Source organism: Lepus europaeus, chromosome 23, assembly GCF_033115175.1.
Source record: "Lepus europaeus isolate LE1 chromosome 23, mLepTim1.pri, whole genome shotgun sequence".
NCBI classification, from domain to species: Eukaryota; Metazoa; Chordata; class Mammalia; order Lagomorpha; family Leporidae; genus Lepus; species Lepus europaeus.
The window spans coordinates 885,944-1,026,862 of NC_084849.1; the positions used below are offsets into that span (position 1 = coordinate 885,944).

General features: G+C 55.9%; 1 protein-coding gene across 3 annotated transcripts; it reads right to left on the bottom strand.

Moving 5' to 3' along the window:
• Positions 1-3,035: 3,035 nt before the first annotated feature.
• On the bottom strand, positions 3,036-79,011 carry SFSWAP (splicing factor SWAP). Of its 3 annotated transcripts, none has more exons than XM_062182738.1 (18): positions 78,686-79,011; positions 76,561-76,730; positions 75,836-75,967; positions 70,623-70,708; positions 63,866-64,091; positions 62,604-62,716; positions 59,973-60,108; positions 35,635-35,914; positions 34,893-35,024; positions 34,298-34,391; positions 33,405-33,576; positions 26,152-26,382; positions 25,058-25,248; positions 18,951-19,216; positions 13,310-13,435; positions 4,879-5,067; positions 3,874-3,946; positions 3,036-3,435 (listed from the first exon to the last, which is right to left on the bottom strand). In XM_062182738.1, the coding sequence occupies exons 1-18, from the start codon at positions 78,901-78,903 to the stop codon at positions 3,370-3,372; spliced, it is 2,901 nt and encodes a 966-aa protein (XP_062038722.1). In that variant the 5' UTR covers positions 78,904-79,011; the 3' UTR covers positions 3,036-3,369. The 3 variants fall into 3 exon arrangements, with proteins under 3 accessions (XP_062038722.1, XP_062038721.1, XP_062038723.1); XM_062182737.1 differs by having other exon boundaries at positions 4,879-5,070; XM_062182739.1 differs by lacking the exon at positions 78,686-79,011 and having other exon boundaries at positions 4,879-5,070; positions 76,608-78,508.
• Positions 79,012-140,919: the final 61,908 nt, after the last annotated feature.

Consider the following 140,919-nt stretch of genomic DNA (forward strand, 5'->3'; position numbering starts at 1 on the left):
ATGGCGCCCCTGAGCTCCCATCAGGCATAAGGCCTAAAGACCCGGACAGGCCGCCTCTGATAGAGCAGGGTGCTCACCTGGGCCACACACGACCTTGGCACAGAGATGCCAAGCGCAGGACGACTGGCCAAACAGCAACCTTGCTAAAAACAGGTGGGTGTACATGTTTGGAGATCAACTTTGATTTAAGGTGTTTTTTTTTTTTAAAGGCTATTTATTTGAAAGACAGGGTATGGTTGACCTTCTGTCCACTGGCTCTCTCCACAAACGGCCACAACAGCCAGAGCTGGGCCGGCAAAGTCAGGAGCCAGGAGCACCATCCTGGCCTCCTGTGGGTGACAGGGGTCCGAGTGCTTGGCCATCTTCCAGTGACGCCCCAGGCACATTCGTGGGATGTTGGAAGTGGAGTAGCTGGGACTGGAACTGGCACTCAGACATAGGATGCTTGTGTAGCAAGCAGTGGCTGAACCCGCAGTGCCCTAACAACGGCCCCCAGGAAGGAATCACCTTAAAGGGGAAAGGCTCTATTTGTCAAGGATGAAAGCTGGGAGGTCACCTGAACGCCTGACGTGAGCTCCCACCCTGGGCCACCTCTCCAGTTGGTCCTCGAGCAGGAAGCTCTAGGGTTGGAATCACCCACATGGCACACCGACAGTAGTGTCTGTCACACACACGGAGAGCCTGACCTGGTCTTCCAAATGACAGACAGGACCGTGTGCTGTTCAGTCAGCCCGGGGACGTGACATCCCCACTCGCCAAGTGCTCATTCTGGAGACTGCAGCAGGCAGAGAGGTCGAGAGGTGGGGGGGCGGGGGTGTCAGCGCCGTCTGAGGTGCAGAGACCCAGGGGATCCCAGGCTTCTCCTGGACCGATTCTCCAACCACCCAGAAACTCAGGACGAGAAGACCCCATACCACCCACTGACTGGGTGGGGTCAGACGAGCCTCCCTCCACTTTCCGCTGATGTAAAGTTACACAGGCCCCCCCACCCCTCCAAACTCCAAGTCCGTGCCATGTTTCCTCTGGGTGAGCGCCAGCATTGCTACTGCCCCCCACAGTTCACGGCGAGGTCCTGAGGCCACACCAGCAGTGTCACCCTGGGATCCCAGGGCACCTCGAAGCCAACCCACCCCTAAGCCGGTGAGCAACAGACCAGTGTGCTCGTGCCCCACAGAAACATCCGAAGTGTGGGACCGTGCAGACCACTGCAGCTGCTCCCTGTCAGTCCAGGCCGCTGCCCCTGGGCTTAGCCGTCCTCAGAGGGCGCATCCACCGGACATCTCGGTCCTGCCCACATCTGGCCCCAAGTGATGGCTTCCCCTCAATGAGAGCCCTTAGAGCGGACACCTACAAAGCTAACAAGGGGACCTCACGTGAACCAGAGGGGCTCAGAGTAAACGGGGACGGCACGGACCCTGACCGCAGGCACAAGTTCTGATGAGCTGGCACCCAGGAGCCGTAACAAAAATAAAGGTCTAAGAAAATTTTCCGGTTTAGAAAACTGAACAAAATCAAAAGAGAAATAAGTTGAGATAAAAGTATAAACAAACAACACAAATCAAGAATCTCTAATATGTAGTTACAATCCTGTAAGAAATGCAGACAACACAGCTCAGAAAAAAATCAGATGCATTTTTGAAGAGAAGCTGCTCACCTTTAAAAAATGGGATTAAAATGAGGCCTTTTCATCTCCCTGATTCAGCAGAGATGAAACGTTTGCGATTACACTGTCCTGGGGAGCATGCAGGAAAGGCACTCGTATTTTGTTGGCCAGGAGCCCGTTCCAGAAGGCAGCTGCTGTGTGGAAACCGGGAGTGTACGTACCTCTCGCCAGGACCCTGCACTCGCGTCTGCACAAGGATTCTCACTGTGGCAGGGGAGAACACCGAGCACCCGAGGGGGAACGAAACCCCAGTGCAGCCCAACTGCACGGAGCAGGTGTGTGGAGTGCGCTCGCGTGTAGAGCAGACACCACGTGCAGTGCATGGAAGGAGGTGGGTCTCTGAGAGCTGACAGCACGGCCGACCGTGCAGCGCGGGTGCGTGCGGTGTGTGAAGCACCTGCTGGTGTGCCTGCAGCCACGTGGAGGCCTTGGTGGGATGAGGAGGCAGGCAGAGCAGGGGTGGCTCTCGCTCTGCCCCACCTGGGCACCTGCGGCACTTCCAAGCTGCTCCACAGTCTTCCTGCCCGCGGCGCTGGGTGCCCCAGCCCAGGCCCACCTTTCGTGGCCCCTCTGTTCCACGTGTCCTGCCCCCATCAGCCACAGGAGGGAGCTTCTGGAGTGGAACTGCATGGCCCCAGTGGGAGCTCCAGGAAGTTTTCTATTTCATTATTATTTTTAAAATATTTAAGAGAGGTGGGGGTGTGTGTGTGGAGGAGTGTGTGTGTGTGTACGCGCGCACACGTTGGGTCAGGCCGAAGCCAGGAGCTCTGGACTCCATCCAGGTCTCCCACGTGGGTGGCACAGACCCAGGTGCTGGCTGCTCGGCCTCCCAGGGTGCACTGCGACGTGGGCGGTGGAGGGAAGCAGTCAGGACGCTGGCGCCCCAAGGTGGCCTAGCCTGCTGCACTGTGACTCGCCTTTCCCCCAGATTCTGCTCTGAGAGGAACTTCAGTGCGGTTCTGAAACATCCGATGAAAGCGCTGTTCTGAGCCCCCGAGTGCGAACAAGTCAGCAGGCCCCCACTTCTGGTGTCAGGTGCCCGGCGTGCGGGCGCTGGAGAGGCAAGGCCTCAACGGCCAGAATCTGTGGAGGTCCAAAGCACCTGGGTTTCAGGAAGCCCCACAGGGAGCAGGCGGTGCGCAGCCGCGTGACGCCCGTGTCCTGCCGAGCCTGTGCTGCAGAGGGGCTGGGGGGGGGGGGGGCACGTTCCCTTCACGGCAGCCAGGGCAGGGAGCCAGGGCCAGGCAGAGTGGCTGGGGCAGGCGTCACCCCCGCCCCGAAGCAGGCCCAGCAACTGCCCGTACACCCCGCAGCCTCTGTGGTAACGCACATGCTTCAAATGAGAGACAACAAAAAAGACCAAGCCGGGGGGGCAGGGAAGGAAGAAACTGTCTCAGAGTTGCTAGCTAGAAAAGGTGGTTTCCTCCCATTTTATTTGATAATACATTTTCACAGAAACATGATCTTATTTACAAATATACAGGTAAGAGACTGCTGGTCAGAAATCTTCAACTGAAAATGTCATCAAAAATTAATTTACAAAAACCACCCATTGTCCACGGAGTCCCAGGGTGAGGTGTGGCGGTGCTCCACGGTGGGCCTCCCCATCCCGCGACCTCGGCTGCACGGACGGGGCTACGGGCCCCACACCGGCCACCAGCGCTCGGCATGCCTGGGCTGGGCTCTCCCCACGGTGGGCGGCCGTCTCAGGAGGCACTGGTTTGTAAGTTTTTGGAAGCTGCAAGCATTGCTCTTACTTTGGCCATGAGATCCTGTGCAAGGGGAGACAGGAGGAGAACCGTGAACGTCCACTTCAGACCTGGGCACCAGACAACCCCCGAGGTGAGAACCAAGTTGGTGTGGGTGGCAAAGAAGAGACGGTGCTGCCACGCCAACACAGGCAGCCGCGGGCAGAGGCGGTGTGACACGCTCAAGCGAAGTTTCAGTGAGGCCACTCCCGTGGTCATGGGCCTAAATGGGGCCAGGTCGAGGGCGCAGGCTGTCACGCCCCAGGAGGCCCCCAGGCTCCAGGTCACATGGCTGCCCAGGAAATGGAGGCCCAGGAGGAGCCAGCCCCCAGCCAGCCCCCAGCCAGGGCTCTGCAGACTGCCTGGACAGCAGTGTCAGCGCAGGCCCCGATGTGCCCAGCAGTGAGAGGACCAGGGAGCGCCAGGCCCAGAGAAAGGTGTGCAGCAGACGCTCCCTCTCACCTGAGTGATTTTGCTCTGCACAGAGGACACGATCGCGGAGGAGATCTGCCCGTCCTTTTCCTGAGAGACTCCCCTGGTGAGAGAGAGCACAGAGGCTGGGACACACCCGAGACACGTGCCACGCACAGCACAGCTCCCTCCCGGGACCAAGCGGCCGCAGCACTGAGTGCACGTAAACCAGCATCACCACACGTCCACGTCTGAACACTTCACAGTGCACTTGGCTCTCTACACACCAGCATTCAGAGAACACACGGGAGAGGGAGTGAGGAGGCACTGCGGACAGCCTGCCCAGGGTCATGACGGCGCTGCACTCGCGTGCGTGCGCGGTCAGGGGCCGCCTGTGGGCTTACATGCCCCCAGCTGCACCGAGACTGTGCCGCAGCTCCAGTGAGCCGTGGTCCCTGGGGAGAGGCAGCATCCACCCAAACACAGCGAAGCTCATCCCAAAGGCCCTGCCAGGGAGTGGGATGCGCGGGAATCTGACTTTAGGTGCTTGGTAAATGCACCCGACGGGAGAGCCCTCGACAACGTGGGCTGCTGTCCCCAGGAGCCACGTGCCTGGACAGGGACGCTGGGACTCAGTGCTGCTGGGTTTCACGCCTTGGTGCCCATCAGCTGCCTTGCTGGTCTACCCCCAGCCTTGGTGGCTACTGCCAGAGGAGCTCTGGGTCCCCGGGACCCCAGTGCCTGGTCCTCTTGGTCCTTTACATCCTGAGGACTGGCTACTGTCCTACCCCTCAGCCAGGGAGAAACCCCACGGGCTGCTCCGGAGGGCGTGACCGAGGCTCAGGTGCAGCTGTGACAGCTGGGCTGTCGCCCTGGTGCCCCAGGGGCTCCTCCCCCACAGCAGGGCTCTGGCTCCTGAGACGCAAGCTCCCTCTGAGCTCGGGACGCTTGGTCCAGGACACCAGGGTCCCACTCCCCAGGGCCTCCTGACCACTCTCAGTGCCCGCCAACCCCCCGTCCTCCCCTGTGGAGAAGCACCCGGAGGTCAGGGGTCACCTGGAGCGCTCCTGGCTGGAGCCACGACTCTCCACAGGAGAGATGCTGGCTGAATGGGCCGAGTGTGCCGAGTGTGCCGAATGGGTCACGGGCCGGTGTGCCGCCTGCTTCCTCGGGGACCCTGACGGCGAGCGGGCCTTAGACTTGGTCTGCGACCGTGACCTCCGCTGCTTCTTCTTCTCATGGGGACTTCTGGAAGGAAAGTGCTCTGTGAGAGTCACATTTGGTGTGAAGGGTTAAAGTCCTAAGAGAGGAGGGTTTAGGTCTGAGCTAGATTTTTTTTTAAATAACAACTTATGTGAAAGGGGTGGGGGCAGAGGTGTATGTGTGGATAAAAGTGAGATCTTTGATCTCCTGGTTCACTCCCCAAACAGCAAGAACAGCCGGGGCTGGGCCAGGCTGAAGCCAGGAGCCGGGAGCTCCATCCTGGTCTCCGACATGGGGGGCAGAGACCCAGACACGTGGGCCACCTGCTGCTGCTTTCCCAGGCTGTGAGCAGCCCGTATGGCAAGCAGGGGCTTAACCTGCTGTGCCCCAACGGTCTCCTGAGTGTTTTTAAGTAAATGGGTTTTTTCAAAGGACAAGTCAGTGACTGACCCTTTCACACTAATTTCTCTTAAGGCATGCATATTGCCCTGTCTGCTCTGCCCTCCTCACTCCTCTTTCGGAACCTCCCCGGCATCCGACAGACGCTGCGGCCCCGGCCCGCACTTGGTCTTTGGTCGTTTCTGGAACATTCTCTGCGTGGATGGGCGCCTTGCGTTCTCAGGCTGGGGTTTCCTTCCCCCTCCCTGTGGGCTGTAAAGCGATCCCTGGCAGCCAGCACCCCCCCCCTCTGCTGACTGCGTCTCTCTGGGGTTCCACTGCACGGCTCAGAGTCTGGGGCCTCCTAGGCACCAGAGGGGCACAAAGTCCTTCACTCTCCAGGGAGACACATCTGGCCTGCCCACCCATCCTTGTCAACACCATCCTGGGCTGAATCCTGGGTGACCTCACGCATTTCTGTGGTGCCCACCTAAGGACCAGGCTGGACCAAGGCTCGCACACGTGGCTCTGGGTGAGGGCTGTGACCACCAGCTGCCTCCAGCACCTTCCCAGGCACTCTTGGAGGTGCTTACAGACCAGCAAACAGGACTCAGACAGCACATCACCCTGTGACAGGTGTCCCCGGGGAGCCTGCCTCTGCCCAGCAAGGAGGAAAGAGAACAACAGAGACGCTGCTCTCAGGGGCGCACACAGCCAGAGTTTGTCACAGAAGGAAGGTTCCAAACTGCTGAAGGTCTAATCTTACACACGTGCCAGTGTTCCAAGGAAGCAGGAACAACAACAACAACAACAACAACAACAACAACCCCCCCCCCCCCCGTTGGCCTGCATGTCTGCCCCACACGACTGGAGCCCACATGTGGCTCAGTCACACTGCTGCGTGATGAAGACAAAGCAGGCTGTCTTAGCGCAATCTGACTTCACTTGCCACGACTTATTTTGTTTTAGAGATTTTATTTGAAAGGCAGAGTTAGAGCGAGCGAGCGAGCGAGCGCAGAGTCCATCCCCTCCCCACTGTCCTGGACAAGGCCTCAGGGTATTCAGAACAGTCTCCTCTGCCTAGACCGTCTGCCACCCCGTGACACACACTCATCTCCCCAGGAACAACAGAGGACTGCCCTAGATAATATTTATTTAATATTTATTTATTTGAGAGGCAGAGTTACAGACAGTGAGAGGGACAGACAGAAGTCTTCCATCTCATTCCCCAAATGGCCTCAATGGCCAGAGCTGCGCTGATCTGAAGCCAGGAGCTTCACCTGGGTCTCCCACGTGGGTGCAGGGCCCAAGCACGTGGGCCACCTTCTGCTGCTTTCCCAGGTGCGTGAGCAGAGAGCTGGGCCAGAACTGGAGCAGACTCTCTGAGCCTCTGCTGTAATTCACTCATTTTAGGAAACGATGAGGTAGAGCAGTCGTCTGTGCTGCCAGCCTGGCACAGTGCACACTGTGACCTAGACCCACTCCCCCCGGGAGCCCATTTTCTGGAATGTTCCCTCAGCACCCCTCCACTGCCCTCCAAGGCACTTGCTGTGTGGATCGCTATTGCGCCTTTCGGTGCCACGTCCTCTGCTGGGCAGAGTGCTTCTGATGTCCCCGGAAGCTGGGGCACCAAGTTTATGTCCAAGAACCAGCTCTGTCTCAACACCCCGGCGTTTCCCACTCTTGGCAATCAGGAGCCAAGTTGTTTCTGCGGCCAAATGTCTGCAGAGAACACACGCCTGGGCTGAAAGGGGCAGAGCACCAGGCGTGGCTGGATTTCTTCAGCAGTGGTCAGGCTGTTCCCGAAGCGACGGGCCTGCTCACACCCACCAGTGCCAGCACCTGGTGTCCCCTGGGGACGATGGCCGACCCGCCCGTCACAGGCATATTTCCTCTGACAGTGACTTCCTGTGTGAAGCGTTTCCCTCATTCTGGCACTGGCACAGGCCTTCGTCACAGGTATTTTCCACGTCGGGGGCTTCACTGTTCCTGTTCTCGACTACACCCTGAGGAATCTACGTTACTTCCAAGGTAACGAACGTGGTTGTGTGAGTGTATTTTTCTTTCTAAAGCCCAGCAGTTCTAGGTGTCTGCATTCAGCTCCATCATACACCTCAAGGTCACTTTTCCATTCTGGTATCCAGCTGTTCAGATGTAGACTTCCCCTTGCTCATTGAACTGATCCAGTACGTTTGTCAAAAACCATTCAGCCATGAACGTGTTGGTTTTTTTCCCCCTGGAATTTGCAGTTTTAAAACTTTTGTTTTCATTTGAGAGGCGTGGGGGGTGGGGGGAGAGAAAGGTAGAGGGAAGATTTCAATCTTCAATCTGCTAGTTCACTCCCTAAACGCCTGCCAACAGTCAGAGCTGGAACAGGACAAATCCAGGAGTCCATAGATCAACCGAGGGCTCCCACGTGGGCAGCAGAGGCCCATGTGTACATCGTAGGAAGCCGGATTGTTTGTGGAGTAGCTGGGACTCCAGCCAGGCACTCCCATGTGGGATGAGGGTGCCTCAAGCAGCCACTTTACTGCTGCGCCAATGCCCACCCCCCTTTTAAAAAAGATTTATTGTTTGGGGCCAGCACTGTGGCACAGCAGGTTAATCCTCCGCCTGTGGCGCCGGCGTCCCATATGGGTGCCGGTTCTAGTCCCGGTTGCTCCACTTCCAATCCACTCTGTTATGGCCTGGGAGAGCAGTAGAGGATGGTGCAGGTCCTTGGGCCCCTGTACCCGCGTGGGAGACCAGGAAGAAGCTCCTGGCTCCTGGCTTCGGATTGGCGCAGCTCCGGCCATTGCGGCCAATTGGAGAGTGAACCAACGGAAGGAAGACCTTTCTCTCTGTTTTTCCCTCTGTCTGTAATTCTTTCAAATAAAATAAATAAAATCTTTAAAAAAAGATTTATTATTTAGGAGGCAGGATGATAGATCTTCCATCTATTTGTGCACTCCCCAAATGGCTAGGGATAGGCCAGGCCAAAGCCCAGAGCCAGGAACACCATCCAGTGCCAAAGCACCTGGACCATCATCTGCCGTCTCCCAGGTGCAATTAGCAGGAAGGCAGATCAGCAGCCCTGACGAGCTGGGGCTCAAACTGGCACTGTGACACGGATGTGGGCGTTCCAAGTGGCGGCTCACCCCCTGGTGCCACGGTGCACCGGCCCAGCCCTTGTTTCTCCAGTGTGTTAGTTTACCGTGCCGACACCCGGCCTGGCACTTGGTGGGCAGGGCTGGCATTCTAAGTGCAGTTTACTTAGCAGACAGACGGCCCATTCACTCCAGCTACTCCGGTAACCTGGCTTCCTTTCAGGAACCTGTTCGTGTCATCTAAGTTGTCAAATTAACTGGAGTAAGATCTATTTCCTTAGTATCTCTTTAATGTGGGAAAGGCCTTTCGCTCTGGATCAACCTAAGATGTGTCAGTTTTTCATCAGTTCCCTACTCTGCTGCTCTCTACTTATCTTCTCCTTACCTGGGGCTGAAGTGGCTCCTCTTCCAGGCTCCTAGCACAGATCATGGTTTCTAGAGCTTTGTTTTCTTTTTTAAAAGAGTTATTTATTTATTTGAAAGTCAGAGTCGCACAGAGAGAGGAGAGGCAGAGAGGCAGAGAGGCAGAGAGAGAGAGAGAGAGAGGCGGAGAGGCAGAGAGAGAGAGAGAGAGAGAGAGAGAGAGAAGAGTCTTCCATCCACTGGTTCACTCCCCAGTTGGCTGCAATGGCTGCAGCTGTGCTGATCTGAAGCCAGGAGCCAGGAGCTTCTTCCAGGTCTCCCATGTGGGTGCAGGGGCCCAGGGACTTGGGCCATCTCCTACTGCTTTCCCAGGCCATAGCAGAGAGCTGGGTCGGAAGTGGAGCAGCCAGTACTCAAACTGGTGCCCATATGGGATGCAGGCACTGCAGGCAGTGGCTTTATCAGCTACGCAAGAGCGCAGGGCCCTCTTTTGGTTTCTGATACAAACATTTAAAGCTACCCATGTCCTTGTAAGCGCAGCTGCACACTATAGATCTGAACAGGTTACATTTCCATGATAAGTATCTTCCATTACTTCTCAATTTTTCTGTGCTTTCTCCAAGCTCGGACTTCAAAGCATGTTGTTGAACTTCCAAGTGACTGGGGTTTCCACAGCCTCTCACAGATGTCCAGTGCTAAGGCCACATGGTGAGAGGACCTGGTCTCCGGAACTCACTGAACTCGACCTTGGCCAGTGTTGTGTGTCCTTTGTCTCTGTGGCTAAAATGCTGTGCTGGACTTAAGGGGCGAGCATGGCCCACGTTCCTGTATCCATATTCCATGGTATCTACTTAAACCTCTGTCTGTCTGTCTATCTAGTTTTATTTATTTATTTGAAAGGCAGAGTTAGAGAGCCTCCAAGAGATCTTCCAGATGGCTGCAACAGGCAGGGCGCGGCCAGGCCGGAGCCAGGAGCCTCATCCGGGTCCCCCACACGGGTGCAGGGACACGTGTACTTGGGTCCTCTCCCACTGCTTTGCTCAGTCCATTAGCAGGGAGCTGGTCGGCAGTGGAAAAGCCGGGACACGAACTGGTGTCCACGTGGGATGCATCCCAGGCTGCGGCTTTTCCATAACACTGACTCCAGTTCTGTCATTTTTTGCTTCATGAGTTTTAACGCTCCTCTATTCAACACACATATGTGAAGATGATGCTCCTGTGACGGAGTGACCACTTCATCGTGACGAGACCACCCCCCCGTGATGGAGTGACCACTTCATCGTGACGAGACCCCCCGCCCCCGTGATGGAGTGACCACTTCATCGTGACGAGACCACCCCCGCCCCCGTGATGGAGTGACCACTTCATCGTGACGAGACCACCCCCCCCCATTCTCTTCAGAAAACTTGCAGAAGTCTTCTCAGGAAGCAGCCACACCACCTTCCTCGTTACTAACACAATGTGCTATCTCTCCACCTTCTACATTTCAATTCATCTGTACATGCCCATCGTAAAGGATTTTATCTGTAAGGATGACTGAGAGGAGACAGAGATCTTCCACCTGCTGGTTCACTCCCCCAGTGACCAAAATGGCTAGGCTTGGCCAGGAGCCTGGAATCCATCTGGGTCTCCCATGTGTGTGGCAGGGGCTCAAGTATGTGGGCCATCCTCTGCTGCTTTCCCAGGCTTATTAGCAGGGAGCTGGATGGGAAGTGGAGCAGCCGGGACTCGAACTAGTGTTCTGAGACAGGATGCTGGCATTGCAGGCAGTGGCTTAACCTGCTGTGCCACAACCTCTGACCCTCGACTCATTTGTGCATCTGAACTGTCTTGTGAGCAGCTTAACTTTAGGTCTTGCTTTCTAATTGAGTCTAAAATCTCTTTTAACTAGTTTTAAGTCTGCTTACATTTAATGCAATTCTAAGAAGACTTCAAAAGTTTATGAGAAATGGAATTAAAAGTATGAGTTTATTTTGGTGTAAATTTTTTTTGAAATCAGTGCAGTTTTTCTTTCTTTTTTAAAAAAGAAAGACTTATTTATTTATTTGAATTACACAGAGAGAGAAGGAGAGGCAGAGAGAGAGGTCTTCCATCTGATGGTTCACTCCCCAATTGGAGGCAACGGCCGGAGCTGAGCCGATCCAAAGCCAGGAGCTTGTTTCGGGTCTCCCATGTCGGGGCAGGGGCCCAGGGACTTGGGCCATCTCTACTGCTTTCCCAGGCCATAGCAGAGAGCTGGATCAGAAGTGGAGCAGCCGGGACTAGAACTGGCGCCCACATGGGATGCAGGCACTGCAGGCAGTGGCTTTACCAGCTCCGCCACAGCGCCAGCCCCATTTGTCTTTTTTTTTTTTTTTTTTTAAATCTCCTGCCTTTTCTGCTTTCTTCTGAATCTAAAATGTGTTTAAGTTCTACTCTTACTGGCTTTGCCGCAACGGTAAAGAAGTGATTGCTCCAGGGGATTACGAGTCGGGGACTCCACGTGTAATACAGGAGACCAGTGGCAGCAGTGTACCCATTCCCACACAGGACAGACACATGTCCTCGGACCAGCACCATGTAAGCACCAGAAATCCCACAGCAAACATCAGCACCAACTAGTCATTATTTGTCACAATCAAATAATTGGGACTGGCACTGTGGTGTAGTGAGAAAGGCCACGGCAACCACCAGCCTCTCATATGGGCACCGGTTCAAGTCCTGGCCACTCTAGACCCAATCCAGCTCCCTGCTAATGGGCCTGGGAAAAGCAGCGTGGATGGTCCAAGTGCCGAGGCCCCTACACCCACCTGAAGAAGCTCCTGGCTTTGGTCTGGCACACTTCTGGCTGTTGCAGCCATTTGAGAGTGAACCAGCAGATGGAAGATTGATCTCTGGCGCTTCCTCACTCACTCACGGGGCTGGGGTCCCTGGAGAGACGGCCCAAAAAGCTTTCTTGAAAGTTAAAACGTTTTCACGGTGAGACGTCAGTGCAGAGCGGCCTGGCATCCCCGGCAGCAGGCGTCCATGTATCGGTTTGGGTGCTTTCACAGGAGTAAGAGGACAACGTGGCAGGTCGATCAGTCGCACGGCCAACAGTGAGACAGACCCAGGGTGAGATGCGGCCTGAACAGGAGTCAGCCTGGAGTGATGATCTCTGGACTCTGGGTTTGTGAGTAAGGCTACAGGGGCCGGCGCTGTGGCACAGAGGGCTAAGCCTCTGCCTGTCCCAGCTGTTCCTCTTCCAATCCTGCTCCCTGCTGATGGCCTGGGAGAGCAGCAGCAGATGGCCTGAGTGCTTGGGCCCCTGCACTCACGTGGGAGACCTGGAACAAGCTCCTGGCTTTGGATTGGCCCTGCTCCAGCCGTTGTGGCCATTTGCAGAGTAAACCAGAGGATTGAAGACCTATCTCTCTGTCTTTCCCTCTCTCTGTCTGTAACACCACCTCTTAAAGAAATAAAAATTTTTTTTTGACAGGCAGAGTGGACAGTGAGAGAGAGAGACAGAGAGAGAAAGGTTTTCCTTTGCCGTTGGTTCACACTCCAATGGCCGGCGCACCGCGCTGATCCGATGCCAGGAGCCAGGTGCTTCTCCTGGTCTCCCATGGGGTGCAGGGCCCAAGCACTTGGGCCATCCTCCACTGTACTCCCTGGCCACAGCAGAGAGCTGGCCTGGAAGAGAGGCAACCGGGACAGAATCCAGTGCCCCGACCGGGACTAGAACCTGGTGTGCCGGCGCTGCTAGGCGGAGGATTAGCCTGTTGAGCCATGGCGCCAGCCTAGAAATAAATAAAATCTTAAGAACAAAAAAAAAAACCCCAAAAAACCCAAACAAATAATAAGACTACAAACCAGCCAGTCACTCCCATGCACAGCTGCCCAGGTCCCGGCACAGCAGAGAACCTGTCCTACGGCTCGCTGAGGTCCCAGTGGTGATGTCAGAGAATGACGCACTCCCTCCTGGCTGAGCCCGAGGGCACGGCCGAGGCCTGGTCTATCACCACCCTCTGAAGACGCTTCCTTTAACACACAGGGTAACTAGAGGGCAAGGCAAGACCACTTCACTGCAAGGCACTGAGCTTAGCCCGTGCACACCAGAGGCAGTGAGCGTGGGCTCCAGTGCGGGCCGGGTCTCACGTCCATGGCACTGCACCAGTCACCAGTGCTCACTGAGGACAAGACGTGGTTCACGAGTGTGTGAACTTGGGCACGAGACTGTCCAGTCATGTAACAGCATGTGCTCTGAGGAGAGCACTGATCAAATGATGGCTCCTCTTGAGCCGTGCTTGCTGGGAGGCAGGGCCAGCCTCAGGGCCAGTGCTGCGGGAGGTGGGGAGCAACGCAAGGCCCTGTGCAGCCCAGCCCAGCCTGCCCCTGTGCAGTGCTGACCGTGAAGAACAAGCTCCTGCGGACTTAGTGCGTCCCCCTCCTCGCGCACAGGCCTGCACACAGGTGCCCTGCGAGGCCAGGCCACCTACCTGGAGCGGGTCCGCTTCCTGCTTGCCCCAGGGCTGCTGCTCATTCGGTAGGCAGTGGGGACGCTTCTCTCCTCCCTCCGTCTCTCGGGAGAGTGAGCTCTCCTCCGAGGGGACCGGGAACGTGACCTGCACAGAGACGACATGGCCTTTAGGCTGGCTGCCGGTGTCGGACCCGCACCACTCTGGGGCCCGCCTGCTGCCTCTGCAGCGCTGGCACTGCCCGGGCTTCGGAGCCCCTGCCAAAGCCTACGGCTCTAGCGACGCAGCCTCACACGGGCCTGGGGTAGGCACGGTTTCCCTCCCACTCTACGCTACCATGTTGAAGCTAAGCATTTAACCAAGGCCAAGTTCACCTGGAGGCTGGAACCGTGTGCCGCTGCTCCCAGTGGTCAACAAAGATGCACCCCGCAGTCAGTGTCTACAGTCTGAGTGCTGCTGTCCACAACGCCTCTGCCCTCACCCGCCTTCTCTGCCTAGCAACCCCGGCTCCCCGGGGTGTCCGATCAACACCATCACCTCCCAGGGAGTCACTTCCAGTTGCCTGAGCATGGCATGAGAAGAGTCTGGAAGCTTCTCTTGTGAGCTGACGATGAGGCCTCTGGGCACAGATCCTCAAGAATGTGCTGGGGTCACTGGCGCAGAGCCCAACACCTCCAAGTCAGCTGAGAACATTCCATCCTCAGGACCGCTGAAGCTAAATGATGTACGTTTGAGAGTCCACTGGTGCAGAATTACCACTCCCATTTACTCTGCCTTTTCACGTGCTGAAAAGAAGGCACGATCCACCCATGTGGTAACAATCTGCACGTGGCACTGAGACCTGGAGACCCTCACCCTCTGGGGGAGTGAGGGTCCTTCTGTAGGGCCCCTTAGCAGTGGCTTTAGAACTTACATTTTAGTTCTTTGTTCACTTAGTAAAATTACTGTTTTGGGAAAATCTGCAATAAACAGAAATTTGGGGGGAAAAAACCATTTCTTTCAGATCTGTTTCCATGACAACACACTCAAAAACAATATAAAGAACAATTTGATTTTGTCATTTAAACAGGTTCTATATAAGGTTATTTTAATTATAATAAAACACAACAAACAAGACACACGGTTGTTCCAAAGATCAACTTATCATCCCATTGCACTTTTGTCATGAAAAAAACCCTGAGTCATTCCTGAGAAAAACAAAACAAAAACCGTAATGGCCACGGAATTAGCCCACTCTGGGGAAGTAATCCACGGAATGAGCCTGCTATGGAGAAACCAAAGCACAGAACGAGCCCAGTCCAGGCAAAGCAATCCACGGGACGAGCCCACTATGGGGAAACCAATCCACAGAATTAACTTGCCACGGGAAACCAACTCAGCTTTGAAACTTAAAAAACGCTTTGTTTTTATTCCCCATGATTTATATAACAGATGAAAAAGGTGAGTGCTTCAACACAGACATCCACAATAAACTCAGTAGCCAGGGACAAGAATTTCGTTTTTAATGTCTGAAATTTGTAACTCTGAAATGTAGCACCACTCTGCACTGGCTCTTGGTGTCAGGTTTCTTACAGGAAGCTACAGTAAATGAATCTTCAAGTTTTCCTTTGCCTAAAGAAGCTTTAACGTGCTTTGTCTGTTCCTCTGACTCCGTGATCTCGTGCAGGAAGCAGGAGCCTCACTTCATGAGCACCGCGGGCCTGAGATCGCCAGGCCTCCTGGTAACACGGCCTCAGAGACTCAGTAGAACGCACCTCAGTGCGATCTCAGCCGATTTCTCTGCACACGCACAGGGACCACACCTGCGAGCGGCTTTCACCCCTACTAGACCACCTCCCCTCGCTGCTCACAGGTCTTCAGAAGCTAAGTAATCAAACAGGGACCTTGTGGCCAGGCTCGGCCTCTACCCAGCTTCAACAGCCAGGAGGCTCTTAGCTTCTAGTTTTCTAAGTCTGCACATGGATCAAATTTCACCCATAAATTCTCCGTCATTTGCTAAGCTTGGTGAGCTGCCCGACCTGTACCCGTGTGATGCAGATGTCCTGCAGTTTTATCTGGGCTTGGGCGCAGTTCACTAATCACACGAACTGTCCTCACACCAGCGTGTTAACCACGACCACAGAGAAACTTCAAGCACCTCACTGCTTCCTTTTAGAGACGGGGTTGTAAGATTACGTTAATTAATTTAATTGATGGAATAAAGGGCAGCAAAGTGTCACAAATTTCAAGCTAAACCCGATCTTGCTTTTACCTGCTGGGGTTATGAGTGTTGAATAAAACCGTTACAAAGAAATTCAGATCTAGAATTGCTTCTCCCCCAAATGTAGGCTAACTCTGGTAAAAGGAAATCTCTCTAAAAGTTTAAAAAACCTAAGCATTAAAATTGACTTTTAGGTAGCAGGTACACTGTATTAGTACTTCTTCATTCCATTAAGACAGAGACCCCGATGTGATATAAAAATACAAATGAAAACAGGAACTAACGCGAGCATCTCTGTTCACTGATGCTGATTTAAAAGACTGCGTACCACCCTGTCGTACCCGTGTCCTGGAGAAGTGACAAGCTGCCTACAAAGCTGGAGACTTTCTAAGACTGATCTGCCTTGGAGATCTGGTCACCTACACACCTACAATTCAGACACCGCGGACGGACTTCAAGCGTCAACAGCACCTCCAGGGGTCTCCAATCTCCATTTTCTGCATTTTGCACAAGATCTCAATATAAAAAAGCAAACGCGTTCAAGAGCTGCGGTGCTGTTAGAAGTCAGAACGTCAGCATTCACTCTGAGCTGCCAGCAGTCATTCCCTCAGTCAGTGTCAGGCCCAAGAAGAAAGTCTGACGAGCCTCGGGTGGACAGCACGGCTCTGGGGGCCTATTCTCCCTGGACAGACAGTCAGAGAGGAGCACTGCCCTTCTGGTCACTCCAAACTGCTGTGTCTTCAGTCCATCCAGATCCCTGGGAATGCTCAGTGCCTGCACAGACCAGAGGGAAGACCCGGATCTGCAGCCGGCCTGGGAAGACGCATTCCTACCCAGTAAAACGGGGACTTGCTACTTTCAGAAGTGAGAGCTCAGAAACCAGCAGCTCCGTGACCGGAGGTCCTCAGAGTCCTGAGGCACAGGACAGCCAGGCTCACCGCCTGCCCTCCACCCCTGGGCACGCAGGTGATGGTGGCTTATCCAGGAGCACACGCCTGGCGCAACTTCCAGGACGAACATGGCGGTCGGACCTCGGACAGTCTGTTCTGCAATGTTCTTATTTTATAATAAGGCTGTTCTTTGCATTCATGTTTTATCTAAACTGCAAAGTACACACCAAAGATTTGACTCAGTGAACTTAAAAATCAGCTCTATTAACTGTAGGTCAAATTAAGATAAAATTAGTGGTCTACAGTCACAGAAATCTACTTCGCACATTTTTAGCTTTTTCTTTTAACTGAAACTTAAAAGCCAAGGAGTAAGATTTTACATCTTCCTTGTCAGCACTGGTTGTGTAAGAGTGCTGCACATCAAGACATATGTATGTAAAATGGTATACAGATTAAATCTACCCTAAAATAAAAACTATCTGCAGACATCACATATCAAATGAGACACTCTGTCACAGTCAACAGAAACGTCAACCTAGAAACTTGGAGTCCCAAGTGTTAGGAGAGCAGTTTCAGTTATGAATGCAACAACTGGGGGGAACACATCCTGGGGACTCTCCTCAGAACCGAACAGTCGGAATTCATGGAGATATCAGGCACCGGGAGCTGAACTAGCTCTGCCCAGCACAGAAGGGACACAGCGGCCTTGACACTTCCTGAGCCCAGGACCAGGAGTCCTGTGCACTGAACACTTGCATGTTCTTTATTTCTCTTCAACAGATGTATTTATTTATTTGAAAAGCAGTTAGAGAGAGGGAGACACAGAGGGAGAGGTCTTCTATCCACTGGTTCACTCCCCAGATGCCCGCAACAGACAGGGCTGGGCCAGGCCAAAGCCAGGAGCCAGGAGCTTCTTCCAGGTCTCCCACAAAAGTGCAGAGACCCAAGCACTTAGGTCGTCTTCTGCTGCTTTCCCAGCTGCATTAGCAGGGAGCTGGACTGGAGGTAGAGCAGCTGGCACTCCAATGGATACCCATATGGGATGCTGGCGCCACACGCAGTGGATTAATACTCTGCACCTTTGCTGTAACAAATGACAGCAGGAAGAACTTTACCAGGCCTGTTACTATTTGGCTTGAAGGTAAAGGGTTCACGTGGGCCATTGCTATTGATTGCACATATGTGGTATCATAGGAAATTTTCCAAATGAGAAAATTTTAAAAAGGTTTGATATGTACTAAAAATTTCCTGGAGCTTTCAAAAATTAAAAGCAGGTTATAGCTAAACTGTTCATTTAATTAAAAAATGAGCTGTGTCTGTGTAATGGTAGAACGTCACGGAACGTTAGGAAACTAGCACAGATGCAGGTGGCTGAAACCTCATTACCTATGGCAGAGTAAGGCACGTCGAGTTAAGTGTAAGTGCCCGTCCAAGCTTTCAGACGTGGCATGCGTGAAAGGAATGCCCACTGCTTTCAGGACAGAGTCAGAGAGGGACATGTGTGTAATTATATTTTCTCTCAAACATAAAGGCGGTGACGTTGTGCATAGTGGGTTAAGCCACTGCCTGAGACACTGGCGTCCCATCTGAGCACCAGTTGGATTCTTAGGCTGTTCCACTTCCAACCCAGCTCCCTGCTCGTGTGCCTGGGGAGGCAGGGGGATGCTGGCCCAGGTCCTGGGGGAGATCCGCAAGGGGCTCCTGGCTTCAGACCGGCCCAGCTCTGGCAGTTGTGGCCATTTGAGGAGTGAGCCAGCAATGGAAGACCTCGCCTTTCTGTCTCTCCCTCTCTAACTCTGCCTTTCAAATAAAGCGAGGCCAAGGCTTCTGTATTTTTCCTAAGGAAAGGAACAACTCCAGGAGAAAAATGAACCCCAGCTACGTAAGCGCCGGTGCTGAAGGCGCTCAGGAAGTCTGTGGGCAGCGCAGAGGCCGAGCAGCAGGACCCGAGCCTCCCGCGAGCGGGCCACTGTGCTGCCTTCTCAGCTGGCAGTGGATTCCGGGGACACTGACTATTTCACGTTTCTTACTTTGCTTCCAGAATGAGCTTTATCCTTTCTGCTTTCTCAAAAACGGGCTCCTCTGAGAGGTGCTGGGTTGGCAGTGACTCTCAGGAGGCCCTGAGAATTTAACAAGGAAACGACCTGTGCCTGTTTCATCTTCCACGCACTTGTAGCTGCCATGTGGAACAACCTGAACCCAGGCCCACGGGAAGCTCTCCTCTTCAACGGAAGTTGCATGGGGAAGTTTGTACAGACAAGCGTAACTAAGAGCCCAGCACACCACCTGTGAAGGTTTTACATTCAGTAGTCCTGAAGCTCCTTCTAGCACCTGTTGGAATTGAACATCTTTGTTTTGTTGGCTGTAGTAGATAAGCGCTGAAAAGTTAAGTCTAAAACAAACAAACGTTTGTAAAAGCTGCGACTGGACTGCAGGATGGAGACACACACACGTCTGCACGGCAACAGCTTCGCTTGTTTTAAACTTTCTGCCCAGCTCTACCGGGCCACAGGCGAGGGCAGTGTCCAGCACTCCCAGACACAAGAGGAGAGGGCGGGCCCCGCACACCCACCTCGACCGCCGCACCGTCCGATAGGCACTGGGGAGCGAGTGCTTTGCTTTCGAATGGGACCGAGACCCGGACTTGGACGACGAGTGGCCCTTGGGAGAGCGAGACCTCGTGCGGGACCTCTTCCTGTGCTTTTTCTTTTTCTTGTCTCTCTCCTCCTCTCTCGGTGCATCTCTGCTTCTGCTGGAAGGCCTTTCGGGCAGCTTAGCTTCCGACGCAGGAAGGGATCTGCTTCCTGCCAGGAGAGGACTCGGAGCAGCACCGGCTTCCTGGGAACAAAGCAAAGATGTGGCGTGAACAGGGAGATGCCGACACTGACGCCTCTGAGAGGCTGCGCCTGTGGGGGCCCCCCCAGTGCTGCACCTCCTTTGTCTGCTGGGGGCTGGGCTCGCGGAGACTGTCGAAACAATCCCATGATGCCAGAGCTGGGGCCTCTGCCCGAGACGCCAGCATCCTCTATCAGAGTGCTGGCTGCTGTGAGCCTGGCCTGGTCCCAGCCACGCGGGGACTGAACCCGAGGATGAAGACCTCTGTCTCCCCCTCTCCACCACTCTGCCTTTCAAATAAATAAAACAAAACCAGAAAGAAGCCAGCATTGGCTCTCCGCTGCAGAGAGGGTAGCATGACAGATCCTTGTTACAAAGAAGCTGTCATGCACTCGTCAGTGATTTTATCTTGCCGCTGAAAAAGGGAGAAGGCTTTTAGTAGTCTCTGAAAATGACTGCTGAAAACAAGGTGCGCACACACATGGAAAGCACACAGGCCTTCCAGACGCACCCTGATGAGCTCTGCCCACGGAGCCGCAGCACCCACATCACAAAACAGTGCCTCTGGACCGCAAGGGTGCAAACGTCCACCTCCAGCCCTCCTGTCCTCCCTGACAAAGGCCACTCCTCCAGTGAACTTCAACCACAGTCACCAAACACCGAACAGTGCAGGCAGGTTTCGCACCCGGACTGAGGGGTCAGTGGGTGGGAGATAAGTCAAGTCAGGTGCTCTGGTTGGACCCTCGCCTCCTGGACTGCACCCTCTCCCTGCAGAGGGGGACAAGGGACCTGCAGGCCCTGCCGGGCCGGAGCCCGTGAGAGCCATCGGCACCGTGGACAGCATTTACAAACCTGCAAGTGCTAAGGGTTTTCCTTTCCTGAGGTCTGCTGTGACAAAGCCAACGGGAACGAGGGAAAACAGCACCGTACAAGCGATTCTTCCCGACTTTGACTATGAGATGAAAACACAACTTGGGGTGCTTGATGGGGTGGGCGTCCACCCAGAATCACAAGGTGTCAGTCAGGGCGGCCTGAACCTCTCCTTCTAGCCTCACTGCACGGCCTAGGACACACATCACTCACCAAGGGCAGAGGGTCTCAGAGGCGGGAGTGTGTGAACAGCAGGAGGCTGACCCCAAGTCTTCTCCCCAAAGTCCATTTCCAGTGAAGATTCTTTGGGAACCAGGGTCTCAGAGAGCAGGAGAGGCCCACAGGTGTCCTGGTCCCCCCAGGACTTAGCTTCATTCATTCATTTGACAGAGTTTGATAGTGAGAGAGAGACAAAGGTCTTCTTTTTTCCGTTGGTTCACCCCCCAAGTGGCCACTGTGGCCACTATGGCCAGCGCGCTACGGCTGGTGCGCTGTGCCGATCTGATGCCAGGAGCCAGGTGCTTCCTCCTGGTCTCCCATGTGGGTACAGAGGCCCAAGCACTTGGGCCATCCTCCACTGCCTTCCCGGGCCACAGCAGAGAGCTGGACTGGAAGAGGAGCAACTGGGACTAGAACCCAGTGCCCACAAGATGTAGGCGGAGGACTAACCAAGTGAGCCATTGGGCCGGCCCCTTGGCTCCCTTCCTGAACCCCCACGTTGCCCAGACCACCTCTCACGTAAAGTTATTTCATCGTGGAAGAGCTCTGAGCAGAAAGCTCCTTTCTGCTTCAGCTTCTCCCCGCGTGGCGAGGCCTTCCAGGTTCGGTGTGAAGCCATCCTCTAACGTGTGACCTTGGGACGAGAAGTCCACCTCTGCAGTCCCCCCAGCTCCAGCGGAGAGCTGTCTGCGAGCACACACACAACGCCACCCTAATGAAGACGTGACCAACGCTGCCTGTGCCAGCCAACCCTCTCCACACACAGAGGACAAAGGCCACGGGAACGGCTGAGTGCGCCCCAGCCCTGGGGTGGTGAGGGGAGCCCAGTCTGTGCAGCAGGAGACCCCGCGGGGTCGCGTGTGGCTCAGCTCGGAGCTGCAGGCTGAGAGCACACCATCACTAGACCACAAGGCAGCTCTAGGATCTGAACATTCCTGTGCCACACTTTAACAAGGTGGGCATGTGGCGGGAGGGGTGAGGAAGCTGCTGCGTGGAACCTCAGTGCCACGTGCACCAGGCCTTGAGGACCAGGCCGAGGCTGGCGCCCCGTTAACCACAGGGGAGTCCACGCCTTTCTGAAGCAAGGCCCAGGCATTTCCATGGAAAACGATGGGAAGACCTACATCCCAGCCTCAGGAAGCGCTCGGCTCTGCGAGGAGGAGCACGTGGCTGCTGTCCTTCCTCTGGGGCTGCCCCCGCTCACAGGCCCACGCACTGCTCCGCCCAGCAACACGCTCCAGGAGGGAGAGGAGCAGGACAACGCGGCCCCTGGCCAGTGTCTGCTCAAGGCCAGCCCTGATGCCAGAGAAGGCCAACAGGCGAGGGGAGCCAGCCCCTCAGCCACGTCTCTGAGTCTCTCAACTGTGTGTGTGTGTGTGTGTGTGTTTTTTTTTTTTTAAGATTTTATTTATTTGAGAGGTAGAGTTACAGACAGTGAGGGGGAGAGACAGAGAGAAAGGTCTTCCTTCCGTTGGTTCACTCCCCAAATGGCCACTATAGCTGGAGCTGCAATCCGAAGCCAAGAGCCAGGAGCTTCCTCCAGGTCTCCCACGTGGGCACAGGGGCCTAAGGACTTGGGCCATCTTCTACTGCTTTCCCAGGCCACAGAAGAGAGCTGGATTGAAGAGGAGCAGCCGGGACTAGAACCGGTGCCCATATGGGATGCCAGCGCCTCAGGCGGAGGATTAACCTACTGCGCCACAGCGCTGGCCCCTCAACTGTGCTATTCTTTCTTGTCCCTATGTGTCGGTCCACGTAACGCTTACTCCACTGTCCTGGTCAGGGTTTAAACTCCATTTCCACAAAGGAGGACAGTGTAACCAGGTCACAGGATCCACTCACTCTAAGAACAATTACCTCACCTCCAGGGTGAAAACTGAAAACGGCAATGACCTTGGGCAGGCTGATGTATTGTGTTGACCTGTCTTTTTAAATTTTTTTAAGCTTACAAGTATTAAAAGGACATTTTAAAATCCAGTAGTCAAATTCAGAGCAAAAGAGCTAAAGAAAACAAATGTCCAGAAGCAGGAAACGCAGCCACAGACGCGCAGAGCTGAGTGCAGGGCCCTGGGGTGCTGTCCACACGGCTGTCCTGTGGGCTCTGAACGTACTGTCCCCTGCTCAGCATAGACGCGCAGAGCTGAGTGCAGGGCCCTGGGGTGCTGTCCACACGGTTGTTCTGTGGGCTCTGAACGTACTGTCCCCTGCTCAGCACAGACGCCACTGAGCAGCCAGCACGCCCTGCTTTCCCCACAGTGGCCACCACAATCGTACTCCCTGCAGGGTGGACCCTGAGGAGCCGGTCACGTGACCTGCCCAAGGCCACTCCTGAGCTCAGGACTGTGCCTCCTGCACGATGCACTGTTAGCTGCCCAGGGGCTGCAGCAGCGGGGCTCACCCTTAGGCCTTGCAGCCCACTGCCGCCGACACGAGGACACTTCCTGGCCTCGACACCCCCAGTACTGAGGCTGCTCTGGGCACGCGGCTCGGGAGTGGCCGGTGCAAGCAGCCCTGAAGGACAGGCACTGTGGGCGGTGTGCTCCCTGGGTTTCTGCGAGGGATGGGCCATGGGGCTGCTTCAGGAAGCTGTACAGACTGCTGGGGACACGGGCAGCGAGTGGGCACTGCCTGTGGGTATTGCCCTTTTTGACCTCTCCATCCATGGATTTCAGATGAGGGGAGGTGGTCAGACAGTTGTGTGGCCCCAGTCCCTGTTTGCATTTAGGGAAAAGCACAGGAACTCAGGTGCGCCAGGGCCATGGATTCACTCTGGAGCTCTGTGCAGTGATGGAGAGAGGCAGAGGGCCCAGAAGATGCGTCTCTGCCACCTGCCGTGAACCCACGGCACACTGCCCCACCCGCCTGGCATGGCTTTGCCTCAACCACTTAGGGAGTGGTGGGATGTGCGCTATCACAGCCCTGACAGATGCCACAAGCAAGACGGTAAAGCCATTAGGAAAAGTTAAAAAAAAAAAAAACAAACAAACAAACCGACACTCAATTAACTGCTTCCTCCAGCCCTCACTGCAAAAAGGAGCCATTCTGTCCCTGTACCATTAGGGTGGGCAGCTCAGCCACACGTGGAGTGCTAGAAGTATGGCTGGAAGCTACCAGGCCGGAGAGCACACGCCTCAAACATCATTTCCAGTCTGACCGCGAGAGCTGGCTTCACCAAAAAAGAGCCTCCTTCGGCCCACTGCCACGAGTAAGTGCCCTGGAGAGTCAGGTGGCCACTGTGGCCTAAGGACAGATACATGACTGGACAAGGTGCAGTTAGCGTGACGGCGACACACGTGGGGGTGTTCTAGGGGCAGATATGCCGTTAACACGACAGTGACACATGTACAGATGGTGGTGGTGTGGTAAGGACACACGTGACTGATGGTTACAGGGCCTGTCACACCCCAAGCATCACTTAAGTATTGATATGGAAAGATCCATACTGTAATGGAAAAAAGTGAGAAGTCAGAATAACCTACAGGGCAGGTCCCACTACCATAATATTTAAAACCCACATGGAGATGTTTCCCCCTTCGGGAATCCAAGAAACAGATGTGGTCTATCTACAAAGTGAAGCATAAGGCAGTCTTCACAAGTTCGTCAAGTGTGTATTATCAAAAACCACACATGGACTTCACAGTTTTTTCCAGCAGAACGTTTCGATTCCATCTTCCTTTCAAATCCCATCTGAGGTTCCCTGGTATCACCAGCCTTGAAAAGGAGGGAGCTCTGGACACGAGGCTCGTAGTGAGCAGTCACAAAGGACCAGCACCGGCTCCCCCACCCAGGGTCCCGGGAAGCACAGCAGGGTGCTGGGGGATGGCTGCGAGCTGGGGCTCAACACGCAGCAAACAAAGCTCGCGATGGGTGGTGGCGGTGGCTACACACATCGCTTCATCTTCCCACAAAGCAATGCCAAAAACTGTCCTTGTCATAGGAGCTACAAAACAGTAACAAGAAGTTTTTACAAGACGTTTTCCTGTTTCATACTTTGCTCTTGGTGCACTGTGAAGACGGTAACACTCCTGTCAAATTTGGCATCAGACTCTTGAGCATCCTTACGCCACCCTGCAGGCAATGTCTCACAAAGTTGGCCTGAGCTGGTCACAGCTGACAGAGCAGGAGTCCCATGACCTCCAAGTACCTGCTCCTGCGCCTTGGGGCCTCCTTACCACAACACGTGGCGGCCACGCGTGCTCACGCAGAAGCTTTCTCTGGACCCCAGAGCTCTCCTGCTGCACAGCAGGCAGGCATCAACACCCCTGAGCAAAGCACAGCCACAGCCCTGACCAGGGCGTGGGAGGGGGGCGGTCCACGCTGCTTCAGGCTAAGGATGTTTCTGAAGAAGCTCTTTGCTCCCGGGTCCCTGAATGGCTGCAACGGCCAGGGCTGCGTCAGTATAGAGCAGAGCCCGGGACTCCTATCTGGGTCTGCTACTGTGGGTGGCAGAGACCTAAGCACTTGGGCCACCTTCTGTTGCCTTCCAAGGCACATTAGCAGGCAGCTGGACAGAAAGCGGAGCAGTTGGGATTCAAACCAGTGCAGCACATGGGATGCCGGCATTGCCAAGGGGCAGCTTCATGTGCCGCACCACGGTCGCTTTCTTACGGACTCACAGCTACACAGTGCAGGTCTGATCTCGCCGAGGGGAGGGCCTGGTGTGCCGCTACCCCTCACTCCAGCTGCAGGAAGCCACATCACATTCCCTTCCTGCCCTCCTCCCTCAAGAACACGGACAGGTTACCCTGGACACACCTCGACGCTGAAGGAGGCCTCTTCCGTTTTCCCGACGTCTGCTTCTGGCGGAGGATTTTTCAAGGTCTGCAGGAACAGAGCCGCCTTCCGTTTCCGTTCGGCCTGCAGCTGCTTCTCCTTCGACTCCTTGGACGCCTGGGCGAGCTTCTCCCGGGCGGCGGCAGCAAGGCGGTCCTCCAGCTTTTGCTTTGCTTAGGAACAGACAAGGGGACAGTGAGGCGTGCAGCAAGTGGAAGCTCATCCTGCTCTGTGAATTTTCATGGGCATCAGAAGGGCAATAGTATGCAGTTAAACAAACAAAAAAACCCAACACACGAGACAAGCTTGACTGTGAGAGAGTTAGCCTTTTGTTGCTGTTGACATTTAATTTTCAAAGTCAGAAGGTGAGGGAGTTCATCCTAGCGAAAGCTGGGTAACGGGGAGACCCCAGAACGGCCCTCACAAACGTGCAATGAGCACTCTGGGAAAAGCTTTCTCCAAACGGTCTGACAAGCTCATCAGTGTCCACACCGCAGTACAGGTGCAGGCACCCGTACGAGCGGCCTGGCGAGGGCAGCCGTGGCACGGGCCAGGCTCCTGGCAAAGGCGTACTGCAGGTAAGTCACTCCCCACCAACGCTGCTTCCCCTGTCTGTACACGGAACAAGCGACTGGAGAAGACCAGTTAGGACAGCTCAAAGTCACCCACGCAGCTGACAGCCACTGCAATGCCTCCCACGTGCTGCTGCCACACAAAGGCGCCGTGGCCAGGCAGTCAGCTCGCAGACATCACCTAAAAGCCCATGGCTGAGCGGACAGACAGCCTCACAAAAGGGCGTCCCCCAGTGTGGCCTGGTGGCCTGTGCAGGGCACAGAGCGTGGCACACAGCGGGTGCGTCAGCTGTGGCGGCCAGCACGGCTTCTCCGAGGACAACCGCCAGAGGCACTGCTCCTGCCGCTGCACACAACACACCACCGCCCTCACGCCCCGCTCCCCATGGTTCATGTTTCCAGTCCTCATGTCCCAGTTGGCAGCCTCGGTATTTCTGGCTTAGCAGATAAATCTTTAATTTGCTTATTTTCTTTCTTTCAGAAGTTTAAAAGCTACCAACCAACCTTGCTTTGCTTCTAGCTCCTCCTGGGTCAGCTGCGGCTTCTTCTCCTCCACGACCACACAGGGCGGAGTGGGCGCGGGGTGAGGGGGGGCGGCGCTGCCCGAGCTCTCGGGGCCCTCTGCGCTCTCCTCAGCCTCGTCGCTGTCATCGTCAAGCCTCACTCGGTTTTTCTCCAGGGGAAGGAGGTCATTCTCCTTGGCCTTGATTGCAAAGCTTATTGGAGCAAATGAAGCTGGCGAGGAAAGGGGAAATGTGCATTTTTAGGCAACCAGAAGGACACGGCAGAAACTGTCCCAGGCCCCCACCTCCTGGAGTCTCAGTGGGTGGCAAGGTGGCAACTGCAGTGGAGCCACACCTCACGCAGAGACAGGGTGAGGGGTGCTCACAGGGCCAGAGTGCTGTTGTTAAATGCCCATGGCCAGTGGGACGGCTGCGGCAGTGAGCCATGTCCAGCACTGGGCAGCTCACACTGAGAGCAGCAGGGCCTGCGTGGCCTTGGTGCTACCCAGGGCTGTGGTAGGCTCCTGCTCACTGAATGCCAGAGTGTGGCTACTTGTAATTCTAAATGGTCAATTTTTGTTATTTTTCTTCTTTAAAACTTATCCCCAGCTCAGCATGTAGCTGAATTTACATTATGGAGGTTTATGATGTGTCTTCACTATAAAAAATTTACATTATGGAGGTTTGTGATGTGTCTTCACCATAAAAAATACTTTCGATAACAATCCCAGCTACACAAGTCTTTCCTTACAAAGCAAAATTACAGAACCCATCCCTTTGTCCAGCTAATGTTGTGCTGGCTGCCTACTCTGTGACAGGCATATCAGACGATTCTCTACACCCCTGAGACCAATTTACACCCAGTATAGCAGAAATGTAGCTGGTGTATTTTTCCCCTTAGAAATTTTGAAAATGTAATTTAAGAGAAAAATAAAGGCCCCAAAGGGAAAATCTTTCCAGTGCTCTCCCCAACCCCGAGTCCACATAATATACCTATGTCTCTCTAAGATGCTAGGGCACACGGCTCCTAACAAAAGCTAACGGGTTGCAGCAGGATCCTTTAGTTTTCAAAACCATGAGTTCCTACTTATGAAGGACATTCAAGGACGCCCTAAGGAAGGGAGTTTAGTGCCTGGCACAGCCGCTACTCTGGGAGGGAAGGGGGTCCTGGGCAGACAGAGCATGTCCTGGAGGAGCTAGCACTGACGCTGGGGTCCTGTCTCTCGGGCTCTCAAAGCAAGGCAGGGAGGGAGAAGCCCAGGCTCTCTGCCTCCGCCCAGGGGCTGGTGCCAAGAACGCCCCTCACGCAGGAGCTGCCCTACCCTGCACACCCCTGCTGTGCTTTCTGCTGCGGGTCCCAGCCTCAAGGCGGGAACGAGGTCTGCACCTGCACCTGCGCAGAGCACCAAGCCTCCACCGCTCGGGCAGCAACTTTTACTCCACCTTCTAGCCTCGAAACTAACAGTCAAGCTGTGCAGCGTTTCAGCCAATGACAGCCGGCAGAAATCACGGACGCCCCATGCTAACACGCAGCTTTATCCACCGTAACCTCCTTCACGTGTTGGCGGTGACGCTGCGTCCACACAGCGGCAGTACAGTGATCACAGCCCATGACACATGACAGTGACTGATGGCGTGGCTGGCTCATGCTCACTACTTACTGTCCAAGTGCATCCTCCTACTCCTGGCTGTGAGCTGTGCTGGGAGCTGCCTCACAACCACCACAGGCTGTGCTCACCATGTCTCTCACCGGCATCCAGAGGTCACGTTGTGGGACCACAGCCCACCCACCTGGGTTTCTCTAACAGCACTCTATGGTGTCCACACCATGGAGAAACTGCCCAATGACACACAATTGTGTTCTACACAGGATCAGACACCAACTCAGATTCAGATATGACAAGTACTGCAATGTAATTAGTCCACGGCCCAGCTCTAGTCACGGTGGCCATTTAGGGAGTGAACCTGCAGATGAAGACCTCTGTCTCTCTCTGCCTCACCTTCTCTCTCTGTTAACTCTGCCTCTCAAATAAGAAAGTAAATCTTAAAAAAGTTACTGTATGTGTGTCAGATGTGACACGACTGTTTTCCTGACGTCAGTTACTGCTTTTGAGTCAGTGCCAGCATCCACGTCTGGGAACCATCACTGCTCTCTCAGCACTCGCCGAGATGCACACGGCGACCATCAGCTGCACAGGAGGTGCTCTGGTGCCGCGCCACACGGGGGCTTCTGCAACAACCCACTGACTCACAGCCTGTTTATCACTTTAACACACGCCTGGGTTCAGTTTAATGTTTTAATATTCATACTTTTAAGTGACAGTGGCCTGAACACCACCAAACTTTCAGAGCTTCAGAAGGTTCCTTTTTTTTTTTTTAAGGGAAAGGTTTATTGTCAGGTGGGGAAACCCATACCCAGCAGGCTGGAGGGAGAGGGCGAGAAAGCAAGAGAGAGAACACACGTATGTTACAGTCCTGCAGGGGGTAAGGAAGTGGGAGCAGTGACTCCCGGCAGGGTGGGGGTAGAGCTGACGCCTGTGGTTGGGCTGTGGGGTCACCTGACTTCTAGCCAGCCAGGGTGAGCTTAGGAACGAAGCTTACTGTGCAAGGTGGTGACCGGGGAATTCCGCCTCTACCCCCCTTTTTAAAGATTCATTTATTTACTTAGAAGTCAGAGTTACACAGAGAGAAGGTAAGGCAGAGAGAGGGAGGTCTTCCATCTGCTGGTTCACCGCCATCTTCTGCTCTCCCAGGCCACAGCAGAGTTGGATTGGAAGTGGAATAACCTGGACTGGAACTGGCGCCCATATGGGATGCTGGCACTGCAGGCGGCGGCTTTAATCGACACCACAGTGCTGGTCCCTTCCTCTTTCTTTTTTTTTTTTTTTTTAAGATGTTGAAATTTCTTTTTTCTTTTTGACAGGCAGAATGGATAGTGAGAGAGACAGAGAGAAAGGTCTTCCTTTTTGCCGTTGGTTCACCCTTCAATGGCCGCTGCGGCCGGTGCATCTCGCTGATCTGAAGCCAGAAGCCAGGTGTTTCTCCTGGTCTCCCATGTGGGTGCAGGGCCCAAGGACTTGGGCCATCCTCCACTGCCTTCCAGGGCCATAGCAGAGAGCAGGCCTGGAAGAGGGGCAACCGGGATAGAATCCGGCGCCCCAACGCGGAGGATTAGCCTGTTAAGCCACAGCGCTGGCCCCCTCCCTCTTTCTTAACACTTGGATACAGGTGTCCTGGTTCTCAAAGAGTGAATTAATGTGACCATTCACTTGTCTCAGCCCACTGTCCAGTTGGAGCAGTATTTCACCAGTACTTTGAAAATTCTTTAGGTCTACAGATCTGTGTCAGTTTCCTATCTCTGATCGAAACTTCAGCTATTTACATTTTCTTAGAAAATATTCTAATTCAGGGGCCAGCGCTGTGGCGCAGTGGGTTAAAAAGCCCTGGCCTGAAGCTCCAGCATCCCATATGGGTGCTGGTTCTAGTCCCAGTTGCTCCTCTTCCGATCCAGCTCTCTGCTATGGCCTGGGATAGCAGTAGAAGATGGCCCAAGTCCTTGGGCCCCTGCACCCACGTGGGATACCCAGAAGAAGCTCCTGGCTTCGGATCAGCACAGCTCTGGGCATTGTGGCCATCTGGGGAGTGAACCAGAAGATGGAAGACCTCTCTGTTTCTACCTCTCTCGTAACTCTGTCTTTCAAATAGATAAAATAAATCTTTAAAAAAAAAAAAAAAAAGAAAGAAAATATTCTAATTCATTCAAACTCAAATATACATTCTTATATATTTGAAAATACAAAAGATATATTCATGCTATAAATTTGCATTTGCTTTTTTCTGTATTAAACATGAACAATGACTACATATTTTACTGGCCTTTTATTATTTTCTCACTCATTTCCATTTTGATTTAAAAAATGTATTTATGGGGCCAGCGCTATGGCGCCGGTTTGGGTCTTGGCTGTCCCTCTTCCAATCCAGCTCTCTGCTATGGCCTGGGAAAGCAGCGTAAGATGGCCCAAACATTTGGGCCCCTGCACCCTGCCCAGGACCCAGAAGAAGCTCCTAGCTCCTGGCTTTGGATCGGCCCAGCTCCGGCCATTGACACCATTTGGAGAGTGAACCAGCAGATGGAAGACCTCTCTGTCTGTATGTAACACTACCTCTCAAATAAATATATAAAATCTTAAAAAAAAAAAAAAGATGTATTTATTATAAAGGCAGTGAGACAAAGAGAACTATTCTATCTGCAGTTTATTCCTCCAATGTTTCCAACAGCTAGGCTTGGGCCAGACTGAAGCCAGGAGCCCAAACTCCATCCAAGTCTCCCATGTGGGTCCAAAGTACTTGAACCAGCACTGCAGCTGTCCCGGGCCAGGAACCTGGACTTGGGAGTGAAGCTGGAATGTGACCCTGCGGGCTGAGGGCTCACGGGGACAGGACCTCATACGCAGCACCTTCACCAGTGCGGCGACACCTGCGTCTCTGCCTTCCCTGCTGCCGACTCCCTTCCGCGCTCTGCCGTCGTTTTTACAGCTCTCCACTTCCTGAGATGCACCCATGGCTCCTCTCAGGTTCCAGAGTTCAAGGCCTGCTTTGTTTACTGCATGCATCTAGGTCATTACACAATGTCTGAACACACAGGGCTGTTTCTCTGATGGCTTCGGACAGGTGATGTCCGGGGCCCTGCCTGTGCAGCGCTGTGCCCACAGGCGGCTCTGCTCAGCGCTCGGGTCTTCACCCAACATTGCATGTGTTCCCTTTTTTCTTTTTTTAAATATTTATTTATTTATTTGAAAGAGTTACACAGAGAGAGAGGCAGAGAGAGAGAGAGAGAGAGAGAGAGAGAGAGAGAGAGAGAGAGAGGTCTTCCATCTGCTGGTTCACTTCCCAACTGACCGCAATGGCCAGAGCTGCGTCGATCCAATGCCAGGAGCCAGGAGCTTCTCCTGGGGCCAAAGGACCTGGGCCATCTTCTACTGCTTTCCCAGGCCATAGCAGAGAGCCGGACTGGAAATGGAGCAGCCAGGACTAGGACCAGCATCCATATGGGATGCTGGTGCTTCAGGCCAGGGTGTTAACCCGCTGCACCACAGCGCCGGTCCCTGCACGTGTTCCTATCACCCGCACTTGCCACAGGAGTGCCACGACCACCGTCCACAGGCAGGACATCTGCTGCTTCCTACCCGGAAGCTTCTTCTACCTCTATCCACCCCGTCCTTCCAGATCTGGTAGGTTCCTGACTTAGCTTCTCATCCACTTTGATCCTCTGCTTTCACTGTAGCAGGTATCAGATTAGCAGTTGCTCTAGCTTTGCAGGATTTTCTATTTTATGGAATGCAAACTAGAGATTTAAAAGTTCTCAGCTGCTCCTTGGGGTCTATTCCAGAGATACCCACAGGCCTGGGAACAACTCCCTGCTCCGCCTCCCTGAGGGGTGCTGCGCTCTCTAGACTCCGGGGCGGGGCAGGTCTTGTCAGGGGCTGTAACCTCTGCCTAGAGATCTCAGCCTGTGTGCTGCAGAGGGAAGCTGGTGAGCAGGATGGCGAGTACGGGAGGAGTCCTGCGGGGCAGCTGCCTGGGAGCCCAGCATCCACTCCCTGTCTCCCACAGCTGGCGCAGGCAGACCTGGTCTGTGGGGCTCCTTCCTTGGGGTGCTGTCTCCTGGATGCTCCTCGGGGAGTCACAGCCAATGAAGCCCAAAGGGTTTCCTCCCCTTGGAAGTCAACTCTCACCAGGCTTATCCTTCGACAGGTGGGTGGCATTGCCTCCCGGTTTCTTTTTTTTTTTTTCCTGATAGGCAGAGTAGACAGTGAGAGAGAGAGAGACAGAGAGAAAGGTCTTCCTTTACCATTGGTTCACCCTCCAATGGCCGCTGCAGCCGGCGCGCCTCCTCGTCTCCCATGTGGGTGCAGGGCCCAAGGATTTGGGCCATCCTCCACTGCACTCCCGGGTCACAGCAGAGAGACGGACTGGAAGACGAGCAACCAGGACAGAATCCGGCACCCCGACAGGGACTAGAACCCAGGGTGCCGGCGCCACAGATGGAGGATTAGCTAAGTGAGCCGCGGTGCCAGCCACCTCCTGGTTTCTTTAGCAATATCGTCCTTATCCTCTGCTGACAACTCTCTTTAGGTTATTGCAGTCAGACTCTGAAGGTGGCTGGGAAGGGACCCATGTGCCCAGGAAACCTGGAAACCTCTAGGGGCCTTTCCAGTTGGTTACGTATCCAGGTCAGTGTGGTCACCCACATAACTGTTGTCTGTGTCCAGGTCAGTGTGGTCACTGTATGACCGCTGACCCATCAGATGCTTCTCCATGCAAAACCAGGAGTTCTGGCCCTGGCCGTGTCTGTCCATACCGCATCTGTGCTGTCTTTCCTTGTGACCCAGAGCGCCCAGTCCACAGCACTTGGATCTCTGTCACAGCTCTACTCCAGGCCAGCAATCTACCAAAAACCTCCTTAACAATTCCTCTTTCTCAACCTCTTCAAAGTCACCGACTGGACGGACCCCAGACCTGTAAGGTCAGCCTCCCTACCCCCGGCAGGCTCCAGGGTACCACGAGGAAGGAAAGCCTCATGACATGCCCACAGCCACATCTCCATTCAGACCGTGTGTCATATCACCATCCACGTAGCTCCTGTGGTCCACCCTGTCTGCACGAGCCAAGCACTCACATCATGAGGCCTCTGCCCGTGGCCGTGGCCCTGTCCCTGGGGGTCCCAGCCGAACACCCTTCTCTCCACAAGGCCTTTCTCAGAGCTCCCAGGCAGAACCAGCTCCTGGGCACGTGGTCTGCCTTTTCTTCTATTGCCCTCTGCACACGGTATGTCTGCTCCAAGAAAGTCTCCTTCCAAGAAACAGCCAGGTAAGCACACCTGAGCCAGCCAGGTGTTGCCTGGTAGAGATTCTCAATCACCTGCTCTGACAAATAAACTGACCTTCAGTGCTACACAAGTCCGCACAGTTTCAGAAGCTTGAGGGAGTATGAAACATTATTTGAAATTTTCTACACACTGCCATCAAACTGCCAAGAAGAGGGTGTCCAGCAATGTTTCCATGAGCCTCGCTTATGCTCACCCAACGCCAAATGCCACATCAAGGGACGGTGATCGAGTGGGGAGCTGTGTGACTCTCACTGAAGATGCTGCCGTTCCCCCATCCCTGGTCCTGAGCAACTGACAACTCTTTCTTGCTAATTTAAAGTGCAACCCGCAAGGCCAAGACGTCCCCTCAAAGCCGCAGTACCTACCTTTCACCAGCTTCCCATCGGCCAGGGTTTTGCCGGATGGCACCTCCCTCTTCCCAGCTGAGCCTCCTCTGCCTCCCACCTCAGCCGTGTCCTCAGGGGCTCCGTCTTCCCCACCGTCGCGGGGTTTTTCTGAAGCAGGTTCTGCAGAAGCCTCTTCTGGCGTCGACACGGCCTAGAGAGATGGAGCACTGTCACCAGCCGCTGCACAGGCTCCATTCAGAATGTGTCAGTAGGGCAATTTCCTTCACTAGACGTAAGGAGCGCTGGGGAACACGGCTTCAGACTCAGAGAGAGCCCTAGGATGCTTGTGCAGCCTCTCCAACAGTGTCGGGACACCCACTCTTCCTCATTCCTACAGATGCGCCCACTTCCTTCCGTCTGAGCAGCGAGACAAGGGTCTGAAGGAACTGACTGATCATCTTTCTGGCAAAACTGTCAGGTGTCCATGACACTCAGAGGACTACAGGCCACGAAGAAATGCTTCAACACCACCCGTCCACGGTGGGGACAGACCGGGGAGGGGTGGGCAGCAGCTGGCTGGGGTCCTGGTGCAGCTGTAGCACGTGAGGGGTTTCTGCCCAACAGACTTAATCCAGGTCAACATAACAGACGCAGATACACAGCCTTAAGCAGTGGCCCAGCAAAACACCCGCTGCTGGAACAAGCAAGCTTTTGTTTAGAACATGCTGGGCAAATGAGCCTTGCAATGTGACCTGAGTGGACACTTCCAACAGATCTGAAGTTCGCTGTGATGGGATGGGAGGAGCAGAAGACAGCACACGTGGGATCTGCACCGGCAGGATCCAGTGCAGCCTGCACACGCCGAGGACACAGAGTCACCGTGTCCGAAAGCAAGAGCCCCTGAGGCAGAGCACCCCCACCCAGCCCCGTACCTGTGTGCTCCCTCCCCCTTCTTTCTGGAGGAAGAACTGCTTCTTAAACTCGTAATAGGCATTGTACTGGTGCCACGGCTGCAGGAACTCGAACCTATGAACGGAAGAGGAAAGTTAAGCCATCCAAAGAAGACGAGCACAGCAGCCAGAGCCGGCAATACTGCCGATGTGTTCACTGGCCACCTCCTAGGGCCCGGACGCAGGTCCAGACCCCGCCCTAGCACCGAGCCTTCAGCAGGTGCTCTGCCCACGTCACTGGTGAGGGAGCCTGAGCCGCAGCCCACACCCAAACTCCGCTTTGCGGGGCAGAACGCTCGTCCATTTTCAGAAACAAACGCCTGTCTGGATTTCTAAGGCAGAGTTTAGAAAGAACGACTTCTATTCTAGCCTTTTATTTTAGTCAGCTTCAGCAAATGCACTTAGAAAACAAAGCAAACACAAAATAGGTACCACAATTAAAAACAAACCAACCACCACCTCACTCCAAGTAACTTAACAAGGTTAACGTAAAATACAGTTCCCTGAAGACACACGAACCAAGAAAAGGGTAAAAAACAAAGGAATTCCACAGCTTGCTTTAAAAGCTTCATCTCACCTCTGGTCATTCTTGGCACGAACGCTGGTCTCAAATTTAAGGCCGTTCCTAGCAACGTACTCTGCCAGCTTGTCAATCACAGGCTGGATGTCAGGGGGAGGGGGGATGATCGCAGCCACGGGGGCAAGTGCACTGTGGAGAGAGGTTGGTGAGCACCTGGCCCCATCTCAACAGCGCTACGTAAGGCTCTCGTGGGGCCTCAGGTGCTCACGCAAACACAGAGGTTAGACTCAGCATGGAGGCTCTCAACTTCTGCTGCACAAACTACAGTAAGTGCATTTAAGCCGGGACCAGAGACCCGCTGCCAACAGTGGAATGGGGATTTTACTGAAAAGCAAGACAGCAACAATCTAAGGTTCACTTTTTTCCTAATTAACATTTCCCTCCAATCACGAGCTAATCTTTAGAAACAACCAAGAGTGAGTCACGTGTTGATTTTTATTACAGTAAAAAGTCAGCAGGATTCAACATCTTTCATTACAATTTGACATTTTTAGCATGATCAGAGAGCGGGCCATCTTTGCAGAAAGAGACAGGTGTTCTGTCAAATTTCCCGAGCCTCTTTTAAACAGAACACACTCCAGTCCACATGCCCTGAGGGTGCCCTGCCTACTGTGAGACCAGAGCTCGCTCCAGGAAACTGTGTGACTTGAAAACAACTTCACTTTCGCCACTACTGTGGAGACCTGTGCACATGACCCAGATCACGAGGCCCACAGAGGCACAGAAGCCGTGCACGCACCTTGTGGTAGAGGAGGTGGAGGTGGTGGTGGTGGAGGTGCTGGGGGTGGTGGTGGTGGTGGCTGTCCCACTGCTTGTTTCGGCTGTGGTCGGGGGAGGTGGAGGTGTGGTTCCAGGAGGCGGTGGAGCAGTGGTTGTCACCCCAGGGGAGCTGGACACAGTCACTCCAGCAGGAAGGGTGCTGTAGTAAGTGGCCACGTCAATCCCCGGAGGGGGCGGGGCCAGACAGTAGGTGCCATCCGGTAACATGTAGTAGCTGTAATACATGGCTGCCACCGTCGCTGTGAAGAGACACATTTAGGGGGAGTGAGAGTAGCGATGACAGACAAGTGTGCAATGCGGGAAGAGACACATCAAGAAATGCTACAACCACTTCTGTCCATTTTCAACCACAGGGTTTTCTTTTTCTGCTGATGAAACACACATTTGGGGGCCGGCGCTGTGGCGCAGCGGGTTGATGCCCTGGCCTGCAGTGCCGGCATCCCATATGGGCGCTGGTTCTAGTCCTGGCTGCTCCTCTTCCGATCCCACTCTCTGCTATGGCCTGGGAAAGCAGTAGAAGATGGCCCAAGTCCTTGGGCCCCTGCACCTGCGTGGGACCTGGGAGAAGCTCCTGGCTCCTGGCTTTAGATCGGCGTAGCTCCGGCCATTGCTGCCAACTGGGGAGTGAACCAACAGATGGAAGACCTCTCTCTCTCTCTCTTTTTGCCTCTGTGTAACTCTGACTTTCAAATAAATAAATAAGTAAATAAATAAATAAGGGAAACACACATTTGGCAAAGCCAAGACACACCAGGGACAAATGGCAAGTAAATGGGCACGAGGACGCCCAGAGTAACTGACTGTGAACTTCCTCTAGGAGCAGCCTGTCCCTGCTCTGCCCGCCAAGACGTCCCGTGCTTCTGAGAGCAATTGTGGAGAGGCACCTTGTGCTTCTCACCCAAACGTTCATCTTGGAAACCTCTCCACCCACAAACCTGCTCCTCACCTCCCCCATGATGCAGCCTTAGAAATCCTGATGTCACTCAGGCTGCTCAGGGACCACATCACACACAGTAACGCACAGTGGCTCCCCACTGCCACACACATGCCAACCCCTGCAAGATGGCAATCCACTGTTTTAACAGAAGTCCTACACGGGGACTGGCAATGTGGTGCAGTGGGTAAAGTCCTTGTCTGCAGTGCCAGCATCCCATATGGGCACCGGTTCAAGTCTTGGCTGCTTCACTTCCAATCCAGCTCCCTACAATGGCCTGGGCAAACAGCAGAAGATAGCTCAAGTCTTGGGTCTCTGTACCCATGTGGGAGACCTGGATGAAGCTCCTGGCTTTGGCCTGACCCAGTGCTGCCTGTTGTGGTCATGAGAGTGAACCAGTGGACTGAAGATCTTTCTCTCTCTCCTGCTCTGTCTTACCCTCTCTGGAACTTTTTCTTTTTCTTTTTTTTTAAACATTTATTTATTTATTTGAAAGTCAGAGTTACAGAGAGAGAGAGAGGCAGAGAGGTCTTCCATACATTTGTTCACTCCCCAGTTGGCTGCAATGGCTGGAGCTGCGCCGATCCAAAGCCAGGAGTCTCCTCTGGGTCCCCCATGTGCGTGCAGGGGCCCAAGGACTTGGGCCATCTTCCACTGCTTTCTCAGGCCATAGCAGAGAGCTGAATCGGAAGTGGAGCAGCTGGGTCTTGAACCAGTGCCCATATGGGATGCCGGTGCTTCAGGCCAGGGTGTTAACCTGCTGCGCCACAGTGCCGGCCCCTGGAACTCTTTCAAATAAATACATCTTTTTTGTAAAAGTCCTTCAAGGGGCAGGTGCAGCCAGTAAAGCCACTGCCTGACACGCTGTCAACCGTTCCGCCTGGTTTGTGTCCCCGCTGCTCCACCTCCAGTCCAGCTCCTTGCTAACTGCCTAGGAAGGCAGGAGACGGCCCCAAAGCCGGGCCCCTGCTACCTGTGGGGATGACCCAGCTGGAATTCTGGGCTCTTGGCTTTGGCCTGGCCCAGCTTTGGCCACTATGGCCATTTGGGGAGTAAAACAGCAGATAGAAGCACGCACTCTCTCTCCCTCTTCCTCTGTAACTCTGCCTTTCAAATAAATTAATGTATCTTAATTAATATATCTTAAAAAACACAAAGTCCCAAAGTTTATCCTTTTTTGTAAAATGTTCAAAACCAGCAGAAATCACAAAAGACCCAATGAGGTAATTAAGAATTTTAATTTCTAGTCCCACTGCAGACAAAGTGGCTGGCTCTAACAGATTTAATTTCTTCTTCATTAGGAGAGGGCAAAAATATTTTTCTAATTTAGAAATTTTCATTTTCAACTAATTCATTTTTTTTAAAAAAGATTTTATTTGTTTACTTGAAAGTCAGAGTTACAGAGAGAGAAAGGTCCTCCATCCGCTGGTTCACTCCCCAAATGGCTGCAATGACCGGAGCTGAGCCGATCTGAACCCAGGAGCCAGGAGCTTCTTCCGGATCCCCAACACAGGCGCAGGGGCCCAAGGACTTGGGCCACCTTCCACCGCTTTCCCAGGCCACAGCATAGAGCTGGATCAGAAGTGGAGCAGTGGGCCGGCGCCGCGGCTCAATAGGCTAATCCTCCGCCTTGTGGCGCCAGCACACCGGGTTCTAGTCCCGGTCGGGGCACCGATCCTGTCCCGGTTGCCCCTCTTCCAGACCAGCTCTCTGCTATGGCCCAGGAGTGCAGTGAAGGATAGCCCAAGTGCTTGGGCTCTGTACCCCATGGGAGACCAGGATAAGCACCTGGCTCCTGGCTTCGGATCAGCGTGGTGTGCCGGTCATGGAGGGTGAACCAATGGCAAAAAGGAAGACCTTTCTCTCTGTCTCTCTCTCACTGTCCACTCTGCCTGTTTAAAAAAAAAAAAAAAAAAAAAAAGTGGAGCAGCCAGGACCCACACTGGCGCCCGTATGGGATGGCAGCACTGCAGGCAATGGCTTTACCCGCTGTGCCACAGCACCGGCCCCTCAACTAATCCCTTTGAAAGCAGTGAGGTTTGAAAACAGAGTGAAAGCTCTGCACTACCCATGGCTTCCAGTAATGAGTGCCACCCAGGGAAGAGCACTGCAGAAGCACAGTGATGTAAACGTTCTCAAAGGAAGCTGAGGGTGGGGCCAGTGGTCCACAGGGGCTGCGGGCATTTTCAGGGCTGTTACTGACGTACACGTGCGTGAACTCCCCAGCTACTCTCAATGCTAGCAAGCACTGCTCTAAATCCTCAAGGTGGGACACACGGCCCCAGCACGCTCGCACTCCAGGGTCTGCATGGGGAGACAGGCTGAGGCTTGAGACAGAGCACCCGTGCACACAGGGCTGGAGCCTTCCGGGCCCGGAAAGAGCAGGTCTTTGTCATCCCTATGATCCTAGCGCACCTGCCTGCTGATGGACAGAAGGAAACACCGGTTAAATACAGGCTTTCCCTGGCAAAACTAGGTTTGTGCTTCTGTGAGACACAGCATCACCTTGAGAGGATGGACCGCCACTCTCCCCACTCCCGCCAGAGATCCTGAGGTGTGGCCTTGCGCCCACCGTGGGTGTCTGGGTATCTTGGGGAGGGTGGGCAGGCCTCACAGTGCTCTCTGAGACACCCCTGGAGGAACTGCTCATGGGAGACTGAGACTCCCGGTTCTGGAGGTTCCCACTTTGTCACGTGATGAGTGAATGCAGAGGGAAGGCTCTCATGGTGACACAGGAAGCAGAGACATCATCCTACAAAGCCACCAGAACCCGATCACTCGCCAAAGGCCCCACCTGCAGGCTCCACTGGACCAGGACCCCACCCTCGCTGGGACCAGGAGGCTTGAACCTCCCTGTGGGCTGGGAGTGAAGTCCCGTTCAGACCACAGCACTGCCTGAAGTGACCGCAGCTCTGTGGGCTGCTGCCAGGTCCTAACCCTCCTATGTCACCAGGAAGGACAAGACCTCTTGTCCTGTCCTGGCTGGTGGCCTCCAGCCTAAAAAGCAGCAACGTGTATTATTAACTGCAACACATCTAAACTTGCACACACAAGACAGTTTACAGTTTCAGATAACGGCATTCAGTGTAGCTCCAACTTGGATTCCTTATGTGACAGAGGTGAGAGAAATGCTTTCAAAATGGACCATTCCTTCAGAAATACCAATTTGCAGGCTTGTCAGCGCACACGACCCCCTCAAACCTCCTGCCACGCCGAATTAAAACAAAGTGTTCAGAGAGCAGCACTGCAAGATGGGAGACTGACTCAGAAACCTAAAACGCTGGATGAAGTATGGCAGAACGTGGAGACGTACAGCAAGTTTGCAAAAAGAAATGAGGCCGCCTCTGGGTGTGAGAACGTGACAGGAGAACCTGAATGCCAGGACCACTGTGCTGCCACCTGCCCTGCTCATGCCTTCGCCACACAGATTGTAGTTCTTTCCCAACAGTATTTCAATCACACAATGAAAAGGTGCACAGCCATTTGAACACCTGCACAGATCTCAAAACCACCCCAGAGAAAGGAAGCCTGTAACAGCGGTGCCTCCACGCCAAGGCAGCCCTCCGTGAACTCCTGCACGGCCTCGGAGACCTACAGCTTTTAGGTCACAGCAGCTCTCGTCCCCAGACACCTGAGAGCCTGCCTCTCAATGGCCTCTGCCTGCCGCGAAGCCCCTCCGAAGTTCCCCTCCCACTCCTCAGGCAGGCAGGCAGGCTTCACTCTGGACCTTGGGACTCACACCCCTGCAGCAATCCCTGTGACACTAGGGCTGCTGGCACAGCCAGCCGTGACAGCAAAGTCTCAGCAGCTTGCCCAGCTCCCGGCCTGGGAAGAACGTGTGGCAAGGACCATGGCAGCTGACCGCAAGGCCCACCTGCTGCTAAGACACCCGAGAGCTCGAATACCCTCGCAGGAGGCTCCCTGGTTCCAGGCACCACATAGCTGGCTTCAGGACACAGGCCTTTCCAGCCCCACGTGGTGGTTCCCACTGTGCCGCGCCACTTGACTGAGGTAAGAACAGAGGTAAACCCGGCAGAGGCCCGGCAGTGAGCCCCACGTGCGTGGAGGGAAGCCACCCTGCCAGCCACGAAGGGCGGATCCCCCCGCCTGCCCTCTTTAGGCACCACAGCGTAGCACACCTTCTTAGGTTGTTACTTCTTGTTCTTAGGGTTTTATGTGGATTTTCTGAGGGGCCTGGGTTGCAGAGGGAGTTAAACACTGACATGATGTCACTCTAACCAAGAAGCACTCAGTGGCACAAAAGCCTCCCTCAGACAAACCCACGAGACAAACCCTAAGAGGCACCCACAGAGTGGCGTGGACAAACCACGCTGTTCACAGCCACGAGGCCCAGCCGCCAGCTCTCCTCCCTTGGCCGCCTCTGCCTCAGCGCCTCCTGCAGGCCCTCTGTGCAGTGGCCTCTCACAGGGAAACTCATTCAGCCTTCTTTCCTAACAGTTAACGCTGAAGACAAGCAACTGTGCGTGTATGAAAAATGGAAACAGCTTCATTGGGTTCTATGGAGAAAACATGCATGTTCTTAAGTCACATCCATCTATGTAATACAGGGACGCTAACGCGACAGCACTGTGTCTGAGCCACCAAGCGCTTCCGGCTGAGCACGATGGCCCTCTTGTCACCCGCACAGCTCCACAGCTGCACAGGAGTCTGCTCAGTCCACTCCCCTGCAGGGGCCGCGCCCCCACACATCTTCTCCTAGCTCTCTGAAGTTCGAGGTTTCACACCGCATTTAGAACTGCCGACCAGAGGCCGGCGCCATGGCTCAACAGGCTAATCCTCCGCCTTGCGGCGCCGGCACACCGGGTTCTAGTCCCGGTCAGGGCACCGATCCTGTCCTGGTTGCCCCTCTTCCAGGCCAGCTCTCTGCTGTGGCCAGGGAGTGCAGTGGAGGATGGCCCAAGTGCTTGGGCCCTGCACCCCATGGGAGACCAGGAGAAGCACCTGGCTCCTGCCATCGGATCAGTGTGGTGCGCCGGCCGCAGCGCGCTACCGCGGTGACCATTGGAGGGTGAACCAACGGCAAAAAGGAAGACCTTTCTCTCTGTCTCTCTCTCACTGTCCACTCTGCCTGTCAAAAAAAAAAAAAAAAAAAAAAAGAACTGCCGACCAGAGTCCTATCCCCAGCCTTGAGCTACATGGGGCAGTACTGCCAGTCCACAAGGCCATATTTCAAACTAACTGTGCCCACAACAGGATCCGTGATTTTTCTCCAACTCCGCTCACCCCAGGAAGCAGCCGTGCTGCTGGTCCTGGCTCCCAGGCCAGAGCCTCGGGTCAGCCTGGCCGTACTTCCGCAGACTCCACAGCTGGCCTCAATGCCCCCTGTGCTGGACCTAGTGCCAGTTGTCACTCCTTGGCCTGGAGCCTTGCTCTGGGTCCCTCCCAACTGGGGTCCACCACTGCCCTTCCTGTCCCACTGATGCCCTGGCAACCTCTGCTTCACGTGGGGCCCTGGTCACACAGAGCCCTCTCAGGGCTGTCCCTTAGACCCTTTTCCTCCACACACCTAATCACACAACTGTCCCCACTTATGGCCCAGGCATAAGTTCCCTCAGGGGATGCCTGAAACCACAGATAAACTGAACCACACAGGTACCGTTTTCCCTGACACACACGCACCTATGATGAACGTTTACAACCCGGCACAGGAAGGGGCGCACACCTCTGACAAGGCACAGGGCTGGCCTAGTGGTGGAGAGACCCACACCCCACTCTGGAATGTCTGGGTTAGCCTTGGCTAGGTTCCTGACTCTGGCTTCTGCCAATGCACTCTGGGAGGCAGGAGGTGACGGCTCAAGGACTGGGTCCCTGGCCACCATGTGGGAGACTCAGACTAAGCTCCCAGCTTCCGCCTTCAGTATGGACCAGCCCGGGCTGCCGTGCACCCTTAGGGAGTTGAACCAACAGACAGAGGCTCTCTGTTGCCCTCCCTTTCTCAAATAAATTAAAAACATTTAACATTCCACTAACAGTATGCTGCCACAGAAGTTTTGTGAATGTGGTCTCTCCCTCTCTAAATATCTGAGCAAACTTCCCTCACCCTTCTGTGACGGTGCAGGAGGTCGTGATGAGAGGAAGCGAGGCTCGTGACTGAGGCGGGGTTACTACCTAAGAGTCACCTGAGCAGAGGCGCTGAGATCCCGTGAGAGCAGTCTGACCACAGAGGCGGCCGCGCGACTGCAGGAGGGGAGTGCACACAGCCCGAGTACTGCCGACCAGGGACGGCTCAGGGCACAGGTGGGGGGCAGCACTGAGGCGGACAGGGAGCTCTGAGCGGCAGGAGACTTACAGCTTCTGAAGGCTCTATTTCGATGACTTTTCACTGAGTATTTTCAAACTGGCCAACTGTGGTGAGGGGAGGATGGCTGTGGACTCATTTGCTTGTTGCCTGCTTTGCCCACGGAGCAGAGGTTCCCAGATGGATGGAACTGGTCCACCGTGTAGCCAGCACAGCATCCGCTCAACGAGCACCCAGTCAGCAGGACAGGAGACTGGAGCAGCAGGGGTTTCTCAGCAGCAGTGAGGGGCCCAAGCTCTCAGGCGAGGGCACCCACCCCATCTCTGTGGCCTTTCTTGGAGAGTTACTGGTGGACATGCTCCAGCAAACCCACAGGATCCAACACACAAGCAGCAACAACCAGAACAGGAAAACCCAGGCACCGGTGCCAGACAGCAACAGAGGTGACAGGCTGAGTGCAGCCCTCCAGGTGGGGCAGCTGGAGACACAACTGCACAAACCCCGCAGTCAGCCTGCACGTCCCATGGCCATGGCCAGACACACCTGCTCTGCCCTTAGCTCTAGCAGTGTAGATCCGAAGAACAGAAACAGTGTCAGAGGAGAGTCTGACCACTCGAAGCTCTGCCAGACAGCAAGGAAGCACGCACGTCCAAGCCGGCTGTCGCTACACTCCAGAGTCTGGACATGGACTTCTCAGAGCGACTCGGGCCGGGGGTCAGCAGCACACACGGCCCTCTCCTGGAGCTCCTGAAGCGAACAAACTCATACTGCTGAGGGCTCCGGAGACAACAGAATGGCTGTGTGGTTACGGGGTGAACTGAGGGCACAGACTTTTTATTTAAGTTCACTTGAGAGGGAGGAATGGAGGCGGCGAGTACTCATCAGCTGGTGCACTCACAAAGCTGGGGACACGCTCCAGCTCTCACACTCGGTGGCAGGGAGTTGATCACTTGAGTCATCACGGCTGCCTCTCAGGCTCTGCCTTAGGAGGAAGCTGGAGTCCGGGGCCTGGAATCAAACCCAGGCACTCTGGTATGGGGCGTGGGTGTCCTAATCCCCAGACTGAAGAACGTCCCTCCATGCATGGACTTGGAGATAGTGGCTGGGGAGGGGCTGACACACACAGCAGGGGAGCCAGTGCAAAGGTCCTGGGCTGGAGTTCCCTCAGCCTGCTTTGGGCATAAGAAGGACTCTGGGATGGAAATGGAGGGAACGGCACCAGAGGATTTCGAGTTGCAATGTGATGAGATGTGATTCAAGGATCACGCTCACTGCTGGAGGGAACAGGGATATAGGATGGCAGCCTAAGAACGAGAGGCTGCAAGAGGAGAGAGGCCAGGGAGATGGCCGCCAAGACCAGGGGTGGAGGTGGCGACCACTGTCAGATTTGACTTTCTGAACACAGTTCCAAAGGTCATATGCTGGACGAGGTGTGGTGGGGGAGAGGCAGGGCACACTGGCAACACCCGTGCTTTCACCTGAAGCGGGGAACAGTGGGAGGTCTACTGTCCTGCTCAGAGTGCCTTTTTTTATTTTAAAGATTTATTTATTTATTTGAAAGTCAGTTACACAGAGAGCGGAGAGGCAGAGAGAGAGAGAGAAAGGTCTTCCATCCGATAGTTCACTCCCCAGATGGCCGCAATAGCCGGAGCTGCACCGATCTGGAGCCAGGAGCCAGGAGCTTCTTCCAGGTCTCCCATGCAGGTGCAGGGGCCCAAGAACTTGGGCCATCTTCTACTGCTCCCCCAGGCCATAGCAGAGAGTGGGATCGGAAGAGGAGCAGCCGGGACTAGAACTGGCGCCCATATGGGATGCCGGCGCTTCAGGCCAGGGCATTAACCCGCTGCGCCACAGCGCCGGCCCCTCAGCGTGCCCCATGCTGGGGCCGGCGCTGTGGCTTAGTGATAAAGCTGCCGCCTGCAGTGCCAGCATCCCATATGGTCAGATTCAAGTTCCAGCTGCTCCACTTCTAATCCAGCTCTCTGCTATGGCCTGAGAAAGCAGAAAAAGATGGTCCAAGTCCCTGGGCCCTTGCACCCACATGGGAGACCCAGAAGCTCCTGGCTCCTAGCTTCAGATGAGTTCAGCTCCAGCCATTGTGGCCATCTGGATGCCCAACCAGTGGATGGAAGAAATATCTCTCTTTGCCTCTGGGTAACCCTGCCTTTCAAAAAAAAAAAAAAAAAAAAAGTGGAACAGTCAGGACTCAAATTGGAGCCACATGAGATGCCAGTGTGGCAGGCAGCACCTGAATCTGCTGTGCCACAAAGCGGGTCCCATAACCACCTGGCTCCTGGCTTCGGATTGGTGTAGCGCGCCGGCTGTAGTGGCCATTTTGGGGGTGAACCAACAGAAGGAAGACCTTTCTCTCTGTCTCTCTAACTCTGCCTGTAAAAAAAAAAAAAGGCAGGCTATTTGGTCAAGTGGTTAGAGTGCCGGGGTCTGATTCCTGGCTTCGACTCCTGAATCCAGCTTCCTGTCCATGTAGACCCCAGAAGGCAGGAGGTGATGGCTCAAGTACTTGGGTCCCTGTCACTCAGGTGGGAGGCCTGGATTAAATTCCTGGCTCCCAGCATCAGCCTAGCTCTGCTCTGACTACTTTGGGAGATGGGAGCTATACATTTCAAATACAATCCTAGAAAAATACCTTTTTCTAAGAAGTTGTTTGAAATGCTCTCATAATCTGGCTGTATGAAAATTAAAAAAAAAATATTCCCTAAAGCGTGGGAGACTGCAGGTAAAATCTGTCATGAATCCCAGAGTTATGTGGCTTTCCTGTGCTCTCTCCATCTTGTCCACAGGCACAGGGCTTCTCCAAGACACAAAGGGACTACAGGACTGGGCCTATCCGACACACAGGTGGGGCTTCCTCTCCAATCTAGGCCACTGGTCAACCCACAAATAAACTAATCTGCACAGAATGTGCACTGTGTTGCAAACTTCCCAAACCACGATTTATGCTCATTGATTCATACTGAATATTCAAGAGGCTTCTAGGAGGAAACCTCCAACCAGCAGGAATTATGGACAACGGCCCTGGAGACCTTCTGGGCACTGCTTGCCCAGGCTTCTGGGACTGTGCCCAGGCTTCGCATACCTGCTGCGAAGAGGAGCTGCTTCCAGTAGATCTACTCGGCTGACAGACCAGTCTCAGTCCATAACGTGAGAGTCTACATTATCTTTTTGCTCAAAATAAACCTCACCAGTGGATAATAAAACCACTGTTTTATTATCTGTTGACTCCGATCCCTGAAACATGTCGCCAATCTGAGGAGTGGCAGGCTCTTGCCAGCAGCCTGATCTGTCTACAGATGGAGTTGGGCTTTGTCACTTCACTCTGAGAACCTGAGCCCAGTAAAGGTCAACATTGTCTGAGCTCACCAACAAAATTCAGTGTTAACTGCTAGTACTGCCAAGGGCAAGGACAGCACCTAAGGAAGCAGGTGGCGCTCCCCACCCCCGCCCCGGAGCAGAGGAGGAAGCCCGCTGTCTGAGACCGTCCCAGGCAGGCCGGCCGTCTGTTAGCGCTTTATAACGCAAAGTCTGTGAGGGGATACAACACCAAACAAAAGCTCCTAAAAATGCTAAGTCCACAGTTTCTAAGTAAAAAACATTCCGCACTTCCAATCCCCCAAATACTGACAAGCATTTCTCACCTGGCTCACCACACACGGCATCCACATATTCTGCCGCTGAGCAGGGCCCGGCGGCCTGTGCACGGCTCACACGTGTGCACACAGCCACGGGCCTCATCTGCTCTGTAACTCCCCGACAATGCGGCATGCCTAATCACATCCTCAAACAAGGAGACTCACTTCAACATCAGCGAATGGGAACAGGAGACCGCATGACTTGGGCACTGATGTAAGACTGACACATGAAGTCAGGAAATTAGCAAAATGAATCCGTGTTAGACACACGAACAAACGACCTTGGAATACTAGCCCAATGTGTTTACAAATTCTCTTTTTGGCAAATTATAGTTTTCTCTGGAAAATCTTTATCAGTGATCCTCAAGTAAGAGCTTTTTGAGCCTTGCTAAATAAAAAGCTTCCAAAGAGTTCTAGGTAAACACAGAAAATGACTGAAGTGAGCCCTGAGCCCCACCGTGAAGAGGGGGCCATGGGAGCCCGATCTGCAATGGATCCTCCCAGAGGGGAAAGACTCCAGGCTCCAGGGTCCTGCAGCAGTGTGGTCTTCCTAGCGTCTCATAAGAGCAGGTGGGAATGGGCCTCTCCGAGGTGGCTGCACTTGGAGGAAAAGCAATGCCCTGTGCACCGGCTTCATGTGCGCAGGAAGGGTGAGAGGAAGAGGCCGGGGAGGAAGGAGAGAAGGGAGGAACACCACATGCAGGCCGCACGAACTCAATCCTGAAGAAAACCTGACCACAGGAGCCCTGCACACATCTGGGGAGGCGGAGAGAAGGCGAGGCCACCAGATAAAGTCAGGCCTCCTGCCTGCTGGTGCCACCAGTGCAGAACGGGGTTTCCATTTTAAAAGGTTAGCGGAAAAATCCAACAATGCTATTTCATGACATGACAGTGACACACAATTCTGGTGTCTTTTCATGAAGTCTCACTGGTGGCCAGCCACACAAGTTTTCAACCACCTGCGGCCACTTCCACATGACAGCCAAAGGACTGGATGGCCGTGACAGGTCATGTGACATGCAAAGTGGGAAAGATTTACTCTCCATTTACAGAAAAAGTACGACCTCTGCTGTGGAGCTTAGAAAACAAACCGAGGACCAGAACACCACCATTACAGAGCCAACAGCAGCTGAGCTTCAAGCAATAAAACAGACATGGATAGAAGATGAAGCCCCCCACAAAGTAGGAGCCAGAGACATGGCGACTGAAACAGAGTCAATGGCAGACTTGGCACAGACACTGGGGTCCTGCAAGCAGAGAGCCCTGGAAGGAAAGGTAACTCTGTGATGCTCTGGGCAGCGGTGGCTCAGCAGCAGACGTTTCAGACAAAGGCTCAGTATAGCACAAGGGGCCACAAATGAAAATCAAGTAAGAAATAGGGGCGGCAGTGTGGTATAGTGGGTAAAGCCGCTGCCTGCGACCCTGACATCCCATATGGGAGCCAGTTCAACCCCTGTTGCTCCACTTCCAACTCAGCTCCCTGCTCATGTGCCTGGAAAAACCAGCAGAAGCCCATGCACCCACATGGGAGAAGCGGGTAAAGCTCCTGGCTTCCACCGGCCACCGGATGGAAGACCTCTCTGCCTTTTCCTCTCTTTCAAAGAAATAAAATATTATTTTTAAAAAAATATAAATATATAAACCCAAACAGCTAGTCAACAGCAAGATCCAGCCAAACCAGGTTTCTGGTGATATAAAGGGCTGTGCTAGATCCTGGTTTATAAAGACGTGGGGAGAAAAGTGTCACCAAGAACTTTATACCCAGATGACCTGTCCTTTTTACACAAGGACAAAGGCAGGCAGGTTTTTTTTTTTTTTTTTTTTTAAGATTTATTTATTTATTTGAAAGAGTTACAGAGAGAGAATGAGAGGCAGAGAGAGAGGTTTACTCCACAACTGGCCACAGCCGGAGCTGCGCTGATCCCAAAGCCAGGAGTTTCTTCCACATGTCTCACGTGGGTGCAGGGACCCAAAGACTTGGGCCATCTTTTACTGCTTTCCCAGGCCATAGCAGAGAACTGGATCGGAAATAGAGCAGCCGGGACTCGAACCAGAGGGCAGGCAGTTTACAGGAGGAACGAAGGCATGCTATTTCATGACGAATGCCTCTAGTTTCATAGCCAGAAGTGTTGAGGATCCAAATATGCAGCTTGAAAAGAAAACCAACTACAGGTACAACCTCTTACTTTCTCCCTGTAAGTTTTCTTAACCTTAGAGTTCCAGCAGAAATGCATTCTTGAGGTCTGAAGTCTATCAATTAGTTTGCTTTTAGATTAGAGGTGTTTGTGTTAAATTCAAGTGAAATTACATTTATGTCCATTTTAATATGAATAGTTCTGCCAACACAAGTTTTAACCTGATTTGAGCACAAAGACGATCTTTTATTTTTCAAATACAAGGCTCTTTCCCTCCTTGTATCCCCACCATCACTGCTGTGTGAACAATGCCCACTAATGCTAACAGCAGTGATTTCTAGATGGTGGTCTCGAGGAATATTTTTTCTTTTTTCCTTTTGCTTCCCTTGACTTACAATAAAGCCATTTTAAAAACAGAGTTTGAAAGATAAAGCACCTCAAGGTCATGATTTTCAGAAATGAAAAAATGCCGTAAGCAACGTTTTAAAAAGTGGGAGAGAAGAAAAAAAAATCTATTCACAAGAAATGGTTTCACTTAAGCTATTTATAGAATAACACATTTTAAGAAAAACCACAGCTACAACAGTGGGCAGTATTTTAGCATCTCTGCCTCCTGCACAGTTCATTTAATTTATTGTGTTTTTCTGCAAGGATTATAGTTAAATAACTGAAACTAAGTAATACAAAATATAGAGCACTAAACACAGTTTCCTGCAAGGCTAACAAATGAAGGAAACTGTTAGATGTACATATCTACAGTTGAAGAGCTCCTAGGAAAAAATGCGTTCAAAGTGAAGACAGAGGCTTTTTGCAGGCTACCCAATGTAGAAGACTGAACTGCACAGCAGAGGACAACCCAAGGAGATCATTAAAAACCAAGCAATGAGAGATGGAAATGCAGGCGACTCCGGTGCCTGCACCAAGCCATGGAAGTGGTGAGGGGCATGGTCTACTAGGCCGGCTTTCACTGAATACCAAACACCATGCACAGCAGGCTTGAACCTGCATTTTGCAATGACAGCATTGTAAGGAATTAACACACAGTACTGAGTTTCAGAACAAGACCTGATGTCTTCTGGGAAGGAAACAGGCCACACTGCACAAGCTCCAGGCAGCACCAGCAGCTCCCGTCAGCTGGGCAGGCCTGTTTCTCACCCATGCTGCGACATAGAAGCACATGGCATTTCCTCCCATTTGCCACCGACTCCCCTGGCTCTCCTGTCCTCAGGAGCACCACAGCTCTCCCTGACGTGCAGGCTTCTGTCTGGGGCGCCAGCCTATGGGACTCCATTAGTCTTCCACCAAGCAATCTTTCACTACTACTGAAAACTCTCACAAGGCACATTCCTGTAGCCACTCTGGGGAGCCATGTGTCACTGGAGGTTCCTTCTGCATTTTTATCTAAGTCACATAACCCAGAACGCTCAATTTACCTCAACTCTAATAATCAGTGATACACATGCTGGCACCATCCTGACGCACCCACACAGCCAGTGGCCTGGGGGCTGCTTCTCCACGGAGCCAGGTTCTGAGATCAGCAGGGACCAAGCCTGCAGATGGGTGATGATCTTTAGAAAAGGCATGGCCGGGGCCGGCTCTGTAGTGTAGCGGGTGAAGCCGCTGCCTGTGGTGCTGGCATCCCATATGGGCGCTGGTTCGAGACCTGGCTGCTCCACTTCTGATCCGGCTCTCTACTATGGCCTGGGAAAGCAGTAGAAGATGGCCCAGGTCCTTGGGCCCCTGCACGCATGTGGAAGACCTGGAGGAAGTTCCTGGCTCTTGACTTTGGATCGGCACAGCTCTGGCCGTTGGGGCCAACTGGGGAGTGAACCAGTGGATGGAAGACCTCTCTCTCTCCTCTCTGCCTCTCCTTCTCTCATTGTGTAACTGTGATGTTCAAGTAAAATAAGTAAATCTTTATTTTTATTTATTTATTTTATTTTATTTATTTATTTTTTGACAGGCAGAGTGGACAGTGAGAGAGAGACAGAGAGAAAGGTCTTCCTTTTGCCATTGGTTCACCCTCCAATGGCTGCCGCGGTAGGCGCGCTGCGGCCGGCGCACCACACTGATTCGATCTTCTCCTGGTCTCCCATGGGGTGCAGGGCCCAAGCACTTGGGCCATCCTCCACTGCACTCCCTGGCCACAGCAGAGAGCTGGCCTGGAAGAGGGGCAACCGGGACAGGATCGGTGCCCCGACCGGGACTAGAATCCGGTGTGCTGGCGCCGCAAGGCGGAGGATTAGCCTAGTGAGCCATGGCGCTGGCCAAGCAAATCTTTAAAAAAATCTGTATATTAAAAAAAAAAAAAAAAAAAAAAAAAAAAAAGAAGGCATGGCTGTTCTCACCTCTAAAATTTTCTACTAAACTGGTTTTTTTCCCATTTGATTGTAGAAGTTGTTTACATATTAAAGACATTTTAATTAAATAGAACTGTCTGTTGGCTCCAATAGATGACTTGCATCCTGCTGGAGCACTCTCTCCCAAGAAGCTCCACTTCTGGCACTTGCTCGGGAAGGGACTGTACTGTGACTGCTTCTCAGAGACACGCTTCCTTGTAGGCCTGCTGGCCCCTCCTCTGCTCTGCATCCGGGAGACACTGCCGGAGCGCCCAGGGGACCGGAGCTGCATGCCGGAGGGCGGCCACCGCTCACATCAGGCGAGCACGGGCTCCACTTCTGAAGGTGCCGTCTTTGTGCTGCTAGTTCAGAAAAAACTGACTTTTTTGACATAAAATTTATACAAGCAGATGAAATCTTGGTGAGAAAACACAACTATGAAGCTACAAGCATCAGGTAAAAAGGCCAATTGCTTTAAAACTCTGGGCCGGCGCCACGGCTCACTAGGCTAATCCTCCGCCTGCGGCACTGGCACACCGGGTTCTAGTCCCGGTCAGGGTGCCAGATTCCGTCCCGGTTGCCCCTCTTCCAGGCCAGCTCTCTGCTGTGGCCCAGGAGTGCAGTGGAGGATGGCCCAAGTGCTTGGGCCCTGCACCCGCATGGGAGACCAGGAGAAGCACCTGGCTCCTGGCTTTGGATCAGCGTGGTGCGCTGGCCATAGCGCGCTAGCAGCAGCGGCCACTGGAGGGTGAACCAACGGCAAAGGAAGACCTTTCTCTGTCTCTCTCTCACTGTCCACTCTGTCAAAAAACAAACAAACAAACAAACAAAAAAACACCACCACCATGTGAGGGCTGCTAGCACTACAGCATAGTAGGTTAAGCCTCTGCCTGTAGCACTGGCATTCCACACTGGCATTGGTTTGAGTCCCGGCTGCTCCACTTCTGATCCAGCTCTCTGCTATGGCTTGGGAAAGCAGATGGCCCAAGTCCTTGAGCCCCTGCACCCATGTGGGAGACCAAAGAAGCTCCAGGTTCTCTTTCCACCCAGCTCCAGCTGTTGTGGCAGATGGAAGACCTTTCTCTGTCTCACTTTCTTAACTCTGCCTCTCAAATAAAATGAATAAATAAAACCTTTAAAACAAAAAACTGTGAAGCAAGGCCTTGGGATCACCCAGCCTTCTGATACTGCAGTGCTGGGCACTCGTCTCGCTGCACAGAAACCCAGACTGGAGGTTTGGCTCCTGTGAGAACTGCAGGATGCCAGTGTCCACAGCCCCACGGCAAATGGGCAAATAGCACGTTCATGCTTCAAATTAAAAGATGCACTGCTGGAGTATGGTTAGGGCACTGCAACCCATACTGGAGAGCCAGTTTGAGTCCTGGCTACTTACACTTCTAAATCCAGCTTCCTGCTAACATGCCTGGGAAGTAACAGACGATGCCCACGGACTTGGCCCCTGCCACCTCTGTCAGAAACCAGGATGATTAGATGTGACCTCCACTGTAAGATCACTTTTTAATACCCAATAGTAAATGGATCCCTTTATCATGCTTCTTCCACCCACTTTTCAAATTCTGGCTCAGTATGATTTTACACAACCACAGAACCACTCGTTAAGATAAAGGCACAGGGGGCAGCACTGTGGCGGACATGGTAAAGCCGCTGCCTGCAGTGCTGGCATCCGCTCAAGTCCCAGCTGCTCCATTTCCTATCCAGCTCCCTGCTAATGTGCCTGGGAAAGCAGCAGCAGATGGCCCCAGTCCTTGGGTCCCTACATGTATGTGGGAGATCCAGAGGCAGCTCCTGGCTCCGGACAGGACCAGCTCCAGCCACTGCAACCATTTGGGGAGTGAACCAGCAGATGAAGATCTCTCTTTCCTCTCTTTGTAAACACTGCCTTGCAAATAAATAAATCTTTAAAAAAATAAAAATTAATAAAAGATTAAAGCCACCCTCCCCACCCCCCCGCTGCCCTCAGTTCTTGTTTCACTGGATGCTCCCAATGTGGACTCTGGAATGTTTTAGAAATAACTGACCTTCAGTGTTTCCACTCAGAACTTAATCAAGTGCACTTTTGTTCACACTGATACTTTAACTGCACATGGGGCAATCCGGCAAAGTCCCCCAGCCGGGGCGAGGCAGAGCTGGGGAGGCCCATTTCAGGAGTGGACAGAACAGGCACCCTTCACAGCCATAAAGCTCTCTGCAGGTGAAGCCATGAGGCACGTTCCTGGCCGTTTTATGAATTTTCCAGCGTCTCTTGTCCTCCAAATCACTTAAGGACTTACCACTGCCACTGCCAGCGAAGCCTGACTCCGGGTAACCTGAACTTGCGGTACCAATGCCACCTTGCCACGGTCTCAGCACTAGCTCTGATGCAGCTGCCTGTGTTCACATACTTGCTCCCTGGGACATGCGCACAAACAAACCCAGGGTACCCAGGCAGTTGTACTTCTTGTGATCAGCCTTTTCTTTTTTTCTAAAATTTATTTGAGTGAGTGAGTGAGTGAGAGAGAGAGAATGCATGTGTGCTTTCATCTGCTGGTTCACTCCCCAGATGCCACAACAGCCTAAGCTGCAAACACGACCCAGGTTGTCACCGGAGCGGCAGGAACCAATCACTGGAGCCATGACTGCTGCCCCCCACGCTTTACGTTAGCAGAAAGCTGGGGTCGGGAGCCAGAGCAGGGAATTGAACCCAGCACTCTGGATGTGGGAGTGGTAACTACTAGGCTAAATACAGTATTCTCATTCTCCTTTCATGTTCACTTCCTTTTTTTGACAGACAGAGTGGACAGTGAGAGAGAGAGACAGAGAGAAAGGTCTTCTTTGCTGTTGGTTCACCCTCCAATGGCCGCCGCAGCCGGCGAGCTGTGGCCGGCACACCGCGCTGATCTGAAGCCAGGAGCCAGGTGCTTCTCCTGGTCTCCCATGGGGTGCAGGGCCCAAGCACTTGGGCCATCCTCCACTGCACTCCTGGGCCATAGCAGAGAGCTGGCCTGGAAGAGGGGCAACCAGGATAGAATCTGGCGCTCCAACTGGGACTAGAACCCGGTGTGCCAGTGCCGCAGGCGGAGGATTAGCCTATTAAGCCACGGCGCTGGCTCATGTTCACTTTCAAGTCCTCTTGGGTTACATCTTGGTGAGCCACAGACAAACTCATTCCATTCATGAAAACCAGGAAGTGTGTATCTTTAGTCTTCTAAATCATGGGGCCAGATTGTGAGTCCAGCATGCAACACAGTTCTGTGTATGAGCCACAAGCAGCCGGGATGCAGCTTCCAGCCCTTGAGAGCAATAGAACGAGTGATAAACCAGTTCCATTTGCTGTGAATACTGCTGGCCACTGTCCTGGATGTGTCCTGGCCACCCCGTGGCACTGCCTGTCAGGTCTCAGTGGGCTGTGCCTGTGGCAGAGGCAAGTCCACACACAGCATGGCGCCACGCCTCTCCAGGGGTCACTGAGTCCTCAGCTGACGCCTACCCCAGGGTGTGATCAGATCTCCCGTGTGGTTATCAGGGGTCTTGTTTGTGTTTAGAAGGCAAGGCTTCATCACCCAGGGGACACACCTTTGAGCACAAGGCTGCCCTCTGGGGCAGCTGGGCACCAGAGTATACACCCAGGTCACTTACTTGCCTGTCTGGGGAGCAGCCTTGTAAAGCCTGAGCCCCAGCATGCGGCCCTCCATGGCTGTCTGGAGGAGGCCACTGACAGCAGCTATTTCCCTCAGGGGTGGGCTACAGATGTCTGCGTGGCCTCCCCCTTCTCCCTGGGACATGTGCCGGCCATGAGCCTCCCAGGGAGATGTGTGAGGCTGTCCTCGCCTCTGCTCAGGGACCACGCAGGCACTCAGTGCTGCTGCCGCACAGGCCTGCTTCCTGCAGAAGACACGATACTTCACTCTGAGATCGCCCTCCTGCAGCCCACACTAACCACCGCTACCCCAAAGCAGGTCTGAAAACCCCGAAACCCTCACACTGCAGGGGCTTTAGAGCTCCGTAGGCTCAGCCCTTGTCCCTTGAAGAAACAAGGAGAAGGAGAAGGCCCAGAAGGACAAGGAGAACTTGCAGAGGGCTGAGCAGCCCGACGAGAGGCGAGGCCTTCCCGTCCCAGGAAGTCTTCGCCACTCTGGCTGCTCTTCAGAAGCTGACGTGGTCGGCCCAGGCCGGCACACTCTTCCCCTAGCAGCTCTGTCGTCTGCTGGTATTTGCAGCCGTGTGTGAGATACAGGCCACACGCCGTCCCCTGCACCTTTGTGCTTTACCCCACACTTTCTGCCTCAGAGCAGGCCATGGTGCTGTGTGAGCTACACTGCAGCCCAGCCTTGGCAGCCTGGGTTCAGCCACCCTTCCCCAGACCTCGTACCAGAGGATGGACAGTCTCCCAGCACCGTGATCAGCAATGTTCAAGACAGCTTTCTAACTCTAAAGTATTTTCCAAGTGAAGAGACCACATTTAATGCCGCCTCTGAAAATTATTCCAATGCCTGTGAGTCCTGTTCCTCCTTTGCACATAGCAAGCCCTGCAGTACCAAGAGGGCTGTCTGTGCTCTCAGCACGGAGAGGAGCAGCCCGGAGACCAGCCACAGACACCACGGAGAGCCCGTGGGAGCAGGGCTCCTACTAGCCCTGCAGTACCAAGAGGGCTGTCTGTGCTCTCAGCACGGAGAGGAGCAGCCCGGAGACCAGCCACAGACACCACGGAGAGCCCGTGGGAGCAGGGCTCCTACTAGCCCTGCAGTACCAAGAGGGCTGTCTGTGCTCTCAGCACGGAGAGGAGCAGCCCGGATACAGCCACAGACACCACGGAGAGCCCGTGGGAGCAGGGCTCCTACAAGCCCTGCAGTACCAAGAGGGCTGTCTGTGCTCTCAGCACGGAGAGGAGCAGCCCGGAGACCAGCCACAGACACCACGGAGAGCCCGTGGGAGCAGGGCTCCTACAAGCCAGAGCAAGCAAGGACTCAAGCTCTCCGGTGAGGCCAGGAGCTCCCAAAAGGAACTGGTATCCCCAAGGCTTCCCCTGCAAGGCTGCAGCAGTGACCTAGGCCAGGCATCTACACCACAGTCTACAGGCACAGCCTGTGAGGACCCTGTGGCACTGGGAGAAGAGGCATCTGGTGGGACTTTCAGGATCAAGTCACAATCTGCTCCTGGCTTCTGCTTCAGAGTGTTCTCATTAGAAATGCCCCATCGACCTTTTAAAGTACAGAGCAATGCACACTCATAGAAATTTGGACAACAGGGACCAGCACTGCTGTGCGCAGCAACGGCATCCCCTATGGGCATTGGTTGGAGTCCCAGCTGCTCTACTTCCGATCTAGCTCCCTGCTGCTGGCCTGGGAAAGCAGCAGAGGATGGCCCAAGTGCTTGGGCCCCTGCACCCATGTGGGAGACCTGGAGGAAGCTCCTGGCTTCAGCCTGGCCCAGCTCTGGCTGCTGAGGACATTTGGGGAGTGGATGGAAGATATCTCTGTAACTCCGACTTTCAAATAAATAAATGAATCTTAAAAAAATATTGTGAAACAAAGAAAAACATGCAGAGGTCAGCACTGTGGCACGGTGGGTCAAGCTGCCATCTGAGACACCAGCATCTACTTCATGTACCTGGAAAAGCAGCGTTTGATGGCCCTGCCACCCACGTGGCACATCCAGATGGAGCTCCTGGCTCCTGGTTTAGGCCTGGTCAGCCCCAGCCGTTGTAGTCATTTGGGTGAATGAACCAAGAGATGGAAGATCTGTCTATCTCTTCGTGCTCTAACTTTGCATTTGAAATAAATAAATCAATCGTTAACAAAGAAAAGAGAGGCCGGCATTCTGGTGTAGCAGATAAAGCCGCTGCCTGCAATGTTGGTATCCCATACGGGTGCCGGTTCTAGAGTCCCCGCTGCTCCACTTCCCATCCAGCTCTCTGCTGTGGCCTGGGAAAGCAGTAGAAGATGGCCCAAGTCCTTGGGCCCCTGCACCCGCATGGGAGATTTGGAAGAAGCTCCTGGCTCCTGATCAGCACAGCTCTGGCCGTTGTGGTCACCTGGGGAAGTGAACCAGTGGATGGAAGATCTCTCTTTCTCTCCGCCTCTCTGTAACTCTGCCTCTCAAATAATCTTAAAAAAAAAAAAAAAAGAAAGAAAGAAAGAAAGAAAAAGCTTTATCTTGAACTACAGAACAGAGAAACTAAAACTAAAAACCACCATCAGTTTTTCCTCTATTTGAGCTGGATCTGTAAACAATTTAAATAATGTAAACAACCCATGACTGATCACGAATCAGTACCGCTTCGACCAGCCTGTGGATTCCAGGCAGTTCCCACATCACAGCAGACCTCGGCAGACGGCTGCTGCCACTGTCCCTATCCCCCCAGTCAGGAGGAGCCACACAGGACCCCAGGGCCCTCAGCTGCTTCACTGCACAGCCACAAGAGCAGACTCAAGAGGTGGGCACGAGATACAGAAAAGGACGGCAGGGGAAGATGGCGGGTGGAAAGGAGGTGTCGCGTGGGGCTGGACACGCCGGTGAAGCGTGCAGCGTGATGCTGTGCCCTCTGGGACGCTGCGACAGTGGGGAAACTCTGCTTCAGGCCACGAAGGACAACTGAGCACAAGGGTTAGGCTTCACTGTGATTTAGAGCCAGAGCTCCAGCTTCTGGGTCTTTCAGGAAACTGCAATGAGGCCACAGCTCCTCCCAGATGCTGTCCTCAGGCAGGCAGCTGTGGTGGCGGCCCCGAGCACAACTGCTCGGTCAGCACACTAAGTACTGGGCTCAGGGCTCTGACCTTCGGGGCTGACACAGGAACACGTGTCTAGAACTTGTAGTACTAATGCCAGCTACCTCACTCCCACAAACACGCCCCCCACTTTTCCTGGGTACAGACAAGCACTTCAAAACAACTACAGTAGTGAGAGGGCCCCTGCTGGAGCACCTCCTATCAGGAAACAGCAAAATGGAGAGAATCAGGCAATCCTGACTCTTGGGGCTCTCACAGAGGTGAGGGCTGCCTCGGCTCCTCTGGCCTCTGGGGTCACAGGAGTAAGTGAGCTGTCTGGAATAGGATCTTTCACAGCACCACACCTGTTTAAGGCCACCACCCACCTAGACGGCTGCATGTCCTGTCAGTGACCCCTTTACCGCCTGCCCAGCCCTGCAGGGTTTGTACTGCCCATGGCTCGCCTCCATACAGAACTGTGCGTTCACTGGCAACAGACCCCTCCGCCCTGAACTTCCGTTTTCCTCCCCTGCAACAGTGTGATGGCTGCAGGGAGCTGGCAGACGTGCAGGCTTGGAAATGGAAAGCAGGGAGTGATGGGACGGCACCTCTGTCATGTACACGATGAGGGCAGCTGGACAGCGCTTCCTGTTGCTGTTGAGTGGGCTCAGGGTTTACACATGTTGTGGACCTGAAACTCCACGCCATGCAGGCTGGCGGAGCCCTGGGCAGCGCTTCCTGTGGGGGGTATTTGCATCCTGTGCCCACCACAGATCCCAATCATCCAATCAGTGCAACTCTGATGCAGGTCAGCTCCGATGCAGATGATCCAACTCACTAACCACTTAAGAGATTTTCTGAGTTCTTGACTTTAAGAGGGTCCTCTGGGAACATGCACGAAGTTCACTCAAGTAACTGATTTTTCAAGTCTAACAATGTTCATTTAGGACATCAAAATGATACATTAGCTTGTGCCAATGCTAAAAGGCAAGTGCAAAAGGAGCTACACATTTAACAAAAGCTTGTCCCAAGTAAAGAGCAGCTCCTGTTCCACCTCAGAAACAGACCAGCTTTGCAGCTGGTCAGATCTGCGTGTGAAGCTCGTGGAACAGATGAACTCCCGTGGCCTTGCTCAAGGTTCTTCTCTCACTCAACATTTGACCTCTGAATAAAATAATTAAATGAAGACCTGACCCTGAGATCAAAGTCACTTCAGTTGGTTAAATCTGCATGTAATTAAAAAGATAAAAGAATGGCAGTCAGTGAGAGTAAGAAATGTAATTGCGGTGCACACTCTAGCTGGCCTTCTGTACATCATAATAAACACGTACAGACATTTTTGGGCCACGAGTCTGTGAGCCACACTGTGCAACAACCATTCACATTGTGTTAGGTGTTGTAAGTAATGCAGTTCACAAGAGGAATCAAGTTCTCTGCAAATACAGAGATATGAGCAGGTGCAGGCTTTGCTATCTGTGGGGGCCACAGGTCCTAAGGGACAACTGTCCACGCTGTGTGCCTTTTCAAAGAAAGCAACCATGGCAGACAATACAGTAAGGTGTGTCCACACAACACAGTAAGGTGTGTCCACACAACACAGTAAGGTGTGTCCACACAACACAGTAAGGTGTGTCCACACAATACAGTAAGGTGTGTCCACACAACACAGTAAGGTGTGTCCACACAATACAGTAAGGTGTGTCCACACAACACAGTAAGGTGTGTCCACACAACACAGTAAGGTGTGTCCACACAATACAGTAAGGTGTGTCCACACAATACAGTAAGGTGTGTCCACACAATATCCAACCCCTATGTTTTTAACAACACACACGTGCATGTCCCACATCTCCCTGACTCCACACGTCAACAGCAGGAGGATCTGCAGTGTTCACGGTTTACACAGGCCTGTGTCTGCCCAGCACCTGTTCTCCTTCAGAGAGCTCTGTGTTCAGGGCAGCCATGTGGGCAACTGCAGGCCTTGTTTCCTAGCCTCTCCCTGCCACACTGTTCGAGTCACGCACAGTAAAACAGGTCACTGAGTGTGGCTTCTGAGGTCTTTGGAGAGGGACGAAGCAGCCAGCGTCTGCTTTCCGTCTTTGCCTTCCTGGGATGCAGAGCTGGAGATGGAAAGCCGCCCTGTCTACATTAAGTCGGCAAGCGGCTGATGGAGGTGCGCAGCCCACAGCACAATGCACTAAGTCTGGACCGCCTCCCTCTCTATCCTCCCCAGGGAAAGAAGAGCCTTCCGGTCAGAACGCACAGCGAGTACTCACAGTCTGCCGTGTACTCCACTTGGGAGGGCTGTGCAGCGCTGCCATCTGTGCTTTGCGTGGTGGGAGCGGTGCTGTCAGCCTGGGCCTTGCGGACAAGCGCTGCCAGTGGGTGATCTGGGTCCACCACCTTCAAGGGCTGGGGACAGAGAAGACATAGCTCAGCACATTCTATACTGGAACCACACCGGACTCCTCTGTTACAAAAGACACAACTCAATTTTATTTATTTATTTAAAGCTTGTTTTTACTAATTTACTGTTTTAAGAATTTATTTTGTGGGGCTGGTGCTGTGGTACAGTAGATTATAGCCCTGGCCTAAAGTGCTGGCTTCCCATATGGGCACCAGTTTGAGTCCTGGCTTCTCCACTTCCAATCCAACTCCCTGTTAATGTGCCCGGGAAAGCAGTGGAGGATGGCTCAAGTCCTTGGTCCCCTGCACCCACACGGGAGACTTGGTAGAAGCTCCTGGCTTCAGATCGGCACACCTCTAGCCATTGGAGCCATTTGCAGAGTGAACCAGTGGATGAAGAACTCTCTTTGTCTCTACCTCTAACTCTCTCTGTAACTCTTTCAAATAAATCTTTAAAAAAATTTATTTGTGAGGCAAACACACAGGCAACACACGCACACAGACAGGGACAGATAGGGAGAGCTTCCACCCACTGGTGTACTTCAAGGCACAGGGGCTGAGCGAGAGGCAGGAACCCGACTGTCTGTGCCCTCGCCACGGCCTCCAGGGCTGGCATCAGCAGAAAGCTGCAGTCAGGAAGCCGGGCCTCTGCTGGGGAACGTGGGTGCCTTAACCACTGACTAAACCCCGCTTGAGAAAACAGCGCAGGTGCCATAAAAACCCTCCACACACTAGCACAGCACACACAGTGACAGCTGCAGGGCCAAGATGGAGTCTCTGGGGGCAGACCCAGCACAAAGCAGACCTCAAGTGCCATCACCAGAGACAGCCAGAACCACAGCCCTAAACAAACACTGCTTCTGCTGCCTGTCCCACACTGGACTGACGACAGCTCCGACACCGACTCTTCCAGACAAAGAGAACTGTTTCAATACAGCTCAGGAACCCTCAGTCTGCTTCTAAATACCCTGCCTTCCTCTGCTTCCCTGGACGTGCCCACACGGACTGCAGAGTAAAATCACTCTTTCTGAGAGCCCCGTTTGTTGTCACATGGGCAGGTAACACACACAGTGTGGAAGGCACATTGGAAGGCCCTGACTCGCCATGGCCCAGTGCTCCTGTTGCCTAAGCCCCAGGGGAATTCAGTGACAACATGACTTCGTCTCGGTGACAATTACAGGGAGGAAGGCTGACCACTACTGCCACAAGTCCAACTCACATAAAACTGCAACCCTGCTCTCCGTTAAGTTCTGACGTCTAATCACCAACAGTTCCATAGTCCTGTCAACCAACAACGATCTGCCATGGATCGGTCACTCTGCAAGACTGCGCAAAGCCAAGTGCTCAAGCCTAAGGGCCCCTGTATTTGTATCACAAATGGCCACAAGATAGTGCCCAGTGATTTTTTTTTTAAAGATTTTATTTATTTAATTGAGAGGTAGAGTTATAGACAGAGGGAGAGACAGAGAGTTCTTCCATCTGCTGGTTCACTCCCCAAATGGCCGCAACGGCCAGAGCTGCGCCAATCCGAAGCCAGGAGCCAGGTGCTTCTTCCTGGTCTCCCACGAGGGTGCAGGGTCACAAGGACTTGGGCCATCTTCCACTGCTTTCCCAGGCCATAGCAGAGAGCTGGATCGGAAGTGCAGCAGCCGGGTCTCAAACCGGCGCCCATATGGGATGCCAGTGCTTCAGGCCAGGGCGTTAACCCGCTGCGCCATAGCGCTGGCCCCTCAGTGATTTTTTTTTCTAAGGATGAGGGGAAGAGCAGAAGTAAAAACATTCACTCAGAAACTTTCTGTGGGGACCCAGCATTGTGGCACCGTGGGTTAAGTCACCACCTGTGATGCCAGCATTCCGTACGTGTGCCAGGTTGAGTCCTGGTGCTCCAATTCCAACCCAGCTCTCTGCTAATGCACCTGGGGAAGCAGCAGGCTTCAGACTGGGCCCTGCACCCACGTGGGAGACCACAATGGAGCCTGGCTCCTGGCGTCAGTCTGGCCCAGACCTTGCTGTCTGAGCCATCTGGGAAGTGAAGCAGTGGATGGAAGATTCTCTCTTCTCCCATGTGGGTGGCCGGGACTTAACTGCTCGAGCCATCACCTGCTGCCTCCTAGGCTCTGCACTGGCAGGAAGCTGGAATTAGGAGCTGGAGCTGGGAGCTGAACCCAGGTACTCGGATGCAGGATGTGGCCATCTCAGCCCTAGGCCCGAAGTCTGATCTAAACATTCTACTTACTCTAAATATCCTGAGGGTACAATTATAATACAGTGAAAACAACTTGTTCATGAAATCTGTAACACAGATAATTCTGAAATAAAGGAAGCAAAGTATCTGTCACCAAGCTAAAAATAAAAATGCACGATACAGCTTAATGAAAATAAAATTAAGACAGAAAACAGAACAGAGCTGCTAACAAGAAATGACATGCTTGGTGCTTTCCAAATTAACGCAGCAGAAGTCTGACTTTGGCATAAAAGGCACAGTCCAATGAGACAGCAACCTTCATTAGCTCCTCGAGGCGGTCACACTTCTTGGAGGCAAAGAGAGACGGGTGCAGGTAATTCCCATCTTCCTCGTCATCCTCCTCCTCATTGTCAGAGTTGGTGCCCGATTCTGAAATCAAAACCACATTTCAGTATTTTGGTATACACTGGGGAAAAACTACAAATACATTATGCAAAAACATAGCAGCAGACAAAGGCAGAGCTGTGTCTATCCATTCCTTGGTTATCTGCCCCGACCACCTTTGGAGAGCACCCCCAGAGCCCCCAGTTGTTCAGAAGGAAGCCAGGCGGGGAGGTGCAGGAGTCCTGCCACTGGCATCCCCTCCACAATTAACCACTCAGGGCAATGCTGGAGCTTTGGGCTTGTTTTTGTTTGTTTTTAAAGGAAAAAATCTTATTGATTTATGAGAAGAAAAAAATACCAATAGAAATGAAAAGCCATGTCAAATGAAACTGGAGATGAGATGTGCAGTAAGAAGTGGGCAGTGGCGCTAAGCCTCCTGTCTCACTCAGCCTGCAAACCGGTCACCTGAGGACACAAAGGGCTTCTCAGGGCAGGTGGGGCACAGAGGTGAGCACACTGCGTGAGACACCACACTCTCTGTTGGGGTGCCGACTTCAAGTTCTTGCTCTGCACCTGATTCTAGCTCCCTGCTAATGTGCACCCTGGGAGGCAGCGGGTGATGGTTCAAGTCCTTAGGGCCCTGCCATCCACACGGAAGTCCTGGATGGAGGTCTTGGCTGGCTTCAGTCTGGCCCAGCCTCAGCTACTGCAGGTATTTGGGGAGTGAACCAGCAAATGGAAGATCTTTGTCTCTCTGCCTTGCAAATGAATAAAATATACAAAGAGAGACGGACTTGTCTCTAAGTATTATTTAAAAATACCCTTTGCCTAAGAATTTCAATAAATTTACTTCACAAAAATAACAGTGTCAAGTAAATCCTAGTAAAGTCAACAATTTTCATGTTGTGGGTATGGACATGTGACACAAGCCTGTGCCCTGGGAGAACAGTCTGGCAGCAAGGGAGGACCCCTGTCTTCGTGGGATGTTAGCAGCCAAGATGAGGGCAAACTTCTGACCTGGACACTCAGCTTCCAACAGCGTCAGCATGTGGTGTCACCGCACCTGTCTCCAGAAGGCTACCCAGGACCTAACGAGCGCCTGGGCAGGCCCGAGGCTACCTTCAGGATGGGCGTCTATGCTTTTCCCAGGAGTTCCCGCCAGCCACGCACCCCTTCACAGTGGGGGTCACGTACTTTTGCCCTCTTCGCTTTTGCTCTCCGCCAGCACCGTGTACCGCCCTTCCTTCATGGCTTTCTGGATGAATCTGTAGTAGGGGTTGAGGTAGTGGTCGAAGCGCAGAAAGTCGAACTGGGAGTTCCGTGCCTGCCTGGCTTTCAGCATGATCTCAAACTGCGCCCCCTGCCTGCACACGAAATTGGCCGTGCGCTCGATGATGGCATGCATTTTGGCTGTCGGTGGCTGTGAGAAAACACACACAAATGTTACTAGTTTGTCTCCTTTCCCACTGGCCACCTAATGCAACTACAAGCAGAGACAGGGGCCAGTGCTGTGGCGCAGCAGGTTAAGCCACAATCTGTAGTACTGGCGTCCCACATCAGCGCTGGTTTGAATCCCGGCTGCTCCACTTCCGATCCAGCTCCCTGCTAACGCATCTGGAAGAGCAGCGGAGGATGGCTCAGGTCCTTGGGCCGTTATACCCACGTGGGAGACCTGGAGGAAGCTCTGGCTTCAGCCTGGTCCAGCCCTGGTCGTTGCAGCCATTTGGGGAATGAACCAGCAGATGAGGGATCTCTCTCTCCTTCTCCCTCTTTGTGGCTCTGTCTTTTGAATAAATAAATAAATTTTAAAAAGAAGACGACGACGACGACACCCTGGTCTTGCTGTCCATTTAGAAGCTGAGACACATCCACACCGGCAGAGCCCAGTACGAGCACGGGACTGTCCCTGGTGACATGAGGCTGCGTCTGTCTGAAATCTGGTGAGGATTTGCTGGGGAGAAAATGCACTTATGGAGGTGAACCATTCCACTTCTGAACAGAACCCACGGGAGGCAAACTTTTTTTGTATCCATCAACATAATTTTTTTTAAAGATTTATTTGAAAGTCAGAGTTACCCAGAGAAAGGAAGACACACAGACACAGACAGTCAGACAGACAGATAGACACACACACACTGTTCCATCCACTGGTATACTTCCCAAATGGCTGCAATGGATAGAGCTGGGCCAGGCTGAAGCCAGCAAGTAGAAGCTTCATCTGGGCCCCCTATGTGGGCCAAGCATTTGAGCCATCCTCCACTGCTTTCCCAGACACATTAGCAAGGAGCCGGACTGGAAATGGAGTAATGGTGAATTGAACTGGCTCCCACGTGGGATGCTGGCACTGCAGGCAGTGGCTTTACCTGCTGTGCCATAGCACTGGCCCCAAATCCACATCTTTCTATGTAACAGGGGTCTTTGTTCTTTTTTAAAGATTAATTTATCTATTTGAAAGGCAAAACTTAGAGAGCGCGTACGCGAGTGGGAGAGAGAGATCTTCCATTTGCTGGTTCACTCCCCAAATGGTCACACAGGTTGAAGCTGGGCCAATCCGAAGCCAAGAGCCTCTTCCAGGTCTCCCACGTGAGTGCAGGGGCCCAAGCACTTTGCCCATCTTCTACTGCTTTCCCAGGTGATTAGCAGGGAGCTGGATCTGAAGTGGAGCAGCCAGGTCTCAAACTGGTGCCCACATAGGATGAGGGCACCACAGGTGGCGGGCGAGTTTACCCACTATGCTACAGTGAAACAGGGATCTTAACTCGGGCTCTACGGCGTGCACTGCGGCTGTGAATGTTCTGAGATCACATGTAAGTCTGCACCTAACATATGGAACTTTCTGGGGAGAAAGGAGCAGGTTTAACCATTTCTCAAGGGCCTGAGAATCACTCCTCTTTCCTAGCTCTCACAGCATGGAGACCACGTTACCCATGTCAAGGAGCTCTACTCCTGCACCTGAGGCCTGCCCCCATGCCCTTCATTTCTATTCTGGAAGACGCTGCTGATGGCTCTAGCTTACTGGCACTCTTATTTAGAGCACAATGTCCCCAAACAAAAGACAGCTCAAGCAAGGTGTGGCCACAGCAGGGTGGAACACCTGGGTGGCAAAATCCCTTGGCTGCCTTACACTGAGTTTATTTTTTTTAGATTTATTTTATTTCAAAGAATTACAGAGAGAGGCAGAGGGCTTCCATCCACTGGTTCACTCCCCAAATGACCCCAACGGCCAGAGCTGAGCTGATCTGAAGCCAGGAGCCAGGAGCTTCTTCCAGGCCTCTCACACAGCTGCAGGGGCCCAAGCACTCAGGCCATCTTCTACTGCTTTTCCAGGCCACAGCAGAGAGCTGGATCGGAATTGGAGTATATGAGATGCCAGTCCTGCAGGCCGGGGCTTTAACCCACTGCACCACAGCGCTGGCTCCTACACTGAGTTTAATCACTAGCTGGCTCTCTGCTGTGGCCAGGGAGTGCAGTGGAGGATGGCCCAAGTGCTTGGGCCCTGCACCCCATGGGAGACCAGGAGAAGCACCTGGCTCCTGCCATCGGATCAGTGCGGTGTGCTGGCTGCAGCGTGCCAGCTGCGGTGGCCACTGGAGGGTGAACCAATGGCAAAGGAAGACCTTTCTCTCTGTCTCTCTCTCTCTCACTGTTCACTCTGCCTGTCAAAAAAAAAAAAAAAAAAGGAACATCATGTGGGGCTGGCACTGTAGTGTAGCAGGTAAAGCCGCTGCCTGCAGTGCCGGCATCCCTTATGGGCGCCGGGTCAAGTCCTGGCTGCTCCACTTCCAATCCAGCTCTCTGCTGTGGCCTAGGAAAGCAGTGGAAGATGGCCCAAGTCCTTGGGTCCTTGCACCCATGTGGGAGACCTGGAGGAAGCTCCTGGCTTCAAATCAGCATAGCTCCGGCCACTGCGGTCAACTGGGGAGTGAACCAGCGGATGGAAGACCCCCCCCCCCCGCCTCTCCTTCTCTCTTTGTGTTACTCTTTCATATAAAATAAATCTTTTTTTTTTTTTTTTTAAAATCACGGTCACCCCTACTATACATATTTTAAAGGCACAGTCAACATATAAATATGAATGTGTTACAAAGGCTACCTGAAAGAGGGAAGTATCTTTAAGATCCAAAAAGAGTGGGGAAGCCTGCTGTTTAAGAAAGCTGGCTAGGGGCCGGCGCTGTGGCACAGGGGGTTAAGCCTCCACCTGTAGTGCTGGCATCCCATATGGGCACCAGTTTGAGACCCGACTGCTCTACTTCTGATCCAACTCTCTGCTATGGCCTGGGAAAGCAGTAGAGGGTGGCCCAAGTGCTTGGGCCCCTGCACCTGCAGGGCAGACCCGGAAGAAGCTCCTGGCTTCGGACTGGTGCAGCTCCAGCTGTTGTGGGCAACTGGGGAGTGAACCAGCGGATGGAAGACCTCTCCTTCTCTGTGTAACTCTTTCAAATAAATAAATAAATAAATCTTTGAAAAAAGAAAAAAAAGCTGACGAGTCCCAAGAAGGGGGCTCACGCCACTCTCCTCGTTCAGAATTTCATGAACACGGCTTCCATCTCCGAAGAAGGGACTCTGGTGGACGACATCTACAGACAGGAAACCCGCATCGCTGTGAGCCCTCCCAGCTTTTGAAAATGTCAGAACGCAGAGCCCAGAATCTCAATACTGTGATGCCCACAGCCCCAGATGAACAACAGACTGAGTCACAGCTCACACGAGGCGCAGCAGGAAATATGGGAAAGTACTCCCAAACCCATGCAGCCGCACAGTAGTGGAACACGTCGGCCCCCCATCAGTAATCCTAAATTCTGCGTGGAAAGTCACAGAGGCTGCCACAACACGCCTGGAGAAACACTGCAAGACAGTGGAGCGCAGGCCTGTGCCAAGTGCCCTTCCTAACGGGAAGAAAAGGGCCACCGCACCATGGGAACGCCAGGAGGGCTCCACTCCGTGAAGGTGGGAGCTCAACCATGCTGAAAACAAGGCTCTGAGAGGGACGGTAGCTGATAAACCTCATGCTGTGGCCTAGACCCAGAGTGGGCCACTGGGCTGCATCAAGGCCTAGCCACACCTCTACACCTCAGTGTCTTTCATCTGGAGAATGGAAAGCTGTACCTACTTCCCAGAGTTCATCTGAGTACTAAGTGAAAAACACGACTCAAGAATCCTGGTACACAGCAGGTGCTCAGTAAGTGCTTATTATGCTAGTAGTACCCTAACAGGCCAAGACGTCACATGTGACAGCAATGACATACCGCACCCCTTCCCCTTTTCCTTTCTATCCACGAAACGTTTCCAATCCCAGCTGCATCTGTCAGGGAACAGACGGTTCCTGATGCTCAGAAAGCCACTGTGCCACCTCCAGCATTTCAGCAGAGGCAAGACAGGTGGCCAGCGACAGACTCTCCGCTTCCCACCTTGCCTGGTCAGCAGGTGCCAAAGTCTCCAACACGGTGCACACGGTCAGAGATGAAGGGCACAGCAGACGGTTCTGACAGCACAGAACCTGGGACGGAGGGAGCTGCTCTGGCTCCAAAAGCACACACGTGATCAGGACTGATCCACATGTGGGAACTCACGAAGCAAACAGAGGGTGTCCAGGCTGCCGCCAAACTGACACCTGACTGGACACACTCACACTACGCTGGACAAGATGTGGGGCTACATGTTTGGTGAAAAAATTGGAACTTCTCAGGGAACTGAGAACTGTATTCATAGAACCACCGTCAACAGCTAAAATAAAGCTGTCAGTTCGCCTGCTGGCTCATGTCTAGAGACCCAGTGACACAGATGGGAGAAGCACATGAAGTGTCATCAGGGGCCAGCCAGACACTGAGGGGAAGTAAGCACAGCCTCTGTGTTCTAATTTCATTGGGTGTAACCTGAAAGTTTAGTTTACAAACCAAGAATGCCCTACATCTCCTGCCTTCAACAGCCACACCAGCCTTCCTTGGTCAGTGGCCACACAACTCTGCTCACAGAGGCCACAGTAGTCCCTTTATCCCAGCCTGGACATCCCAGAGTTCAGCGCCAACACTGAGCTTCTGATGCAAGCACTTCTGCCTTCTGCCTTCTGCCCAGCACAGACGACTTACATAATGGAATACCGCCAGAGGAATCTCAGTGGATGTGAAGACTCAACACCGGCACTGACGTAAGGAAGGGAAAGATGCGGACCAGACCTGACCCTGGCCTCAACGACAGCCCCCATGTGGGCAGAGCAACTCCGCCAAGAGAGCCCACTCTACCCACAGTGCAGTCACTACACACGGAGGCTGGCCTGGCTCTCCAACAGGTGACAGACGTGTGCGGTTCTGCTGGACAATTCATCAGCCAGAGGGGTTGACACTGACATCAAACACCTTGACAGGAATTCTCCAGGATTGTGCTTCTACCAACAATTCTAAAAACCATCTGCAGGGCTGGCATGTGGCACAGGAGATTCGGCCACCACCTGCACTGCCAGCATCCCATATGGGAGATGGTTCAAGTCCCAGCTGCTCCATTGCTGATCCAGTTCCCTGCTAACGTGCCTGGGGAAGCAGCAGCAGGTGTTCCAAGTCTCCTGGCTTCTGCCTGACCTAGACTCCCATTGTGGCCATTTGGGAAGCGAAACAGGGATGTGAGATCTCTCTCCATAACTGCCTTTCAAATACATCAATAAAATTTAAGAAATATAAGTAAAATTTTGGGGCCGGTGCTGTGGTGCAGCGGGTTAATGCCCTGGCCTGAAGCACCGGCATCTCATATGGGCGCCGGTTCAAGTCCCAGCTGCTCCTCTTCCTCTCTGCTATGGCCTGGGATAGCAGTAGAAGATGGCCCAAGTACTTGGTCCCCTGCACCCACGTAGGAGACCCAGAAGAAGCTCCTGGCTTTGTATCAGTGCAGCTCCAGCTGTTGCGGCCACCTGGGGAGTGAGCCAGCGGATGGAAGACCTCTCTCTTTCTCTACCTCTCTCTGTAACTCTTTCAAATAAATAAATCTTAAAAAAAAAAAAAAAAAGAAAAGTATAAAATTCCGTATAGTCAATGTTAAATACAAATTTTTTACCATCAGCTAATGGAGCAACTGTGATTTTTCTCAGCTTAATCTCAGTGGGTCTCTCACACAGAACAAATGGCCTATTTCAGAACAAATAAGTAAGAAAGGTATTAACGCTTGCAGCTTTGTCACTTGCAATCCAGCCAGGAGAATGTCAAGGAGAAAACTTCAGGGCAGGCGTAAACACTTGGGCATCCCTGCCATCAGGAGCACCCCTAGTACAGACAGAAGAACCCCCTGAAGCACAGGCAGCCGAGGTGGCACCTAGGGATGACCATGGTCCCTGGTTCCTCCTGCCACAGATTAGCCCAGCTCTTGACTTTCCCGGCCTCTGTCTCTTCAGTTAGCTGGAGGGGAAAGTGGCAGCAGTTCCCGAAATTCAACATACAGAGTGGCTTAGCACAGAGCCCAGAGTACAAAAACTCCTCGATAAACCATCAGAAAACAGAAGAAGAAAAAGCTGCCTGTTATAAATCAGCCCTAATGGAACACGGAACCGAAGCAGTGGGTGGAGAGGGAGAGTGGCTGAGCTGGAGACAGCAAACGCCTGCGGGATCCAGGACAGCACGCCTAGTGGGCAGCACAGCCCGGAAGCATGACAGGAAATCACATACCAACTGTGAAGTGCCCACAGACACCACACCAGAAAGCGACATGCCCCGCATGGCTGGTGCCCATTTCCCAGGAGCCTGACTTCTCTCCAGAGGGTCCAAGCTGGGGACCCAACTCTGTGAGCCCTGAGACCCAATCCAAAGTCATTATGCTGTAATCCATCCACTTTTCTCCCACAGACCCTCATGACACAGCGTGGAAGCATCACACACTTAAGCAGTGGCTGCTATTGTCATCACGTGTGCACACAAGCACACGTAATGAACAGTGACAACAGGAGTCATGCTTGGGAGAGGAAGACACCTACCAGCTCCACGTCAGATGGGACATTCAATCCTAAAGGGGCAACGAAAGGTTCTTCATTTTCCTCCAAATTTTCTGCCTCATTTTTTTCTGTAAACAAATAAAACACAAAACTTCAAAAACGGAGTCAGGAGCTGGAGTGTGCACACAGGGATGCTGAGGTGAGAGGTGGAGGGCAAGGAATGCAGTGCCACAGGGGCTGGACATGACCTTCCCTCGCGTCTTACACAGACGTTCCCCAGGGAATACCAGTGTCACTACGGCATGAAAGTAGCCATCAGCTCACACAAACGGAAATCACAGTAAGACACCACTTCACAGCGAGCACATCTTTTTTTTTAAAGATTTTATTTATTTGAAAGGCAGAGCGGCAGAGGGAGGGGGGGAGAGGGGGAAGATAGAGAGTCAGTCTTCCACCTGCTGGTTCACTCTCCAAATAGCCACAATGGCTGGAGCTGAGCCGATCCGAAGCCAGAAGCTTCTTCTAAGTCCCCTATGTGGGTGCGGGAGCCTAAGCACTTGGGCCATCACCCACTGCTTTCCCAGGCACATTAGCAGTGGGTTAAGCCGATGCCTGTAATGCCAGCAACCCACATGGGCACTGGCAGGAGTCCTGGGCACTCCACTCCCAAACCAACTCCCTGCTAATGCACTGTAACTCCGTGTCTTTCAAATAAAAATAAATCGTTTTAAGAAACGGAAAACAAAGGCAGGAGCTTCGCTTAGCATTCAGAAGCATCCCTTCCCCAGCCCCCACACCACTGCCATCAGAGTGCTTGGGTTCCTTTCCTGGCTCTTGTTCCTGCTCCAGCTTCCTGCTAATGCAGACGCTGGGAGGCTAAAATTCAAACACACACACTTCAGTGCAATGACCAGGGCAGGTGTCCATCCACAGCGAGCAACTGCCAAGGTGGGAGCAGTGAGCAGCATCCTAGTTTCTCACATTCCCCGTTTCCTGTCACAAAACTCCCTCAGAGCAGGTGGAATAGCAGAGGGAGTGTGCTGACAAGGGCCAGGCCACGTCGGCACTGGGACTCAGGGCGAGGGCCCCACTCTTGTCTCCTCAGTGGTTCCAGGCTGTGTGAGTTCAGGGACACAATCGGCGTGAATGCCTCGAACAAAACCCTAGACACTGGGCACTGAGTTTCTCAGAGAACGCTTTCTCTTCATTTCCCAGCCTCTTTTATGAACGTTCACATTAAAATGATGTTGCTAAGACCTCACCCAACAACTTCTATGGATTCCTGATAGCATCAGGCATAAGACAAGGTAATCAATATCCAAACAACTGACTCTCACCATCAAAGTGTAAAACAGGAGGGCACATCTGTCAAGGTTTCTCCACCCTAAAAAACTACCTCTCTTTCATTAACATTCAGATGTATTCTTTTCTACTTCTGTTTATTTTATTTTTAAATATTTATTTATTTGAAAGTCAGAGTTACATAGAGAGGAGAGGCAGAGAGAGAGAGAGAGAGGTGTCTTCCGTCCGATGGTTCACTCCCTAATTGGCCACAACAGCCAGAGCTATGCTGATCTGAAGCCCGGAGCCAGGAGCTTCTTCCAGGTCTCCCGTGCGGGTGCAGGGACCCAAGGACTTGGCCATCTTCTACTGCTTTCTCAGGCCACAGCAGAGAGCTGGATCAGAAGTGGAACAGCTGGGTCTCGAGCTGGCACCCATATGGGATGCTGGCACTGCAGGTGGCAGCTTAACCTGCTGCGCCACAGCGTTGTCCCCCTCCCCCCTTTTAAGATTTATGTATTTATTTGAAAGTCAGAGTTACACAGAGAGAAGCAGGGAAGGGGAAGGGGAGGGGGGAGGGGCAGGCTGTTTGTTTAGTTAACAAAATGTCCAGGCTGTATAAAGCCAGCAAAATCACCTGGTTTGGCCTTGCCAGGGCACTCACAGGCAGGACTCAAAGGTCAATACATCTACAGCAGGCTACTTTTAAAGCTGGTAATTCTGGGGGCCGGCGCTGTGGCGTAGCAGGTAAAGCCGCCGCCTGTAGTGCCAGCATCCTGGCTGCTCCACTTCTAATCCAGCTCTCTGCTATGGCCTTGGAAAGCAGTAGAAGATGGCCCAAGTCCTTGGGCACCTGCACCTGCGTGGGAGACCCAGAAAAAGCCCCTGGCTCCTGGCTCCAGATTGGCACAGCTCCAGCCGTTGTGGTCAACTGGGGAGTGAACCAGCAGATGGAAGACCTCTCTCTCTCTCTCTCTGACTCTCCTTCTCTCTCTGTATAACTCTTTCAAATAAATATATAAATCCTTAAAAAAAAAAAAAAGCTGGTAATTCTGTAAGGCCCCCAAATTATGTCATAAACATCCAAATGGCCCGAGGCAGGAAAAAAGGCTCCACATCCCCGTGCTGTATAGCTATATTTTGCAACTTTCTGAATCCCAAGGCACCTAAATACATTTCAAAAATTACCAATTTAGCAATAGTGAGATGTAATGAAAACATAGTGAAAAACTAAAAAGCTAGCATTGTAAGATTCATTTTAAGATTTCAACATCTTAGACCTTTAAAAAACAGACTCTTACAGAAATACACGCTAAACCTTCACCAGAACAGAGAAGCCTCAGGAAAAAGCAACCATCGGCAAAGCTCTCCCACCAGACCACACTCTTCTCATAAAGCCAACGGGGAATCGGAGGCAGGGTTTACTGCGAAAACATGGCGCTACTGCCTGATGCCATTCAGTACACTACAAACTCCACTGAGCAAGAGCCACTTCTGCTTCTGCTCACGGGCCCCTGTTCTTGTCTAAGAATGACATGTAGGGGCCAGCACTGTGGCACAGCAGGCTAAGCTGCTGTCTGCGGCACCAGCATCTCATACAGGAGCATCTGTGCAAGTACTGGCTACCCAGCTTCCAATCCAGTTCCCTGCTAATGCACCTGAGAAAACATTTCTTTTTAACCACTTCAACGGGGGGAGGAGGGTGGGTAGAACATGACATTAAACTGGGCTGTTAACAATACTGGAAAGCAAACTATTCTATAAACCTCTGTGCATGCACGTGGTATTTTATTTCTATTAATGCAAGTTAAACATAAAATATCAAGACAGAAGTTTCATATGGGCCCACTTCACATTAACAAAAAGTCATAAGCATATAAGAGAAAGTTCTGAGAACATAATTACAGAAAGAGTAATATTATAAAATAAGAAAGAGAACATAAAGAGGAAACCACTAACACTTACGAGATAAACTAAGTCACACTGAAGTTATAAACATTCAGTAATTACAAAAAAGTTTAGTGTCATTGAGACCACCGACGACACTGGGACAATGACCCACCACTGAGAACAGGGGCTGACAAAGCCTTTCTGTAAGATGCCGAGAGTAAATAGTCCAGTTTAGGGCTTGGATGGTTCCTGGAGAATCCATAGAACCCTGCAGAGTCCAAAAACCTCAACACCACCATGAAACAAACAGGCTGGTAGTTATGGGTAGCTGATCCCTCATCTAGAAGGTTAGGAAAGTAACAGAATGGCTTTTTCTCAAGACTGCCACTAGAATCTTTTTTTTGGGGAACAAGTATATATTTCAGTTCTTCATTGGTGAGACAGTGATAGTATGCATTCCTTTCTTTCTGTTCGTGGTTCAGAGATGAGACAGCAAAATCTGAACTATCCAGAAACCCAGAAGGGTAACTTACTCTGAATAAACAAATGAACGTTCACTTGTCAGACCTGCAAGAATATTTCCAGTGTATCACCTCTGAGGGATGGTGAAGTTCCTTAACTAGCCTTTAATTCAACATAGTCAGTTATACTAGCAAAGTATCTGGAAAGTTCGTAAAACCCACAAACGAACATGGAGGACTACAGAAGGGCCCAAAGCAGGCCTGCACATGCGCGACTCCCAAGACCCTGCCCGCGTGTAAGCACGGCGAGAGCCTTGTAGGGCTGTGTGTGGAGGGGCAGAGAGCCTTGTAGGGCTGTAGTGTGGAGGGGCAGAGAGCCTTGTAGGGCTGTAGTGTGGAGGGGCAGAGAGCCTCCTGCTTCCCATTAAACGGCTGCAATCACTTCACACTCACTAACGAGATTTGCTGCCTAAGAAGACAGCAAATAATCCCCAAATCACAGATTCAGTCGGCTGTAAAGTTCAATCTGTAGAACATGACTCTAGCTTACTACTCTACATATCTGGGTTTCTAATTTAAAGTTAGAAGTGATCCAGCCTTAATGTTTCAGCTGTCTCGTTGTTCCTGATGACTGGTGATGGCTCACTGGGCAATGCTATGACATGGTGCTCTAGGGGCTTATAGAAGGAACTGGAGACATCTGTTCCAGTCTAACAGGAGCCCAGAATTCTGGCTGTACCATTTTTTATAGCCAAAGTTCCCAGCAAAGCATCAATTAAAAACATTTTATACAGGTATCATTTTAAAATACTGTGATTAAGTATATGCCCTACGTCCTGTCAAAGACCACCAGGAAATCCTGTGCTGTCTCCTCTTGGAGACAGCAGCCCCTGGATAGCCATCACTTCAGTGGAGGGATGTGTACAGCCAGGCTGGGATGAGGGAAAGGTGACATTAACGGAGCCTAATTAATGCCTATTTTTGAGGGCTGGCGCTGTGGCAATGCAGGATAAGCCGCTGCCTGCAGCACCAGCCTTCTAGATGTGTACCAGACTGAGTTCTGGCTGCTCCACTTCCAATCCAGCTCCCTGATAATGGCCTGGGAGAGCAGTGGAGAGCGGTCCAAAGGCTTGGGCCCCTGCACTCTTGTGAAAGACCTGGAAGAAGCTCCCGGTTTCAGCCTGGCCCAGCCCCGGTTCTTGTGGCCATGTGGGGAGTGAACCAGCGGATGGAAGATGTCTCTCTCTCTCTGTCTCTCCCTCCCTCTCTGTAACTCTTTCAAATAAATAAAATAAACCTTAAAAAGAAAAGCCCATCATTTCAATGCTAGAATGAACCATAGTACACTAGCAATCCTGAATCAAGGAAACCTAGATTGGTGACCTCCTGCTCTCTGCAGCAAAGAGGCAATACAAACAGCAAGGCACCTGGGAACCAGTGCAGACATCGCAAGTCCGACTCACTTTCCATCTCCAGGACGATTTACTTTCTAGTTCCTGGCTATGCTTGAACAAAACAAAGAACGCCACTAAGCGTCTGTATGCGTATCAAGCCTGGAGAGGCTTGCTAAGGGGTGGACGTAGCCTCCTGCCACAAGCCCACCCAGGCAGCGCCTGCCCTCACCTCTCTGTCGGGAAGGCTCTTCCTCCTCCGTCGGCTCTGACGGGTCATAATAGTCGCTGCCGTAAGTGAACCCCACAGCGTTGTAGCTGCCGTCCTCGGCTAATGCTTCACTCAACCGTTTGTATTCTTCCTCTTGAATAAAAATGAGAGTTTTATTAACAAAATGGAAATTAACTGAGAAAAATTGACATATTTCTAAAGTTGTAGCTACCAGTAAAGCGTACAACACACTTTCTCAACCTCTTTGAGGCGAAAATGAGTTTTAAAAGTCACACTTTACATCTATCAATATGTACTTTTGCCAGTACATGTTTACCCACAGACAGAAGAATACAGGCCTTTGTGGAAAATTTCTTCCTGCTGAGAAAATTTTGGGATTAAGAACTGTATTAAAGATTGTTAAGGCAAAGACAAGAACATCATTTTTTAATTCATACAATACTGTTAAAGAAGAACAGTTAAAAGAGGTTTTTTTTTTTTGTTTTTGTTTTTTTTTTTTTTCAAATCCCAGTCTGCCCTCAAAAGCTGGGAAAATTCTCTGTGGCTCTCTATATAAACTATCCTGAGGTCCTCTCAGAACGCAAAGACTCCTGCTTTTCCAATCCACTGGGTACTGTCAAGATAACATCAGAAAGAGTGAGTATAAAAATGAATGGGAGTAAATTTTTAAATACTTAAAAAATTGTAAAAGTTGGTTGCTTAAGTAAGTTTTTCTTGAGCAGTACCTTGCCTCGCCTCCTCCTCAAGCAAGTCCGTATGCAAGGCTAAATACCTCTCTTCATCACACAGGGCCTCTACTCGTGCCTCCTCTTCGGACAGCTGGTAGTCTCTGTTCCACGTGGCGTACTCAGCGTCGTACTCAGACAGGTCGTGCAGGTGGCCACGCCCATCGTATCTGTAATGTGAACACGCTGGTCAGTGGACAGAAACCAACGTCCAGGGCGCTGTGTGTGCCTGACATCTCACACGTATACTTACCAAGTAAAACAAAGAAATGAAAATATTAAAGCAAATACAAGAAAATTCTCAAATATATTTTTAACTCAGCTAGTTATATCTCACCTACTTTTAAACTCAAGTTATCTTAACAAAGTACAAATTCCTCTCTACAGTATGGTAAGAATTTTAATTAAAGGCAAACAATGCTTTAATAGCATAAGTGGTGTTGGTGTCCACCTCACTGGTAGTTCTTACCGCTTTTATGGTTTGGGCAACCATGGAATGCCCTTTCACAAATCTTTTTTTCTGTAAAGTTAAATATCATAGCTTACATTCACACAAACCGAATACATAAATACCTATCCGTAAGAACCAAACGGTCGAAATTTCCTCGCTTCTTTCTGCTAGTCCCGAACTCTCAGGAGAAATCTTCACCAAAGAAACTTGCGTCCATTGGAGGTAAAATCTTGGCTAGGCTCGCCCCTAGCCACTTGGCTGAGGAAATAAGTGCTGGGTTACGTGATAGAGAGACACACATACATAGGAACAGTGACATATACGTGCAGTTTAAGGAGGTTCACCGGAGCAGCACAACCATCACAGGTGCAGGATCAGTACTCCTTCCACACTTTGTACTCCCAGGGAACCACACACGGGGACATGTCCATGTTTCTCTAGCACAGACCGACAGGCAGTGTGGTCCAATTGGGAATAAAAGAGCTTTTCCGCTCTGCTTCTAAAGTGAGACTCAGCGAAGATGCCCGAGCCTGCAGCTACCACACCAGAGTTTTCCTCGAACACTCAGACTCGGCGTTGCAAAAACAAATGTAGGGCAACAGGCAAAAGTCGCTTACTTTCTTAATGCCGACTTTTGTAATGGGGATCAAAATTATTACTGTGGGAAAAAAAGGCCCAACATTCCAAGGTAGCCAAGTTACTGCATTTTATTAAGTTTCAGAATTAGTTTTACTTTGACGTAAACCTCCTTAACTTACAATTGTAGGTTACCATGTACAACCACTGCACATGTACATGTGTGGCGTTTGCTCCCCGCCAGGCTTGGAAGCCCTAACTCAGACCACATACAGCATACGAGGAAAGCTGGAGAAAGAGCTCAGACTTCCATGGTAACTATCACAAGCAACATCTCCGAGAGGCTCGTCCGGCGGGAGCCCGGCTCCAGGGCAGTGCAGACCTGGCCGCCCCCTCCCAGTCCTCGCGGTCTACCCCTAACTCCACACGGGCAGGACGGGACGGCAGCGGGCCTAGGCGGGCATCAGCGCGTCCACGGTGCCCAGCTCAGAGGGCTTCCCTACAGTCACGTTCCAGGGCTCTGCAGGGTCCAGCTTTAAGGTCTCAACGCCGGCTTCCTCCACGCGCAGCTACTCCGCAGTCTAACGCTGGGTCACCAGTGGGTAGCCTCGCAGTCCGCGACCGGAAGGAGTGTCGCCAAACCGCCCCCCGCCCGCCCCGCAGAAAACAAGGCCCAGGGAGGAGAGGGGGTGCACACTGGCGGTGGGGGGAGCAAACACCCTGCCTCATGTCATGTCACCCTCTTCGGATGAGCCCCCCGGTCTCGGGCCCCTGCCCGTCGCCGCCAACGGGCCTCCAGGGTGATTACCTAAAGCAGCTCTGGCGCGGACAGCGAAACCTGCCCTAAGGACGCTTTCTGTGGGAGCAAGGCCAGCTGCCCGCACCTCAGCCCGACCAGCCGGCGGGGAGCGCGCGGCGGGGGCAGAGGCGGCCGCAGCCTCGGGCAGGTTTCGCCATCCCAGCCCGCAGGCACCAGGGCCCCGGGCGCGGGAGGGAGGCCCCGGGTCCCCGCCGGCTCCGCGGCACCCATGTCCATCGCACGGACTCGAGCGGGAGGGGTGGGGGGAGGGGAGGCCCGCGGGCCGGGGAGAAACCGACCTGTCGATGAGGATCTTGTGGTCCCCCATCCACGGGATGAGGTGCTGTCCCTGCTCCTGGGCCAGCGCCCGCTCGTCGTCCCGGAACAGCTTGCAGGCATAGCCGAAAACCAGCAGCTCCACTCGGCTGCTCGCGCCACCGGCACCGCCAGGCCCGGCCTCCTCCTTGGCGCCCCCTTTCCTCTCGGGCTTGGCACGGCCCCCGCCCGCGCCGTACATGACAGCGTCCCCGGCGCCCCGGCCGGTCCCCTCCGCGCCGCGCGACGCCCCCGACGGCTCCGCTGGCCGCCCTCTCAGTCAAGAGCTCCGCATCCCGGCCCCAACCTCAACACCGCCGCCATAGCGGGACACAAAATGGAGGCCGCGCAACTTCCGGCGGGAAGGCCCGCACTTCCGGCGCGCGGGTCCGGCAGATTCGCCACGGCTCGGGGGGGGCCGCCCCGGCCGCCGGAGAAGGTGTTCGCCTGGTTTTCGCCTTCGGACGGCCCGCCACGGTGGGGGCTGCCGCGAGCGGGGGGCGCGCATTTTTAAATTCCGTGTTGGCTGCGGTCGTAGGGGCGTGACGAAAGTGCTGCGCGGGCGCGCGTCCGGCCGCTCCCCGCGCGCTCCTGGGGCCGCCGCCGCTGCTGCCCGGGCCCCCTTTCCGCTCGGGCACCGAGAGCGTCTTCTCCCGCGGCCCGCTCAGCTCGGGAGGCGGCCAGGGCGCTCTCCCGGGCTCTTTTAGCTCAGTCTTTTCGGGTCAGCAGGCCCAGGGGGCGGAGTGCGCAGGCCGCTGCTTAGGGGTCGGATCGCTTCCTGGGCGCCGGGTCCTGGAGGGCCCCGCCCTGCCGCCCTCAGCCTCTGAGACCCCCTTGTCCCGTGAAATGGGGGCTCTGGCTGCAGCCCGCACGTTCCCAGGTCGCGGAGCTCCGCGGTCTTAAGGGTTCGTCTTGAGGTTTTTCCTAGGAGCCCCAGGCCCCGGGCGCGATGGGACCGCCCGGAGGCCCCAGGCCGAGCCGGGCCCACATTTCCCACTGGACTGGATGTCGCTGACCGCCCACCGGAGGGCTAGGCGCCCTGCAGACCAACCGTAACCGCATCTCAACCCCAGCTGCTTGCCCAAATAAACACCTGTGTCAATGCCTGTCGGTCATGGGCTGGCTGCCCGCGGGCAAGAGGACACAGGCTTTGGGCTTCTAGGACGGTTCTGCTTGGAAGGTTGACATGAGGTCACGTGTGCTGCTGGACACGGAATCCTTACACGCGTGTGTTGAATGACTTGATGGACAGGTTTCTGGGCTGTTGAGGGAATGGCTCAGGCTCCCGGCACGGTGTCCTCAGCCCTGTTGTGACACGTCCGGCACCTGGGCGATGCTCCAGAGCTGGGAGCCAGGTCCACCTCTATTCTTTGTAGATGACCAGGCTTTGCGTATTCCGCTACAACAGCAGGAAACTGGGGCTTTGGAAAATTGAACAAGCAGGTCCCACCAAATGGCCTTCTCTCTGTAACACTGCCTTTCAAATGAATACAAAAATTAAAAAAAAAAAAATTAGGAATCCGTGTTGGACCATGGGACCTCACTTGGGTTCAGTCAACCCAGTTTGTGCACCTACAGCCTGCTGGGTGCTAGAGTGACTCCCGGAAGGCAGTAGAGTTCATGATGAGAGGAAGCTGGAGTTGGTCATCTGGTGTCCCCAGAAACCCCCAAGGCTCTGGTTAACGAGAATTGAGAATGTCATGCTATCAGCTGGGAATTCGACGTAATGACAAACCATGCAACCACTACAGTAGGACAGGCCAAGAGCCTCCACTTGTGGCCTGGCAAATGGGCTGTTCTCTCAGTGACGAAGAAGAGGGACATGGGTATTCGTCAGGCTCCGCTCTGCCGCCAGCCACATGTGGGAAACAGGTACACACAGGCCTCACACACAGGGGCGTGAAACCTGTCTGCACTCGGCTTACCCAGCGCTTTCCCCAACTGGCGCCACCGGGGCTGCTCATGAACCAGTGCCGAGGCCCAGGGGGAGTGGCACAGGGCAGGGGAGGCCACCCCAGGGCCAGGGGGATGGTGCCTGCTGGTGCTGGAGAGTCGGCAGTCAGCAGCGCTGAAGTCTGGGCGGCCCTATGCAGGAGCAGAGGAGGGGCTTCTCCCTCCGCCCACCCGTCAGTGCCCAGCAGGGGGGCCTCGCCACTCAGTCCTCAAGGGGCAGAGCTGGAAATGAGAGTTTTTGGGAGGCTCCCGGACGCCAGGTGGTGGTGAGGCCAAGTCTGCCCGCCATCCGGCCACCAGCCGAGTGCTTGGCTTGGTGAAGGGCGTTTTGCGTCTCAAGCCTCCACCCGGCATCCTTGTGTTTCCGTGAGTCTGCGACGCCTCTGCCAGGGAGGAAGCGTGACAGGCACAGAAGCCTCATTGGCGTTAGCCCGTCCCCCGGGGCTTATCTTTAAAATCCAGCAACAGCAGCATGGAGTAAGCAGCGCTATTTCCATTCCTGTCCCTCTGGGCCGCTTCACCACTTCTAGCCCTTCTGTTTCTGAAACCCAGCTCGGGGCGTGAAGGCTCGTGCACTCCCTGCGGGCTCCCGCCCCTGGACGGAGGCCCGTGGGGTGCCCGCTGCTGCACTCCCTCCTTCCCTCCGCAGGTGCACAGCTCCTAGTTTAGAAACCCCCCGCGAGTGCAGCGCGCGAGTGCAGCGCGCTCCTCACACCGGCGCTGGCCCTCACGTCTCTCACCAGTTGGTGTTACTTTCTGGCTTACCCCTGAAGTTCTGTTGTGGGATGGGGATCCCCAAATATGTAGGGGGGACCAGAGAGACCCCCATCCAGACTTAGTCCACATTCTTTCTGTGTATAAGAACAGAACTGGGAGACAGAGAGGAAAAGCAGGATTGATGGAGAGGCAAACGGGTCCTCCTGAGAATAGTACACAGGAGTGAGTACACGCTCACGTGTGAATACATGCTCAGGTGTGAGCGCACAGGTGAGTACATTCATGTGAGTGCACATTCAAGTGTGAGTACACAGGTGAGTACATTCAGGTGTGAGTACACGCTCAGGTGTGAGTGCACACTCAGGTGTGAGTACACACTCCGGTGTGAACGTAGGCAAGCTCAAGAGAGAGCATTGCCCCCACCAGGCTGGGGCTGCTCTTTGTCTCGGGCAGGGTGGTGCCTGGGGCAGGGCGGCAGCACTCAGGGAGGTCTCTGGAAAGAGACTCAGCTGTGTGAGGGGGGCGGGTGTGTTGAGCCTCAGCCATGGGCAGTCAGTGCTAAGGTGATGGGGTTTGGGGGTGGCTCCTCCTGACTCCCTGCCTCGCCCACATCACAAGCCCTTGAGCCATCACCAGCTGCCTCTCTGGTGGCACTGTCACTGGGAGGAAGCTGGGCTCGAACCCTAGCACTCTGATGTGGGATGCACTGTTGCAAAAGCCCACCGCCCTCCTGCCGCTCCATCCTCCCGCTGAACGCACCAGTGGGCCTGATGGACCCCAAGTTTGGGAATCCAATGCGCTCAGGTGGTCGCCCAAAGACCCAAACTCCAGACCGGTAGATGCAAAAGCAAGAGGATTTTTATTAGGCGTTTGCACAAACGGGCTCCCTGTCACCAGAGGCGAAGAGAAGCCCTGAGCAGCAGTTACAAGCATCTTTTAAAGGCAAAAACGACAGGATTAATATATTTTGCGGGGTTTGGCTTGATTGGCCAGTTTAAAGGTTACCATGGGTACTCATTGGGTCCTTTTAGATGGGGAGTGGCTGCCCCGGGCGGGGGTAAGGGGGCTATTTTCTCGGAATACCTGAGGAATGTTCTGCCCGTTAATCTCGGTGGAACATCTGGGAAGGGCGTCTGTGAAACCTGCCTGGGATCGGGCCCAGTTCCTTGTTCTCGGGCCCAGTTCCTTGGTTCTAGTTTGGCAACGTTCTTTCCCCCAAGCGTTAGCAAGCAGAGCTGATGTGTACAGAAGCAAGAGATCTGCAATTAGCTCTTAGCCACACTCGCCATAAAGCACACCAAACACCAGAGTAAGGGTCCCTCGGGTTTTTCAGACCCACCGCCCTCCTGCCGCTCCATCCTCCCGCTGAACGCTCCAGGGGCCCCACATTCACTTTGATGTGACCTCAGGTGGCCAAAGCCCACCGCCCTCCTGCCACTCCATCCTCCCGCTGAACGCTCCAGGGGGCCCCACATTCACTTTGATGAGACCTCAGGTGGCCAAAGCCCACCGCCCTCCTGCCACTCCATCCTCCCGCTGAACGCTCCAGGGGGCCCCACATTCACTTTGATGAGACCTCAGGTGGCCAAAGCCCACCGCCCTCCTGCCACTCCATCCTCCCACTGAACGCTCCAGGGGGCCCCACATTCACTTTGATGTGACCTCAGGTGGCCAAAGCCCACCGCCCTCCTGCCGCTCCATCCTCCCGCTGAACGCTCCAGGGGGCCCCACATTCACTTTGATGTGACCTCAGGTGGCCAAAGCCCACCGCCCTCCTGCCGCTCCATCCTCCCGCTGAACGCTCCAGGGGGCCCCACATTCACTTTGATGAGACCTCAGGTGGCCAAAGCCCACCGCCCTCCTGCCACTCCATCCTCCCATTGAACGCTCCAGGGGGCCCCACATTCACTTTGATGTGACCTCAGGTGGCCAAAGCCCACCGCCCTCCTGCCACTCCATCCTCCCACTGAACGCTCCAGTGGGCCCCACATTCACTTTGATGTGACCTCAGGTGGCCAAAGCCCACCGCCCTCCTGCTGCTCCATCCTCCCGCTGAACGCTCCAGGGGGCCCCACATTCACTTTGATGTGACCTCAGGTGGCCAAAGCCCACCGCCCTCCTGCCGCTCCATCCTCCCGCTGAACGCTCCAGTGGGCCCCACATTCACTTTGATGTGACCTCAGGTGGCCAAAGCCCACCGCCCTCCTGCCGCTCCATCCTCCCGCTGAACACACCAGTGGGCCCCACATTCACTTTGATGTGACCTCAGGTGGCCAAAGCCCACCGCCCTCCTGCCACTCCATCCTCCCGCTGAACACACCAGTGGGCCCCACATTCACTTTGATGTGACCTCAGGTGGCCAAAGCCCACCGCCCTCCTGCCGCTCCATCCTCCCGCTGAACGCTCCAGGGGGCCCCACATTCACTTTGATGAGACCTCAGGTGGCCAAAGCCCACTGCCCTCCTGCCACTCCATCCTCCCGCTGAACACACCAGGGGCCCCACATTCACTTTGATGAGACCTCAGGTGGCCAAAGCCCACCGCCCTCCTGCCGCTCCATCCTCCCACTGAACGCTCCAGGGGCCCCACATTCACTTTGATGTGACCTCAGGTGGCCAAAGCCCACCGCCCTCCTGCCGCTCCATCCTCCCGCTGAACACACCAGTGGGCCCCACATTCACTTTGATGTGACCTCAGGTGGCCAAAGCCCACCGCCCTCCTGCCGCTCCATCCTCCCGCTGAACGCTCCAGTGGGCCCCACATTCACTTTGATGTGACCTCAGGTGGCCAAAGCCCACCGCCCTCCTGCCGCTCCATCCTCCCGCTGAACGCTCCAGGGGCCCCACATTCACTTTGATGAGACCTCAGGTGGCCAAAGCCCACCGCCCTCCTGCCGCTCCATCCTCCCGCTGAACACACCAGTGGGCCCCACATTCACTTTGATGAGACCTCAGGTGGCCAAAGGGATATTGCAGAGGGGGTTGTTGAGTCCAGGGCTGGGAGATCTGCCTAGATGACCGCAGAGGCCTGAGAGGGAGGGAGCGGTGGACCAGCGAGGAAAGGTCACGTGAATACAGAAGCCCAGGCTGGTGCCATGCGGGGGCTTCCAGGAGCTGAAGAGGTGGGAGTCTGCTCCACAGACCCCTGATTTTAACCATTTAACTCCCTGTGGGCTGCTAGAGTCCAGGAGACAAGAACACAGGTCTGCGTTGCTTTCTGGCACTGTCCGTGTGTAGTGGAATGAGAAGGCCATGAGAAGGTGGCCACTGGCAAGTGAGCGTCAGTTAGTCAGGAATGGCTTTGAAACCCACCTGGCTTTGGAAACCGCCTGGCGACAGGCTGTGATTGGATGGATTTGAAACTGCCTGGCAACAGGCTGTGATTGGATGGCTCTGGAAACTGCCTGGCGACAGGCTGTGATTGGATGGCTCTGGAAACTGCCTGGCGACAGGCTGTGATTGGTTGGGGTATGGACCGCCCCTTGACCAGATTGGCTGGTCTTGGCTATATAAGCTGTTGTACCAACTGTAATAAACGAGTCTGCGGGCTGCTGGCCTCAAGCCTGCTCTCACCGGACTCCCGGCGTCTGTGTGTTGACTCCGCGCCTCTTGCCCCCACCACGCTGCTCCTCTCAGAAGCGAACCCACTGCAACATTGTGGAGAAATCAACGGCAACATCTGGCGCGCCAACGTGACTGAGAAAGAGACAGCGTGTCGGACTCGGCGAGGTCGGCGAGGTCCCCCCTGGATTTCGGCAAGTAGGCCCCTCGGTGTTCTGTGTGCTGTTCGGTTCTGTTGGGGTGAGCACAGAACCCCCTCCTATGCCCCTTTCCTCGTCCTTGTCCTCGGTCTAAGTTACCCCAGGTTAGCACACACCGCCCAGAAGCGTACGTCGCTTCTCGGCTCCTCCTTTTACTTTCGGTTCGCCCGGCGAATTCACATAAGGGACGGATCATCCCAGAATTCGGAACCAAGTCATCTTCCCTCACTCGAGAGAGGTGACGCTCCGGAGACACCGTGTGGGCATACGGCCTTGACCTAACGAATCAAGGAAGTCCCCCACTAAGCACAGGACATACGTACGATCTGATACACCACTGTCTGTTTGTCTAACGTAGGAAAACCTCCTGCAAAATGCCATCCACAGCTGAGGTGCTAGGAATTTGCTTTGTTACGGTAGCAGTGCTATACGTGTCTTTCCTCTGGCTAGAGTTGGCGTACTGTGCCGCTCTTAAGCGCTCAGACATGGGAAAGATACCCCCCTCTCAGAATCCTGTGCGGATTATCAAAGATAGTGAATCTGTGAGTGATAGGAGCCTGACACTCCAGGTCCCTGTCTCACAGACAATGGTTGATGACTTAGGGAGAGAGAGCTCCCTCGGTGAAAAAACAACGTAGCAAACAAGGTAGCAACGCCTAGTCAGCCACCCCCCACATACCCGTGGGATGAACTAAGAGGACCTCTACACAATAACTCATGCGAGGTCATCCCATCCGCACCCAGTGAGGATCCCCACCTTTGTGGCAGTCCTCGGGCACCCCAAGCTCTTAGGGCAGCTGCTGGACCCCGTCCCACCTGCACATTTGCTGTTAATACAGGAGCGGATGCAGAATTCAGGCCCTGGATTCCAACGCCCGTGAATGACCTAACTATGCTAAAAAAGGCTTCTCAAGAGTCAGGTCCTGACTCTCCCTACTTTGAACAGGTGCTCACACAATGGGCAGCAAACCTCCAAACTCATTTTGACTGGGTTGCACTGCTCAAGGCATGTTTGTCAAGACCACAGTTTTTACAGTGGAAAGCCTCCTATCAGGAAGAGGCTGAAACTGTGGCGAGGAATAATGCTGCCTATGGAATAGCAGTAACCTTTGATATGCTTACAAGCCGTGGCACCTACATATATCCCCAAGAACAGGCCCACATTGGAGTAGTTGCCTATTTTGGTCAGGTCAGAGATTTGGCACTTAGAGCCTTAAAAAATATAAATCCTCCTGATTATAGTCAGCTCTTTAGAAACCTAGTTCAAGGCCCAAGCGAATGGTTCCCCGATTTCCTTGCCAGAGTCTTGGAGGCAGTGGAGAAAAGATTACTGCCTGGCCCTGATCAAGACAATTTGGTCAAACAATTAGCTTGGGAAGGTGCTACCAGAGAGGCAAAAGCAGCAATCGCCCCAGTCCGTAATGAAGACATTTCTAAATGGATAGTAGCCACAAAGGAGGTAAACCCTGCTGATACTCCCATACAGGCCCTGACTGCAGCCATTAACAAATTGAGCACAAAGAAGTCTAATGACCCTCCAGTTTGTTGGGGATGCCAGGAAATAGGACACCTATGGCGAAACTGCCCAAACGCTGACAGATGGGGCAAGCCCAAAATGCTGTGTCCCAGATGTAAAAAAGGCTTTCATTGGGCAAGACCAAACCTTTAAACTCCCAGTGGGGCGGCCCTCAGCCCAGCAAGTAAGAGGGAGTCTCACCACCATTAACTGGTCGATGCCCATCTTCAATCTGAGGCCAAAATTGACCCTATATTTAGATGACATTGCCTTTGTGGGTTTAATTGATACTGGAGCAGATGTTACTGTTTTAAAAGCTAGGGATGCAAGAAAAATACAACATTGGAAGACAGCACCCGGACCTGACCTCCAGGGTGTTGGAGGATTAAAATTGGCTGATCAGGTCATCACACCTGTAACTTGGCGAGATGACAATGGAGATACAGGAACCATCTTTCCACTAATTGCTGAGGTTTCCATGACCTTATGGGGGAGAGATGTGTTCTCACAAATGCAAGCGGCCCTTACTACGGGTCACAATCTCCACAAGCCAGCAGCTTTAATGGAGAACCTACAAGTAAGATTCACCCCCAATTCTAGGGGCCACTGCTCACCTCATACAAAAGCCAAGCCCAATCCCCATTGAATGGGAAAAAACAGGAAACATCTGGGTAGAGCAGTGGCCAATATTACAACCCAAACTTAGCATCCTTAAAGAATTGGTACAGGAACAATTGGAAAAGGGACACATAGAGCCCTCCACTAGCCCTCATAACACGCCCATTTTTGTGATACCAAAGAAACAGGGAAAATATAGGCTTCTACAGGATTTGAGAGCTATTAACAAAAATATAAAAAAGATGGGAACATTCCAGGCCGGCATTCCCCATCCAGCTGCCATTCCTAACGGATACCACATAGTTACCATTGATATCAAAGATTACTTCTTTTCCATCCCCATTGCAGAGCAGGATAAGGCTTACTTTGCCTTTACAGTAGGGGAGCCAAATTTCCAGCTACCTGCAAAAAGATTCCAGTGGACAGTACTCCCACAAGGCATGAAAAATAGCCCTGCCATTTGCCAAAGATACGTTTCTCATGCGACCAGCACACTTAAAGATCAGTGCTTGGTCATACGTTATGTGGATGATATCTTACAGCCCTTCCTCAAAAATCACATTGACACCAGCAGCCGAATCCACTATAGAAAAGATTAACACCCAGTTGTCAAATTTAAAGACCTTTAGATATGACCCTCAGGTGCCTCTATTTGCCATAACCATATCTACCTTCAAGGCCCCCTTAGGAGTTATTTGGCAACGACATGGACCACTTTTTTGGTGCACATAGCCTGGAGCGATTGTCTTAAAATAGTAAACAAAGTAGATGCCATCCTTATGATGGGACTTAAATTAAGATATTATACCAATAAGATATTTAACACAGAGCCAGACATAGTGGTCCTACCACTATCACAATTGGAACTGTCAACATTGATGCAGAACAGCACGCTCTTTCAAACTTTAATGATAAATTTTCCTGGACAGATTGACAATCACCTGCCAGCAGACAGGCTACTCCAGACACTACAAACCTTAGAAATAGACTATCCAAAACATGCTTTCCCTGCTAATCAACCTATACCCATGGCACCATGTGCGTTTACGGATGCCAACAAGTCACTCTTTGGAATAGTGATCAAATCTTTAACAGAAAAAGATAAGATCCATGTAGAACCCCACGGGGGATCAGTACAGTTGGGAGAAAGAAGAGCAATAGTCAAGGTTCTACTCCTTAGCCAAGATGGACCGGTAAATATACTTTCGGACAGCAAATACTCAGTACAGGTAGCAAAGACGATCCCTTTTGCAATCTTTAACCCGACCACTAAACCAATTGACCAGATGTTCACAACACTTAAAGAGCTAACTGAGAATAGAAAACACCCATGGTATTTCTCACACGTAAGATCACATACTGGGTTACCTGGCTTTATTTTCCAAGGCAACAGAAAGGTTGATCGTCTTATCTCCCACAACACGGCTTCCATTGGACACTTAGAACAAGCCCGTATTTTACACCAAAAATTTCATATGTCAGCAAGCAACATAAAATTGCTTTTCCCAGAGCTAACAATGAGCCAATGCAAACACCCAGTGCACTCTTGCAAGAGTTGTGCACCCCTCGCCCCATTAGGCCCACTGCAACAAGCAGGAGTGAACCCACGAGGCCTTGCTCCTAATAAACTATGGCAAGTGGACATCACCCACATTAATTCCTTTGGTAAACTTAAGTTTGTTCATGTGGTGGTAGATACTTATTCAAAGGCTGTATTTGCAACAGCCCAATCCGGAGAAAAGGCTAGTAATGTGATAAAGGCAGTTAAATCAGCCATGCTGGTCCTTGGTGTCCCCTGGACCATAAAGACTGATAACGGGCCAGCGTATACATCACAGGAATTTACTTCCTTCCTGAAATCTTGGAACATACAGTCTGCCACAGGTATCCCATACAACCCACATGGACAGGCAGTCAATGAAAGAACTCATAGGACGATTAAAGATCTCTTACAAAGGCAAAAAAATAATCATATACCCTCAGACCCACAGCTTGCTTTGACTGAGGTCCTTTTCACTATCAATTTTCTTACTTTTGATTCCCAAGGGATCAGCCCAGCTTATAAACACTGGGGATCCTTTCCATCCCAGACCCCAGCCCCTATGGTTAGGTGGAAAGACCCCCTGACAGGAGAATGGAAAGGACCACACCCTCTGCTAACCAAAGGTCGAGGATATGCTTGTGTCTTTCCAGAGAATGCGGAACAGCCCATTTGGGTACCAGCCAGAAACATCAAGCCTGCAACTGACAGCCAACCAGAACCAGCTGAACAAGACCGAGACTCCGCCTTGTTAGCAGACGCACCTGCCCTATCATCCTACCCTGAGAAACTGCCCAACGCCACATCTGTTACCATTGTGTACCCCACTAGCTCTGGTCAGCCACTCAAATGGCCCACAGCCTGTGTGTGGTCATGCCATTCCTGATAACCGTTATTCCTCATTCCTACCCCTATCTGAGCAAGCACTCCTGTGGTCTCTCGATTTGAGCGCTGGTTAGTCAATGACGGGTAAGATCCCCTGGGGGACAACCTAAGACAGGCACAGCTGCGTACGGAGACCACATGGAAACGGGGTCAACAATGGTATGGCCAAGAATCATGCCTCCCGTTGCTCAAAAATAAACGAAAAGGGGGAAATGTGGTGGAATGAGAAGGCCATGCCAAGGTGGCCACTGGCAAGCGAGCGTCAGTTAGTCAGGAATGGCTTTGAAACCCACCTGGCCTTGGAAACTGCGGGGCAACAGGCTGTGATTGGATGGATTTGAAACTGCCTGGCGACAGGCTGTGATTGGATGGCTCTGGAAACTGCCTGGCGACAGGCTGTGATTGGATGGCTCTGGAAACTGCCTGGCGACAGGCTGTGATTGGATGGCTCTGGAAACTGCCTGGCGACAGGCTGTGATTGGATGGCTCTGGAAACCACCTGGCAAACTGTGATTGGTTGGGGTATAGACCGCCCCTTGACCGGATTGGCTGGTCTTGGCTATATAAGCTGTTGTACCAACTGTAATAAACGAGTCTGCTGGCTGCTCGCCTCAAGCCTGCTCTCACCCGACTCCCGGCGTCTGTGTGTTGACTCCGCGCCTCTTGCCCCCACCACGCTGCTCCTCTCAGAAGCGAACCCACTGCAACATTGTGGAGAATTCAACGGCAACCTCCGTGGTCGTTTGTTATGGAGCCCTAGCAGATGGACACACACAGGAAGCTCTAATCTTTGTTATTGGCCGGCTTGAAAATGCTTTCCACACAGGGCAGCACTTGGCTGACCCTCATGTGGTCAGTTCTGTGCCCCCTCCCCAGTACGCCTCAGTGTGGTCAGTCCCCCTCTAGCCCTCACTGTGGTCAATACCCCCCGCCATCACTGTGCTCAGTCCTCACCCCCCAGTCCTCACAGTGTTCAGTCCTCCCCCCAGCACTCACTGTGCTCAGTCCTCCCCCAGAACTCACTGTGCTCAGTCCTCCCCCAGCCCTCACTGTGCACAGTCCTCCCCCCAGCCCTCACTGTGCTCAGTCCTCACCCAGCCCTCACTGCTCAGTCCCCCCCAGCACTCTCTGTGCTCAGTCCTCACCCAGCCCTCACTGTGCACAGTCCTCCCCCCAGCCCTCACTGTGCACAGTCCTCCCCCAGCCCTCACTGTGCTCAGTCCTCCCCAGCCCTCACTGCTCAGTCTTCCCCAGCACTCTCTGTGCTCAGTCCTCCCCAGCACTCTCTGTGCTCAGTCCTCCCCAGCACTCACTGTGCTCAGTCCTCCCCAGCCCTCACTGCTCAGTCCTCCCCAGCACTCACTGTGCTCAGTCCCCCCAGCACTCACTGTGCTCAGTCCTCCCCAGGCTTCACTGTGTTCAGTCCTCCCCCCCAGCCTTCACTGTGTTCAGTCCTGACACCCCCAGTACTCACTGTGCTGAGTCCTCCCCCAGCCCTCACTGTGCTCAGTCCTCCCCAGCCCTCACTGCTCAGTCTTCCCCAGCACTCTCTGTGCTCAGTCCTCCCCAGCACTCTCTGTGCTCAGTCCTCCCCAGCCCTCACTGTGCTCAGTCCTCCCCAGCCCTCACTGCTCAGTCCTCCCCAGCACTCTCTGTGCTCAGTCCTCCCCAGCACTCACTGCTCGGTCAACCCTGCTGTGTACAAGTGCAGTGACTTCCTCATCCCTGCCACTTCCTTGTCCCTGTTGATGTCCAGTGACAGCCCCCAAGGCCACAGGACTCAGAGGAGCCACGTGGAGCAACTTGGTGAGGTCTCAGGACACAGATGGGCATCACTCCCTTGGTGGAAACCAGCAGCAGCCGAGACCCAGCGGACCCCACACTGTGCAGGAGGGCGTGGGGGCTGGGCCACAGGAATAGAGAAAAGGCCCCTGGCAGACGGTGAGGGACCAGGTCTGGCCCCTGTTGGAGCCTGGAGGAGGTGGGAGGGAGAGGACATTCCAGAGCCCAGGGGTCTTCAGGGCAGTGAGGATGTGGATCACTCCTGGGCAGCACCAGGGAGGGCAGAGCCCCAGCACAGCTGAGGCCTGGAGGGGACAGAGAGGGAGTCACCCCGCACCTGAGAGAGGCACCGAGGGAGCCTCCAGCCATAGAACCCTGGGGGGGGCGGGGCGGAGGGTGATTTTGCTGCAGTGCCCCCAGGTCAAGGGCCAAGGCCAGGAAAACAGCCGGCCACAGAGCCGTGCTGGCTGATGCTGTAGCCGGCCCAGGGCTGAGTTCCTGTGACGTCACCACGTGGGCAGCCCGGGGGCCCAGCACACGGGCGAGGCAGGGGTGGTACAGCAGCGAGGAGGCTGCTGCCTTTGCTGGGAACTGTGTTCATCCCAGGGAATTCCTGTAACTGGTGTCTGACGGCCAGCTCACAGCTCCCCTGAAAATTTAACAACCCGCTGTCGCAGCCTGTGTGAGCTGACCGTGGGGCCCTGCTACGGACGTACCTTCCTGGAGGGCCAGACGACATCAGGGACCGCGTGGCCTCCTTGGGCCCCGCCCCAGCTCCCCGGGCTCAGCAGCAACCTGGGCAGAGCCCCAACGAGCTGGGATCCATGTAGGAAGAATGGGGCACAGAGAGAAGTCAAATTCACTCATCTGCTCAAAGGAAGTTGTGTTCTCACCTGTCACAGGCTGAGGGGGAGGAGCCTCCCACTAAAAAGAACGGATAAGCGCTTTGGCCGAGAGGTCTTGGGCCGATTTGTCTCTCTCCCTCTTTTTAAGATTTATTTATTTGACTTCAGCGGAAGAGTTACAGACAGAGAGCGGTCTTCCACTCACTGGTTCACTCCCCCAGTGGCCGTAACGGCTGGCTCTGGGCCAATCCTAAGCCAGGAGCCAGGAGCTTCTTCCGGGTCTCCTGTGCAGGTTCAGGGGCCCAAGCATTTGGGTCACCCTCTACTGCTTTACCAGGCCGTAGCACAGAGCTTGATCCTAAGTGGAGCAGCCGGGACTGGAACCAGTGCCCAAGTGGGATGCTGGCCCTGCAGGCGGCGGCTTTACCTACTATGCCACAGTGCCGGACCTGCACGTTTGTCTCTGAGGTCGCTTCTTTAGTGGCTTTCAGATGGGTGCAGCCCTCGCCAGCCTGGGGCCTGGGCACTCCCGGGTGCTTGTGGGGGCTGCTGTGTGAGGGGCTGCTGTGTTTGGCTGTGGTCTGTAGAAGCCTGAAGAGGGTGGGAACTTGACTGACCGTGGGGGATCATGGAAGGTGATCAGGGTTATGTAGGGTCATCAGGGGACACCCACAATGATCCTGGTGGCAACGTAAGAGGCCACAGGACACTCATGCTCCCTGTGCTGCCCTGAGCCACCTGTGGCCTCCCACAGCAAGCAGACACTCAGCAGCCCCCTCTCTTCACAAGTAGCTCGGGTGTCCCAAAACAGTCCGGCAAAACAGTCTCCTACAGCAGTCTCTGTGGGTGTCCTTCCCGAATGACGGAAATGCTAATCACTCTAATTGGATCGTCAGCCAGTGTCTACGTGGATCCAACGATCACAGTGTACATGCATACGTATGATTACGCGTCAATCACAATTTAAGAAATTAAAGAAAAAACAAACGTAACAGAGTGCAGGGGTGGGGCCTTTAAGGGGTGATTAGGCCATGAGGTCATCACCCATGAATAGGTTAAGACATCATTGTGGATGTTGGTCATCGGTCATCGTCAAGCCGGTCATTGTCACAGAGCTGGGTCACCACAGGGCTGGGTCACTGTCGGGGATGAGTCATTGTCACAGACTGGGTCCTCTGGGGGCGGGTCACCGTCAGGGTGAGTCACTGTCATGGAGCGGTCTTGGTCCAGGGGCAGGTCATCTCCACAGGAGCGGTCATTGTCACAGAGCTGGGCGTCACGACGGCAGTGGTCATTGTTGGCTGTAACAGGGCCAGTCCACCCCCAAGTCTCTTGCCCTCTCTTGCCCTCTGCCACAGGACATGCAGCCCGAAGGCCCTGGCCAGATGCCCGCACCCTGACCATGGATGCCGCGGCCTCCGGAGCTGAGGGAGCTGCCTCTCCCTCCGTCGGTACCAGGTCGGGGTCCCGAGGCACAGCACAGGGCGCACGCACGACCCCAGTGCTGCTGTGCAGACCTGGACCATGCGGGGCAAGAGAGCGGGGGAGGGGGGCGGCCCTGAGCCCTGGCTTCCTCTGGTTCCGATGGCGCCCGGGAGCCTCTGCACACATGCGACCCCCTGAGGCCGACCCGGTGCTGGCCACGCCCCCTGCCCCGCGGCTGTGTTCTTCTCATTCCTGGTGCCCTGCGGCCACTTCCCTCTGCTACCCTGAGGCCCTGCGGGCGGGGCTGCGGGAGGCGCAGGACCCCCGCTGTGGGGCGCCATGCCCGAGATCAGCTGGGGTCCAGCCGGAATCCCGTACCCGCGGCCGTGCGACCGACACGGAAACTGGGAGACGATGGTGTCCACGCCGTCCCTGTGCGTTAGTTTCTATTCCTGCCCCGTGGTGGCCTCACCTGGTCTGTGCCCCCTGCCCTGGCCCCTCTGTCGTCCACACCAGACCCTTCCAGCCTTGCCCTGACCTGGGGCCTCCTCCAGCCACCATGCCCCTGAGGGTCCCTGCTCTGTGAGGGGAAGACTGGCCACAAGGCTCTCACCGCCCAAAGCCCTCTCAGAGCCACCGTCCTGGGTGCACCTGTCTGGACCGCAGCTCTCTCTGAGCCCTACTGCAGCCTCCTCCAGGTATTCCATGTGGTCAGCCAGAGTCAGCCCTGGGCCCCCACCCCAGGAGGAAGAGCGCCGTTTGCCGACCCACACACCCGCTTTCACTCAGCTTGTGCATGTGCAGGGAACTGGGTCTGGGGGCCGCAGGAGGGACCTCGGCTGGTCCCAGCCACACGGGGCTGAACAAGTGTCCTCGTGGCCACTCGATTGTCCTCCCCTGAGCGTGACTGTGGGGGTGGCAGTGACCACAGACAGCTGTGGGCTCTGGCAGGGCACTGTGTGTCCCCAGGAATGCTGTGTCCCTTGGTGCTTGGGCCACCAGGGTAAGCCTTGGCCCGGCAGACGGTGTTCAAAGTGGCTTCCACCTTGACAGGGCAGACGTGTGGCTGAAGTGGCCCAGGCTCTTGCCTCCCACCTGTGCTCCATGGAGACTTGTGCTGGCGTTGCCCTGGCAGCTGTTGCCATGGTCCCCGGGTACCAGGGACTCTGAGTTCACAGTGAGTCTGTGAAGAGCCAGTAGCCTCCCCCGTCAGATGTGTGGATGCCCATGGACACGGACTTCTGCCCAGCTCTGTCCTCTGAGCCCTCTTCCTTCCAAGGGCACCAGGAGCTCCTCCCTTTTCTCCACCTTTGTCCAGGGCAGGGGCCAGGGGTGTCCTGCAGTGGCTCCCTCTTCCCCCTCCCAAGGACCCTGCCTGGTGTGTGCGTGTCGCTGTCTCTGGACTTGGGAGAGGCTACACACGCCCCCTGGCTACCCAGAGGGGCATCTGTGGGTGGCCACAGAGAGCACAGAAGCTACCTGTGTCCTCCGCCCTCCTGAGCCTGCTCCCCTTGGCCCGCCTGGCCCATCCAGCATCCAGAGAGCCTGCCTCTGTCCACCTGAGGCTGCCCTTCCCCTCTCTCCACACCCCTGCAGGCCACATCTCTGTCCCTTCCTGTAGGGCAAGGCTCCTGCCCCAGCTCCCTCTGTCTGGAGCCAGCCTCCACTCTGCCCTTCCTGCGGGCTTGGGCCTCACCCTGGCTACGGCATGCAAGGAGTCAGACCTGGTTAGAGCCCACCTGGGCCACCTCCACCCACCCCAGTGAACAGGTGCCTGTCTGGGGATGCTCACATCAGAAACAACTCGTGCTCCCTCAGTGATGGACGTTTGTGTGTGAACACTTGTGTGTGTGCACGTGATGCACATGTACCCATGTATGTATATACATGTGTGTGAGCGCTTTGGCGTGTGTCACACATGTGCCTGTGTGTGACTATGTGTGCAGACACAATGTTGGTGTTTGTACCTAGGTTCCTGAGTGCCTGTGTGTGTGTGTGACCACATATGCAGACACAATGTTAGTGTGAGCGCCTAGGTTCCTATGTGCCTGGGTGTGTGTGCCTGTGTGAGCATGTGTGTGCCTGCATGTGTGTGTGGATTAGAATGGGGGAAGGTGGCTGCACAAGGGCAGGCTCCCCGTGTGGGGAGGCAGCGGGGTCCTCCGCTGGGGTGGCGTGGGGGCGACCTGCAGGGGGCGGCACCTCACAAGGTCCTGCAGCTCGCTGGGCTTACTCGCCTGCCAGGTCCTGCTGACGTAGGTGGCACCCTGCTTGCTCCCGTGAGTCTTCTCGTTGGTTATTGCCAGTAAGCCCGTGATTTTTATCGCATTCGAATCTTCCCTTGAGTTCCCAGGTCTCCGTGTTGGCCACCTGGGACTTCCCATGTGGATAGCCATGTCAGTGTGGCTGGCTGGGTTTCCTCCTTGCAGCACTCATACTTGTTTCCTGGTCCCGCGTGTTGTCCGGAGCCTCCCTCAGATGTCCGTGACCTTGGTGGTGGCCTCTTTCCCGTGTCCCTGCGTCAGGGACCTGTCCTTCTGTCTCCAGAGCAGGGTGGGGCATGGGCTCCCCCCAGACCCAATGTGTCCCCAGGGAGTGTGGCATTCGGGAGAGGACCTGGGCCCTCCTGGGGCTGCCTCCACTGAGTGTCCCCAGGGGGTGAGGGAGAGGGACCACCAGCGACCCAGGGCGCCTTCTGAGACCTGTCCCTGCTGAGTCCAAGCAAGTCCCATGGCCTCCTCCCGAGAGCTGAGAGAGGAATGCAGAGGCCTCAGCCCAGCCGGGCCATGAGCACCCCAGGGTCTTCAGGTGCCCCAGAGCCCAGGCTCTGCCCACATGGATTCCATTAGAGTCTCGAGGACTGGACCCAGGACCCAGGGGTTTCTACTGCAGCTGGGATTCAGACCTGGGACACTCCTGATCCAGGCCTGGTGGGGGCCGGCACCTTCCCAGGGGAGCTTGGAGAAGCGAGCTCTGACCCCACCACCTGAACGTGCCGGTCAGCAAGGTCCCGGGCCCTGGTCAGTTGCCTGGGGACACAGGAGCAAGGCCTCTCCCCCACCCCCCAGGTCCTTGGGATGATGCCAGCCCTTCCCTTGGGCCCCAGGAGCCGTCCGTCTGGGGCAGCGCCCTCCCACCCCAGGGTGTGGGCCGAGGAGCTGCAGGTCCACCAGGTCTTCGTCCACATCCTGAGTCTGGAAGGAAGAGCCGGGGGCAGAGGGATGGGAGCAGGGTGGCCCCACCACAGCCCCGCGATGCCTTCCCGAGAGGTGGTTCTACTTCCTGTCCTGTGTGCTCTGCTTCGGGGACCCTCCTGCAGTCCTCAGCTGCCCGGCCTCCTTCCCTTCAGCCCAGGCCGCCTGGGCTGCACCTGCTGTCTGACCGCCCTCAGGCGCAGCCCTGCTGCAATGACAGCGCCGCCTCGCGCGGCCCAGCGCCCGTCCTCCCCAGCTCCTGCTCCCGTCCTCCCTGGCTCCTGCTCCCGTCCCCCGGCTCCTGCTCCCGTCCTCCTGTGTCCCTCCGCCCTTATCTTGGGGAGCACAGGCAGCAGCCCCGCACCGGAGCCACCGCCTCGCACCGCCCTCTCTGCTGTTATCAGGAGCTCCTCACATCCAGTTCACCAGGAAGCCCTTGGGGACACGGACCGGGATCCAGAACCGAAATCCAATTAAGCGGGACTGGGGCTGTGGCTGCCTCTCTGTCCCCTTCCTGGTCAGTTCTGCTGAGTGGAGAGAGATGGGGGCCCCCTGAGACCTGTGCCGCGGGACGCGGGGACTGGAACTGGGGCTGTGTCCGCCTCCACGTGTGGGGATATCACGGAGAGACAGCGCCTGGCCCAGCCCAAGGAGCCCCTCCCATCCCCACAGCTCACAGCCCATGCACCAGGGCTGGTGGCAGAGCAGACCCACCTGTGGACAAGCTGGGAGCCCAGGGCCCTGGTGAGGCGTGAGACCTCTGCCCAGCCGTCTGAGGCTGGGTGTGCGAAGCTGGTGGAGCCTGTGGGGGTGGAGCAGGAGGGGTCCTGGTCTAACCTCTGCTGGGGAAGACCTCAGCCCCCTGGGAACTGCCTGCAGGGCCAGGCACAGCCGCAGCCAGGGCATCCCAGCAGGGTCAAGGGGGCACACGGGGCCCCATGGCCTCCTGTGCTGGGCTGTGGAGTGCCCAATGCTGAAGCCACTGTAGGGGTGGAGCCACGCGGGGATTCTGAAAGGCAACCCACAAAATCCTAGGCTTTGGTTCAATTACAGAAGGCAGGAAATGTCCTTTCTCGTGGAAAGATTGTGGATAAAGGAGATTTCTAAAAGTTTATTTGAAAGGTACAGCAACAGGATGGGGGAGGGAAGTAAGAAGGGAGGGAGAGAGACAGAGGACGAGAGAGCCAGAGCGAGAGATCGATCGATCGATCTTCTGTTCATGGATTTATTTTCCAAATGCCTGAAGCACCTGGGACTGACCGGGTCAAAACCATGGCTCCAGCACAGGTGGCAGGGACCCGAGTACTTGGGCCACCATTTGCTAAGGTGGATTGTAAACGTTTATTTTCATTTTGTTTGAAAGGCAGAGAGACTGAGACAGAGAGAGAACTTCCACCCGCTGCTTCACTCTCCAAATGCCAGCACCAACTGGGGTGGCTAAGCTGAAGCCAGGAGCCAGACACTCAGCCTGGGGCTCCCGTGTGGGAGTACCCGAGCACCTGAGTACTCCCATGTGGGAGGGCCTGAGTATGGCTCAGGTACTTGAGCGATCACCTGCTACTTCCCAAGGTGCTCATTAGCCAGAAGCTGGAATTGGACGTGGAGCTGGCACTCGTGCCCAGGAACCCCGATCCGGCATGTGGGTGCCCCGAGTGGTGTCCTAGCCTCTGTGCTAAACGCCTCCTCTGAGGCAGTTTGTAGATGAGCCGGGATCACGGGCAGGTTCTCGCCAGGGGAGCGGAAGTGCTGAACAAGTGCAGGTTGCTGCAGGAGCACCTGCTCTTTCAGCTTCAGGGCGACTTGAGGACACAGCAACATCTCTGAGCCTCAGGTTATCCATCTGCAAAATGGGTAGAATAGTTCCTAATTTTGTTCCCTCGGGGGAATACTTAGGGATGAGAGAGGAAGCAATGCAATGACTATGAGGTTCCGGAGACGTCCAGCCCTCCCCAGAGCCCTCCCCACACCCTCGGGGCCTGGTCTCAGAAGGATGAGCGTCAGAGACCTCAGAACACCCCAGAGCAGGCACCAGAGCAGTGGGGCCCAGGCTGCCTCCCAGAGAAGAGCGTCTAACGGCCCTCACCATGCACCGGGTGGCCCCCGGGGCCCCTCAGCCAAGAGCAGCCAGGCTGTCAGCAGGGGCCGTGTACACGGGGGCCATGAGGAGGAGGTAGAATGGGCCTTGGAGGGACTGAGAGGCCTCGAGCTAGGACAAGAGCCAGGTCCAGTGCACACAATTCTTCCCTCTTTAGTGGGCTGATCCGAGTTCCCAGGAGCAGCGGCTCCAGCATCAGAATGACTGCTCTGCTGGCCGCCTCACGTTGCTGTGCATGCTGTCTTGAGCAGTCACTCGGGTGGCTGGTGGTGAGCACCCATGTCCGGGTAAGCACAGTGGTTCTGATGTGGCAATGTGACAATCCAACAAGGTGGCGTCTGATTAAATGAACACGTCAGATTCTTTTAACTCAAAAGACAATGAGTTCTGGACCTGGTGGCATAAATTTTTCTCCTCTGTTCTCTCATGGAGAATTCTCCAAGGTAAGGAACGGGCCAGAGACTCACATAGCAGGTGCTTCCCAGTTCCAGTGACTCACCAAACTCCCTCTAACTGCTGCCCTCATCACTTCTCCCAGTGCTCCGTCAAGTGCCCAAGGGAAGCCACTTGGATGAGCTGGGAGGGTCAGGCGCTGGGTGGATGGGATGAGAGCTGGAGCCAGGGTCTTAGTGAACAGAAATGAGAAGACAAGGAAGTGGAAGCAGGTTGAAATGGGGGTGGGTGTGCCAGTGGATGAGCTGGTGGAAGGACAGAAGAATGGGTGAGAGGCTGGGTGTGTGTGCGGAATGGTGGCCAGGCAGAGGGACAGGTGGGTGGGTCAGTGAGTAACTGGGTGGCTGGGTGGAAGGAAGGAGGACTGATGAGGGCGAGTGAATGAACAGTGACGAGATGAGCAGACAGAGGTTTGGACAGTCACGTGATGATGGGTGGGTTAATGGATGGGCTGACAGGACTTGGGTATGAAGTGAATGGAGGATAAGTGTACGAATGAGGGATCGAAGAGTGGGACTCCAGGATGATGAATAAAATGGGCCATCCACCCACCCATCCATCTACCCACTCATCCGTCTGTTCCTCCGTCTCTCTGTCTACCCATCTATCCACTCATCCACACACCCATCCATCCAAACACCAAGCTACCCCCTCACCCACCTATTCATTCATCCATCCTTCCAGTAGCCAAACCATCCATCCATCCATCCACCCACCCATCCATCCATCCATCCACCCATCCATCCATCCACCCACCCATCCATCCACCCACCCATCCACCCACCCATCCATCCACCCACCCACCCATCCACCCACCCACCCATCCATCCACCCACCCATCCATCCACCCACCCACCCATCCACCCACCCACCCATCCATCCACCCACCCATCCACCCATCCATCCACCCACCCACCCATCCATCCTTCCACCCACCCATCCATCCATCCACCCACCCATCCATCCACCCACCCACCCACCCATCCATCCGTCCATCCACCCACCCATCCATCCACCCACCCACCCATCCATCCACCCATCCATCCGTCCACCCATCCATCCGTCCACCCATCCATCCACCGCCCACCGACTTATCCATCCATCCAAGCATGCATCCAATTCCCCTTTGTGTACATCCTGTAGAAAATAACCTAGTTACTAAATGTTCAGTCATCCCCCAGTGTTGCTTTGCTTTTCCCTATTTCAGTATTTGTTGAAACAAGGGTCAAATGGGGATTAAAAATTCCTTATTTTATGTCTGTGTTAAGCGCGTTTTTCATACAAATCATTTCATAGTTCTTCATCTTTACAATCGTTAACCTCACAAAATCTACTTCTAGTAATTCATCCAACAGATGGGCTCCCAAATGTGCTTGAATAATTGCAAGAAAGATGTTTCTTTTTTTTGCTTTGTTTCTTGCTCAAACAGCTTTATTGTTGTGGAACCAATACATAAAAATGCAAAAAGAAAACTATTTTAGAGCGTAGGCATCTGCGCTGCTGGGACCCATTACTACAATCGAGGTAGCAGCCACATCCTTCACCTCCAGGTCTCTGTGTTCCCGCCTCTTCTTGGAGGTCAGGGCAGGTGACACAACTCCTTCCTCTAGCGATTGTTAAGGCACAGCGCTGAGAACCCAGGTGCTGTGTGTGGAGCAGGCTCCAGAACTCACTCCTCTCATGACTGAACTGCCTCACCACACGGCTGTGTCACTGAAGTCTAGAAACTACAGAGCATCTATCAGCAGTGACTGACACGTGAGCCATGGGCGGCCGTGCCCAGGAGCACTGAGCAACCACTAGAATAAGGGAAGTCTTCCTGTGCCGCTGTGAACGGTTTCCAAGACAAATTCCGTGTAAAAAGCAGGGTGCAGAACACGGTGCGTAGTGTGCTGCTGTGTCTCAGTGGGAGCAGTGTCAGGTGGTGTGTGGTGTGCTGCCATGTCTCAGTGGAGCAGTGTCAGGCGGTGTGTGGTGTGCCGTGTTCAGGGAGCAGTGTCAGGTGGTGTGTGGTGTGCTGTTGTGTTCAGGGAGCAGTGTCAGGTGGTGTGTGGTGTGCCGTGTTCAGGGGAGCAGTGTCAGGCGGTGTGTGGTGTGCCGTGTTCAGGGGAGCAGTGTCAGGCGGTGTGTGGTGTGCCGTGTTCAGGGGAGCAGTGTCAGGTGGTGTGTGGTGTGCCATGTTCAGGGGAGCAGTGTCAGGTGGTGTGTGGTGTGCCATGTTCAGGGGAGCAGTGTCAGGTGGTGTGTGGTATGCCATGTTCAGGGGAGCAGTGTCAGGTGGTGTGTGGTGTGCTGTTGTGTTCAGGGAGCAGTGTCAGGCGGTGTGTGGCATGTGCCATGTTCAGGGGAGCAGTGTCAGGTGGTATGTGTGGTATGTGACGTGTATCATGTTTGGGGAGCAGTGTCAGGCGGTGTGTGGTGTGCCGTGTTCAGGGGAGCAGTGTCAGGCGGTGTGTGGCATGTGCCGTGTTCAGGGGAGCAGTGTCAGGTGGTATGTGTGGTATGTGACGTGTATCATGTTTGGGGAGCAGTGTCAGGTGGTGTGTGGTGTGCTGCCGTGTCTCAGTGGAACAGTGTCAGGTGGTGTGTGGCATGTGCCATGTTCAGGGGAGCAGTGTCAGGCGGTGTGTGGTGTGCTGTTGTGTTTAATTTTTTAAAGATTTTTTTTTATTTATTTGAGAGGTAGTGTTACAGACAGTGAGAGAGAGAGAGAAAGGTCTTCCTTCCATTGGTTCACTCAATTGGCTGCAATGGCCGGAGTTGTGCCGATCCAAAGCCAGGAGCCAGGTGCTTCTTTCTGGTCTCTCCCGCGGGTGCAGGGGCCCAAGGACTTGGGCCATCTTCTACTGCTTTCCCAGGCCACAGCAGAGAGCTGGATTGGAAGAGGAACAGCTGGGACATGAACCGGTGCCCATACAGGATGCCGAAGCCACAGGCGGAGGATTAATCTACTACACCACTGTGCCAGCCCTGGGTGTTTCATTTTATATCCTTTTGTTCTCTGAATCTTACCGCTTCCAGGTCTTTTCCCCCCACATCACTCCCAGAAATTGCCGCTAGGGAGCTCTGGTTTCATTCGGAGACATGGACACCTTTCTGCCCACTCCTTCTCACAAAGATCAGGGGAAACATGGCTTTGGTCTTCAGTAGAACGAGAGAATCAGCAAGGAGCCCTGATAATGAGGGTGGAAATGAGGGGAGACAGGGGGCAAGGTGGGAGGAGAAGCCCAGGGGCCCAGGGAGGGGACACGGAGCAGCAGAGAAGCACCCCCAGGCCAGACGTGCCGGCCCGTGGAAGCAGGATGAGGGCGGGGCTGGGACAGGGACTGAGCCTGCAGGATGATGCTGGGCACCCCCTTCTGCACCTGCATCAGGCCCTCCCCAGCCCACAGCACAGGAAATGGGGGTCCCTGGGGGGCAGGGTGGGAGCAGAGTCTGGATGCTGAGTAGGAGTCCACAGCCAGCAATAACCAGGGGTCTCGGGAAAGCCAGACAACACACAGGAGGAGGAAACTTGGGGCCTGCAGACAAGGTGGCCCCGGCCGAGTCCTCGGCGCTGCAGTGGTTGGGTTCTCCCCGGCTGACGATTGCCTTCCCGCCAGTTTTGGCTGCTGCTCCTGTTCTCTGGTTCTCCCTCTGCAATCCTCTCTCCCTCCGCTGTCCTCTCTCCCTCTGCAATCCTCTCTCCCTCCGCTGTTCTCTCTCCATCCACTGTCCCCTCTCCGTCCGCTGTCCCCTCTCCCTCCGCTGTCCCCTCTCCCTCCGCTGTCCTCTCTCCGTCCGCTGTCCCCTCTCCGTCCGCTGTCCCCTCTCTGTCCACTGTCCCCTCTCCGTCCGCTGTCCTCTCTCCGTCCGCTGTCCCCTCTCCGTCCGCTGTCCCCTCTCTGTCCACTGTCCCCTCTCCGTCCGCTGTCCTCTCTCCGTCCGCTGTCCCCTCTCCGTCCGCTGTCCCCTCTCTGTCCACTGTCCCCTCTCCGTCCGCTGTCCTCTCTCCGTCCGCTGTCCTCTCTCCGTCCGCTGTCCCCTCTCCCTCCGCTGTCCCCTCTCTGTCCGCTGTTCTCTCTCCGTCCACTGTCCCCTCTCCGTCCGCTGTCCCCTCTCCCTCCGCTGTCCCCTCTCCGTCCGCTGTCCTCTCTCCGTCCACTGTCCTCTCTCCGTCTGCTGTCCCCTCTCCGTCCGCTGTCCCCTCTCCCTCCGCTGTCCCCTCTCCGTCCGCTGTCCTCTCTCCCTCCGTTGTCCCCTCTCCGTCCGCTGTCCCCTCTCCGTCCGCGGTCCTCTCTCCGTCCGCTGTCCCCTGTCCCTCTGCTGTCCCCTCTCCGTCCGCCGTCCTCTCTCCGTCCGCTGTCCCCTGTCCCTCCGCTGTCCTCTCTCCCTCCGCTGTCCCCTCTCCCTCTGCTGTCCTCTCTCCGTCCGCTGTCCTCTCTCCGTCCGCTGTCCCCTCTCCGTCTGCTGTCCTCTCTCCCTCCGCTGTCCCCTCTCCGTCCGCTGTCCCCTCTCCCTCTGCTGTCCTCTCTCCGTCCGCTGTCCTCTCTCCCTCCGCTGTCCCCTCTCCCTCCGCTGTCCCCTCTCCGTCCGCCGTCCCCTCTCCGTCCGCTGTCCCCTCTCCCTCTGCTGTCCTCTCTCCCTCCGCTGTCCCCTCTCCGTCCGCTGTCCTCTCTCCGTCTGCTGTCCTCTCTCCGTCCGCTGTCCCCTCTCCGTCCGCTGTCCCCTCTCCCTCCGCTGTCCCCTCTCCGTCCGCTGTCCTCTCTCCGTCCGCTGTCCCCTCTCCGTCCGCTGTCCCCTCTCCCTCCGCTGTCCCCTCTCCGTCCGCTGTCCTCTCTCCCTCCGCTGTCCCCTCTCCGTCCGCTGTCCCCTCTCCGTCCGCTGTCCCCTCTCCGTCCGCGGTCCTCTCTCCGTCCGCTGTCCCCTGTCCCTCCGCTGTCCCCTCTCCGTCCGCCGTCCTCTCTCCGTCCGCTGTCCCCTGTCCCTCCGCTGTCCTCTCTCCCTCCGCTGTCCCCTCTCCCTCTGCTGTCCTCTCTCCGTCCGCTGTCCTCTCTCCGTCCGCTGTCCCCTCTCCGTCTGCTGTCCTCTCTCCCTCCGCTGTCCCCTCTCCGTCCGCTGTCCCCTCTCCGTCCGCTGTCCCCTCTCCCTCTGCTGTCCTCTCTCCGTCCGCTGTCCTCTCTCCGTCCGCTGTCCCCTCTCCGTCCGCCGTCCCCTCTCCGTCCGCTGTCCCCTCTCCCTCTGCTGTCCCCTCTCCCTCCGCTGTCCCCTCTCCGTCCGCTGTCCCCTCTCCGTCCGCTGTCCTCTCTCCGTCCGCTGTCCCCTCTCCCTCCGCTGTCCTCTCTCCGTCCGCTGTCCCCTCTCCGTCCGCTGTCCTCTCTCCCTCCGCTGTCCTCTCTCCGTCCGCTGTCCCCTCTCCGTCCGCTGTCCCCTCTCCCTCTGCTGTCCTCTCTCCGTCCGCTGTCCTCTCTCCCTCCGCTGTCCTCTCTCCGTCCGCTGTCCCCTCTCCGTCCGCTGTCCCCTCTCCCTCTGCTGTCCTCTCTCCGTCCGCTGTCCCCTCTCCGTCCGCTGTCCCCTCTCCCTCCGCCGTCCCCTCTCCGTCCGCCGTCCCCTCTCCGTCCGCTGTCCCCTCTCCCTCTGCTGTCCTCTCTCCGTCCGCTGTCCCCTCTCCCTCCGCTGTCCTCTCTCCCTCCTCTGTCCTCTCTCCGTCCGCTGTCCCCTCTCCGTCCGCTGTCCCCTCTCCGTCCGCTGTCCCCTCTCCCTCTGCTGTCCCCTCTCCGTCCGCTGTCCCCTCTCCGTCCGCTGTCCCCTCTCCCTCCGCTGTCCCCTCTCCCTCCGCTGTCCCCTCTCCGTCCGCTGTCCCCTCTCCGTCCGCTGTCTTCTCTCCGTCCGCTGTCCCCTCTCCCTCCGCTGTCCTCTCTCCCTCCGCTGTCCCCTCTCCCTCCGCTGTCCCCTCTCCGTCCGCTGTCCCCTCTCCCTCCGCTGTCCCCTCTCCGTCCGCTGTCCCCTCTCCGTCCGCTGTCCCCTCTCCCTCCGCTGTCCCCTCTCCCTCCGCTGTCCCCTCTCCGTCCGCTGTCCCCTCTCCCTCCGCTGTCCTCTCTCCGTCCGCTGTCCCCTCTCCCTCCGCTGTCCCCTCTCCCTCCGCTGTCCCCTCTCCGTCCGCTGTCCCCTCTCCGTCCGCTGTCCCCTCTCCGTCCGCTGTCTTCTCTCCGTCCGCTGTCCCCTCTCCCTCCGCTGTCCCCTCTCCCTCCGCTGTCCCCTCTCCGTCCGCTGTCCCCTCTCCGTCCGCTGTCCTCTCTCCGTCCGCTGTCCCCTCTCCCTCCGCTGTCCCCTCTCCCTCCGCTGTCCCCTCTCCGTCCGCTGTCCCCTCTCCCTCCGCTGTCCTCTCTCCCTCCGCTGTCCTCTCTCCGTCCGCTGTCCCCTCTCCGTCCGCTGTCCCCTCTCCCTCCGCTCTGCAAAGCCAGCAGCAGCTCCGCGGTGCGCATTTCCACCCGACCGCTCCGATGGGGCCGTGGTCTGCAGGCTCCAGCGTCCTTTCCCGGGACCCTGGTGCTCTTGCTCTCCAGACTGCCGGGCAGCGGTCCCAGGGCTGGGCTGCCCAGGGGACCCCTCCAGCTATTCCTGGCACTGGACCCCCTTTCCCGTGCTCTGTGATCATCGTGTGTCGCAGATGGCCGTGGGGGTGGGGGAGATGCAGCGCTTTGGCGGTGTGGGAGTCGCTGTTTGCCTGGAATTCCAGGGAAACTCAGAATGGAAGGCATCTTCCGTATTCATCCGGCTCCCAAGGGCGCTGCAGGCCGGTGTGGTGTCCTTCTGTGTCTTCTAGACGGTTTAATGCACTCCTTCTCTCAGGACAGGCAGGGTCTGTGCCCTGGGGCTGGAATGTGAATCCACGCACTGCAGCTTGCTCGCTCTCGCTGTCGGTGCTTCCCACGCATTTCCGGAGGACCGGTGCTCTTTCACGGCAAACCCAGTCCTTGGTTTTGGGAAGCTTCCCCCACGCCCCCCCCCCGCCCCCCCACCGGCGATCTGTTCTCTCTGGGGCTCCAGCTTTCCTACGCTCCTGCCTTCTGCACCACAGCCCTCACCTCCCGCCCTGCTTCCCCCTCCTCCATCGACGTTCTTCTTGTTTTCATTTGGTTGTCCTGGGTCTTAGTCTCCGGAGCTCCGCCTTGTTCCGCGGCTGTCACTGCTCCGTGGACAACTGCTCCTCCCCCAGCCCAGGACAGCCCTGCCTGCTGGTGTCCTCGGTGGCTCTCCAGGAAGTGAGGCCGCCTCTCCCAGTCCACCCCTCGTCCTGAGTCAGGGGTCCTGATGGAGGTGACCTGGCTGTCAGCAGAGGGGCCCCGGGGGACGGGGGGGTCCTGATGGAGGCGGCCTGGCTGTCAGGGGAGGGGCCCCGGGGACGGGGGGTCCTGATGGAGGCGGCCTGGCTGTCAGGGGAGGGTCCCCGGGGACGAGGAGTCCTGAGTCAGGGGTCTTGATGGAGGCGGCCTGGCTGTCAGGGGAGGGGTCCCCGGGGACGGGGGGTCCTGAGTCAGGGGCCCTGATGGAGGCAGCCTGGCTGTCAGGGGAGGGCCCCAGGAACGGGGAGCCCACACCACTCCCCTCTCCCTCTGGGGTCGCACCCTCGCTGTGCCGTCTGCCCACCCCCTGCCCCTCACAGAGGTGCCGCCCCCTCGCAGGTGCACCTGGCGGGTGAGGAGCCCTGGGAGTAAATCCCGTTGCTGTGGTGGAGGCTGCACCGTGCAGTGACCCGAGGGCGGAGCCTGCCCGGGTGACCGTGCCCTGCTCTGCCCGAGTGCCCTTGCAGCGAGTCCTTTGCCTCCCTGTGGCCGAGGATGGCTCCAACCCGAGGTCAGGTGTGGTGTGCACCCGGCCGGCCGTCCTGCCTGCCCTCGGGGGCGGGCCTGGGCTTGGCACAGGTGCAGTCCCGGGGTGGTGCCTGCAGTTGCCGCCTGTGCCTGTTTCACTGTGGCTGCAGAGCGCGGGGTCTGTTTACCAGGAGCAGTGACCCAACGTCATGGCTGGCTCTCAGACCGGCTGTTCTCGCAGACAGACGGCCACTCACACAAATGACAATTTGCCTTACACTCCTGGGCCGGTCCAGTTCCCACGGGACCTCAGGGTGTTCCGGCAGCCGCACACTTCCCGACTGAGCCATTGGCGTGGATCGACCCCTGTGGGTGGGGCAAATGCATCCCAGCACGAGCCAGCCGGGTTCTGTGCCGCCTGGGCCAGCAGTGTGGGCCCACGCAGTGTCCACAGGGGCTGTGGACCGCGATCCCACACGCCGGGAGCAGGGAGAAGCGAGCAGGTCCCGTGGATGACCGGGGCAGAAAGCGTCTCCTGTGGCAGGCGCTGGCCCAGTGGTGCAGATGCCCGCGTCCCTCCTGCCAGTACCTGGGTTCGAATCCTGGCTCCGCTCCTTCTCCAGCTTCCTGGCAGGCACTGGTTATGGCTCAAGTGGTTCAGTCCCTGCCACTCCCTGGGAGGCAGGCGGGCATGGGTCACTGTCTTTCCCCCAAGTCCTTTCTCAGCACCACCGGCCACACCCTTGGGCGCCACTGGACAAGCCACTTCTAGGTGTTTGGCCGAGTGGGTAAGACACCTGTGTCCCGTATTAGACAAAGTGTCTGATCTGCTACAAGGCGGGAGCCCATGTGTGCACCCAGGCCGGTGCCTGGACATCAGAGCATCAGCGGTGGTCAGGTCAGCCCTGCCCTGATGGGAAGCCGGGCAGGGAAACCCCAGGGTGGTCCAGAGCGTCTGGGCGGGGGTCCCGCCAGGCAGATGCCCTCCTAGGGCCTGGGCTGGGACCAGCGGGAGGGGTCAGCCTTCCAGGAAGGAAATCCGCCTGGGAGGAGCCTGGGCCACTCCCTGTTCCCACCCCAGGATGTCGGGGCCCCTCTGCACCCTGAAACCCCGGACCTTTGTCCCGTGTGGGTAACAAAGACCCCCGCTCACCACAAGGTGACAGGCGATTCCTCCAATTGTGGTTTCAGGAATTCCCCCAATCCACTTCCTTAGGATGCATTTTCTTTCTGAATGTAGAAATTATAAATATTTAAGATGCCAGATATTAAGATATAATTTACATTCTGCAAAGCATATTCTATGAAATATATAGCACAGAATACGGCATACGGCATATTTATGTATGTATCATATCTATATTTAGAATAGTTACATTGAGAAATTGTCTGCCCCAGTAATGCAATTATAATTGAATCCAGAACATTCTAGCACTTGGAGCCCTTTAGACAGAAGAATTATTTTGTTACGTTTCCATTGTGTGCACGTGTGTGGAGAGAGCTGCTCATTTTTTAAAAAAATATTTATTTAGGGTTGGCACTGTGGCACAGCAGGTTAAAGCCTTGGCCTGAAGCGCCGGCATCCCATATGGGCGCCGGTTCGAGTCCCGGCTGCTCAACTTCCGATCCAGCTCTCTGCTGTGGCCTGGGAAAGCAGTAGAAGATGGCCCGAGTCCTTGGGCCCCTGCACCCACGTAGGAGACCTGAAAGAAGTTCCCGGCTCCTGGCTTCGTATCGGTGCAGCTCCGGCCGTTGCAGCCATCTGGGGAGTGAACCAGCGGGTGGAAGACCTCTCTCTCTGTCTCGACCTCTCTCTCTAACTCTGTCTTTCAAATAAATAAATAAATAAATCTTAAAAATATTTATTTATTTATTTATTTGAAAGAGAGAGAGAGAGAGAGATCATCCATTTGCTGATTCACTCCCCAGATGGCTGCAACAGCCAGGTCTGGGCCAGGCTGGAGCCAGGAGCCAGGAGCTGCATCCGGGTCTCCCACGTGGATAGCAGGGCCCAAGCAGTGGGGCCATCTTCTGCCACCTTCCCAGCCGTTAGCAGAGAGCCGGATCGGAAGTGAAGCAGCTGAGACTCAAGCTGGTGCCCATATGGGATGCCGGCTCTGCAGGTGGTGGCTTTACCGACTATACCACGTGTGGGCCGTGAGAGCTGCTCTTGGTGGAGGGAGAACACAGCTCCACCAACACAGGCGGAGCAGCTGGGCCTCCATGGAGAATGTGTGGAATGTGGTGAGAACAGGCATTGAGGAGGGAGGGGTGGTGAGAAGGCTGGCCCGTCTTTGCACACAGGGGAGGTGGCAGGCTCACCATACAATGGTGGTGTTTACCACCCACGAGCCAGTGAGCCCGTGCAACAGGTCGCTTGCTTTCAAATAAAACATTCAGTGTGGGCTCAAAGCCTTGAGGGCCAACGGCTTTGCAATCTCTCGCCAGCCAGAGGCTGCATGAGGTCTGCTGGGGTGCAGGTGGCCAGGGCCCCAGGCAGAGGGGTTCTCCGGGGTTCTGAGCACAGGTGGTAGTGGGGGGGGGGGGCGGGACTAGGAAGGGGGTGGCTGTTGGGAAGAAGGAGTCCAGGGGAAGCCAAAGACAGCTCCCTGAGATCCAGAGCTGGGCACGTGGGGAGGGAGGGACAGGTCACGGGGCAGATGGAGGCTCCCAGGGCCTGCAGTGTGGCCGCGTACGGCTGAGGCTGAAGGGATCCCTGTCCTGAGGTGGGGCCCCCAGAGTCTGGGGCTCCTTGGAACCACAGCACAGACTCCCTCCCCTCTCAAATCCCCACTTGGGAGGGCAGGGGAGGACTGGGCGGCTCCCCCACAAGGATGTTCCCAGGTGCCCCGGCCGCTTCCTCCCTCCACCTCACGTCCCCAGAGCTGCCCCACGCTCCAGACCAGGAAGCCCTGGTCCAGCCAATGCCCAGTGGGGACACTCAGAGCAGATCCAGCCTCGTGCAGCTGGAGAAGCTTGGAGAGAGCCATTGCAGCCGCGGGGCCCTTCCTCGCTCCTGGAGAAGGCAGATCCACCGCACCTCCCCGAGAGGCGGTGAACCTGCGCCCTCCCTGGCTTCCCCCGTCTGCGGTGACTTCCATCCGATTCCTCCCCGGAAGGAGAGGGGTCAGGAGCACGTCGGGTCCCAGGACTTGCGTGCCTCTGAGAGCTCACGGTTTACCTCCTCTTCTACCTCGGGGCTGAAATCCCATCCTGTTACAGCCCGGGCAGCGGCTGCGTTGTCTCGGCTCACACAGACCCCGGTGACGGGACCGGAGCTGGTGGCAGCCTGGGGCCTGAGGAGACAACGTCGGCACCTTGGAGCGAGGGCAGCCAGCTCCCCTTCCTATCCAGTCTGCGGGGCCCCCTGCACCTGACTTCTGGGGGGTCTTACCTCTGGAGCCCAGCAGGCTGCCCGGGAGGCACCCAGACCCTGGCAGCAGCGCTCTCTACCCTAGGGGCTCACGGAGCCCATGCAGGACTCCCTGGAAGTTGCAGGGGGTGGCAGTGTGGGGCCCCCTGCCAGGAGATAGCACCTGGTGCCCCTGGAGCCCCGCCCCCCATGCTGTGCATAGCACCTGGTGCCCCTGGAGCCCCACCCCCCATGCTATGTTCCTGGGCCTGGGTGGGGCTGCTGGTCTCATCTAGGACACAGTGGGTGGGAGAGACTGAAGCCTGGAGTGGGGAGAGGTCAGAGGTCAGGGTGGCCCCGTGAAAGAGAAGCGTGGATGCTCCCCCACAGCAGTGGGGAGCCATGGAGGGGTGCAGAGCAGCTCCCTGTACCCAGGGAGCCTCCTGGCTGGTGCTGGGCCCTCAGCCCCCTCCTGCCCTGAGAACTCTGACCTTTGCCCTGAGGGAGGCCACAGCTGCAGGAAGGGCCGGGCAGACGCCTGGCACTGCAGCCTCTCTCAGTGCCCCCGGAGCCTGTGGGCCGAGGCTGGGCTAGAAATAGACCCTTAGTGACCCCTGCCCCGCACAGGGTACAGCCGCTGACCGAGGCCCCGCCCCTTCCTGCTCCCCAGACAAGGCCGCCCTGTGTGCTCTCCCAGCCCTCTCACAAGCGCCCACCCTCCCCAGATGGCCCAGCTGTGGCCCTGCCTCCCCCGTCCCTGGGCCCTGCACCTCGGTCAGGCAGGAAAGGGAGCAGATGGCCGTGGGGGAGAGGCAGAGCCCAGCTGCCCCTCCCCCACAGCCTCATCGCTAGACAGGGGTGATGCCAGGCGTCCTGGCCCTGCCCAGGAAGCGGCAGCAGCAGCAGAGCCTGGGGCGCCTCTGCCTGCAGGGAGACAGCTGCTATGCGCGTGCACGTTGTGCGTGTGGCTGCAGGAAGCCTGCCTGTGCGTGTCCACGTGTGCGTGCGTGTGCTCACAGAGCCCTGGCTCTCGGCCAGGTTGTAGGTGGGATCCTCCAGCTTCCTCCCACCACCAGCAGGGCAGCTTTTGCAGGCCCCGCTGGTCCACTGCAGCTGAAGGTGACCCCGACCCAGCAACCCACTCCCAGTCTCCAGCGCGATCCGCCTCCTCCAGGGGGCTCACAGCCGCAGGAAGTGCTCAAATGCACGGTGGGGGTGGGGCCCTGCGTGGTCTGGGGGAGGGGGGAGGAAGCTTTTCCTGTCCCCAGGACTGAAGGGCAGTGTCCAGTCCAGGAGGAATCTGGCTGTCCACGTGGTGACCAGGGAGGAGGTGACTGCTCCATGTGACTGACCACACAGCTGCTCCAGCCTCCTCCCCCCAAACAGTGGGGGCCTTTGTGTCCCCTGCCCCTGAGGATGGAGCCCTCCTAAGGGGGCCAAGGCAGGCCTGGCTCACAGAGGTCAGCTCTGGGGACAAGGGCCCTCTGTGTGCCAGCTGGGGCCTCGGGCACTGCCTCCTGGGAAAGATGCTCCTGGCGGTGGTCACAGAGTCGCCGTCCCTGAGGGGTCACCAGCTGTCCCTGTGTCCTCCTGGAGCTCACCAGCCTGTCTCCAGGCCCCACTACCCTACCTTAGTCTGAGAGACTCATGGGAAGCTCCAGGGACAAGCGAGCCACACCTTCTAATCAGCATATTCCACTCTGTGGCCCCGGGATTAGCTCAGGGGTGGTCATGTTGTTACCGAAGAAGCAAGGTTCATGTCTTCACACAAGAAAGAATTCAGGCGTGAGACAGAGTAGTGGGAGGTAAAATAGCAAGGTTTATTAGGGCAGGGACATCCGTAAGAACGGACGGGCACCTCTCCAGACAGGACCTGAGAGAGGGTGCCCAGTCGCTCAGACTGGGGGAGAGCGAGGTTACATGGCTGAGTGGAGAGAACACATCTGGGCAGGCCAGGCGGGCGGTCAGCAAGAGGCAGAGGGCTGAGCGCGCAGGCCGGTTGAGGCCGGGGTTTTTAAGGGGATGGGTCTTGCCTTCCGGCCTTTTCCCTCACTCTCCTCTTCTCCTCCTCCCGAACAAAGGATTGTTGGATGTAAATACAAAAAATTCCTTTCTGAGCCCCCCCCCCCCCCCTTATCAGACAGAGGAAGCCTGGCTGGCATTGCCCCCCTTAGCGGAGCCTTAGAGGAAGGGTGGTTATGGGTAGAAGGGGCAGGATGACTTTGAGATGCGCATGCTGGACCGAGATGTTAACTCCTTAGGCCTTTGTCACACACACATAAGCTCATTTCTGACTTCCTACCTGACAACCTGACCTCAGCCAGTCCGATCTGAATCTGTCCTGGGACTTTGCCTGAGGCCCCTTGAGACCTCCTGGCTGCCTGCTGGGAGGAGTCGATCAGAATCTGTCCTGGGACTTTGCCTGAGGCCCCTTGAGACCTCCTGGCTGCCTGCTGGGAGGAGTAGGGTCTGGGACAGGGACCCAGAGGCAGTGCTGGAGCCCCTGTGGGTTTAGGGGCAGCAGGATGTTTTATCTGTTAAAATTAGACGGAAAACAGGGTTCTTAGCTCAAAGGAAGTGTTTTAATGTGTAATATCAACCTATTCATCTTCACGCCAGTCATAAAGCATAATTGGAAATATTATGGTAAGAGGAAGGAGCCGTGCGGGCGAGATGGCTCAGAGCCACAGAAGTCACCACGCGGCTCTGCCCGTCCTCTGCTGCCTCACCGGAGGCTGCGTCAGGGGAGCCAGGCCAGAGATGGGCCGGGGAGGAATGCCCAGGGCTGGGTCAGGCCCCGCCGCAGGAGCCGGCACGAAGCATGGCCTCACAGCGCCTCCTGGCTTCCAGACCTACAGATGGGAAGTCGGGGCCCAGAGGGGCACCCCGGCCAGCTGCTCAGGGGTGGCGTCAGCTTGGATGCTAGGGGTGTGGCTGCAGAGTCCAAGCTCGGCAGGCCAGGGCTGACCCTGGCGCCGCAGGGCTCCGACTCGGGCCAGCACAGACGGAGGCAGGGACAGAGCCTCGCTCCACATGGCCCTACCCCGTCTCTGTGACCCTGGCACCAGCAGCACAGACCCAGGATGGCGATGGCCAGAGAGAGGGGCCTGGCTTCTCAGCACCCAGCAAGATTAATCAGGTGGCACCGTGGGCCTGAGGTTCCAGCTCTGCACGTGTTTGTGTGTGTGCAAGCCTCTGCATGATTGCACATGTGTGCGTGCGTGCATGGTGTTGAGTTGGTCTGTGCGACCCCTCGGGCCCCGGGCAGAGCAGGCAGGGTGACTCAGAGGCATTTTGTCCCTTCCCATGCACTCAGCACCCCCAGCCAAGCGCACTGGCACACCAAGCTCCCCACTTCCTCCCGACCCCCTGCTGCCCACGCAGAGAGCAGCGGCCTTGGCCCCTGGAGCCGCCCAGAGCCTCCTCCTGGCCGAGGTTTGCGGTTTCTCATTCGCTCTCCAGCACCACGGGGTTGGGGGGAGGAGGCCTGGGGCTTTCCAGGATGTGGAGGCCATGGGGCAGCAGCCACCCCTGGTCCCTCGGGCAGGGCAGCAGGGCCCGGCTGCAGCGTTCTGGGGGCACTGAGCGGATTTTCAGGAGCCCAGGGCCTGGAGGAGGCAAAAAGGGACTTTGAAAAGTGCGTTCCTGGGAGAGCCTGGCTGCGTGGGGAGCTCCTCTGCCAGACCAGACGCCTCTAGGAGGACCTGTGAGGAGCACGGATCCCTGGGGCCCAGCCCAGCATGTGGAGTGAGAGGGGCCCAGTCACTGCGACTCAGCCCCTCCCCAGAATGTCCAGGCTCCAGGAAGGGCGGACATGTGCAGGGGGAGCATCATCCCCTCCCCCGTCCAGGCGGTCATCCCATCTCTCCCAGAGCTGAGGGCAGAGAGGCGAGTGTGCCGGATGTCCGGCATCGAGAGCAGGAGCCGGGTTGGATCACCGTGGCCTCCCAGCACTCAGCGGGCATCTGAGGAGGTTCACCGAGGCAGGGTCAGCACCCGTGTTCCGTTGAAGGCCAGGCTGAGCGAGCTGTCTTCATGCCTGGGGCTGGGCAGTGGGCAGCAGGGCAGAGGCGGCCCCCCGCGGGCCTCCTCCCCTGCCCGCTCCACCCGGGCCCGAGGGAGATGCATGCCTGGCGCCAGAGCACACACAAACACACACGTGTGCACAGACACGTGTGTGCACAGTCCTGCTGCCTGAGAGGCTGCCGTCTTCACAGGAGGAGTCAGTTTCCCCAGCGCAGCGGGGCCCACGAAGTATTTGCGGCAGTGTGGACGGTCCCACACATCATGGGCACGGGGGGAGGGGCCCACAGGGAGGGAGAAGCCACCTTTCAGGGCCAGTGTCGGGGGTCTGCTTTCCTCCCTTTGTCTCTGGCTGTGGCCTCGTTTCCACTACAAGGTACTGAACCCACGTACTCTGATGGGGGACGCCGGGGCCTGAGCTACAAGGCTGAACACCTGCTCCCCGGACGCCGGCTTCCTGAATGGTTTAGGATCAGGGAGTGGGGAGGCCGGGGTAAACCCACGTACTCTGATGGGGGACGCCGGGGCCTGAGCTACAAGGCTGAACACCTGCTCCCCGGACGCCGGCTTCCTGAATGGTTTAGGATCAGGGAGTGGGGAGGCCGGGGTAAACCCACGTACTCTGATGGGGGACGCCGGGGCCTGAGCTACAAGGCTGAACACCTGCTCCCCGGACGCCGGCTTCCTGAATGGTTTAGGATCAAGGAGTGGGGAGGCCGGGGTGAAGAGGTGGGGAGGATGCAGCTCAGCTCCCTCGGCCCCCGTGGAGTGTCAACAACGCACTGCGGAAGGTCAGGCAGGGGCCCTGGAGGGGAGAGTCCAGAGTGAGGCTCAGGGCCGCTGGACGCTGAACGCGCAGGGTGGACTGAGACCCCGGACCCTGAGCCCCGGAGGGGCGGTAAGTTGAAAACATGGCGGGCCACCTAAGGGCACGGGGGGCTCAGCCTTGGTCTGGATAAGGAAGAAGGGGCTCTCCCCCGTACTCGGCTGGACGCTGGCTACCGGCATCCAGTGCCAAGCCTCCCGCAGGCGCCCAGAGCTGCAGCCGGCCATGGACCACTGGACAGCTTCATCCCCAGATCAGGAAACGCGACCTTCTGCTTTGGGGGCAGCCGTGGGGCTGACCCATCTCAGAGCTCTCTCTAGGGAGGAAACTGGTGCTCCTGAGTGAACTAAGCGAGTCCTCATGTTCCTTGTTCTTATCTCGTGCATAGCAACGGGAAGGAGGCTCTTCTCTGGGGACCAATTAGTCCCCAGCGCTCCTGCCTGGAGCAGAGCGCACAGCTGCCCCGTGCCCGCCCCTCCCCCACCCTGGAGCCGCTTCAGCTCTGCACCGGCTTGGCCCCCACCCGTGGCGCCAGCTGTCCCCCTCCTCCACTCTCACAACTCCTCGCAAATCTCTCCTGAGCGCCTGAGCAGCTGGGCGGCTGCCGGTGCTCTGCCTGACGCTCGGCAAATGGCACTGGGGTCTGGGGTGGCTCCGCCGGGTGACCCGAGGCTGGGCGAGCGATGGCCCTCAAAGGCATTCAAAGCTGGTGTGGGTTTGGTTCCCCACCACAGCAAACTGGTCTGAGAGAGGGCCCAGGCCGAGCCGGGCAGGCCCTGTGGGGGTGGCCGAGCCGCTCGGGGCGTCCTTTCCGGGACCAGAGCTGCGGTTGGTGCTGGCCAGGCCTCTGCAGGGAGGAGGCCCTGGGGACAGGTCCTGTCCGATCAGGCTCCACCTGGGCCAGGGCAGCTTCCCGCTATCGCTGTCGCACAAGATGCACCCAGGGTCTGCACCTCCACAGGCACAGCCGGGGTCAAAGGAGGGGGGGCCGGGGTGGATGGCGCCCCAGTGGGAGGTTAGGTGTTTAGGCAATGTTAGGGAGGGTGTGTGTGGGGGGAGGGGGGAGGGAGAGACATGGGGGAGAGGACGTGCTTATAATGTAAATTAGGGAGAGGTTCGCCCCAGTTAAAGCTGTGAGTGTGCATCCCAGGCCCTGGGATGGACAACGCGGGAGACACTTCCTTGTCTGGACACCCTCCCAGCTCTCCTGAGGGGTCTCAGAGGACCAGTGGGTGAACGGTGACATTAACAGCAGAAGCAGAATGCCTGGACATCTGTGCGCTTCCAAATAAAGTGTTCAGTTCAGAGGAAGGCAGAGGGTCCTCTGTTCGCATCACGAAGAGAGCTCGCGTTTCTCTGCAAGCTTACCTTTTACCTGCAGGTGCTGGTGTTTCTATTTCTGTTAGGGCTGCTTCTGCTGGACAGCCCCCCAGGACCATGTCCAGGAGCCTTGGAGCCCGCGTAGCAGGGAGGGGACAGGCACAGCCCACCCTGTCCCACGACACAGCCCGCGGCGGCCCCACTGCGGCAGGCAGCGGGAGTGCAGGCAACGGGCTGCAAAGGCTCCAGGGTCCAGGGCTCCCCTCTTCCCCCAGAGAGCAGGGGCCGCAGACCTGGCCTCAGTGCCCTTCCCCTAGGCCATGGGGACCCGTGTCCTGCTCTGTGACGCCATGCACAGCCGAGCAGCCTTGGGCTCCCTGGGCCTTTTCCCAGCTCACAGGTTGGGGGGGTGGCTGTGTCCGCCCAGGAAGTTACCAGTGAGGTGCAGCTGAAGGCCAGCAGAGAAGCAGAGTTCATTCCCACGCAGAGCACGGCTGCCCTACAGCATCCTGGGATATCGACTGCGTCTGCGAATCTGGCTTCTCCCACAGCCCCCGGCGCCCCACTGAGCATGCTCAGAGCTCGGACCAGCAGAGTGTCTGCAAAGTGTCCTTGGTTCCCAAGGCCAGATCCAAGGTCATGACAGGCGTGGCTGGAGACAGTGTGCGTGTGAGAGTCCCACACCACACTCAGCATTCAGAGAGAATGGATGCTGGTGTGGGCCGTGATTGACCTTTTTTTTTTTTTTTTTTTTTTTTTTAACAGGCAGAGTGGACAGTGAGAGAGAGAGAGAGAGAGAGAGAGAAAGGTCTTCCTTTTTCCGTTAGTTCACCCCCCAAATGGCCGCTACAGTCGGCGCGCTGCACCGATCTGAAGCCAGGAGCCAGGTGCCACTTGGGCCATCCTCCACTGCACTCCTGGGCCACAGCAGAGAGCTGGACTGGAAGAGGAGCAACCGGGACAGAATCCGGTGCCCCAACCGGGACTAGAACCCGGGGTGCTGGTGCCACAGGCGGAGGATTAGCCTAATGAGCCACGGCGCTGGCCGGGTGGCTGACCTTTGAACCCAAGGGAGCTCCTCCTTCCCTGCTCGGGTGTATGGCTGCCTCCTGGGGTGCAGTGGCCTTACCTTGCAGTCAGGCCTCTGCCATGGGGATGGCAGGGCAGCGAGGGGGTCCCCGAGGACCCAGGCCCTTCGGTGTCAGCCTCTGGTGAGCATCCTCCTCAGGGAACAGGTGATGTGGCTCCCCGGGGGTCTCGGTGGGTGGGACAGGCGGGACCCCTGGTGCGATGGGGCCGTGGTCGGTGCACACTAGACGTCTGCTGTGTTCCAGAAACTGGGCTTCTATGGCTGCAGCTGGGTCCAATGCTGGAGACCGGAGAATGCCGGGCGCAGTGATAGGAGTCCTAACTGCCCAGTCTGGCCTTGGCCTTCCTTCCCCAGCTGGGGTCTGTCTGATCGTATTTGGTTGGAACAAACTTCAAACACCCTATTAGCACTGGGAGAATCTTACCCACCAGACGGAGGGGTGAGTGACCCTGGGATTTGGGGCTGGACCGGGCCAGCCAGGTCACAATGACAGACTGACCGTTTGGCTGACGGCTGGGTTCCGGTGGAGATTTGCTGACCGCTGTCAGTGGACGCTCTTGTAGCGGCCACGTCTTGTGGGGGTTGCTGGGGAAAGGAGCCTTCCCGTCAGGCCCCGAGTGCCGTAGACCAGGTGCAGACCAGCCTCGCCTCCCCCTGGCTGCGTAGCTTCCGTCCATCTCTGCTAACCGTACGTTGGATCGGGGTCAGCGTGACTGGATGAAGGGAAGAGGCGTTAGTAGAGGAGTTGGGGGACTGAACACTGAGGGCGGTGTCCTGCCAAGGAGAACAAAGGGGAGGGAACCGGGCTCTCAGAGCCTGAGCAGCCGGCGCCCCCGCAGGCGTTTCCAGCTGCTGACTCGGGAGTGCTTCATGTGCGATGAATAGATACAATTTTTATTTGTAGTTAAACCCGTTAACAATTTTTTTTATTTGAAAGGCAGAGTTAGAGAGAAGGAGAGACAGAGATCTTTCATCTGCTGGTTCCCTCCCCAAACGGCTGAACAGCTGGAGTTGGGCTGGTTCAAAGCTAGAGGCCAGAAACTCATCCGGGGCTCCCATGTGGGTGCAGGGGCCCAAGCCCTGGGGCCGTCTTCCGCTGCTTTCCCAGGCCATTAGCAGGGAGCTGGGTCAGAAGTGGAGCAGGTGGGCACGAAGGTGGCGGCCTTTACTTGCAACGGCCCCAGTTAAAACCTTTTAAAAAAGAAATATAATACATTTTTTTTTTTTAGTCAGTAGACTTGCTTAACTCATTGATTAGTTTTGTCGTGGGTTCCTAGGACTTTCTGCACACAAGATTCTGCCATCTGTAAGTGCAGGCTTGCTCTTCCCGTGGCACCTGGCCTCACGGCAGGGCGGGGTGAGGGCAGCGTCGCCCGGACTTTGGTTTTGGGGCGAGTCGTTCAGTCTTTCACAGCCGCACGCTGTCAGGTGGAGGGAGTTCTCTTGCGCCTCAGTGTTGACTGTGTTTCAATGCATTGTCGGTGCTTCCTTTTCATCTTTTGGGATCATATTGTGATTTTTGTCCTTTATTCCAGGACGTGATGTCACCAACATTTCATTCCTGGTGTCAATCCCACCTCGTGGGCGGTGGTACAGGGAGTTGGATTCGGTCTGCTGGGTTTTTTTTTTTTTTTTTTTGACAGGCAGAGTGGACAGTGAGAGAGAGACAGAGAGAAAGGTCTTCCTTTTGCCGTTGGTTCACCCTCCAATGGCCACCACGGTAGCGCGCTGTGGCCGGCGCACTGCGCTGATCCGATGGCAGGAGCCAGGTGCTTCTCCTGGTCTCCCATGGGGTGCAGGGCCCAAGGACTTGGGCCATCCTCCACTGCCTTCCCGGGCCACAGCAGAGAGCTGGACTGGAAGAGGGGCAACCGGGACAGGATTGGTGCCCTGACCGGGACTAGAACCCGGTGTGCTGGCGCCACAAGGCGGAGGATTAGCCTAGTGAGCCGCGGCGCCGGCTAAGGTCTGCTGGTTTTTAAAAGGGATTTGGCACCTGTGTTCACGAGGCCATTGATTTGCAGTTTTCTGTGGGTTGCTTTTGTCTGGGTTTGCTGTCGGGTGATTGGCACACAGCGGTGATTTGGGCAACGCTCCTGTCTCTATTTACTGGGAGAGTTTGCCGAGGAGTGCTGTCCATGCTTCTTTAAATGTTTGCTCGAGCTCACCACAGAGCCCCTGGGCTTGGGGCTTTCTTTGTGGGCAGTGTGAAAGCGGCCGATGCAACCTCTCTGCCTGTTCCCGGTCTTTTCATGTTCTTTGCTTTTGTGTCGCTTCCAGTTGATGTTTCTGCGGATCCTCCGTTCTGCCCCCAGTCACTCGCGCTGTCTCACAGTGATTTTGCTGTTATTCCTGACAGACCAGCAGCCATGTCCCTCCTTTCATTCCTGATAGTAGAAGTTTGAGCATTCCCTTGTCTTTGTTAGCGTAGCTAAGAGTGTGTCAGTTCTGGCTTGTTGGTTTCGTGCTGCTTCCTCTATGTGGTGGAATCTCTGCTCACTGTGGCTCGGCTCACATCGTCCTTGGTCCCCGGGCGCTGCTGTCACCAGCTGGAGGGCTTTGTTGTTTCTTCCTGCAGGCGTTCACCTCCATGAAGGTCACTGGGCCGGCGCCTTTGCTGGCTGCGCTGCGGCTTCATTCGTACGTCTTCCACTTCCTTCACTGACCCACTGGGGGTGGGTTGTTGAGTTTCGGTGTCTCCAAAACTTCCTTCTCTTTATTAATTCTAATTTAATTCCATTTTTATTGGAGATCATAGTCTGCATGATTTTAAGACTTTAAGACAGGGTGGGGATGTATAAGCCCACACAGCCGCTTGATCTGGCCCTGCAAGGCAACAGCAGGCAGGACGGGAAATTCAATACATCTGCAGCGGGCTGATTTGTAAGCTGGTGATTCTGTTGGGCCCCAAATTATGTTATTATAAATATTCAAACGGCCCCTGGCAGAAACAACATTGCCCTCCCCTGCAAAACTTACGGTCAACCTGGAGAATCTTCCCCCTTCACCTGATAAGAACGTTTATCACTGTTGTCAGCTTATCAGAACTGACTCCAGTTAAAGCTAAGTTAATTTTGACAAGTTACAGAAATGTTGCTCTTCCATAGCGCTGCCCTCCCTTCCTCCCACTTGGTGCAGTGGTTGGTCTACACGTCCTATCTGGGTAGAGTGCAGTCCTAACCACACTGCTGTTGGCATCCGTTTGCCCAGGTCTCCATCTTTAGGTGAGGCTAGAAGGAAGGGCAGGCAGGTGTTTACGGGTTTGCTGCTCTTCCTGCTCACCTGCTTCTGCGGGCTGCGTGTGCCACCTGTTGTTTCCCTCTCGGCCGCCTCTGGTGTGCTGATTGATGCTCCTTTTTACCGTATTACATTTAAGCGCATTGTAGGCCCAGCAACACACTTGCGTGCATGTTGCTTCCTGCAATTGCTTTTTCAGTGAAGTTAAGAGAGGGAGGAGCGTGTCAGGGATTTCTGCATTTCGTTCTGGTACTATGTATTCTCTCAGCTTTTGTTCATTTATATATATTATATATATATATTTTTTAAAGGTTTATTTATTTATTTGAAAGGCAGAGTTACAGAGAGGCAGAGGCAGAGGCAGAGAGAGAGAGAGAGAGAGAGAGAGCCTTCCTTCTGCTGGTTCACTCCCCAGTTGGCTGTGATGGCCAGAGCTGTGCCAATCCACAGCCAGGAGCCAGGAGCTTCTTCTGGGAAGTGGGAGCAGAGGCCCAGACACTTGGGCCGTCCTTCACTGCTTTCCCAGTCCATTAGCAGGGAGCTGGATGGGGAGTGGAGCATCTGGACTCCATCCAGTGACCATATGGGAGGCAGGCACTTTACCTACTACACCACAGTGCCGGCTTCTTGGTACTTCTATTTTTTTAAGATTTATTTTATGGTTGAGTTGAGAGAGAGGAAGAGAGGGAGAGAGGGAGAGGGAGAGAGAAGGGGAGAGGGGGAGAGAGGGAGAGAGGGAGAAAGAGAGAGATCTTGTATCTGTTGCTTCATTCCCCAAACGGCCACAACGATGGGGCTGTGTCAGGCAAAGCCAGGAAACAGGAGCTCGATCCGGGTCTCCCACGTGGGTGCAGGTGCCCAGCACTTGGTCATCCTCTGCTACTTTCCCAGGTTCATCAGCAGGGAGCTGGGTCAGAAGTAGAGCAGCTGGAACTCGAACTGGTGCCCATAAGGAGTGTTGGCCCTGCAGGCAGCGGCTTAACCTGCTGTGTCATGACGCCAGCCCCTCTTTTTAGGGTTTTTAAGAGATAGTTCTACTCGGGGCCGGCGCTGAGATGCAGCGGGTGAAAGCCCCAGCCTGCAGTGCTGGCATCCCATATGGGCACCGGTTTGAGTCCCGGCTGCTCCTCTTCTGATCCAGCTCTCTGCTATGGCCTAGGAAAGCAGTAGAAGATGGCCCAAGTCCTCGGGCCCCTGCACCACATGGGAGACTTGGAAGAAGCTCCTGGCTCCTGGCTCCTGGCTTTGGATCAGCTCAGCTCTGGCCATTGTGGTCATCTGGGGAGTGAACCAGTGGAATGGAAGACCTCTTTCTCTTTGGTCTACCTCTCTCTGTAGCTCTGTCTTTCAAATAAATAAAATAATTCTGAAAAAAAATATTTTTACTGGATACAAAAGACTTGGCTGTTTCTACTTTCAGAACTTTGGACACATCACCTACCACCCTTTGGATTCCCTGGCTTCTCCCAAGAAATTGGCTGTTACGGGGTCCAGAGCTGTGGTGCGGTGGGTTAAAGCCACCGTCTGCAGTGCTGGCATCCAATATGGGTGCTGGTTCAAGTCCTGGCTGCTCCACTTTGAGTCCTGGCTGCTCCACTTCCGATCCAGCTCCCTGCTAATGTGTCTGGGAAAGCAGTGGAGGATGCCAGAGTGCTTGGGCCCCTGCACCCACGTGGGAGGTCCAGATGAAGCTCTTGGCTTCAGCCTGGCCCAGCTATGGCCATTAAGGCCATTTAGGGAGTGAACCAGCGGATGGAAGATCTTTCTCTCCCCCCACCCCCCTGTAACTCTTTCAAACAATAAATTAAAGACAGAAAGAAGCCGGCTGTTAGGGTAACTGAGGCTCCCTTCTCCCGCTCCTGCCTGCCCGGGGCTGCCCTACGAGTGTCGCTGTGCTCCGCGGACCCCTCGGGCCTCTGGGGCTGCATTCGTTTTTGCTCATTCTTCTTGTTTTCTGTTCCCAGACCCCCTTAACGCCGCTGTCTTCAACGCTAGGGAAGGTTTCCTCTGCCACTTAAGTGGGTCATTTGGCGCCGCTGGTGGCTTTTGTATTTCAGTGCTTGTCACATCTGAGACTTCTGTTGTGATTTAAAAGCATTTTCTATGTACTTGTGACACCACACATGTGAGACACTGCTCTGTTTCCACGTAATCCTGAAGGCAGTTTCTTTTCGTCCTTGGAGCATATTCCGAGGCTTTGCTGAGCGCCCAGCAGGGCGCGTTCAGGGGGAGCCTCGGAGGTCCTGGCGGACGGCACAGCCCCGCCCTAGCTCTCCCCTCCCGTCAGCCCCCCAGGCCCTTCCTGGTGGTGCACACGGCCCTAGGGTGCACCCAGCCTTCTCAGGAGGGCTCAGCGGGGGGCTGGTGAGGGACCCGGAGCTGGGCCCCCCACCCGCCGGCAGTCCCCTTGCTGCAGCCCTGCACTGTTCACCGCCCACCCTTCCAGGCTGATCCTGTGTGGCCGTTTCCCAGTGTGGCTGTGGGCTCGGCACCCGGTTTCCCCATCGTGCCCCTGAGCCTCGCTTCTTCATCACACATGAGGTGCCGTGAACACGGCGTGCTGAGCTCCGTGGAGGGACATCGCGGTGTGTCCAAGCCCATCTGGGATTTTCATCTCTCCTGCTCACCAGGTACTGCTGCTGCTGCTCTCTGGGGCCCACACTTCGAGAACCCCTGGGCCAGCAGGAGCTGATTTTGGGTGCAGACCTGGGGCTGAGCAGCTCTGGGTCTGTGCAGAAAATCAAGCGGATCAGCAAAGCCATCAAGTTCTTGAGCAGGTGCCGGGGCCTGGGTGCCTGGTCTGGCCTGGGTCGGGCGGGTGCCGGGGCCTGGGTGCCTGGTCTGGCCTGGGTCGGGCGGGTGCCGGGGCCTGGGTGCCTGGTCTGGCCTGGGTCGGGCGGGTGCCGGGGCCTGGGTGCCTGGTCTGGCCTGGGTCGGGCGGGTGCCGGGGCCTGGGTGCCTGGTCTGGCCTGGGTCGGGCGGGTGCCGGGGCCTGGGTGCCTGGTCTGGCCTGGTCGGGCGGGTGCCGGGGCCTGGGTGCCTGGTCTGGCCTGGTCGGGCGGGTGCCGGGGCCTGGGTGCCTGGTCTGGCCTGGTCGGGCGGGTGCCGGGGCCTGGGTGCCTGGTCTGGCCTGGTCGGGCGGGTGCCGGGGCCTGGGTGCCTGGTCTGGCCTGGGTTGGGCGGGTGCCGGGGCCTGGGTGCCTGGTCTGGCCTGGTTGGGCGGGTGCTGGGGCCTGGGTGCCTGCTCTGACCTGGTTGGGCGGGTGCTGGGGCCTGGGTGCCTGCTCTGACCTGGTTGGGCGGGTGCTGGGGCCTGGGTGCCTGGTCTGATCTGGGTCGGGCAGGTGCTGGGGCCTGCGTGCTGGGCTTCTCCAGTCCAGGGTCATGTGTCCAGAGGCCTGAACTTGAGAGCAGCCCTAGGCTGTGGGGCCAAGGGCCACCCTGCTGTTTAGAGCTGAGGGCCGCCGTGCAGCCCAAGCCCTGCTGTGGCGCTGTCTCAGTCCTGCCCATCAAGTCTGCTTTCCTTCTGAGCCAGCTCGAGACAGCGGTCATCGCTCAGGAGGCTGTCGGTTCAGGCACTCAGGATGCCCTGGGTGCCGGGTGCCGGGTGCTGGGTGCTGGGTGCCGAGTGCTGGGTGCCGAGTGCCGGGTGCCGGGTGCCGGGTCTGTTGGCAGAACGTGTGGGCTGCTTTCTTCCATCCTGGGACGCAGTGATGGCCCCACCGGGGACCGTGACAGCAGAGACTGCAGCAGGTGGTGCTGGCCATGGCACGGAGCTCCTGTGGCCACCGTGCTGGTCCTGGCCTTGTCTGTCCGCCATGGGCTCTGGGTCTGGGGCTCCTGCTGCCCTCCTCTGACCCAGCAATGGAAGCCTTGGTGGGGAAAACACAGAGACCCGGGGCAGGGGGTCTGCCCCTCCCCCCACGGCCTCAGATTGGGGTGTCCTGGCAGGGTCTGCATCTTGGAGAGCAAGGGTGGCAGAGAAAACCCTGGCACAGGAGACAGCAAAGCTGACCCCTGAAAGCCGCGTGGAGGCGGGGTCCCAAGCCGACCACCCCCTGGGATTCTGGGAAGGAGTGATTCTGGGCGGGGGGGGGGAGGCTGGGGACCGCAGCGTAGCCAGAGGCTTTTGTGTCCCCAGGGTTCCTGTGTGCTGCAATCCCACTCTGACAGCACCCAGGCAGCAAGGCTCCCCAGGGACCAGGGGCTCCTCATGGGGACTTGAACCCTCTGGTCAGAGACTCGTGGCCAGGTCACACTGGCCACCACAGGCTGCCCCGCCGGTTAGATTTGCTGCTCATGTCTGACGGTGGGAGATTTCACACGTCAAGACAGACCCACAGGTTCACATGAGAAACCGGGCCTGGCGTCAGCTGGGCTGTGGACGAGACGTGTGCGCCCTCTGGTCACTGTGTCCAGTTGTGTGTTGTCACCCTTTAGCCAGGCCATCAGGTCTGTCGTCTGAGGCCCCCTAGGTCCCTGTAATTGTGTGAGTTTCTGTCTCTCATCTGGCACTGGAGGTGTAAGAGTTGACTGACAGCAGCTGCAAAGGCCGCGCTGCTTCCTGGGCGAGCAGCCTTGTTCTGTGGGCGCTGGGGCCCCACAGTGCAGAGATGAGGCTTCTCAGGCTGAGGATGCCTTAGGCCATCACAAACCCATATTTTCCACCACGAGAGATGCAATTTAAAAGTTGAGTTGAGATGTCCTTGCTGTGACATTTGCAAAGGGGAAAAAAAAGCTGATATTAAAAACAGGGGACTTGATTTCAACAAGGTTGCAGAATACAAGATCAATACACAAAGATCAATTGTATTTCTATACGCTCGCAACTGAAAGTTGAAAATGAATTTACGAGAACAATTCCATTTACGACAACATCGAGAAGCATGGAATGCTCAGGCATAACTTAACAAGCACAGAAATGTTTGCTTTGAAAACTGCGAAGCATTTCCGAGGAAAATTAAAGACCCAGATAAACGGAAAGCCCCTCAGGTTGCCGGATCAGAAGACAGAATCAAGCTGCAACACGCCCAAGTCCATCTCCAGACTCTACACCATTGTCGCTCCCCTAGCTGACTTCTTTGTACAAATTTCTGAACTGGTTCTAAAGTTCGTACGGTGGGGAGGGGGCTGTTTGGTAGTGGTTAGGATGCCCGCGTCCCACAGCAGGTGCCTGGCTCCAGCTCCTGACTGCGGCTTCTTGGGGCTGCAGACCCTGGGATCAGCAGAGGATGGTCAGGCAGCAGGGTTCCCGCCGCTCACACGGGGGACCTGGATTAAGTTCCCGGCTCCTGGCTAAGGCCCTCCTGGCCGTTGTGGGCGTTTGAGGAACAGACCAGCGGTGGGAGCTTTCTTTCTGTGCACGTCTGTCTTGCCTCAGTCTCTCTGTCTCAAATAAATGAATACAGTTAGAATGATAAAATCAGTACCCAATTGCAAGGGATGCAGAATAGTCAAAGTAATTTTTTTTTAAAAAAAGATTTATTTATTATTTGAAGGTCAGAGTTAGAGAGAGGAGAGGCAGGCAGAGAGAGAGATCTTCCATCTGCTGGTTCACTCCCCAATTGGCTGCAACGGCTGGAGCTGCACCAATCCGAAGCCAAGAGCTTCTTCTGGTCTCCCACGCAGGTGCAGGGGCCCAAGCACTTGGGCCATTTTCTACTGCTTTCCCAGGCCATAGCAGAGAGCTGGATGGGAAGTGGAGCAGCTGGGACTGCCCATATGAGATGCCAGCACTGCAGGCGGCGGATTTACCTGCTACGCCACAGCACTGGCCCCAAAATAATCTTGAAAAGGAGACTGGGAGCACTGATATTGTAGCATAGTGGACTTAGCTTCCTCCTGCAGTGCCGGCATCCCACGTGGGTGCCAGTTCGAGTCCTGGCTGCTCCACTTCCAACCCGACTCCCTGCTAATGCATCTGGGAAAGCAGTGGAGGTTGGCCCAAGTGCTGGGCCTCTGTACCACCCACATGGGAGACCTGGATGAGGCTCCTGACCCCTGGCTTTGGCCTGGCACAACCCTAGCCATTGAAGCCATCTGCAGAGTGAAGAAGCAGGTGGAAGATCTTTATCTGTCTCTCCCTCTCTCAAATAAATAAATAAATAAATACATCTTTAAAAAAAGATTATCCATCCGGATAATCAGGAGGGCGTGGGTCTGAGCCCCAGCTCTGCTTCCGACCCAGCTTCCTGCTCTCGTACACCTGGGGGCAGCAGGTGATGGCCAAGTGCTTGGCTCCCTGCCACCCATGTGGGAGACCTGGACAGAGTGCTGGGCTCCTGGCTTCGGCCTGGCCCAGCCTGGTGTCGTGTGTTATGGTGGTGAATTAGGTGAGCTTGGAGTAACGAACAGAAGTCGCGGCCGGCCCTGCTCTTCTCTTTCCAGGATCATTTCTCCCTTCTTCATCTCACTCTCTAAGCTCCTCTCCTCCCTGCCCTCTTTTCTCCTCGGATTTCCACCCAGGCCGTGCCTCCTGTGTCAGCCCACGTGGACCTCAGGGTCAGACGACCAGGGCTTCCGACGTGGGACGGTTCCCTCTGCAGTCCCGCAGGAACTGAGGGCCAGACTGAGCGCACGGCCTTGCGCGTGGGGAGGGCAGGGAGCCGGGGCTGGAGAAGCCAGAGCTCCTCTGGACCACACAGACCCTGCCCCACCCCCCACCCCCTTGGAGAAGGTGGGAGATCTCTTGAGTATCCAGTCTCGAAGCAATCCGAGGTGACGGACAGGCTTCCCTCATCTTGCTCCTTCTTTCAACACAGCTGCTTAAGCGTCTGGGCTGGACGTGTCGGTTCCAAGTTACCAAGTGGGTGTGGGTGCAGGAATGACAATAAGCTTCAGGCACAGGTGGACCCAGGTCCCGCCAGGCCATCAGTGTGTCCCTGTCTTCCAGCTGCCTCCCGTGGGCCCCATGCACAGGCTGCCCACCGCAGGGACCCGTCCTCACCTGAGCCGCAGCGGTGCTCTACCTGGAGGCTCCGCCCAAGGCCCAGCCAGGTCATATGACCACCCCGGACCACCCCTGTTGTGGGGGATGGAGACGCCTTTGCTGATTGGCTGGGCCCCAGTCTCCTGTTCTCTCCAGAGCCCATCACTGCGCCTGGGAGAGGGCGTGGTGACTCCATGGGCTAACCTGAGCCACGTACTATACCCGAATCCCTCTGAGAAGGGGGAACTCTGCTTTCCCAGGAAGCCAGTGAGGCTGCGGGACCAGGGGATGTCCGGTAAGTGGATGCTGGAGGCTGCACGCGTGTGGGGGAGTGTCAACCCCGTGTCCGCGTGGACGCAGGTCCCCTGCCAGGTGCTGGCCGTGCTCCTGCACTACTTCTTCCTGAGCGTCTTCGCGTGGATGCTGGTGGAGGGGCTGCATCTCTACAGCATGGTGATCACCGTCTTCGGGTCAGAGGACAGCAAGCACCTCTACTACTACGGGATAGGGTGGGGTAGGTGCGGACGCGACAGGGCTAGGGTGGGGTGGGTGATGTGGGGTGGGGGCAGGACACGGTGGGGCAGGTGGGGATGTGATGGGGCTGGGGTGGGGTGGGGGGTGGGGTGGGGACAGGACACAGTGGGGCAGGAGGGGACGTGACGGGGCTAGGGTAGATGGGTGATGTGGGGTGGGGGATGGGATGGGTGATGTGCGGGGGTGTGTGGGATGGATGTGAGATGGGACAGGGTGGGCTAGGTGGGGCGGGGGAGCGGGGTGGGCTAGAGCAGCTGTGCCTTCACCTTCACCTCCTTGCCCCCGCCCCGCCCTGGCAGGGTGGGACCCATTGTGCACCTGTCGGCTGGAGCCCTTGGTGTGTTTAGCCTGCTCCTCGTCTTCTGTGGAGGTCTCGCTGCACACAGGGGGCCCCGGGGCCTGCAGCAGTGTTGGGCTGCCGAGCTGCCGTCTTGCATGGGCTGTGCTTGGTCTTAGTTCTCTCCCAACACCTGAACTTTCACAACACTCATTATGCAGGGAGCAGATAAGCATATTTACTCTGCTTTGAACGGGCAAATATAATTTCTTCCCAGAGAAGTGGAGATAAAATATACACGGCTCTGCTGATTCTCCTGGGGTGAGGGCTTCATTACTCCCCTGGGAGATTGGGGGGGGGAGGGAGCAGCAGGGAGGTGAGGGGTGCTCCTGGAGGAGGGGGCGTCCAGCCCAAGGTCAAGGAGGACTGTGGGTGAGGGGAGCAGCCGGAGAGAGGAGCCTGAGGAGAGGGCTTGTGGGGGCTCGTGTGTTACCGTCCCTGGGGTTGGTCGTGGCACAGCCTCAGGGAGTCCTCGTGGGGATCAGGAGCTCGTGCTGGGGCTCCCCGGGCGAGGAGCCGAGCTCAGTGAAGTCAGAGCACTCCCACGTGGGGCGTCTCCCCAGGGAGAGCCACTGGAGATGGAGAGGGACGGCCCTGCGGGTCTCTGCCTGTCTCCTCACTCCCAGCTCTGAGGGGTCCTTCCGTGTGGCATCTTTGGGCTTCACTCTGAGCTGGGGCAGCTGGGGACATAGGCACGTGCACACACAGACAATGCACAATGCAGTGCACATGCTTATAGATGCACAGGCACACAAATGCACACATGCGTGTCCACACAGAGATACGAGTGCACCGGCACACACATGTACATACCCACACACCTGCTCATACAGATCCACAATGCACATGCGTGCACAGAGAGGTGCAAACGTGCACACAATGCAGGATGCATGCAGAGACGTACACATGCACACCATGCGCACACACATGACACACACGTGTGCACACGCATGACACACATGTGTGCACAGAGAGGTGCAAACATGCACACAATGCAGGATGCATTCAGAGATGTACACATGACACACATGTGCACACACATGACACACACGTGTGCACACACGACACATATGTGTGCAGAGAGGTACAAATGTGCACACAATGCAGGATGCATGCAGAGATGTACACATACACACCCATGTGTGCACACATGACACACACGTGTGCACACACAGAGACACACGGCACACATGTGCACAGAGAGATGTGCGCATCTCACAAGGAACACAGAGGCACACACACGTGCATACGCATCACGCACATCTCACAAGTGGCAGAGAATTTATTCAGCCACGCTAGGAGCTCACCCTGTGCCTCTGGTCAGGGCCTCTGGTTTCTCACAGCCCATGACAGGGTCACGACGGCGACCGGGCGGCAGCCCAGCCTGCATGGTTGGTGCACAGCCTCGGTTAGGGGTCAGCTTACAGTGGTCTCTGGGGGGAATTGTAAGAGCTTGCGCCCTGGGCTCTGATCCCTCCTGGCAGGTGGAGCCGTGCACCTCGCATGGCTGAGGCGGCCCCGGAGGAGGCCGAGCCTGTGGCTCCTGAGAGAAGCGCCCTGCAGCCTGTGCTCCATCCGACTTCCTGTCAGCGCTCCTTAATTAATTTCATCAGGAGCTTGCACACCGCAGCGTTCGCTCTGACGGGGCCGGAGTTGGCGCTGGGCCTAAGTAAAGACTGCGCAGGCGGCAGGTTCTCCTCCCCTTCAGCTATTAATTAAGGAGCCGGAGGCAAGGCCACTTTGCAGGAAGAGCGCCTCGGAGAGACGTGTCTGCCCCATGGACCCCGCTCTGGCCCCCTCCAACCCTCAAGCAGACGGAAGCTGATGGGGGCGCTGCCAACGGTCGCCTCCTGCGGACTTCCCTTTGCACGCCAGGCTGCTGCCAGGAAGCCCGCAGTGAGCAGAGGTGGACGACAAACCTCTCGCCCTCCAGAAGCCAGCGAGGACGCCAGGAAGGGAGCGGAGCCATAGCGCTGGAGGGTCGAAACGCGGCGCCCCGCCGTGAGCCCCACATCGCAGGCTGGGGCGGAGGCGGGGCTGCCTCCTGTCCCCAGGATGTCGCCTGAATTGTCACCGCCGACTGGGATCCCACCTCCCTCTGGGGCTGTGTCTCGGTTCCAGGAGGACCAGGCCCACAGAGGCGAGGTGCGGGCGGGTGCGTTGCTGCTGTACCTACGAGCCCTGACTGTGCAAGGCTCAGAACAACCGGCGCGCCTTTCCTTGTCAGTCCTCGTGTCTCCCACGGGTATGTGGGTGATTGTTGTTAATACTATTTGACAAACAGGGACATGTCCCAGTGGGGACTCATTTCCCAAATGCCCGCCGTGGCCATGGCTGGCCTCCAGCATGAGGCCAGGAGTCCAGAACTAAACCTAGGTCTCTCCAAGAGCGGCAGAGGCCCCGGTGCTGAGCCATCGCCTGCGGCCTCCCGGGTGTGCACGAACAGAGCCGGAGCAGGAACTCAAACTCAGGAACTCGGTTAGGAGGCGCGGATGTCTTAACCAGCTTTTTTTTTTTTTTAAGATTTATTTATTTATTTGAAAGTCAGAGTTATACAGAGAGAGAAGGAGAGGCAGAGAGAGAGAGGTCTTCCATCCTATGGTTCACTCCCCAACTGGCTGCAATGGCTGGAGTTGCGCTGATCCGAAGCCAGGACCTAGGAGCTTCTTCCGGGTCTCCCACGTGGGTGCAGGGGCCCAAGGACTTGGGCCATCTTCTACTGCTTTCCCAGGCCACAGCAGAGAGCTGGATCGGAAGTGGAGCAGCCAGGTCTTGAACCAGCGCCCATGTGGGATGCCAGCACTTCAGGCCAGGGTGTTCACCTGCTGCGTCACAGCGCCGGCCCCTTAACCAGCTTTTTAGGTGCTGGCCAAATGCCTGCCCTGGCCCTTTAGAAGGTGGCGGGCACACATTATCTTGCTTGCTCTCCTCAATAATCACTTGTTGAATGATAAACGATCCCAGCAAACAGCGCCAGGACTCTGAAGTCGGGGTTTGCTTACCTTGAACACTGTCCACACAGCCATGGTGCTTCCTCCCCTCCACCTGCCCGCTGCTGCTGTTCTTGGTGCTCGTTGTCAGCCAGGAATGCGTTGTCACTGTGGCCACACGCGGGCAGGTTGCAGCAGGGCAGCCGAGCTCAGAGAGGCGACTCGCTCACTGGGTATCGCCCGACCACGGGCAGGAAGAGCCTGGATCTGAACAGGGAATCTGTCCCCACGGTGGGGTTCCAAGAACCCCACCACTGCCCACCAGACACACTGCAAGGATCATCTCCAAAGTGTCAGGAGACCCACGACGGGGGTCCCGTCCGCGTGGGAGAGCGATTCACTCTGGTGCGGCTAGAGCTGGGGAAGATGTGCACGGGCAGCCGACGCACCGACTCTGCAGAGCTGGCGCTTATCCTCACGTGAGGGTTCCCTTCCAGGCACGTCGGCATCTGGCCAGGCGGCTGTGTGTGCTCCTGCCCCGATGGCCTGGAAGTTCCCGCTCTCAGTCCCCAGGGAAGTCAGTCTCTGTGCTCTCAGGGGGTGTTCACAGGGTCCTGTGCATGCTCAGGATGGGGTTCAGAGGTCGTGTTCCCCAAGACCAGGGCCCCGGGATGTCCACTTTCTCGTGGGGAGCAAACTCATGGTCTCAGCTTGTTGCACCTGCTCAGGTACCTGCTCGTCCCTGGGCCTTGGCTGCAGGTGCCTGTCAGCTCCGGCCCCGGAGCCGAGCCCTGTGCTGGCGCTCAGGTTTGGCACTGTTCTTGGAGTTCTTGATGACTGAGTCCTTGGCATAACTCAGGGACACTTGTTAATCACACACGGCGTCACGCTCAATAAAGAGCCGCTAATTTTCTGTGAACTTCAACCACAAAACACATGCATCCTGAAGATGCGCTGCTGGGGCTCCCATGGATGCTGCCTTAGCGGGTCACAGAGCGCGGGGCTCTGACGCCGCCCCTCCACCCCTCACCGGGTCACGGAGCGCGGGGCTCTGACACCACCCCTCCATCCCTCACTGGGTCACGGAGCGCGGGGCTCTGACGCCGCCCCTCCATCCCTCACTGGGTCACAGAGCGTGGGGCTCTGATGGTGCCCCTCTGACCCTCACTGGTGGCTCCCATGGAGCGTGGGGCTCTGACGCCGCCCCTCCATCCCTCACCGGGTCACGGAGCTCGCGGCTCTGACGCTGCCCCTCTGTCCTCGGTTCCTGTCGCACTGCTGCAGTTTGACTCTAAAGCAGTGGAGTCTCAGAGTCAGCGCAGCTCCCCCAGAGGCCTCTTTTCCAGGTGATTAATCAGATCTGACACGCGGGAGGTTGCCTGGAGCTGGCTCTGCCCCAGACTATCGCTGGAGAGCACCAGCTCTGAGGTGTCCAGGCCCCAGGGCAGGTGCAACCTTCACTCCTCCTCCCTGCCCTGCTGCCCCAAGGGCCAGGCTGAGATGCCCCAGGCTGGGCGTCCCCGGGCAGCAGGAGCCATGGTCAGGGCTCGGGCCGGAGCTGGGCGCTCTCACTCAACAGGTTCCTGGCTCTCCTTCGTTGCAGCAATCTGAGACCTGCTGCTTCCTGGGGCCGGCAGCCCCTCCGGTTGCAGGCATCTGGGGAGTGAGCCAGAGGTGGAAGGCCTCTGTCACTCTGCCTTTAGGTAGGTCAAATGACCCAGGGGTTGTTCCTCCTGCACATCCTCTCTGGGGACAGGCTCGCTGGTGGGGTGGGCGAGTCCTCTGTGCCCCTCACCTCCACCCTTCCCTGCGCAGGGAGTGGAGGGCGGAGCCCGCTGTGCTGGGGTGGCTGCACCAGACGCAGGCCCCGTGGAGGGCGCTCGGTTTTCTGAGTGGCCAGAGTGCCGGGTGCTAGGATCGGGTTCATGTGGACGGTGCTGGGGAAGGGGTGGGGCCGGGTGTCCTGTCCGTGTCACCTCGGGTGAGAAGAGCTGTGTGCTGTTTGAGGTGTGTGCGCACCTGGCACTCGGAGCCCTGGCAGCTGTGCACTGTCCTCGGGAAGAGACACTGCTTCCCCACGGCCAGGGCAGAGTCCCGAAGCTGTTTGGAACCTTGAGCTCTTGGAGAATGACCGAGGCTCTGGGAGGTGCTGACCCGGCACGGTTCAAAGAGCTGCATTCTGACTACGGGAGCTTTCTCCCCACTGCCAGGCCTGACTCCCGGGTGGCTTTGCAAAGAATCAGGCAGATTCAACCCCAAGAGGCAGAAACGGACTCGGGCTTTGCAAAACAGCATTTACTGGCTCGTGTAACAAAACCGTGCAGGGTGGGGACCTGTGTGTGCCACGTGGGTTAAGCGCGGCCAGCATCCCATATCAGTGCTGGCTGCTCCGCTTTCATTCCAGCTCCCTGCTAATGATCCCGGGAAGGCAGCAGACGGTCCAGGTGCTTGGGCCTCTGCACCACGTGTGAGACCCAGATGGTGCCGTGCACCTGCGTCATCCCTGCTCCAGCTGGTGAGGACCGGAAACAGCACCTGCTCTGCTCTGCCTGGACACGCAGATCTGGCCGCACGCAGAGCCCAGCCTTGTGCCTGCGAGGCCAGGCCAGGTCTGCTGGAGAGGGCGACTGCTCTTAAACAGGAGCGGGGACTGGGGGGCCGCATCCGGTCTTAGGGGAAGGGCATCACGGTCCCCAGGCCCGAGCCGCCACACTGAACCCGCAGCTGGGCCGGCGCTGTGGTTCGGGAACAGGCTTGCCCGCCCTCTCAAGGACAGGGGCTTTTGCTCCGATGTCCTGGGGAAGCTGGGACCGTCGTCAGCCAGGCTGGGGCACCCGGGAGCGGGGAGAGCAGAGGAGCCCTCACTGAGGGGGCCTGAGCAGAGGGCAGGCGCTTCCCCGCTGACCGCTGAGCCCGTGCTGTGCGCGCAGCCACTGCTGTGCTGCCCAGGATGACTGCGCAGCCCATTGCCCGCCGCTCGCAGCGCCCGCGCTTCTGGAAGTCGGGCTTAATGAAGGCAGAGTGCTCTTCCCAGAAGCGTCTCAGGGCTGTGCGTTGTGTCTGAGCCAGCTGGAGCCTGTGTGCCGGGCCGCCTGTGGGCCGCGTCTCCGCCTCAGGAAGCCTCTCTGCCGAGCGCCAGGCCGCCCAGCCGAGGTCGGGAAGCGCCCCGGGTTTCTGGGCAGGACAGACTGGGGAGCCCCTCACTCGCTCCTCCACGCAGCCGTGCCCTCCCGAGGGGGCTGCTGGCAGCTTTGCAGAGGCCGTTCAGACTTCTGGGGCACTTGTCTCTCCCATGGGGCCTCCACACTCGGGAGGCCGCTCCTCGGCCTGCCCTGGGCGCCACAGGTGCAGGAGCCTCCTGAGGCGCTGGCGCCTGTCTGGGACGTCGTGTGTCTCCCCGCCCAGGAGCTGACCACTCTCCTCCCAAGACAGGGTTTCAGTCCAGCCCAGCTGCTGGGGGTCTGTCCCTTGGTGACCACAGGTGGCCTGGGCGTTCTGTACAATGAGATCCACCTGCTGGGGAGGTCAGCAAAGTGCAGAGATCGGGGGTCCACCACCGTCGGCCTGTAGTCGGGACAGGGAAGGGGTGCGCTTGCTGGGACCCCATCCTGCCTTGTGAACCAAGCAGCTCCAGAGCACACTCTGGGTGGGGGGGGAACGTGCAGCAGGGCAGACCGACTCCGCTGTCTAGACCAGGCCCGCGCTGGGAAGGGGGAGGTGGCTGTGCCGTTTGGTGACAGCCCCGGTGTGTTCTCAGGGTGTACACAAACCGTGGATGTTTCTAGATTTACCTTTCTTGGGGCTTCCTCTTGGCTGCGAGTTGCTCAGCGGCGGGCTGTGCCATTTCCCTGCCTGGGGGGGGGGGGGGGTTTCCTGCTGCCTTGCTCACAGGGATCTCTTTACAGAGTTAAAGGAGACACAGCTGTGCGTGACTTTCTGTGCTCCCCGCGGCCCAGGGTCTGGTCAGCGTGGTGAGCGTTCTGCCTGCCCCTGAGGCCACGCGGGCCCTGTGCTGAGCGGATTGCTCCGGAATCCCTCAGTCCGGCTGGCTAAGGAGCCGCTCCGCCTGCGGCCTCTTCAGCTCCCGAGAGCGGAGCTGAGTGCACGTCTGTGGGTACTGGTGCATGGACAGCACGGTGACCGCCTGGAGCCTGCACTCTGCTGTGGCCTGCTCCCTCCCTGCAGCTCCTTGCCCCGCGTCCACTCTGCCTGCGCCAATGTGCTCACTCGGGCCTCGCGTCCATTAGCGTGAGCACGGGCCACCTGCCCCCGTCTCTCCACTCTCCACAGAAACACGCGGGACTTTCTAAGTGGGTTGCCTACAGCGTCTCCTCAGCGCTTGTGTTTTTGTGTCCGCCCCGTCAGGCTCTGTCAGCCAGCTGTTGTGCTCTGACCACCGCATTGGACATGGTTGCTGATGGAGTGAGCTCAGTAGTCTCCACTTGCTGGTTGCTCTGCATTTTTCTGACTTTGTTTATTTTTCCCTCTGGCTTGGCTGGTTCTGACCGAGCGTTTGTCACTGCAGCCACGTGCCGCTGAGCGGTAGGGATTCGTGTTGGGCAGTGAGTCGCTGGCTGGGACTTTGTCCTCATGGGAACGCGCACGCGGGCTGTCCTTGGCTGAATGTTCCGTGACACATGGCTGCATTCCACTTCACCTTCCCCCCCGGCTTCTGCTTGTAACCTGCTGTACATTTTGGTGGCTGAGTCGTGATTTCTAGCGGCCATTTTTAAATGGTTTGAGCGCATCTTCAGCTAGGGGTGAGGACCTGCAACCAAGTGCCCCAGCCCCACTGCCACTGTTGTCACGTCCCTCAGTCTCCCACGCTACACACTCTGCTCACCACTGCGGTCATCTGAGTCCATGGGCAGCTGGAGTAGGCGCCAGAGACTTGAGGCTCACACAACAGACATTCGTTTCCTTAGCATTCCGGGGACCGAAGCATCTAGGGTCAGGGTGCACCCCAAGTAAAGTGCTTCATGCTCAGTGTGAGACCTGACACTTGGGCTCCTGGCAGTCTGGGTACAACCTGGGCAGAGACGCATGGGCACTGACCAGGCAGGCGTGGGCCTGGAGGGAGGACCACCTGCCTCGGGCTTCAGGACCCCCAACTTTCTCTCCACTGGAATTAAGTCTCAGCCAAACTGTCCCCATGAAAGCAGCGGTTCTCCGAATTCCCCGGGCTCTGGGCACGCCTCTGCGTGGACAGGGAGCAGTGACCCTGGGGAAGCCAGCAGGGCGTCGTCTCTGGAGGGCCTTGTGCTGTGGTCCTGCTGAGCTCACCTCTCCTGGGGTTGTGGCTGACGGCACAGGTGTCACTTGTGCAACCACTCTGCTCCCATGCTCCCAATATCCCGGGCAGGTCCGTCGTCCTCACGTGGTGGGTTAAAAACTGGGCCTTTCAAGCAGGCTTGGCATTTTTAAAGGAGGAAGGAAAGGGTCTGGGCACAGCACAGCCCTGCAAACCAGTGCTGGGCCCTGGAATGGAAGGAATCCAGGGCTCTCTTCCCCTTGCTGGCCCTGCCTGCCCTCTCCTATTTCAGGACCCCAGACAGCTTCCCAGGCGGGAAGCCGGTGGTGCCGGAGTCCCTGGCTCCCCAGGGAGCCTTCCAGAAGGTTCCCCGCAAGGAGGGGCTAGGCAGTAAACGGAGCTCCTGCTGCTGTGGCTTCCGGTGCCAGTGAATCCCCTGCTGCCTACGCCACTTTGTGCTGGGGTTTCTGTCATTTGCAGTGGGCAGGGCCCTGATGGACATGGGCCAGGAAAGCCCACAGGGCAGCACGGGTGGACCGGCATGTTGGGCAGCTCTGTTCTGAGTGCCGAGAGCTGAGGATGCTTGTGTATGCACACACGCTCCCCCGGCACGTGCTGGCTCTCTGTTCTTGCCCTCGTCCCGTTGCTGTCAGGGCTCCCGGCCAGCATCTCATGGTCTACCCGGCTCTGGGGTGCAGTGTGTACCCCAAACTACAGGGAGAGAGTTGGGAAGGTGGCTTCTCACAGGGATTTGGGGTTGTGAGGATGTTTAGGGCCTAGACCGTGGCCATCTATGGACAGTAAGTGGACCTCACAGGTGAGATACGACCTTCCCTTCCAGAGTAAGGGTTTTGTCCCAGTCCACCCTGGACACACTGCATGGGGCACACAGGGACCTGCGCCTGGGATCGGGACCTGAGGGGTGAAGACAGAACATGTGACCTCCCAGGCCACAGGCCCTTGCTGACTTTGTGGTGTCGATGGTCATTTCCATTTTACAGAATTTAAATGAAAACCATGTCGAGTGCCAGCAACGCTTGAATTTATAAGGCATCAAGAGAACTGAAGCTGACTTTGCTACAGTTTATTCTTTCTGATCTGAGAGTAAAAGTGGTCAATGCTCTGGCAGCCAGTCGATGAGACGATGACCCCACAGCGACTTCCAAATGCTGCACGTGCTCTGTGGGCCTCGTCAGCCCCTGGGCTCCTTGGGGGCTGTGTCCGTGGGAGAGAAGGCATTCACGGTCCTCCATCAGGGAGGAAGTGTGGCCCTGTGGGGCTGGCCTGTCCCCTGTCCCCACCATGGCAGGCCACCAGGGGCCTGTCCCCTGCTCACTCAGCCCTCAGCTCCTGAGGTGAGAGACTCTCACCTTGGTATTCAAGGCTGGCCAGACCGTCCCCGGTCATTTTATCCACTCACATCAGAGCGCAGCCTCTGGGGGCCATGGCTCTCCCTGTGCTCACCCACACCTGTGCACCTGCCAACCCTGGGCTTACCCGCTGCTCCTCCCTCGTCAGAGCTCAGATCCAGTTCAGACCCCGGGCGGACAGGCTCACCTGGAGCTCTGGAGAGCCCTCGTCAGTGGCTGTGAGTGACAGATGGTGGGGCAGCCCTCCCCTGGGCCGTGCCAAGCCGAGCCGTGGCCTCCTGTCTGCACCCGTCTGAGAGGACACCCGTGTCCCCACTGCAAGCAGCCAGGCACTGCCTTAGCGGTGGGGGCTGATGGGGATTTGTGAATGAGCAGAGTGTGTGGTCGCTGTCTGGGGGCTCTCCTAGAGTGTGTGTGGCAGGGGACGGGCCAGTGCCACCACAGCCACACTGAGGCAGCCGGAGAGGTGTGTGTCTGGGGGGAGGGCCCCATGGTGCGGGGGCTGCTGGGCCAACAGGGCTGAGGGCTCGGTGGGAACCGGGAGGGGTGCGCTGAGCGTCACCACAAGGAACAGGAGGCGTGGGGCCTGGGGAGGCGGTGCCTGTGCACGCAGGCCCGGGCGCTGGCAGGGCTGGCCCGTGGAGAGCACAGTGGTGAATTCCACGGTGAGCGGCTCCCTGCGCTGAAACTGGACTTGCACTGAGGGCTGCTCCCCCGGTGTGGGCTCAGGGCCTGGGGCGGAGTGGGCTCCGGGGGCGGCCCTGCCTGGTGTCAGACGTGTGCCTCATCACGCTGCAGCCCCGTCATCCTTCCCGCGTCCTCAGCCGCCACCATGGCCGGCCACAGTGCCCCAGCTGTGCCTTCTCAGGGTCTCCCGGGCACCCTGGGGCTGTGCTGTCAACAGCAAGTGACCCAGCGGAGCCAGCGGGGGAGGGGCAGTCTCGGCATCTCCCAGTCACCTGGCCTTCCTTTGCTTTCAGTCCAGGGTCCTCTGTGCCCGCCTGCTCGGGGCTCAGTGAGGGACGAGATGGGACGCTTCCCTTGTTTTGGCTTTGGCATTTTCTTAAAAGAAACAAAAACAAAAGCCAAAAACCCTCTGTATTTGTTGGTCACGATTTCAGACTCTGGAGAAAGAAGCAGATTTTGTGAGTGGGACCTAGGGTCCTGGGGTGGGGTGTGAGGGTGAGGCCCCCAGAGGGGACTCCTGAGCTGGGGAGTTGTGGCGGAGGCTCACCTACGGCCCGAGTGCCACCCCCAGCAGGGCTGACCCTGGGAGCATCGTGTGGCATCAGGGAATGAAGTGCATCAGGGTTGCGGCCCCACCTGCCCGGGCTTCCTCCTGGGCCAGGGCCCTCACCTCCTGCACTCCATGAGGGGACGCCCACACGCTGGCCTCAGAGGGCTCCGCCTAGGTGACCCTCCCCAAGGCTTTTCCTACCCTTGTGTTCCCAGAAGAAAACAAGCTGTCACTTTAGAAGCAGCACGCGGGACACCTGTGGCTCAGGGACCATTCCCTCCACATCCTGTTTCTCCAGGGTCTAAGGCTGTGGTTACTAACACACGGGATTGCGTTTCTGGGAGACAGGTGTGTACCCTCACTTAGCAACACTGCGGAGCGTGCTGGCCGGGGCCTCCTGGGGGCTGAAGCGCTGGAACTGGCCTGGCTTTCACCAGGATTCGTTGCCAGGAGCTGCCAGCGCCTGGTCCTGGGTGTCTGGCAGGGAGGCTCCTCCTGGCCGGGCCCTGTGAGCAGCATTTCCCACGTTCATCCCTTTGTTCCTGTGCACATGCATTCCTTTGGTGGGCCCTCCTGAGAGCGGGTCCTGGGGCTGCGCTGCCCTTTGGGGTTGCAGAGGCCACGGACTGGTCCCGGCCTCTGGGCACGTGCAGTACTGTGTGCTGCACCGTGAGGCAAGTGGCAGGTGCTGGGGGGGTCTAAGGACCAACCCTTGGTGCTCACCTGCATGAGGGGAGAACATACATGTCAGGTGACTGAGTAGGGGTCAGGGACCCCAGGATCTGCACAGGAGATCACACTTCGTCATCCCGATGGCGAGAGGCTGTCAATACCCCTTGAAGCAGGGCGAGACCAGCACTGCTCAGTCAGACAGATGGGCCTTAATTAAAGCAGGCAGGGCCAACTGCTCTACGGCACGTTCTCCAGAATGCGGCCAGCGTTGGCCAGGAGGGGCTTGGACTGGGAGCGGCAGCTTTGTGGGCACTGGGGGTCGGCAGCGTTTGTTCCCCGGATGTCCCTACCTTGATGCCAGCGCGCGTGTTGTTTTTCATGCTCAGACTGTGCTGTCAGGTGGGGGCATCTCTGCCACGTTCTACCATCCGTGGGACCCGTGGGCCCTCCTCGCAGACGCCAGCGAGCAGGTAGGGGCGATGAGCATGGAGGGGTGTCCGCCCTTTCTCCTGGACACTTCTGTCTTGGGCTCCCG

Bases quoted from the DNA above. Each gene is read 5' to 3' on its own strand.
- SFSWAP (XM_062182737.1), bottom strand. From the start codon at position 78,903: ATGTACGGCGCGGGCGGGGGCCGTGCCAAGCCCGAGAGGAAAGGGGGC. The intron at 70,709-75,835 runs GTGAGGGCAGGC...ATTTGTTTACAG, and splicing joins AGAGCCTTCCCGACAGAGAG to AAAAAAATGAGGCAGAAAAT. The intron at 25,249-26,151 runs GTTGGTTGGTAG...TCTGTTCCTAAG, and splicing joins GGAGCTAGAAGCAAAGCAAG to CAAAGCAAAAGCTGGAGGAC.